The sequence below is a fragment of the Xenopus laevis genome, chromosome 2L (genome assembly GCF_017654675.1).
Source record: "Xenopus laevis strain J_2021 chromosome 2L, Xenopus_laevis_v10.1, whole genome shotgun sequence".
NCBI classification, from domain to species: domain Eukaryota; kingdom Metazoa; phylum Chordata; class Amphibia; order Anura; family Pipidae; genus Xenopus; species Xenopus laevis.
Genome location: NC_054373.1, coordinates 78361924 through 78506102, shown reverse-complemented (window position 1 = coordinate 78506102; position 144179 = coordinate 78361924). Strand labels below are relative to the sequence as shown.

Here is a 144179-nt window from a genome sequence, read left to right as displayed (position 1 = left end):
GCTTTCCTACTATAGGGGAATTTGTGGTGTTTATTCAAATGGCCTGTAGATGTCACTGTGCTCAAAACTTATACTGTCTATACAGCTTGTGGAATCATAGTTGCTTACTTTTGTGTAATGGCTGCATGAACCTGCTAATAAAGCACTGTTATACTCTATCATATACTCATCATTGGCTACCAAAACATAACAGTACTTTTTTCTTACATGCTGTTCATGCATTACTAAACACTTATTTCAGTTTTATTTCAGTGCTATGACACATGTTTCATGTTATGGCAGTCACAGTGCTAAAGCCAAAGATCAAGTATAAAATAAACAGGGATGTTAATTGGGTCTTGATAAAGTTAATCATAGCATGTGTGTGATTGTTAGCTCTAATGGTGCAGAAACTGAATGGTGTATAAGTGAACAAAATGGAAAGTTATGCTTACTACTAAAGATTGTAAAATTATTAAGTGAAGGTGCAAAAAGGGTTTATCCACTACATTTTTACAGACGGACAAATTCCCTGCACTGACCCATATCAATATTTTAAGGAAACAGAGATATTTATGCATACAACTGCTAAAAAATGTTTGTCCAATTTTTTCAATATATTTAAGCTGGCCATGTATATTAGTCATCTATGGTCTTGATAGCTCTATACTCTCTTTCATCTAATGTATTAAGAATTCTACTTCTTGATCTTACATTTCTCACATGGGATAAGGTATCAGCAGCTGACTTTCAAAGTTAAAATTCCCAAATGGTTGCCCATTTTATCAGACACCACAGAGATTATGTGACTGTAGTTGGGGTGATGAGAGCTACAAAATGGAGATGTTGAGTTACAGTATGATCTATAGCAAAAGAGAAATTAATGCTCACTTCCAGGGCCAGAACTAAGGGTAGACAGAAGAGGCATTTGCTTAGGGCACAAAGGTGGAGGGGCGCCAGGCACATACCTCTTCTTCCGCCTTCCCCTAGCTCAGACCCTTGCATTCACCACAACTGACATTTTCTCCTCTTCAGCGCCTACCTGCGTTCTTCTGCTCACGCACGCTTGTGCTCAGGCGCTTGAGTCTCCACAGCCGGCAGCAACCCTAGCATCCTCGATATGCAGTTGCATGCTTCTGCGCATGTGAACGTATGTGCTTCTGTGCATACACACAAACGTTTGAGGAGGGGGCGACACTGCTCACTTCTATTCTAAATTATTAGTTGGGTTTTCATGAGGGTGTGACCATAAAATTCATACAATGACAAGGAATCATCTGAAGACAATTTCTTATATTTTTCTGATATATAAGTGAGAACATAGAACATCACAAATGTGTGGCTCTGGCTAGACAATATGGATACCCCAATAAGCACTGATGTTCACTGGCAAGAGTGTCTGATGCCAAGTGGGTGTGCCCATGACCATCACATCACCTCCATCACCAGACCTATGATGCCTCTTTGGTTATGCAGCATTTGTGATATACATCATGCCACATCTGTTCAAAATAAAAGCGTGCCAGGGACCCAGGTTTGATGCCATATATAGGTCTCTCTTTAAAAGTTCCTGGTTGCTCTGTAATTGTGAATTATTACCGATTCCTGACTCTTCCGTCTGTTGCTGATGATACATTGCTTAAATAGTTTAAATGTTCAGATTCTTGTTGGACTGGGGCCTGTTTGACTTCTGTTCAACAGGATCTGAGGCCCTGATACTTAAGCTTTCTTTGGAGACATCTACAGAGATGTATGCATGTATGGAAAGCTCATTCTCTTTAGTTAACCAGAAAGATGAGTCACTGGGGATGCATGGAACTAGTAATGCCAAAGGCTGGGGAAGGCAACAGGCTTTAGGATCTGTAACCAGGCAAAAGGATCTAGGCAGGTGGTATATACAGTAGCAGGAGTTCAAACCAGGAAGGCAAGAATTATAGCCAATCATATTCACAAAGGGCTTCAGCAAAGGTAAATTGAAATTAAAGATTTGTGTGCATGAAAATGCAGAATATGTGGTGCCTCTGGGTCCATCTGCACACCGCCATCTGCACAGGTCAGTGTGTCTGATACCATATTTGATATATTGTTTTAAAGCAGGAATGAATGATTAAATAAATTATATTACCTGTCCTTGCTTTCCCTCAAATTTTACACAGGTCTACAACTAGTGAATATGTTTCACAATTTCCCAGACAATTATAAATTAGGATAGTGTATGTAAGTGTATGTAAAACAGTATGTAAAACATGGATAACAGATGCCAATCAAAGATAAAGAAAACAAATTACATCCTGTGTAATTATAATGTCACATGGATTTGTAGGATTATATATAATCCTATTTCATATTAAAGTGCAGGTGTAATATCCTTGTTCTGAAAAAAAACCATACAACATCAAAAGCAGGCAATGATGTTTTAATACATTAGCAAAATGAAATTGTTTATCCATCTAAACAATCAAATAAATTGTGTTTGAATGTATTATTAACAAGCTTTCCCAGTAACAGTAGTTATGTTAAAATTTTATTCATTTGCTAATGAAATGGAGTATTTGTTCTGAATATAGTGAGCATTACATGAAATCTTGTAACAGTTTAGGTGCCAGATAAAATTGCCTCTACATTTATGGTTCAAATTTCTTAAAATTTGTCACTTATGTTAAATTATCACGTCTCACCTGAATCCTTTCTAAATAGTCCATGTATTGCCACTTATTCCCATGGGTTTGCCATAGTTCAGAATACCATACTTTGGGGGAAATATAATAACAATTTGCACAAATAATAAAAAAATTGAATTTTGCAATGTAATATTCTTCCTTAAACTGTTATTGCTTTGCAAATTCTTTTTAGAAGTGCTTGAAGGTGTCGTAATCTTTTGGAGCAAACTTTTTCAGTAAGAAGTTTTATTAGATACACTGTGCACTGTCGCAAACTATAAAAGTCGCAAACTTTCTTCCACTGTCAGAAGTGGTCGCTAAACTGTTTCTGGGTTCGCAAAAGTTATATTAAATTCATGTGAAGGCATACATTTTTGCATGCTTTTTGCTTTACTGACTTTTATTTACATTCCCCTATTTAGCTTTAATCTTTGCCAGACATTTAGATCCTAAGGTTGGAGGAACTGTAAATGGTGCTCTTTTCTATGCAATATGGATAACATATTGCAAATCAAATCCAAAGCAAACAAATAACTTCATTTGATATTATAATGTCACATGGATTTGTAGGATTATTTATAATTATATTTCATATTAAAGTGCAGGTGTTATATCTGCTACCTGAAAAATAAAACAAAAACATCAAAGGCTAGAAATGCAAAATCTGGAAAATTAGCAATAAAACAGACAAAGCCTCTTTCCTTTGCTTTCTTTTATTTTACTCCCTTTTCTCCTTTACTATCCCCTAAACAGTATCCCCTATTCATCCTAGCTCTTTACTCTACTTTTTGTCACTCTCCATTTTATTTTCTTCTATTTTGTTCATTCCTCTTCTATTTCCCAATTACTCTACCTTATTTTTTATTCTGCTGCCTCATGCAAAGCTACTTCTTTTCTGCATTAAAGGGGACCAGACACCTTAAGAATTAATTTCAAATTCTATAATATGACGTTTGTCAAGGAAAATAAACTTCACTTACACATCAAGCAGGAAGGAGACATGTTGTGGAAACTTATTAAAGGAGAATTCAACCTGTAACTAAAAAAAACCCCTAGCCCCCTACCCTACGTAGACATCCCTCCCTCCTCCCCCCAGCCTAGCTGCCCCCCGGGGAAAAGCCCCTAACTTTTTACTTACCCCTCGGTGCAGATTCAGGGATCACAGTTCACCTCAGCCATCTTCCGGGTCTTTGTGTCTTCTTCCGGCGCTTTGGCAATTTCCATCCATTTCCGCAAACCAGTAAATTGCTCCAACTCCGCATGCGCCACTTCACCAGTCTCAGTCTCAGCTTACCAAAGACCTGGAAGATGGCTGCAGTGAACTGTGATCCCTGAATCTGCACCGAGGGGTGAGTAAAAGGTCAGGGTCAATGATGGAAGAGATTGAGAGACTGATCATTATATACACATTTCTTAATATCTCGCCCACTCCCCCAACAACTTCATATTCCTTCTACTCTTCTTATTGTATTAATAAAAATATATAATAACTTTAACTGTAAACCATGCATTGATTTGAATAAGAGACTGGAATATGAATAGGAGAGGCCCGGAATTGAAAGATGAGTTAGAACTAGCAATAACAATAAATGTGTAGCCTTAAAGAGAAATTGTTTTTAGATGGGGTCAATGACCCCTTTCCCTGCAGAGGAAGGAGGCAAATAATTCAAAAACTACACAAAATAAAAAATGAAAAGTTGCTTAGATTTGACTATACTATAACATACTAGAAGTTAACTTAAAGGTGAACCACCCCTTTAACATTGCATTAACATGGACCTGAATAACAGACTCCTACTAACTTTAGAAAGAAAAGGTTCCCTAACTTCATATATGTGACCCTGTTTTAAACCTATTCAGCTAAGAATATAGACCAGAAAAGCAGTCTCTGCTCTGTGAGGTTTCAGGCAGAATTGCTGAAAAAGAAGTGTAAACAAAAATGTATAGATTTCATCTTAAGACATCCTATGTGGAAATGGATCCTTGCTGTTTATTATATCACATATTTTGGGATGTGTGTCCTAAATCTACAGAGGTAGTTCTATGCATGAAAAAAAATTGTATCTTTTTTTTTGTTAACTCACATAATACATAATGTATTTATGAAACAATGCTTAAGGTGTATTAGGTCTGCTTTATATATATATATAATCCAGTAGTGATGGCACTCACAGGATTTACACTCCAAAGTCAATATGGTTAAAAAGCAAAAAAGGTTTATTAATACAATGTTTCGGTCCCACACAGGAAACACAGTGCAGTGAAAGAACTAGCAATAGATAGCCCAAAGAGAGGCTAAGGGGCATATTTTTCAAGGGTCGAATTTCGAATTAAAAAAACTTCGAAATTCAAACTCGAAAAGACCAACCCACTTAATCAATTAAGTCAATTGGAAGTTTTTTTGGGTCGAATAGGTCAGTTTTCGATCAAATAGGTCCGTATTCGGGCGATTTTGGATCGTTCAAATCAAATTAATAGCACAATTGATCAAATTCCCCCCATAGGCTAAAACAGCAATTCGGCAGGTTTTAGATGGCGAATGGTTGAAGTCGAATTTTTAAAGAGACAGTACATGATAAATTTCAATATAGGAATTTTCTAATTTTTTTCAAATTCAAATCAAATTTGGACTACTCCCTAGTCGAAGTACACAAAAAATAGCTCGAAATTCGAATATTTTTCATTCGAAAATTCACCTCGAACTTTGATAAATGTGCCCCTAAGTGTTCATAGAGCCCACTCACTTTAATAACATCATAGTTTAACAAGACATAGTGAAACAAAGTGAATCAAAAACACCCTCTGGTTATAACACTGGGTCCCTGGATGTTGTCACCCATGTAACTCAGGCGTCATGATACATAGACCAATGTTACAGTAGAGGTGGATGGGCTACCTATTAGGTAGACCCCTGACTAGGACAACACACACAATCTCTCCACTCATACCGAGAGTAGTAGTTGTGGACCAGATCCCCAGGGCACAAAACGTGATAATACCTCGACTTGTTTTGTTGGGTATTGTGACTGAACTTCCCAGTATAAACTTCAGTTATGGTTTACCATAAGATGGGAGTAATGACAAAATATGCATAGAGGACATGAGCAAGATGGAGACTGGGTTGCACGGTCAGAAAAACGAGTTATGTTTATCATTTGTCAATGCCCACATTTCTGTATCCCAGAACAATCAGCTGTGCCCCCAACAATATCAGATGCAGTGAGTGCCAACTATCAAAACAAATACTAAAAACATGCAAGCATTTCCTATGGACAGCAGAAGCAGGGGAAAAAAGCAGACAATAGACCTGAAACTGCTCCACGTGCTAATGTAATAAAACTGATTCTGTCTTAATATTGAGTTTCTGTCATCAAAAAATGTCAGAAACCTTTATGTGGTGATAAAGACGCATGACACTGAAGATTTATTTTTGAGAATGATGAAGCATGGTTTGGTGTAAAAAAAAAGGTCCCTGCACACTGCACAGTTTTATTATTATTTAATGTAACTGTGCCTTTATATTGAGAATGGTTATTTACTTTTTAAGTGACCAGAATGACAAAAATTCCCCTAGTGTAACTTTATTAAATAAAATATAATGATAGACTAAGAACTAGTATCTGTGTAGTATCCAAAAAGGGGTGGGGCTGAATTGATTTTCAATGTAATTGTTTAAATGAATAACTCAAAGGGGCACATTTACTAAGGGTCGAATATCGAGGGTTAATAAACCCTCAAATTCGACCTTCGAGGTAAAATCCATCTAAATTGAATATCGAGTTCGAAGGATTTTGCGCAAAGCCTACGATCGATCGAATTCAATCGAATGATAAAATCCTTCGAATCAAATGATTCGATGGATTTTAATCGATCGATCGAAGGATTTTTCTTGGATCAAAAACAGCTTAGAAAACTGATGGGGAAGGTCCCCATAGGCTAACATTGTACCTCAGAAGGTTTAAACTGCAGAAGTATGTAGTCAAAGTCTTTTTTTAAAGAGACAGTACTTCGACTATTGAATGATCGAATAGTCAAACGATTTTTACTTCGAATTGTTCGAATCGAAGTCGAAGGTTGTAGTAGCCTATTCGATGGTCGAAGTACCCAAAAAAATACTTCGAAATTCGAAGTTTTTTTTCATTCGAATGCTTCACTCTAGCTTATTAAATGTGCCCCAAAATGTTCAGTATGGGTATCTATCATTGCAGAGATGTATTAATTATCTGCAGTATTTGAAACCTTGGTTTTTCTAGACAAAGGTTATTTTTTGTATTTTGGAGCATTATGTCTTATGGCAACTTACTTTTAACGTTAAGGGGGTTAGTTACTAAAATCCGAATTTATCACATTTTTTTATTAAACAAGGCTCAACCAAAATCCCATCCACAATTTTGCCTTATTTATCATTAAAATAACTCAAATAAATCGCATTGGGGAAAAATTGATAAGATCTAGCAAAAAACCCGAATTGTATGATTTTTTTTGGGGTTATTGTCCGACAGCCCCAACATTTTTGGATTATCGGGCTAAACCCAGAGCAAACCACGATATCTTCAAATCGGAATAGGGACATCTGACATTGACTTTTACATGATCTCGACAGGTTTGAGATGGCAGATTTTCGGATAAAATAACTTTGACACCCATTGACTTCAATGTGCTTCACAAATTTTTCGCAGATTTCTTGGCGAAGCAAAATGAGACAGATTCGCCCATCACTATCCAGGTGGTCACATGGGTGATCAAATGACAGTGACATCACTGATCTTCCTTTCCCCATGATGTACTGGCATTCACCCTGGCACAATGGGGAACTTTTTTTTTCCAACGAGAATCAGTTTGGCATAGTAGAATAAGGAAGATTGTATGAGACTTACAGTGATCTTCCTTTCCTATACGAACTCTATGTCAGTACTTACTGGGTTAGCTCCTCCCCTGCTCCCACCAGAAGGGCCCTCCCCAAGTATTTAAAGACCAGCCACACCCACCTACCGGCGTCTTTGTAACAAGCTTCTAAAAATACTTAAAAAGGGTGGGTTGTACTGACATAGAGTTTGTATAGGAAAGGAAGATCACGGTATGATACAAGCCCCCACATGTAATAAAATGCACTAAGTTTGCCCAGGAGCAGTAACCAGTAGCAACCAATAAGATGTTTGCTTTTAAACATGTGACCAGGAAATTCTACCTGCTGATTGGTTGCTATAGGTTACTGCCCCATGGCAAACTTAGTGCCTTTAATTACATTGCCCCAATGGTATGATACAATCTTCCTTATTCCAGAACTCCATGTCAGTACTTACTGGGATGTAGCAAGCTACTATTTTCCTGATGGGAGGGTAATAGGATCTTAACAAAAATCTGTAGCCAGGAATGGCATGACAATGAAGCAAGAGCCTGAAATCCTCAAACTTCTGTGAACATAAGACTCCAGGTGAAAAAACTACAGAAATACATTTACAGGGTAAAATTAATACTATAGCATAGGCTCTAAACCACAGAGAGAGAAATGTTAGCCCAGTGTCAAAGTGAGGAAAGGTGAAACCAATAACAGCTTGACACTTCCAGAAGAGAGAGAAAGAGAGATGAAGATATCCCTGCATATGGCGAACTCAACAGTTTGAAATACTTACACTCCTACTCACCAGAAAGCATTCATCACATGTATGTCTAGCTTCAGTGCAGATTGCAAAGCACCTGTAAGAAACATTTGGTAGGAGTGAGAACCCCAAACAGACCCTTTGTATATGTGGCCTGTTTAGTATAAAGTGCAGGGCATAAAATGCACAATGAGGCGCACTTGAGGCATGTACTATAACACTTAAATATTTGATTGTCTAGCAGATCTGCTCTAACAGGAAACCAATCCCAGAGAACAGGGACCAGGGCACCTGAGACCTACCTAGGGTGAGAATTACTTACACCATGTACACAGGTACCAACCTCCTAATCCAAAAGAAAATGCCAGTGGAGACCGGGCAATTTATGTAAAGAATAAAACCCCTGTTGAATATCAGAACATAGCCTTGTGAGACAGATAGAACTGGTTACCCATAAGGTTTACAGATCTAAAAATAAAATAACCCAAGCGAACGATCGGATCTTTTCATCTATGTCCAGTTTAAGTAAATCACATCAACTGCCATCCCAGAATCGAGGTCCCTGCTTACTGTACCTTCTCATAAAAAGAAATTAAGTTAGTCTGGAGAGATCTATTACACATAAAACAATGCTGGAACAAACTCATAGTATTGTGATCTGCTATGAAGTCCAGTATCTTATCCTTTATTAACCATTCAAAAAGCTTTCCTACCACTGATGCAGACTAACTGGCCTATAGTTTTGAGGCTGAGAATGGGATCCCTTTTTGAATAGCGGCACCAGATTAGCAATTCCCCAGTCTTTCGGCACCATGCCAGACCTCAATGAATCCAGAAAAAATAAGTAAAGAGGTTTGGCAATCACAGAGCTAAGCTCGCTAAGTACCGTGGGATGAAACCATCTGGTCCTGGACCTTTGTTTATCTTAACATGTTCTAGTCTCTTTTCCTCATGTGTGAACCATGCATCATTAGTTTTATTACTAGAATTGGGACTATTAAAAAGGAAACCTTCATTAGTTGGTTCCTCATTTGTGTAGATGAAAAATAAGAGTTCAGAATCTAAGATTTTTTTTTTGTCCCACCCCTTCCTGCTTCATTTTTTTACTATTAACATATTTTAAAAAAAAAATTATTACATGCTTTTTTTTACTTGCTGCAATATCCTTTTCCATATCGAATTTAGCTTGCCTGCTTTTTTGCATGATTTTTTGGCCTCCTTGTACCTTATAAATGTTTCGGCTGTCCCAGCTAACTTGAAAGCCTTAAAAGCACGTCTTTTCTTACCCACCTCAACACCAACATTTCTATTAAACCAAAAAGGTTTTGTTTTGCAACAACGTTCCTTGCTAACAATGGGAATATACTGACATGTATATTTATTATAGCATTTTAAAAACTTCCCATTTTTGTTCTGTGTTTAACCCTGTGAAAAGCAGTTCCCACTTAATATGTTGCAGAGATGCCCTTATACTGTCAAAGTTTGAACGTCTGAAATTTAGTGTGTTAGTTCCTCCCTTATAGAATTGCCTCTGTAACAGAATCTCAAAGGAGACCATGTTATGATCACTATTCCCTAAATGATCACCCACACAAATGCTAGAGATGAGTTCATTATTATTGGTTACTACAAGATCCAAAAGAGAGTTATTCCTAGTAGGTTCTTGAATGAGCTGGAATAAAAAGAGGCAAAGTGTGTAATTAATGTTGGTGCCTCTTACAAGGGCTCAAATCTGCCACCATTTTTAACTAAGGCTATACACAGACCTCTACCTTAGGAAAGTCTGTTCACAGATACAATTGGATTTTGTTAGAAGACAAAGTGTAGGGCCCATCTCAAGAGATCTTACAATCATATAGCATTGTGTATTATTTAGCATTGTTTGTTGGCAGTCATTTTGTTTAGTACAGTAGTGTGCAATTACAGCAATTTACTGCAATTCCAAACCTATAAATGCCTTTAGAATTACAGTGCTCTTGTGATAGGTAGGCATTTAAGTGTCCACCTTTAACTTAACTTTCAGTGTGTTGTAGAATGGTAAATGCTAAGCAACTTTTAATTTGGTCTTCATTATTTACTTTGCATAGTTAATTATTTGCCTTTTTCTTCTGACTCTTTCCAGCTTTCAAATGGAGGTCACTAACCCGTCCCAAAAACAAATGCTCTGTAATGCTACACATTTATTGTTACTGCTACTTTTTATTGTTTATCGTTCTATTCAGGCCGTCTCCTATTCATATTCTAATCTCTTCTTCAAATCAATGCATGGTTGCTAGGGTTCAAATTACAAACTGGAGAGCTGGTGAATAAAAAGCTAAATAACTAAAAAAAAATCATATAAAAAATTAAAACCAATTGCAAATTTACTTAGAATATAACTCTCTACATCAAACTAAAAGTTAATCTAAAGCTCAAAGAAAGTCTGACAAAGATATTAAATCTGTGGACAGGCATACCTTTATTGTGCTTCGCAGAACTATACATTCTCTTCTATATGCAACCTTCAGGCTGTTTAAATTGCAGAGTACATTAAAAAAACACCCATAATGCACCTCTCCCGCACTAAGACCAAGACCGTGTACTCTGCGCACTAGCTATGATAAGAAAGTGGCACATCTGCACCACTCGGGAGCATTTTTTTTTACAGTGCACAAAAATATATCATGTGCTAGGTTCAGCTTGAAGGGGACTTTCAAGCATTCACATAAGAATCAGAGCGGCCATCTTTGTGGCGTTCGAAAATGGAAATCTTTCATGACAGAGTATTCCTGTATTTAGTTAGGAGTTGGTACTGCTGGAAAAGTAAGGGGGACTTTGAAAAAATAACTTGGCAATCAGGTACATTAGAGGACCAGGAGGGTCCGAAGCTCCTGATTCCCAAATTTGGACTCAGAATGCTCATGCTATAGACAGTGCTGGGAGCTAAAGTTCAGCTACGGATTTAGCAACAGTGTGCTAGTGCTATGGACAGTGCTGGGAGCTATCTCTGGAGGATAAAGCAAGCTGCATGGGCTTCATGGGATCGATTTCATCACTGTGGATGCCTGCTCCAGCCCTGGATGAATATAAAGTTGATATTGTTATAAAGCAAAGTGTTGAATGTTTTTCCTAATGGGGCCAACCGCAGGTGTATTCCCGGATCCCATTAGGTAGAGGCACTGCCAGAGAAGAATTTCCCAGTATCCTTTCACCTTGCAAAGGGGACTCAGGATCTGCACTGGTGTTTGGTAAGAATGTACAACCTTGGCACCAGGGGGGTCGCCAAGAGGGTGTTACAATGATGCAAGGCTTGCCTTAATAACAGTGTCTAAAATGGCTCCTGTCTACTTGCTATAATTAAGACATCCCAGACTGAAGGAAACAAAATTCAAATAATTTATACAATGTAATTAAAGTTAATTTTGCTTGACTAATGTAATAAAATAGGATTTGGAATATTTTTTTTGGGTGACGGGTCCCTTTAACATTTATTCGATTGTAAAAAAATGTTTCCGTTAGCAACCTATATTACATTCCCCTATTGGTGTCTATATTTTTCACTTTGCCTTTCACCATGGTATATGAGCTCTCATACCTGTAATAGTAAAACATATTTTTATTCAAAATAACAAATGTAATTTCAGGGTTTATTTCTGGATTAGGAAAGGCATAAAAACTATGTTGCTAGCCTCAGCAGGGACTGTGTACTGGATTGTAAGGCCCAGCCTGAAGGAAAAATTTGGTATCTTGAAATTATTTTTCTATATTATGAACAAAACAAACTTTGTTCATACTGACTAATATCAGCATTTAATCTCTACAGTTTTTTAGACGTGTAAAATAAATGTTAAGATAAACGATTATGAAATGCAATGCACCACATGCTGTAATTCCCACTAGTAGTAATGTCAGGGCTTTGCATTACAATCCACAGATTTATCCACAAAGCTTCATGCTGAGCAATTTTCTTGAGATGTGAAAAACATTCTTTTTATAAATAGGAATTTAGTGATGAATGAATCATGGAGATGATTTATCAGGCCCGCTGTGAAATTTTGCAATCTGACAATTTAGGTGGGCGAACTATTATGTACTAATGAAGCAACAGATTCAGGGGAGAAAAGAAAAAAAGGTTAAATAAATTGTGTAACATTTGCAATGATGGCCTCAATCAAATGAATTAATTGTGCTATATTGAGGAGTATCCTTTATACTTTGTGCACTCATATATAAATCAAGTTTTACAACTTTTTTAACATGTTAATCTCCAAAACTCACTATAAAGTTCACCACTTGGTCAAAGAACATTAAAGGTTTCCCACAAAATTAAAAAATGTCACAAATGGGACTAAATGATGTCTTCAGCAGCTAGTTACTATTTAAGTGATATCCCCCTGTTCTATGTTTGGTGACTAAAATACTATAGGATAACTATCTATTATCTATCTATCTATCTATCTATCTATCTATCTATCTATCCATCTATCTATCCATCTATCTATTATCTATCTATCATCTATCTATCTATCTATCTATCTATCTATCTATCTATCTATCTATCTATCTATCTGTCCATCTATCTTTCTTTGCTGACAAATATGCAGCTCATAAATAGGCAATTCTTTATTGCCATTTTATTTTATTAGTTGTAAAAGGATGTTTTTTTTGTAATATTGTCCTATCAGAGACAGGCTTCAACTTCTTATTCACTGCACGTTTCAATATGTTGTTCTGTGGCGCCTTTAATTTTTACATTGTAAATTTTACAATCCACAGTCTATTGCCTTTGTGAGATGGAAAGCACTGGTTTGCTGCCTGTAATGGGGAACTTGCTATTCTGTTTTTAACTGAAGATGAGGAAGATGAGCTCTGCTGCGCTACTCTGCAGGAAGAAGTGAGGTTGACATTTAGGGACATTTTTGGCACTAATGCACTATGCAGGGAGGAAGCAGGGAGGGGGGACTGTTGAGGCTAGTTGATGAGGCTTTTCTCATTGGGGGGTTTAGTTCTCCTTTCAAGAAAAACAAAGCTGTATTTTATATACTGGAATTACTGTGCAGCCCAAAGGTTCAGCATCTCTATAACAGTAATGCTTCAGGCATTCAGCATTATATAATGGGTGGGGGTGTAGCTGCCACTCCATGAGAAAGTTCAGAACTCAGAGTAGCTCTGCCAATCAGAACATTTTCCCTTGAGAGGGTGTAAAAACTCGCCTGCCCTGGATCCCAGTTGGTTCCACTGGACTCCTTTAGCCCAGTGTTCCAGAATGAGCCCATGCAAGTCTCATAAAAAATGCCCCTGTGAGGAGATGCCTACCAAAGATGCCAGCTCATCTCTTCTTCCTTGACCACACTCCTCACTCCCTCAGCACACCAACAGTTCCAAACCTATTAACTGAGATCAAGGCAACCAGAGATACTTGCACAACCCTGATAACATTGAAAACCAAAGAACTTAAAGTGGAATCATCCATTTTGAAACACAATATCCAGAGCTATGGGAACGAACAGAGGAGGTTGAGCAGCATATTAGCTGTCCAAGCTAACAATACCATAATAACCAAAGATTATTGAGGGCTGGCTCAGAGATACATTTGTCATTACCCTATTGTCCACAACTTTTACAACAGAATGAGCACTCATGTGCTGTCCATTTCCAGGAGCACAACTGAGAGCTCTGATAGCACAGATACACTCTACTGCAGATGAGAAGGAACAAGGCTCAGTTAACCTTTCATTAATTTTAAAATATTGTTATACCTGGATTTTTCCCTGATGACACAATGCTAAAGATCCCACTTTCAGGATGCCAAAAAACACTTAAGACACAAGAAATTTGATTTTGGTATGCTATACCTGGCCAAGCTACGAATCCAAGTGAACAGCAATAAACGTTTCTTCTCTGATGCAGGAAGATGCAGGAAGCATCTTCATGGCTGGATGAGTCATCAATTTAAATACTATGGGTTATAGGCTCTATCTGCTTACATAAATAGTCAAAAAGTTTTTGGTCGCTCCTTGTGGCCTATGTTGAAAATGGTATTGAAAAAAAAAAGTCTATAAGTGATACGTTCTACTTGGGCATTCCTATTGTTCTTTATAATGATAAAATTCAATTTTCAGAGGGAATAATAAACTTTTGATGTCACACACACATATATTGCCCTTATGAAGGGTTTGAAACCTGTAATATACCACTGTGCTCATCATTTTTATCAGTTTAAGATCAGCCACCAATATATCATCATTGGTCCCCCAATAAAATTATAGTAGAATGGTTGCTCTGTAGGATACTTTATAATAAGAAGCCTGTAATGTTTCACCTTACTGTCACATTACAATCACATTACAATAAATAGTAATAACTAGCTTTCAAGTACAGTAAGTCACAAAGCCAGACACTAAATGTGTTTTCAAACTTTAAAAAGCAAGAGAGTTCATCTGGAAAATATAGAGGACTATGCGCATCTAGGAGCTGCTTGAACTGCAAATCTGGGTGACATTTCAGAAAGGTTAAAATTGTAAATAGAAATTGTTGTTTTCAGAAAACTTGCAGTAACCCATTGTCTAGAGATGTCGAGATTACTGTATTTGCTCTGACCTACACTTGGCAAACATGTCCTTTATTTAGAAATGTTCAGTGATCTGAATTGTGTTTGGGTAAAGTAGGATGCTGACATTTTTAAATATAATTTTAATTTTCTCATGTGCAAGTAGTTGAGACCTTGTATTAATGGTGTTGGGGAAATCTATCAAGTACAAATAATTAAAAACATTTCTTTCTACAGGTTGGAAAGGAAGTGTGCAATCTGTGTGTGCCTTAAGATTCACACAGAAATGAGTGCCAGAAGTGACACAATTTCCCCTTTGACATTGTTCTTCACAATTCGTCTGATTTGCATTGAAGCACAAGTGCAACTGCAAGCATCGAAGGCAACTGTGTCAGACACATGTTCCCCCTAGGGGCCCCAATTGCAGTGGAATTATGTAAAAAAATACTGCCTTGTTGGTTAAAAAACATGACCACTTACATCCAAAATTGTTCTGTGCACACTGAACTTGTGGGCAAAAAAAATTCTATTAACCAAGCTGTACAGTTGTCATGCAATTTTTGGCCTTTGATCTCATATGATAGAACAATTCCAAAGAAAATCACTGGCAATCAAAGGCTGGTGCAAGCAGGGACTAACCCTTGCGCGTTTATTTGCAGAAACAGCAACATTTCGGGTATGAACCCATTTGTCAAACATACAGGATTATGAAAGAGAAGATGATTTATCACCCCCCATGCAGCATAATCAACGTGTCATCAAATTACATAATTAGGCACACTCTAACCTCAGTGATACAATCAGTAAAAAACTCAGAAAAAAGTCCATAGGTAAACACCTAAACTTAGTCCAGGCACCCAAAAGGGTTGAATGAGAATTTTAATATGTCATGTTTTTTGTAACTATGTGGAACTAACTTTTCAATTCATTGTTTCAGATAAACATGCAGCAGGAATTCTCAACAGGTTCTCAACGTGTAGGGTAAGATACAAATGTTATATTGTTACATTTTATGTTGCAGTTTTGCTGTCTCTTTATGTTGCAGTTTTGCTGTCTCTTTTGCTATAAGCAATTTGTCCACATACTATGCTTCGTAATTTATTGGTTACAAATCTAACTTCCTCTGCATTATGGTTACATTTGTGTTAAAAGTTTTCCCCAGCATTGCTAGAATATTGATTGGCTGGACTGTCTTGGACTTTTCTAATACGACAAAAGACTCCTGAACATTTTTTGATTTTTTTTTCAAATTTCAATATATGTAAGTTTTCTAACTAGGTGGACTTTTTCTGAGATTTTTTTTTAAGTTTATTACTGATTGTACCACTGAGGTTAGTGTGTGCCTAATTATGTAAATTTGATGACATGTTGATTACTCTGCATGGGGGGTGTTAAATTGTCTTCTCTTTCACAATCCTGTATGCTTGACAAAGGGGTTCATCCCTGCTTTCACCAGCCTTTGAGTGCCAGTAATTTTCTCTGGAATCATCCTTACTTGGAGGGTTCTGATCCCTCCTTAACAGTGCACCAGACGTCCATTATTGAAGGCCAGGGTGTGCGAGCGGTTCCTCTCATCTTGAACTCATATAATAGAATACATTTTCATAAAGAGATCATTTTAATTTGAGATTATCCTGATCTAAGATAGAAGACGTGATTTCTGCCATTAGCTCACTGCAACTTACTAAAACACCAGTGCCAGACAGCTTTTCTGCCATCTATTATAAAAAATTTGTTAATATTTTGGCCCCCCATCTTACTCATATGTTTAATGGACTTCTCCACAGTGCTCAGTTCAATGCAGAATCGCTTTTAGCCGATATATCACCCATCTCCAAATCCTCAATGGAACCAACAGATTGTAGCGATTTCAGGCCTATTTCAGTGTTAAATATTGACATCAAAATTTTATCGAAAATATTAGCAACAAGATTGAGCTCTTTTTTACCTCAACTGATCCACAATGATCAAGTGGTATTCGTGAGGGGTTGCCAAGCATCTGATGCTGTAAGACGTCTAGTATTATTAATTTCCCGAGCCAAATTCATATTGAGGCAAGCTATGGCTTTGAAATTGGACTCTAGGAAAGCCTTTGATTCTATTCTATGGTCATATTTGAGAACAGTATTGCTCCATTGGGGATTTGGGGTTAATTTTTTGAAATTACTGCTCTTTATACTAAACCGACGGCTAGAGTCCATATAAGCCCATATCTATCTGATGTCTTTCCCATATCCAGAGGAACTCATCAAGGATGCCCTTTGTTGCCCTTGCTTTTCAATTTAGCTATTGAACCTTTGGCAATAGCGATTAGAGCTAACACTTATATTAGGGGCTTGGATCTTAAAACTCATCATCACAAAGTCAGCTTATTTGCCGACGATGTGACATTGTTTTTAACGCAACCCATGACATCCTTACCGAATCTATATAGCTTATTGTCACTATTCGGGCGCATTTCAGGACTGGAAATAAATCCAGAAAAGACCCAGGCCCTTAATGTTGGTCTTCCCGAGGATGTAGTTAAACTTTTGGCCCTCAATTTTACATTTCAATGGCAGAAATCAGCAATCTCCTTTCTCCTCCTTTTTAGGAATTTCCCTAACTAATAGTTATGATTCGTTATATCAAGCTAATTACCCTAAACTTTATCTTAAACTTGGGAAGATGCTAGAGGATTGGAACAAATACCACATTTCGTGGATCGGTAGGGTTTGGGCAGTCAAAATGACATTATTCCCGAAACTTTTATATTTTTTTATAGTACTTCCCATCCCACTTAAGATAAGTGATTTGAATAAATGTATCTCTAAGATTTTTAGATTTATCTGGAATAATAAGACTCCTAGGGTTAGCCGAACAGTGTTGTATAGATCCACATCACAGGGAGGGTTGGGCTTACCTAATCTTAGGTGGTATTATTTCGCAGCTCAACTCTCCCAACTTCCATATTTGCATAATACTATTTCACCCCCCCCAATGGGTACATATATATCTATACATCCCCATACGATGCATCTGATTACTTATGGTTATCTAAAGCTCATAGGCCGAAAAAAATGAGCCCATGTCTTCACCATTCTCTGTCGCTGTGGGATAACTCCCTAGCTTAATATGCTCTATTGACATTATATACTCCAGCAGTTTCAATATTAGGAAACCCTTTATTTCCACTAGGGTCTTCTAAAAATCAGTTCTCATGGTGGACTCATAAAAATCTTATTACGGTGAAGTCCTTAACTACACCTAGAGGACCTTACACCTTGGAGGGTCTTAAAGATAATTTTAATCTGCCGGAATCCGAGAGTTTTCGTGCTCTTCAAATTCTCCATTTTATTAGCACATGTTGGAAAATAGGCCCACCCTATGAGAAGCTTTATTCCTTTTATGAAAAATGGTGTATAGGGGGAACTTCACCGAGAGGAGCTATTTCTCTCTTATATAAGCAATATATAATGCTTGACAAAGGGGCGTGACCCCGAAATGTTGCACTACTGCATAATAAAATTGCAAGGGCTTGCCCTGCTACTGCAACTCCTGTGTGCCGGTGAAATTCTTCTTACCCTTGTTGTGAGGCGGCCGATTCCTCTATCACTGGGCACCAGGATAAGAACCTTTGGGAGTGTGTGGTGTGCGGCTTCTCCAAAGTTTACCAGGAATGGTTGAAGACATGGGCTAATAATTGGAGAAGTTCCATCAATACAGTTATGTTGGAAGCAGGGTACAAAGTATTGTTTAGATGGTACATCACTCCTGAAGGGATATCTAAGTTCCAAAATCGCTTGTTAAATAACATCTTACTAGCATCCAAACAAGTCATTGCTAAATCATATTTAAAAGTGGAATGGGTTAAAGCTAAATTAGATTGGATTTTTACTAATGAGAAGTTGACTAGCATTCATTTAGATAATTATCATACCTTCTGCTTAACTTGGCAACCTTGGATAGATTATCGGTATAATGGGTCTTTACCCAATTACCTCCTGCCTTTATAATATCTCGTGGATGGCGTTCTGGGTGATCTGGGCTGTTGGACGATTAGTGTGGTCCAAGCTTTCTAAGCTCTTCTATTCCTTGAGAGTAGGCTTAACGGGTAAAACTTTAGGACTAGGTCAATTATGTCCATATAGCTGGCAATGTGACACCAGGAGTCTCAGGGTTTTTTTTTCTTTTTGTTTTTTGTTTGTGTTTTTTTTTTTTTAGATTTAGCTTCTGGTTATTGCTTTTTTTATCATTTTAACTTCTTGAAAAATTGTGTCACGAGATTGTTAACAAGTGATATTTGGTACGATATTACCTATGTCTTGTGAATTCTGTACTGTACTTTCTTGTTGACACATCAATACAAAATATTTAGAAAGAGATTATCCTGATCACATTCTGGAATTTAGGCACTATTTCCATGGTTCATTGTTGGACATTTAATAAAGGATTGACTGACCTTGTTATTACTCTCAGTGCTTTTTATCTTTTTGATAATTTCTGATGTTTTAAAACTGATTCAGGTAAATGTGATTTGTTTACTGATCCAGCAGTTTCTACCAAAAGAGCATGAAAACAGATACTAAGGGGCCAATTCATTAACTTCGAGTGAAGGATTCGAAGTAAAAAACTTTGAATTTCGAAGTGTTTTTTGGGCTACTTCGACCATCGAATGGGCTACTTCGACCTTCGACTACGACTTCAACTTCGAATCAAAGGATTCTAACTAAAAATCGTTCGACTATTCAACCATTCGATAGTCGAAGTACTGTCTCTTTAAGAAAAAACTTCGACCCCCTAGTTCGCCACCTAAAAGCTACCGAAGTCAATGTTAGCCTATGGGGAAGGTCCGCATAGGCTTGGCTATCTTTTTTTGGTTGAAGGATAATCCTTCAATCGTTGGATTAAAATCCTTCGAATCGTTTGATTATTCCTTCGATCCTTCGATCGAAGTTTTTGGGCAAAATCCTTCGACTTCGATATTCGAAGTCGAAGGATTTTCATTCCCAGTCGAATATCAAGGGTTAATTAACCCTCGATATTCGATCCTTGATGCATCTGCCCCTAAATTTTTGAATAAGTATGGTTTGTGAAACCATTTTTATTATGCCTAGCCTATAGTCCCAGACAGACTATAAATACTTTTAGGAGTAATTGCTGGCTCATAATTCCTAATAGGTATTCTAATCCCTGGCTAATTTAAAAAAAAATATTTTACATGATAGTTTTACGTAAAAGGACACATCAATATTAAGATATACTGAAGTAACAGTCTGTTTATGCGGGTCCTTGAGAATGTTAACAGTTAAAGTCCACAATTCTTTGCAGTAGGCAGGAACTAAGAAATGTTTAAATTAATGTGTATAGCTGTCATTGGTAAATACTAGAGTTATCTATGGTAGGCACCATATATTGGCAAAGATAGATTATATTCATATATACATAGGTTTTACACATATAACTAAAAAAGTGTAAAATTTTAACCTCCCCCCCCACACACACACAGAAGGATTTGGTTGTAGAATTTATTTAAAGGAACAGTAACACCAAAAAATTTAAGTGTTTTAAAGTAAGTAAAATGTACTGTTGTGTTGCACTGGTACAACTTGTGTGTTTGCTATTATAGTATATATATATATATAAACAAGCTGCTGTGTAGTCATGGGGGCAGCCATTCAAAACTGGAAAAGGAGAAAATGTACAGGATACACAGCAGATAACAGATAAGCTCTGTAGTATAAAAGGGGATTCTTCAGAACTTATCTGATATCTACCGTGTATCCTGCACTTTAATGGCTGCCCTCATTGCTACACAGCAGCTTGTTTATATAAAGTATAGTTGTGTTTCTGATACACACACATCAGTTTTATCAGTGCAGGGCTACAGTACATTGCATTGTCATTCCTTTAAACCACTATCATTTGTCAGTGTTACTGTTTCTTTAACCAGATGGTAAAGCCATCAGCTCTGCTACGTGGCTGTCTCAATCATAGTGTCTAGGATTCTATCTAGTCTGCTACAGAGGGGGCCCTCTAATGTCAGCAGTGCTGCATGGCGATAAACATAAAGAATAACAAACATTTCCTGAAAAACTAGTTAGAATATGAAAATAAAGATCTGATGTTGATAGGCAACTGCACTAGAGTCATTTGGAAAATCAGTTCCAAGTAATACATAATCACTTGCAAACTAAAAGTAATACATACTGTGCATGCAGATTCCCCTGGGAGCCCCCTGACTTGGATAAATTCTGTCCTCAAGCTAGCCTTGGTCACTAGTACCCTGGCCTTGAGGGCAGAGTCACCTTTTTGGCTGTAAGAACAGTTCTTTGTTTTTCTGTGCTTTCTATGCTCTCCCTTTTGACAAGTCTATACTCTAACTCTGTGATTCCTTTGTTGGGGGTTCTGACTCTTGGTGAGTTCAGATTTAGAATCAGCTTGCGTCAAATAAACTTTGTCTTTCATCTCAAGTTTTCTCCAGTAACTGAATTTCCCCAACATTACTATAGCTTCCAATCTGTGTGTCCATCTCCTCTTTTACAAATCAATGTGCTCTGGCCCCTCCAAAGGGTGAGCCCAGTATCCACCATTGTCCATTGCTGTTGATAATAGGCTGTTTTAACATGACCCATAAATAGCCATAAACATATCCTCACTACTATATAAGCTGTATAGGAATTAATGAGTGGTGATTGAATTCTCAGCTTCAGCTGCTAAAATTCTTGCATTCTATGTATCTATGTATAACAGCAGTTTTTTTAGAACTTTTTCCAGTTAATATAATGTCGAGGAATTGTCTGATTCCGACATTTTTCCTTCTGCTCTATTTTTATCAAAGAGCAATGGAGCCCCTAAAGAAGAATTTTCTTCAGTAAAACTGCAAAGTCATTTCAGCAGGTGTATTTGTTTATCAAGCAGCAAAATGTCCTTTTTCAATGACATTTCAGCTGACTTTTCATCAGAGATTGTACTAACTTAGACCAGGTGCAATCCATCAGCTTCCAGTGGACTTTGTACATATTCCCAGAAAAATGACTTCTCACCTGAACTAAATATCTAATATTGTTCTTTGTTTTAACCCTTTGAGATTTTACTTCAGTGCTGCCGGGATGTACCATGATTGTGTGTAAACAGCAGTTTACCAAAATAAAGTGCAGATAAGTGAAAGGTAAAAGCAGAAAAATTAGAACATATGTTACAAAGGAGTATCACCAATTATTTAACAACCGTAAAACAGGCAGTTTAAAAAGTTTAACTGGGAAATGGAAAGATATGGGTTATATTTATATATTAAAGTAACATCTTAACAAATAGTTAAAGAAGTGGGAAGAGTGTACTAAACACAGACTTAGCATTTTGGACGTGTCCTTCCTAACAATTAATATATTTTAAAGCATTTTAATGTTTGGGCACCTGTAGTGTAAAGTTTACGGCAGGGTTCAAAAACCATGGCAGTTTGCACTGGTTTTTGTGCTTTGCCTGCCTCTGCAAAGTGCAAAACACTGTGCAATTCTGCACAGTTTTAACCAAAATGCAACATTTTTTCCAAGAATTACAGCATAATTGCTCCAAGTGAAATTTGATGCAAAAAGCTTAGAACACCTAATTGCTAAAAAATTTACCTGAACAACTTGAACCTGCATTGGAAGGGACAGCAAACCTTTAAGTTGAACACAATTTAACTGCCTAATGGTAGAACTACACAGACGCAGGGCCGGAACTAGGGGTAGGCAGAGTAGGCACTTGCCTAGGGCGCAAAGGTGGAGGGGCGCCAGGCACGTACTTACTCTTACCCCTAGTCTGGTCCCTTTTCTGCCTACCGCCCACTCATTTTCATTTGAGTGTATTTGCGCATGCGCTGAAGCTTCTTTTCGCGCATGCGCACAATCGCCTATTCGCACACACACAAACATCTAGTTTGCGTGCAGCAGCTGGGCAGGCTGCCTAGGGCGCCTGCCTGACTTGGCCTGGCTCTGCACAGACGGCTTGCAAGTGATTTCGGTGGATCCGACACACTGCGCCAAAACGCAGGCGTCAAGTCGGATGCAACGCAATATAAGGTAAGCCATAGCAATGCCGCTTGTTGCCTCTACCCTAAGAGGCAATATGCAAATGAAGCCCAGCACTTACCACCTACAGTAGTTTAGGCAGGTAAGTACAGGTACAGGACTCCTCTCAAAGGTGGTGACAAATAAGCACACAACACAATGATAGATGAGGGCAATTAAGTGGAAGCACATATGTAGGTCATATTAAAGATTACAATTCTTTAACGATTGTTGTGCTTAGTACTTTGTAAATGGGCGCTTCTATTTTGTTTCACGTTTAATATTTTCTGATAGAATAGATCCTATACACAGCATGTTGGAACTAGGGTTGCTTTCCTCTTGGAACAAATTACCATCAAGGTGAAAGGGAAGGGAGCAGTACATTGAGGCCAGATGTAGGATGCAAAAGGAGCAGGGTAATGATGCAAAAGGGGGCAGGATAATGACATAGAATGGATGGCACAGCACTGATAGGACCTACAGTATGCAGCAGAAATTTGAAAAGCAGAAAATTGGGAGTTGGGCAGGGGCAGGAATGCACAGTAGAAGACTGGGCCAATCTGGGTACAGGGATGATTGGGGACAGGACAAGGTAGAACAACAGTGTTTACAAATGTATCTACAAATACAATGGGCCACAGTGGGCAAATAAAGTTACTTACTATGCCACTATCCTATTCTTACCTTTGCCAATAGTGGCCCCTACCTGGTTTATACAACAGTTTCATTGTGCGGAGTACAACCGCATCCCACCATACAACATGCAACCTATGCCATAGGCCAAATCATAAAAAGGAAGAAAAGGTTCCAGGATTCTTGTTTTGTTGGGTGAAGGTCTCCAATGTAATATTTATGTGGAACCTGGCTGATTAGAAGACCCTGGTCTTAATTGATAAACCTCAATAAGGATAAAACTGCTATTTAGGTGGCATTTACTTAGCACCCAAGCCATCTGTTTAATGTGAGATTTTTGTCTATCGGCTACTCCAAGAACAATTTTTTGTATAACCTGGTTTCCTACCCAGGATTCCCATAAAATATACAGTATTAAGTAATGTTTAACCATATCCCTACAGTTCTGTTGTACAGTAAAGAGGCCCAGTGTCTGCTGTAAAGCATAAGGATTCACATCCCTAAGGCCTGCAAAGCTTCCATCTTCATAGCTTACAGATGACTGAAACCAGACATTCATATTCCTCTGAGGCAGTTAATGGAAATAAGTCAGGCAGCAGGCTGGAAAGATCTAGCCAATCTTTCTAACCCTATGTTAGGGAAATGGAAAACACTGCAGCCTGGTGGATTTTAGATAATTATGACAGTATTTAAACTCTGCAGGATGTTCAGAGATTTGGAACGACTTTACAGAACAAATTATCTATATCCTCATTACATGATATATGAACGATACAGATCAAGGCTCAAAATACAAACTGTTTATCTTGAAGCGGTGTCCCCCAGCTAGTATATGAAAGCAGCATTTGATAATGTCTGCCAGCAGATGCAACGGAATCACAATAGAAGGCTTGTGTGGATCCAGTATTAAAAATAGCTGGTCATAACATCTGAAAAAATGTGTGCTCAAAATTTATTTTTACATAAATATTATCCTTAAATGTGTTTTATCTTTAATATGAATGTTCCTATTTCTAAAATGCTTATCTTAAATGTCTGATTAAAATGACAGGTCAGGATTGGAACACCCATTGTTTTAATTAGATTTACACAGCCTGTTTTTTCTTAATAAAGGGGTAGACTTCACATTTAATGATACAGAATCTAAATTTATATAACATGTGATCCCTAACACCACAAGGATGACATTTGAATAACTGTCCCCAAAGTAATTTTTAAAATTACTTCTTTTTTTTCCCCTTTAGAACTCTATTAAGAAGCTAAAGGAATGAACTCTTCCTTACTGGGGAGGGGTCCCCAAACCTTTTTACCACACAAGCAAGAAAAAAATCTTTGGGGATGCCAAATTAGGGCTATGATAACTCCATGTGGACTTTAGCCTACAGGAGGCTATGTATCAGTAAACGTGTCTTTATACCTCCAAATTTAAGTCAGGAATTTCAAAACGTACACTTACTATGAAGTCATTGGGAGCAACTTCAATGGGAGTAGAGAGCAACATGCTGCTCACAAGCCACTAGTTAGGAATCACTGCTCTAAAGGGACTCTTTTGTATATTTGTCCTTGGTATGTGATAGCTGGGAAGTTAGTAAGTTTTTCCTCTCAGAGATGAGAAGCAGCCAGGTTAGCAAGCAAGCGCAGTTTGTGGACCCCACAAGGCGTAAGTGTGTGCAGTAGGACACCAAAGGTGATTGTAGTTAGGAAAATAGTGTCCAGGTGTAAGAACATGTGTATACTGCAAGTGAGACAGTTGAAGGACTTTGTGCACTTTAGTGCTATGCACAACAGAGCAGCAGGGGAAACAGTAGCGGTAAGGTGGCCCCTCAATGGTTCACAACACTCCGCTGGTGTAAGTACAGAATGTAGCTGGCCCTAGAGACTTTGTGATAAAGGAGAGTATATGAATGTGCTAAGTGTGAGAAAAGAAGTTTTTATTGCTGTTTAAATTTACTAAAAAAAGGTACTAAAAGGCTGTAAAATTGTAAATTCTGTTAGAAGCCTGTCACACTAATAGTCCTGGGTTCGTTGCAACTGTAGGGGGCACATTTACTATGGGTCGAATATCAAGGGTTAGTTAACCCTCGATATTCGACCGTCGAAGTAAAATCCTTTCGACTTTGAATATCAAAGTCAAAGAATTCACCGCATTTCCTTCGTTCGTACAATCGAAGGAAAAATTGTTCAACGAAAGATTAAATCCTTCGAATCGAACGATTCGAACGATTTTAATCCATTGATCGAACGATTTTCTTTCAATCAAAAAAAGCTAGGAAAGCCTATGGGGACCTTCCACATAGGCTAACATTGATGCTCGGTAGGTTTTAGGTGGCGAAGTAGGTGGTCGAAGTTTTTTTTAAAGAGACAGTACTTCAACTATCGAATGGTCGAATAGTCGAACGATTCTTAGTTCAAATCGTTCGATTCGAAGTCGCAGTCGAAGGTCGAAGTAGCTAAAAAAATACTTTGAAATTTGAAGTATTTTGTATTCTATTCCTTCACTCGAGCTAAGTAAATGTGCCCCTATGTGTCATGCCTGTTTCACATAGTAAATACCTACCTACAGTAAATATCTATCTAGTGACGGTAGTCCACCTTCCACCATTGGCACTATTACACTAGGTTGTGCTGCATTTAGACCATCTTCCCAAGTGCACATTGGTGGTTTCTTGCTCATTCATAGTCAACCTCCACATATTCCTGCAACAACTCATTGGTTTCTATACACCATTGATTTCTCCCCACAATCTACAGAATTTTCATTTGCTGTTTGTTGGTTCTAAGCCAGGAAAAACATTTTGGCAGCAGGCAGGTACTCCAGGGGAGTCACTAATGTAGGGTGGTGAGTAGATGTGGCACAACCTTCTCCATTCTAGCAGGGAAGCTACTTTGCCACATTACTCTGATATCTTTGTGTTTGTTTAAATTATTTCAATTGATTTTCTTAAACGGATACTTTTATGATTTTAATGGGGCCTTTTATTTTTCGAAATTACACTTTTTACACTGCAAAAAAATTCACTCTACCATATAACATGTTTTTCCTGAACCAACAAATGTATTTCTTTAGTTGTAATATTGGTGTGTAGGCAGCCATCTAAGGTCATTTCCGTCTGTTGCTGTGCTTTCAGAAAGGGCCAACACTTCATGATGGAACTGCTTTCAGATAAGCTATTCTCCTACTCAATGTAACTGAAGGCGTCACAGTGGGACTTGGAATTTTACAATTGAGTGCTATTTTTATATGTACCAGGGAGCTGTTTGGTTACCCTCCCGTTGTTCTGGTGATGGGGGGAGGGATTAGCAGCAGTAGAGTGACCGAAGTTTATCAGAGTACTCATCACTTGACACCTAAAAAACTGACAACATATCTAGTCCAATGTTAGATTTCAAAATTAAGTATAAAAAAATCTGTTTGCTCTTTTGAAAAATGGGTTTCAATGCAGGATTATGGTGGAGCAGCACTATTAACTGATTTGTTTTGGGGAAAAAAAATCCCTTCATGATGATACCTTCAGATTGAATACTTAACCAAAGTTTAGGTTGAAAAAGGGTGGAAAAATACTTAACTGTAAGTTAGGTTGAAAAGACACACCAATTAAATTCAATCTTTTAGGTCTATATAAAACCTTCCTAACTCCCAGCTGATCCAAGCCCTCCTCCTTACACCAATCTCTCAACTGTGCATTAATCTCCCTAATCTCCTGCTGCCTTCATAATGTTGCTCATGATACAGGTAATATCTCTGAGATAATTACCTTGGAAGTCCTCTCCCTCAGCTTTTCAACTAGTTTTTTAAAATCATTCTTGAGGACTCCCCCCCTCTAACATTATCATTGGTACCCGAGTATTCCCCAGCATCTCCCAATAATCTGCCTACTCACTCCACCACATGCTGAACCCTAGCACCAGGCAACAGACATGTTCTTTGGCATGCAGGGTCTTTGGGACAGAGTACTCTATCAATCTTCCTAATAAATTAATCCCCTATAACTAAAACCTGCCTTTCCTTTCTAGCACTCTTCCTACTATTTGTATGGTAGACACTGCCCCTCAGGGAGCTCTGCTCCATAATGCTTGTTCAGAGCATTCCTCCCCAGTATTTTTAATTGCTAATCTGTTGCTTTGGACATGTTGTTGGTCAGTCCCCCTGCCATTTGGTCGCCTACTTCACTCTCTTTACTGTAACAAACGTGTCTCCCTCATTAGTCTCCCCTTCTCCCCACTTCACTTGCCCCAGCCAGTAGTTGTGCTGTGAGCCTCCTATCACCCCATGTTTGCAGCCCTCCACTGCAAGTTCCCCCTAAGATTCTACAATTCAGATTCCAAGAGGAAAACACACCTGCATCTCTCACATGCATGCAAAATTATACACACTGAGTGACAACAGCAAACTTGCTGAAACATATTTTTACTGGGTTTTCTTATATACCTGTGTACCTGCAGCAACATTTATCAAGGTGTGTGTTTTGTCTTATGCCAGATATGATGCCCTTATTTTACACAATTAGACCTTTCATAATCCATCAAGTCAATAGGAAAATGCAAAGGGCAAGTAAGATGGAAGTCACTCTGGAAATACTAATGGTAATATAAAATATATTGGTACCATCTATCAATTTAAGTCCCTATATTATTTAATTGAGAGTACCTTGTAACCAAACCCTATACAAGAGCCAAATTTATACAAAATAGCAATAGAAAGAGGCCTGCAAACTGTCACAGTAAAGAAACAAAGTCTGTTGTAAACACTATGTAATATTCAGTTAAATAAAGGATGTGTCCCTTTAATTTACAGTTCACTTTTCAGGTTTATTTAAAGTTACATTTTCAGGTTTTCACTTTCTGTTGAGTTCACACTCTGCCCATTTTTAATGATGACTACCAGGCCTGTGAACTGAATCATACATTGCATTCTTAAAGGAGCGCTTTGTTAGTAATTCATAGCAGTTATGGTACTCTGTAACTGTAATGTCATCCATTTCTAGTCAGCACAAAAACATGTTATTTATTAGTGAGAAGAAAGAAAAGAGCTGAAGCTGAAATATCACAAGCCAAGTCATTTGTGGTAAAGGAAGCTCTCTATACGTTTCACTGTTTGGTCATTTAACATTTACTTAGGGACTTTTAGTCCAATGCTGCATACAGTGATGGATACAGAATAAAATACACTGCCAATAACCTGTAAAATAAAGTACATCTTTACAATGGGGTCTTTGCAATTGTCAAAGATTGTAATTAGTGCTTACTATTGTCACTTCTACCAAATGACTTAGAGATTTTTGTACTATAAGAAAAAATATGCCCCTACTTCAAAATATAATATAAGAAGACACTTTAGTCTTCCCTAAGCTAAAGCAGCCTCCAGCACTTTGCTTTTTATGGTTATGAAATTCCTTGGTGAATTCTACTATCATTATGTTTTACAGGAAGGGGAGGATTATGTATACATTAGAGCAAACCCCTGTGCTATACAAATTATTTGATAATGCTGTTCATTCAGTTACAGAACATTAAAATGGTATTGGTTCTAATTTAAGGAGCTTATTGTCTCATTGCCTAGGCGCTCCTTCCACGGAAAAGAGTCTACAGGAACTGATAAGGACAATATCAGATACTTTCTACCCCCACAACTAAGTGCTGTTTAAAGGGTATATAAGAAAGCAATTCAAAGCCAATGCTGCTTTTGATATCCTGTTCAGTAGCAGTATTACTAGCTGTGTAACTGATGCACTTGTCTGGCCAGTTATGAATTGCACCTTTACAACTTTTAGGTTAGAGGCAACAAGGGTGAAAATAATAAAATCCTTGCAGAGCAAGCTTTACAAACACAGATGGATTTACCACTTTTGCTTGGTTTTGTCCTCTTTAGCTATTGCAGATAGTGGAGGTCTCCTGGGGATAGACTGTTGCACATACCCCAAACAGAGGCACAGACAATCCAATGCAATAAAGCTGGCCTATAGACAGCTATAACCAACAACAGAAAATTAAAACTGAACCCTGTTCAGCTTTACCAAACATGTGTACACACAGATGTATGTGTGTACAGGTATGGGATCTGTTATCCAGAAAACTTGGGGTTTTCCAGATAAGGAGTCTTTCTGTAATTTGGCTCTCTATGCATTGAGCCTTCTAAAAATCACTCCAGATAACAAATCCCATACCTGTATCAGCTCCCGCTTTCCCACATTTTCCTATCTCTCTTTAAATTGAAATCTCATCACCTTTACATGGTAAATAGTCAATAGGCCAAGGAACCCCCCTATCCCCCACGTTGTGCCTTCTTCATACATTAAAAAAAACTCAGAGACATATTGTGGCAAAATCTGTAGGTCACAGGCTTTATTTAACAGTTTAAAGAATCAAAGTCTTGGTACAGCCTGACCCCAGCTGCGGCTCTTATTCTCGATATGTGGGATCACTGACCCAAAAATTTGTAACACAAAAAACATGGGCTCAATGCCCAAAACATTTCCAAACATGAAGCAGGGATAATGGGGCTAGGTGCACCACCTTTTTGCCCATCCCCCTGCTCCCTTATTGTGCATAAATGGCACTAACCCAGTCTCTTGCATGCAACAGAGAAGACCGTGCAGTCCCAGTCTGATGCACATTCATGACTCACTCAAGGTAGGCCTGCACTTTAACCAATTCGTACTCCTAGAGCCGCACTGAAGCTGAGCTGCAGCTGACCCCTAGGGATGTCGCGGACTGTTCTGCGGCGAACTTGTTCGCGCGAACATCGGCTGTTCGCGTCCGCCACAAGTTCGCGAACGTCGCGCGACGTTCGCCAATAGGCGTTCGCGTCAAAATCGTTCGACCATTCGGTCGCTAAAATCGAACGATTTTCGTTCGATTCGAACGAAAATCGTTCGATCGAACGATTAAAATCCTTCGATCGTTCGAAACGAACGATTTTCGGATGTTCGAAGTTCGCGAACTGTTCGCGAACTGTTCGCATTTTTTGCCGGTGTTCGCGAACGGCGTTCGCGAACACATTATCGGCGGTTCGCTACATCCCTACTGACCCCCGCTAATCTGTTGACCACCACAGATAATGGTACACCAGAGGAAGGTGAAAACTAGCACTTTTTAGCCAATTACTGCTACGAGAAAAATTCTTCCTGACCCCATCCTGGCGATCAATCAGGAGCACCTTTTTATCGACTGGATCCATCTTACCTAGGGGGGGAGGCTGGAAAACAATAAACAGGTAAGTCTGAGCTCCTCCAGAATCACATCCCCCCCTTAAGAACCCTGTCTCCTCCCCCAGCCCGCCCTTCTTTTTCCCGCCGTTGCTAGCCCCCTTCCATTGTTCTCACCTGGGGGCTAGCTGGGAAGGGTTGAGGGAGGCAAAAAAGCTGCACCTTAGGGGGAAGGGGGGCCTCGCCTAACCCCATTTCGGCCCTAGGTGGGCTTCATTCCCCCTTAGTCACAGATGCAACCTAAAAATCAGGCAGCTGCCTGGATGGAAAAACATTAAACTTTGAGAGGCCTACTAAAATGCTTACCTAGCTTTAAAGAAACCACATAATATCTAATGCTAATATACCCCATTTATTGTGACTACTTTATATGACAATTTTATTCTAAAGTCAGTGGTATAAACATGAAGTTAAATTTACCTTAGCTGCTGTAACAGCCTGTACTCTTCTGAGAAGGCTTTCCACTAGATTTTGGAATATTGTAGGAATTTGCTTGGACAGACATGTCCACAAACGTTTATTGTGTGTATTTTTATTGCTTCCTCCTGACACAGAAATATTTACTTAGACCAGGGGCCCACCAAAAAACCTTAGACCAGGGGTCCACCAGGGGTCCACTCTCAGTACTATTATTCTTCCTCATTCACTCAACCTCTATTCTCCTAGTCTCTTTTCTGTACATACTATAATCCATTATTCCATCTATTTAGCCTCTTTTCTCATAGAAATAGGGAATGACCATGAAATAGGCCAAATGTTTAGCAGCATGAGGGCCCACTGACACCTGGGCCCACCGGGAGTTTTCCTGGAATCCTGGTGGGCCAGTCCGACACTGAATATTTAGTATTCTACATTAGTGATAGGTAGTGTCCAGTCTTTCTACCTCAATACCTCTCGGCGAGGGCATTAGGGCTTGTGAGTAGTGATGGGCGAATTTATTTGCCATGCATGGATTCACGGCGCATTGGCGAATTTCCGTATTTTGCTACCTGCTAATTTTTTCGCTAAAAAATCAGCTGAAAAAAATTTGCTGCGACAAAAAAGTTCCATGTGTAAAAATTGAGGATGAATTATTTTGTTTTTCAGTAGTGATGGGCGAATTTATTCGCCAGGCGCGAATTCGCGGCGAATTTGCGTGATTCGCGCCGAGCGAATAAATTCGCGAAACGCCCGCGAAAATTCGCGGTAAAAATTCGCCGGCGTCAAAAAAAAAAATTTCCGAAAAAAGTCGCCGGCGTCAAAAACAGGCGCCGGCGCCAAAAACGGGCGCCGGCGTCGGAAAAACGGGCGCCGGCGTCAAAAAACGGGCGCCGGCGTCAAAAACGAGACGCCGGCGCCGTTTCGCGAATTTTTCGCCGTTTCGCGAATTTCGCGCGAAATTCGCGAATTTTTCGGCGAAGCGAAACGGCGCAAATTCGCCCATCACTATTTTTCAGTTTTTTATTTGCAGTTAAGTGGAATTGTGATGGGATAGAACGTCGTCCTATACCAATACCTTTATGGCTTGGGTTAAAGAACTCTTTTATGAGGGGATATTATACTTGTCTCTCACAATATGCTGTGTATGCCATTATATGCCCCTGTGGAAAGATAAATGCTGGTAAGACGGTGCAAAAGGTGAAGTCACGCGTCTCCCAACATAGATCTACAATAAACATGGGGAATATGATACTACCACTTTCCAGACATTTTAAAGAGAGGAGGGGACAGTGAGTTGAAATTAAAATAAAGGGAAGTTTGGATCAATTAATTGAATTCACTCCATCCGCATGGTCTAAATAAAGGTTATAATCGATATCTGTTTTTTATAATATAACATAACATAATAATAATAATATATAAATCATAATTCATTTGGTTAAAATAAAACATTTTTATACTATTTATCTAATGTTATCTGCATTGTTTATTTTATACAGTGTGTACGGCAAGAAGCATGCATTTGGTATAAGATGGCTGCAATTCCTTAAAGGGATACTGTCATGGGATTTTTTTTTTTTTTTGTAAATGCGTCAATTAATATTGCTGCTCCAGCAGAATTTTACACTGAAATCCATTTCTCAAAAGAGCAAATGGATTTTTTTATATTTAATTTTGAAATCTGACATTTGGCTAGACATATTGTCAGTTTCCCAGCTGCCCCAAGTCATGTGACTTGTGCTCTCATAAACTTTAGTCACTGTTTACTGCTGTACTGCAAGTTGGAGTGACATTTTCCCCCTCTACAGAATACAACTTTGAGGCTGAAGCAACAGAAGGACAAAAAGGGATCATCTGAAGGAAGGGATCAACTCAGCAAAACAAGGGGCATCAGCATCTGATACAGCAAGAGATGGTGGTAGGCAAGTGCAGAAAGGGACATCAGAATTCACAATGGAGAAGGGTGAGTACTGTAAGATAAATGTTTTGTTACAGATTCTTCAGATTCAGACAGAGAGTAAGAGTGAAGTAGGGTTGCCACCTGTCCAGTTTTGACCTGGACAGCACTTTATTTTGAAGGACTGCCTGGGTCAAAACTTCCTGCCTGGTTTTCCAAATAAGGAAAACCGGGCAAGATTCCCTTGATTGACACAGAGATCAACCAATCACAGTGCCATCACCACCACTCCCATCATGGTCCTGCCCACTGATGTCACGGTCCCGCCACCTGCCCGGTCTCAGCCATACCGAAAGGTAGCAACCCTAAGAGTGAGTCTGCAGGGGATTTGATTTATAAGACACTTATGAAAATTTTAAAGGTGCTTAAAATAGAAGGAAGGTTAAAACTAATGAAGCTTTATTAGAAAAGTCTGTTTCAATACAGCCAGTTACACCTCCTGGCCCCAGGCAGCGTGCCTGCACAGCATCCTTTCTCCCTCTCCGCCTCCCTTCCCTTACTGTAATCTGAACCTAGAGGGGAGTCTGCCACATGGCAGGGAGGTTACGTCACACAGCCCTAAAATGGCAGCTGCTAGCATAAACAAACTTCTATGGCTGATCACTCAGGTATTGTAAAGCATTCTACAAGAACAAATACAGCCACAATAGTGCATGCTAGAAAGCCAATTTATTGGGAAGAAATTGTATCAGTAGATTTGTTTATCCTTTAAGAGCAAAGAGTGAGAACCAGACTGGCAGCAGGTCAATAAAAGGCAACATGTGGAACCATTTTGGCAGCAAAGACAAGAGCAGAGAAATTAAAAAGGGGAACATGGAAGTAGGGATGCCACCTGGCCGATATTTTACCGGCCTGGTCGATAAAAATGATGGTTGATCCCAATGTTATTAATAGGGAAAAAATATAAATATATAGGAAGGCCAGTATTTTTTTTCCAGAAAAGGTGGCAACCCTACATGGAAGTGAGACAAAAAAGCTATTACAGAAGAACGAAAAAATAAAGGTTGCATCAGCAGGGGATACATATGTTTGTTATGTTTCTGACGGACATAAGCATTGGTAGTGATTTGTATAAACACTTAGAATAATACCTTAATACGGCAAAGTATGTTTCTACTGTGTATGACACATTTACTAGGTATGGTTGTATTCTAAGCATGGTCCCAGTATGACAGGGAGATTTAGACATGGGTAAATTATTTTGAATTTAAAGTTACATAGTAACATAGTAAGTTAGGTTGAAAAAAGACAGACGTCCATCAAGTTCCACCTTTTAACTTTTTTTAACCTAGCTAACTGCTAGCTGATCCAAAGGAAGGCCATCTGAACCTCTCCAATTTGCCTCAGAGGGGGAAAAAAATCATTCCTAATTCTAAAATGGCAGTCAGACTATTCCCTGGATCAACTTGTTCTATGAGCTATCTTCCATAACCCTGTATTCCCTCACTTGTTAAAAAGCCATCCAACCCCTTTTTAAAGCTATCTAATTTATCAGCCTGTACGACTGATTCAGGGAGAGTATTCCACATCTTCACAGCTCTCACTGTAAAAAAAACCCATCCGAATATTTAGGCAGAACCTCTTTTCTTCTATTCGGAATGGGTGACCTTGTATCAGCTATTAAAGTCAGCTATACGAATCCCAAGGTAATCAAATGATGAATTTGGAAATTAAATTTCTCTGGGCATTCATAGATCCCACAATAGGAGGTTGGTGATATATTCATTTGGAATGATACCTAAAAAATTACTTTTGGGTAATACAGCATTTATCATATCCTAAGGTACAGTATATATTGTAGTATATATCATTCACTTGATTAAGTTTTTGTGTTAGTAAAGACAAACAGGGGTACAAAAAAAAAGTTTCAAATGGATTCTGCTTCACAATTGCTGCCTTTACACACATATAGCTTCAAATTCACAAGCTGTTTCTTTCATGATAGTTTGTGATCAGATATTTACCCAGGGGTTGTGCTATAACGTGTGCATTTTGTGAATGCTGTAGCACTTTTATTACCTGATATTTGGAAGTGAAATCAGGCTACAGTAGCATAGTCATCTACTTGACTGTAGTAGTGGGTCAAAAAGGGCCAATGGTTCATTACGAGCTACTGTATTTTGTCATCTGGAAGTTTTGTGAAGGCATTTTAGCATAATAGAAGGTGACCTGAATATGCAGGTTACCAATTTAAGAGTTTGGAAAGTTTTGGGCTCTAATTAGAGGCATCAGTAACCTCCCACCCTTTTTTTACTTGGCAGGGTTATACACATGAGGAGAATATGCCCCCCCCTGCAGAGGATAGAGTTAAAATGCCACATGTTAAAATCTTTAAAAAAAATCTTTTCAATTGATTAAGCGTACAGATAATCAATAAAAATGTTTTGAAAAACAAGATTGGCAAGTTGGTCGGCAAAACAGATAGACCTCACCAAAAATAATAGTGACAAATGCAGCTTGGTACATTTGGGTTAGGTTTCTAAAGGATTTCAATGGTAAGAAATTGATCTCAGGCATCACAATCCAAGCAATAGATGAAGCTATTTAAGACACTGCTTTTGTTTTGGGGTATATATAACTTGGATGGATCTGTTTTGAAAACGCAATCTTTGCAGCCAGCCACATACCAGGTGTTGAGAATATACTTGCAGATTCATGGTTTGATGTTACAATTTTTTTTTCTTACTGTGGTGCCATATCCACAGAAACAGTGGTGTCCATGTCCACTACAGTTGGGCAGTTGGGGACACAAGGGCCATGCAACTGATAACGAGCTCAGTTTCCAAGAAAATGTGGCAAGTATATCAGAGAGCTTGGAAGCAATGTTTGTTGCTGTTTAAAAAAAGGAGAAAATTAAAGGGGCACTGTCATGGGAAAAAACATTTTTTTCAAAATGAATCAGTTAATAGTGCTGCTCCAGCAGAATTCTGCACTGAAATCCATTTCTCAAAAGAGCAAAAAGATTTTTTTATATTAAATTTTGAAATCTGACATGGGGCTAGACATTTTGTCAATTTCCCAGCTGCCCCCAGTCATGTGACTCTTTCGCAAGGAGGGGTAAATGTGTTTGTTTAAGTATGTTTGGGTAGTAAAGGTGTAACTTCTAGTGTGAAATAGAATGTCCTATTTATATCAACATTGCAATTGATCTTTATTTTTTTAAGTGCTGTTTTTTTATATATTTGCTGCCTCTTTCTGTTTTCAAATGGATGGTCACTTACCCCAGCAGCCAAGATACTACTGATTGAGAGGCTACAATTTATTGTTCTTTTTTACAAATATTAAATTAAATTATATTCTTATAATGCAGGATTTGTCCTGTGTTTAAATTAAGTAGATATCAAGGGAGGTCTATACTAAAAGTGACTATTTAGGTGGACTTGGTATTCAAATCTTACATTTAAGGCATGTGTTACTTATTATTAATACAATAGAATCTGACTGATTCTTTCTGGAGACACTAAAACAAGCGGAACACCTGTAAGTGAACATAGGTGGGCTTTATTCAGTTTGTTTTTGTTTGTTTTGTGAGGTCGGGTCATGTAAATCTTTGCATATAATTGCATTAATTAAAAATTAAACTATAGTGTTAATGTACCATTACTATTTAATATACTTTATGGATAATAGAAGTCACTGAGGGGTTCTGTGACCATATAAATGCATAAGGCTGCAGGCTGAGTATCACTCATGTATTATAAGGAATAATGTACCCCTACTGTAAATGATAAGGATAATAGAAGTCACTGAGGGGTCGTTCTGTGACCATATACAGGCTAGGAATTGTGACACGGCCACAAAGGCCTGGGCCTAGGGTGCCAGAATAATAGGGGCGGCATGCCGCCCAGCCACTTACCGGGGAACACAGCTCCCCAGTGAACCGGTGCAGGCGCGCATGTGCACTCACACCAGAGGGGGGTATACGGGCGGGTGCTAGGACCGCGCGGCCTTGAGGCGCCCACCCACTTAATCCGGCCCTGACCATATAAAGGTACAAAGCTGCAGGCTGAGTTATACAGGGAACTCTTGAGTATCACCTGCATATTATAAGAAGTAATGTACCCCATACTGTAATGATAAACTGTTGAATCCTTGTCATTTTTAAAGAATATGTTCAGGGCTTATAATAAATGACAAATTAACAAAAAAGTTAATAAGGACACACTAGATTTGTGTGTATTTGTAAATATAAAAACAACTGGATTTGCTGAGTAATCAATGAAGACATTTCACTACTCATCCGAGCAGCTTCTTCAGTTCAACTGACTGGTGTGGGAAGTTCTCGGCATATAAACTCTTCCACTAATCCATACACAGTGGCACATTGTAACTCTTCAAAGAGGTGACATTTGAAGAAATTTACAGAGGTGTAGATTCTGTGTAGTTACTGTGATAGGATTATCCAATGTGTCATGCAACTCCTAGAAAGAGGTGTTACTTGTGAGAGTTGCATGAATGGACGTGTGAAGTGTTCTGAAACCGCCACCATGTCAAGGTGGAGAAACCATCCCTGAACAGAGGCAGGGGCCTTCGACACAACCTGTCTGCTACATACAATGCTGTTCTAACATCTGTACCCCGGCGGTTTCAGAACACTTCACACGTCCATTCATGCAACTCTCACAAGTAACACCTCTTTCTTGGAGTTGCATGACACATTGGATAATTCTATCACAGTAATATTACTGTCTTTTATTTTGTACTAAGGTTGTATTAACCGAGAATAAGTTAGTGTAGGGTGTAGTAACCTCTCTCAACCAATCACAGGATGGATTTTTTTCTTTTTTCGTATTTTATTTGTATTTTTCAGTAAATGAATCACAAATCTTTATAAACACCCGATGGTTAGAAGCATATGTTACATTTTGGTGCAGAGTAAAATAAAAAAAAAACAAAGGTTCAATTAAGAACATAGAGTGTTCTTACTTGACAGACAAATGCATCGGCAATGTAAACTTCCAGTAGCAGATACACACTTAAAATAGGACATATAAATAAAGAAAGCAAGAAGAGCAATATGAAACTAGGCATATGTGTGAAATTGAGACATAGGCTATGTCTAGAGGGTGGCAGGCTTGGGATGGGCAATTGGAAAAGCCTCTCGAGATGGCAGCTTATTGCGAAGAGACCAAGCCCCGCAGTTTCCACATCGCCCAAACCTTGAGGTAGTGGTCCATCCTGTTTTGCATGAAGGCAATGCCTGACTCAAATGTTCTATTGCTATTTACTCTTCTAATTATCTTGGCTTTCATGGGTGATGTAGGATCTTTCCATTTGGAGACGATTGTTAGGCGCATAGCCGTTAAGACTTGATTCACCAGGGCTTGATCACATTTGTGTAGTCTGGGTATAGGCTTACCAAGTAAGAGTGTGATAGGGTCCAAGGATACTGGGCGAGCTATTAATTGACTTATGAGAGCCGCCACCTCCTTCCAAAGTGGTTGTATTTGCGGACAGCCCCAAAAAACATGTGGAAGAGTACCTCAAGCACTGCAGTTTCTCCAGCAAGTGGGGGAATGGTTTTGAAATAATTTGTGTAGACATCTGGGGTGTTGTACCAGAAGGTTAAAGTCTTGTAGATGCTCTCCTTTTGCCATAGACATGAGACCATTCATTAAACATTATCCCAAATTTGGGGCCAGTCTGCAGCCGCTATTGGTTGTGGTAGAGCTTGATCCCATTTGTTACAGGATGGAACACCAGCCCATCAAATCTGTTGGCCTGTTGCTGTAGGATACTAGAATCTAGGAAGGCAAATGGTTATGGTTAAAAGGGTTATTTACTAAAACTCAAATTTATCTCGTATTTTTATCAAACCAAGATAGACCAAACTCCCATCCATGATTTTATCTTATTTATCAATAAAATAACATGAAAAATCATGAGAAAAAAACTTGATAAAATTATGCGAAAACCCAAATCATACAAATTTTTCAGATTTGACACCTGAATTTCTAAATTTTTCAGGTTAGCTTCCAAAAACCCAGAATTATTGGATGAAACCCCCGAGCAGATTACAATATCTTCAAATTGTAAAAGGGACATCCCCCATTGATTTATACATGACCTTTACAGGTTTGAGATGGGGGATTTTTGGATTCAGACTTTTTGCAACTTTCTGGGTATAATAAATCTCAAACATTCCAGATAAAATTGTGGTTTAGTGAATAACCCCCTTATTGTTCTCCTATACCACCACCTGCACAACTTTGTGAGGGATTTTTAAGGATGATGCAGATTAATTTACAGTAGAAGCTCCATTTTATGTTTTTCAGGGGGCCAGGAAAAATAGTGTAAAATCTGGCAAAATGTAAAATCAGGGAAATGTGTTAAAAAGTATTCTTTACTTTGAAATACAATATTTACTGTGCAAGGCCTCTCTGACAGTCACATGCACAACCTAAAGAAATAAGTTATTTGTACATGCCTATTTGAGGTGCATACTAATTGGACTTGACTATTTACAGATAGAAACATGGCAAAATATGCATCTAGTTAATATTAAAACTCTTAATTTCAGAAATAACATTCACTGAAGATAAAATGCCGTTTTTGGAATATCAGGCAAGATTTTGGTGTAGAATTCAAGAAAACAAGATATAAATCAGGACAAAGCACCCATTGCAATGCATTATAAATTTATGGGTAAAAAAATGTTCTGGTATAAAATGTTGGAAAACTTGAAATCATGCTATGTAAAATTAAGGTTTCACTGCATTTGGCAAAGTTTTAATTCATTTAGGCAATATTTGGTAAATAGTTTTACATCCCCTTTAGTGCCACCTCTGTTGGGTATAACCAGGAGTATAATTTTATTGCTAATATATAATAGATGTTTATAGGTGCTGCATATGGTGAGTCCAAATAGTGTGGGGAAGTTGTAAGGTGGAGTGTCAGAGCCTATGATTTACCATTCTACATAAAACATGGAAAACAGAAATAAAAAGCCACTGGTACCTCTAAAGTGTTTAGGGGTTATTTGCAAAGCTGAATGCAGGGTGCAAAGTACACTTGCAAAGCACCCTGCATTCGACTGTGTGCGGGTCTCTGCAATTTGTTTGGACCTTTGGCTTCCCCCACAACTAACGTGCTGGCTGCATTAGTCAGAGCTCTATTGGTGAGGGATGGGAAGTAGCATGTAGACACCCCCTTCTGCCCATTACCTTTCCACTAACTTCTGCATCATTCAAGATTTGCTGCATCTCCTGACGCCAAATTTTGGTTTCCAGAGTGCAAGTGCATTTTAAGTGAACACTTTTATGCCCCTTATCTCTCCCGAAAGCAATGTTTAAGGTGTTGCTTTAAACGCCCCTATCAATGCAATAATGTGGAAAATCAAAGCAGTTAACATTTCAAAAGGTACAAAGACATACCCTATCAGTGTTAGAATCAAGCAAAGCTATCTTTGACCTAGTTTGTAGGAGATATCGACCCTTTTTTATCTACCAACTGTTGTCACTCTATGCTTTTAATAAAGGTCTGTGCAATAGACCAACTCATCCATCATGTCCTGAAATGAAGTATACATGGGTTTTAAGGGTTTGCTCTCCTGAATGCATCTGCAATGTTTCCAGCACAGACAATAATGATATTATGGAGTGGTTATTCATCTCAGTTAGGAAAGAAATTTGTAGGAAACATTTATATCTGCTGCAGAGACATCAAAAATACATTTGCAGAGATACATTTCAGGACAGTAGTAGTTAAATTGTTTGAAGTTTTTTCTACAAGTGGTATATTTTGATTAATGACAGGTAAGTGTATTTTAAAATGTCTTCTAAACAATATTACATTACATTAAGCTTTAGAATTCTATTAAATTTATTTCTTTGTATTTGCTACAGAATTCTGTATTTTGTTGCCTGAAAAATTATGCCATCTTTCAATTGCACTTAAAATGTGCAATGCACAATTAAAGTTTGCTGCACAATTAACTGTCTAATGAACAGTACATTGTCAAATGTACATTTATCTATATAAAGATAGATAGATAGATAGATAGATAATGCCCTAGTACTCTAATTGCAATGCAGAATTTGGCTTTACATGTACAATTATGATCATACACATTACTGAAATGCCCTGTTTTTAGCAATAACATATAACATGCCTATTTTCTAATTTGCTCAATAAAACATGGATGGAAGTAGTGGCACATATTTACACTAACAATATTAACAATATTAGAAGAGAGTATCATCATATTCTAAAGTAATGTGGCATTAACCTATCTGTAATTTAATGAGCTCAATTATGAAAGTAATTTTTGCATATAATTACTTCACATAATATGTAATTATTGTAGCAAGTGCCTGCCACTACCTCTTAGCAGAAAACATTAGCTAGTAATGTAGTAAATGCTAGTAAATTAAAGAGGTTTGAGGCTGATCTAATCATGCACCTTAATGTGGACTTTAACCATGTGGACCACAAAAATACTAAATTATATAGTAAATAAAGTACCCCACTTGTAAAATACAAGGATATTATAAGTTACTGAGGAGTTCCATGACGGGAGGGTTGAAGGGCGGAAGGAAATTTGCAGGGAGAGAGCACCAGTGGCACGTGCTGCCTCTGGCTTATAAACGATGCATACTGACATAGGAACATGCCATTAATTTAGTAAACAAAATACCCCATATTGTAAATTTTACATATAAAAACACGAGGGCAAGGCCGAATGTTTTTTATACAGGCTATGGAACTCCGAGGTAGCTTCTATTATACTCGGTACTTTATTTATAATAATACACAAGTTTCAGTAAGTGATGCGACAGAAATGACATCATGGAACTCCTGTGTAACTGATAATATACTTTATTCACTATATAATCTACAGTATGATAATCTTCCTATGGCCCAAAATTGGGTTTGAGCCACATTTGCAGCTGCTGTGCTCACCTTGCTACTCCATCGCTCCCTTTGGCTCCCCCGTCAGATGATGCCTCTCTGGTCTGCCTCTCCCTTTGCACAGTGTCTTTCCAGTCTGGGATTCAAGATTTAATTTAAAGCCAGAGAAATTATTAATGAAAGGAATTAAATCATTTATGACAATTGTAGCTGATAGCAAGGTGGAAGAGTTTTCATTAAAAGGAAAGTATTCAATTGTTGTCATCTTTTTATGGATATCTTATCGATAGCTAGTCAGTAGATAGTGATGCTCCCTAATCTGCCCACTTCCAACATGGCCCAGCCTCTTCCAACCTGTTACCAGTAGGGGATAAATTTCAAGGACAAAAACTATGTAAATAGCATTTCACTGCTCCACAACTAACATTGTACTTTCACATGTTAGCAAATTAGTTCAGAAAAGCAGACCACATTTTCATGTGGTTTAATAAATCCCACATACAATGCTAGGAGAGGGACAGTATTAAAAAAATGCCTTGTTCTCAAGTGCCTCATGATGATACTATTCTTATATCTTTTCTAGTATGGTCCTGTATAATAAGTTGTGTGAGGAAAACAATTGGACAAGAGCACTACAAAATGTCAAGTATGAGGGGCGAGCTAACTTAATCCTTCTTGGAAGACAGATACAATGCCATAATATTAGCAGGTAACAGAATACTGTAATCCAAAAAAGTTTAGATACTAAATGACACAATGGGGCTGTTTATTAAACTTTAAGATTATGTTTTTTCCCCTTGATTCAGTAAAATCACAGTAAAAAATGCTCAAATTTTTCAATTCTAGTTTTCCAAATGCAGATTTTCAAAACTTATCAATCTAAAATCATTTTGAAAATTCTAATGAAAATTTAACCAGCTAAACATGATGGATTTCTATAAAAGTTAATGGGTATTGGATTTTCAAGCAATTTTATTATTTTGTTGAATTAAAAATGAATAGATAAATGCAAATTTAGTTGCAATGGGTTTTATTCTGTACAAGAAATACAATTTTCTGGTTTTTTTTAGTTTTTTTTTTTTATAAATTTGCTAGGGATTGAGAAAAAATAAATATGTGGAGAATACTTTTTTTGTAATAAACATGTGACATTGAAACCTGACCTATAGGTAAAAAAAAAAAAAGTTTAATGTGCAGTAATATATTGAAGAGTAGTTTTTTTGCGTCAATATCACTTTAAGGGACAAGAAAAATTCATTAAAATAAATAAGATTAACTATAAGTGATAGTATTTAGAGAGGATCCACATACAAAGGAAACTTAATATTTAAATGTGACAGGTGTGTAAAGTCTAGGATTGAATTAGCATAATGCATTTTTTTGAGTAGAGGGTCTTTAAGGACACACAGTTTGTTTGATAATATACTGTATGATGTTCGTCAATGAGGCCCACATAACTTAATACTTGTGGAAACGGCCATTGTCTATGTTAAAAAAAAATTCTATTTTACAGATTTTTTTCTCAGTTGGAATTACCTTTTGCTAAAACATGGACTGTTAACATTTTTTGAGGTAAAGGTATTGCATTTGCATATATACATTCTTGTAGCAGGGTGAATATATAATCACAAATAATGTTAGTTTAGAACATTTTCAGACACATGAGTATAAGGGGGTTATTTTCTAAACTCAGAATTTATCCTGACCAAACTCCCATCCCTGATTTTGCCTTATTTTTTAATAAAATAACTAGATTTAATCGGATCTGTAAAAACTTGATGAAATCGAGTGAAAACCCTAATCATTCAATTTTTTTGGGTTATTTATCAGATTATTGGGTTAAACCCAGCACAGATCATGATATCTTCCAATTGGTATTGGGACATCTCCTAATTACTTAACATGACCTCGACAGGTCTGAAATGATGGATTTTCAGATATGGGTTATTTGCAGCATCAGGGTATAATAAATCTTGAGAAATTCAAGTTTTTTTCTCACAAAAAATTTGAGATGTTTGCCCCAAAAAGCCAGACCAGATAAATTCGAGGTTTAGTAAAGAACCCCCTAAGTGACTATAAGATCCCAGTTTCTCAAACAAGTGTTGGTTATAGTATCTGATATATTTTTGCTAAGTTTCAGTACATTTAATACTGTATTTTAGGAGGAATAGCATCTTCTCCCCTACCTCTTTCTGTTGGGGTTCCTCAAGGCTCTGTCTTGGGACCATTACTATTCTCCCTCTATACTTCCTCCCTCGGCAAATTAATCAACTTGTACGGTTTCCACTACCACCGCTATGCTGACGATACTCAGATCTATCTCGCATCTCCTGATCTCAACCCAGAACTCCTAACTCGCGTCTCCTCCTGCCTGTCCGCTATCTCTACCTGGATGTCGCAACGCTACCTTAAATTAAAACTCTCTTAAACTGAAATGGTTCTCTTTCCTCCATCTCCAACACCAGTAACATCCCGGAAGTATCCATCATAGCTAACAATTCCACTATCACCACCTCTCCCCAGGCCCGGTGCCTTGGGGTTATCCTAGATTCTGCCCTGTCATTCACTCCTCATATCCAGTCACTTATTAAATCATGTGAATTCTACCTGAGGAACATATCCAAAATATGATAATTTATCACCCAAGATGCTGCCAAAATTCTTATTTGCTCTCTAGTCATATCACGTCTAGACTACTATAACTCTCTTTTATTTGGCCGTCCCCTCCAGAGACTGTCACCTCTCCAGTCCATAATGAACACTGCTGCGAGGCTCATACACCTCAGAAACCGCTCTTCCGCCACGCCATTCTGTTAATCCCTGCACTGGCTTCGGTTACCTTTCAGAATCAAATTCAAATTAATGACCCTGACATTCAAAGCACTTCATAACTCTGCCCCACCCTACATCTCTAAACTCATCTCTATATACTCACCCAACTCAACTCTTCTCTCATTACCTCCTCACATGCTCGCATTCAAGACTTTGCAAGGGCTGCACCCCTCCTCTGGAACTCTCTCCCACGGTCTATCCGACTTTCTCCCAACTTTTCTGCTTTCAAGAAATCTCTTAAAACGCACGTCTTTCGAGAAGCCTACCCTCACTCTGCTTAATGCAACACCACATACAGTACCACATTTCTCAGCCACTTAATTCAATCTTGCTCACTCCCACACCTTGTGTATTACTCCCTTCCCTTTAGAGTGTATGCACTTTTGCATAGGGCTTTCCTCACCTTTTGTACCAGTTTTGACTGTGATGTATGTAACTCCATATGTTCTATGTATAGAATTCATGTGATTTAGTTGTATAATCACATTTACTTTACAGTACTACGCAATATGTTGGTGCTATATAAATACATGTTAATAATAATAATAAAAAGTTATTTGATAGTATAGAGATGAATATAGATAAAAATGCCACTTTACCACTTTGTTTTGTGTTTATACCTTATTAGGCACTTCCTTCTGTTTTGGGATTGATGAATGTGTCTGATAGTGTCAAACTTACATAGCCCATGAAAATGCTAGTACCCTGGCCTTGAGTGTAGAGCCACCTGTTTGGCTGTAAGAGCAGGTTTTTTTTCTGTGCTGTGATTTCTCTATGCTCTCTCATCAGTAACTCCCTTTTTACAAGTCTATACTCTTAACTCTGTGATTTCTTTGTTTGGGTTCTGACTCGTTGTGATTCAGAATCCATGGACCTCATGTCAAATAAACTTTGTCTTTCACCTCAAGTGGTGTCTGGGAAATTAATTTCCACAATATTATTAATTACAAATATTTACCTTTCAGCTTGAAGGACTTTTAGAATGAGGGTAAATATTCCATTGATTTAGCGACATATTTATCAAGGGTCAAAACTGTCAAATTTGACTAGGGAGTTATTCCAATTTGATTTGAGATTTTTTTTTTTAATCCTTTATTAGATTTTCGAGATTTATCATACTCTGACCCTTTTAGAACTCAAATATGACTATTGACCACCCAAAACCTGTCTAATTGCTGTTTAAGTCAATGGGAGATGTCCAGGGATCAATTTTGAGTTGCTTGCAGCCTTCCTGAAATACAAGTTTTTTCAAAGAGAAAACAATCAATTTTTTAAAATTCAAATTGAATTTGATTAAATTTTTTGTGTCGATTACATTCATCTGACTTTAAAAAATGTAATTTTTTAAATACATTACGATTGGTCAAAGTTTGAATCTATGGGACTTTAGAGGAGTTTTTAAAAACTCACATGAATTCGAAATTTGACCTTTGATAAATGTGCCTCTTAAAGTTGCATCTAACATTATAGAACTGGGGACTTGGCCAGAGAAGCCAGAACTGATACATACAAATATTTGGCATGCAAATTAAAACATATTTATACGTTTTGTGTTACCAATACTTATTATCTGTGTATAATTCTAGAAGCTACTAAGCATCTTAGCTGTGTTTAACTAGTCAGAAAGTTCTAAAATTATTTTTTTATGTGTCTCAATCAATCTGTTCATTTATTTTACATCTAACCTAATTTGAGCATTCAACATTCATCTATCTTTATATCCAGCAGGCACTGTCAATTTCAAGGATTTTCATTTAAATGATCCAGAATCACTAAGAACAGATATAAAATCCATCACTTATTTTCCTTTTTAACTGTAACAATCCTGGCCAAGGCAATACAGCCCAGGGGGGCTAAGCCTACAGGAATAATGTCACAATTACTTGCTAATGCTAATTAGTCCACTGATTCAGTATGAAGTAGACTTGTGTTCTGATATTTTTGCATATGGAAGTTTTAAGAAAATTAATGAAGCTTTAGAAAGAGATATGCTAACAATCAAGATTTCCCTTGCTATTACCTCTTGTCTGCATCCCACTCTTTTAATTTAATGTTTTAACAGACATTAAATAAATATTATATGGATTAACAATATCCTTTGGGCAAAACAATAGTTAAGTCTCCATTTTCTGTAATCAGAAACATTATCAATATCTTAAGTAATTTTCTCAACTGGGAAAGCCCAATAACTACTTGTACATTCATAGACATATAGGTATGTTAATAGCTACTGATTAAAATGGCCCTGGTGCGTGTATGTTGTATAAATGTTACGGAAAACAAATGGCACATTCCTCTTGGACAGGTATTGATGTGAATGAACAATATTTGTAAAGCATAGCATACTCCAGTAGTGCTATGTAAATAAAGCGTAATACTATAATAAAACCTTCATTGCAGATTACAAATCTTATTGAAGGTCCACAACTCTCATTAAAATTAAAATGAAATTTAAATTCTTTTATTTGTAAATTTATTATTTCCAGCAAAGTGTGGTAGGAAAGATTAATTTAGAACAGTTCAACATATATTATATAGTAAAATAGAATAAATGAAATGAAATTAACCAGGACCTACCAGGACCAGAAATCAACCCAAGTCAAATATCAGCAAAGCAGTATATTCTCACCATTGCTGAAGGGTGGTTCCGGGTGCACAAAGTGTGGTAGGTACAGAAGAGAAAAGGGGCAATCGCAAAGGTGGATTAGTAACATCTTACAATATGGTATATGTCAAGCATATACTGTAACATGAATGGTATATAAGACAACTGAGGAAGGTCGGGTTGCATAGACAACAGTATTGTAACAAAATTAACCTAACGATAAGTGAAATTGCTCATTACATGACTATAACCTATGTAACCTCCACAAGTTCTATGACAGCATATTTTTTCAGTTTACAATAGTGAGCAATTAGCTGGCCTTTAAAACACATTCATGTAATATCAGGCAAGCTCTTCTTTAGAAAAAAATAAGCATGTGTTCATTCATTCTCCAAATAAATTCTGTTTTAAGTGTGCCTGGGGTATAATTGTTGTATTTGTGTATTGAGCCAGTGTTAAAATAAGGGAGGTGAGGTGTACCAGAAAACCCATGATAAGGGTTCATCTAAGGTCCCCCTCTGGCACATCATTGGACAACAACCACCTCCAGAACCATGATTTGCACTGCCACCAATCAATTACTGCATTCCGGACCCCCACGCTCCATCACAACACTTCATAGCCTTTCAATTTGAGTGGATGATGGGCCCCAACAGGACTCGGGCCATTGGGGTTTCTCCCGATGTCCCAGCTGGCCAGGTACAGAATTCTCAGACAATGTTGCTATCCATTTCGGCAGTCCATATCCCTCTGTCCATCAAAAGTCTTGAACCCATTTAACAAAAAACAAATAAATTACACAGTAATAACAATTGTAATATTAATTCAATCATATGAAATATTCCCTTGTACTGTGAGTTTTACAGATTATATTGGATTAAATTTAGTGGTATATACATAGTATACACATGTGCATCAAGTTCAACCGTAAGTCTGTATATAAACTTCCTAACTTCTAGTTGATCGAGAGGAAGGCAAAAACCCCATTATACATTAACATATTCACAAGTTAGTGAGGAATGTAGATGGTACTCTCTTCAAGATTGCAGTGGAACAAATCATGCCCCTTCTTTTTCAAAATATAGCTTGGTTTATAAACTCTAGTACGCTGCTCTTTAGTTGGTCCAATACAGTCTCATATGGGTTAGTCTATTGGCTATATAACCAGCTTGGGGGATAAGAATCCACACAATAACAATATTTTTAGAATTTACTCATACTACCATTTCAATGTGAATGGCTGCCCCATGGTCACAGAACAGCTTATTTATACACTATATTAATGTCTCTGAGCAAGCACCCAATTTGAAAGGTAATGGTAAAGTTTTTGTGTAAATTGTCCTTTAATGGTCCCTTTAGAGGCAACTAGTGCAGCAAGATATGCACTTATTCTCATTATAGCGAATGTTATCTCTCTACATCATGTTGCACCGTGTGATATATAATGTACATGAAAACCTTCCTCATCTATAAATGCTTGTCTGTAAATATGTTTCATCACCCACTAAGCAGACATATTGATTTCAATTAGAGTTTTGGCTGGTAGCAACCCAAATGACTTTGTGTATTATTTAATTACTCCTACTGCAATGGATTGTATTTTAGAGTAGCACACTGAAGGAACTGGGCAATAAATGTCCAGAACTCCCACTAAAAGCATTACTTACAATGAGTTAAAGAAATCCCCCATTCACTGAGTATGTCTAAATGACATTACAAAACAGCTGGTTCCTGGAAATGCCAGTTCAAATGAAAATATTGTACAACATTGCTGACAGTTGTGTTTGGTTAAAGACATTATTTCTACATTTAAAAAGGCAAACCTTACTGTTATTCTAGAAAAGCTCCCAGTCAAAATTAGAAAATGAATAGCTTTCAAATAAATTAATGAAAGCCTGTTCGCCTGTTAACAGCATCCAAAGGCAGTAAGTGATATCATGAAATTATACCAGATAGTAGAAGCTGATTTGTTAAAGAACAAGAATTGAACCTGAGTATTTAATGGTAAAGTCCATATTTGAAAGCATTCTGGGGCATGCAAAGCATGGCTGGTAACAAGACAAATTGTTACATAAAGGGGCTCCCTTTCAACACCAGTTTAATAAGTAGGGCTTATGCTGAACATATTTTTATTTTATTCTTATTTTTATTCTTTTAATTAAGAAATATCATCATCATTCACTTATATAGCACCAGCAAGTTTTTGCTAATTCTTGCAACTAAGAAGGGCAAAATCTGAAACTGAAAGTACAAGTCACATTCTAGTGTTTGGTTTGATTAAGCACATTTTAAACAAACTAGAAGCCCTCTGTGTAACCAAAACCCTCCCACCCCTAGCTGCAGCCCGTTAGGCTTTTCTAAAAAAGCTGTTCACTATACATTAAAAAATAAGCACAGACATGCAATAAGGAAACAGTGAGGCTAAATTATAAACAGCGGGCAAATTTGCACCTGGACAGTAACCTATGGCAACCATAGCTATGATTGCTATCAGTGCTCAACCTGCATCTGGCTGAAAAAAAGTAAAAGTTGTTATGAGTTACTGCCCAGGTGCAAATTTGCCTACTGTTTTTAAATGAGCCTTACTGTTTTTTTCCATAAGCATAAAAACATGTAGCTACAAACATGTTTTAACACTTTGATCTACTCGATAAATTAAAGGCTACTACATAAGCTATATAAAAAAAAACTGTATTTTGTATCCAATTATTTTATCATTTACTTGTAGCATGAAAATGGTCTATTGTTTCTCCATCAAATGTATAAAACCTGGTTATTATAAAAAAAATACCTAGGACTTTGCCTCTTATATGCCTGGTGTACTTTTGATTTGATTTAGTTTTGATTTACTGGTTTTAGTACTTAACAATAAGTCTTTTAAATATAATAAAAACTATTATTAATGCAAGAGGGGAGTATTATTATGGGGAGTAATCTGGACCCAAGCTATGCAAATACTTCCATGCACTTTCTAGAGTCAAATATGAAAAGGCTAACCTGTATTGTGTTTTACTACTGATTTGGAAAAGATTTGTAACAAAAATGTGTTTTATTAACCTGTGCAGAGACCCTGAGAATTAGCTGTATTTTTCCTTGTTTAATTTGGACACCCAATGTAGTCATTTAATTTACCCTATGCAGGTATTTTTTGATCTAGTTCAAGGAAAGCCAGCATGGGGCAGTGTTTAAAAGTATAAAAGAGAGAGCACACATGCTCAGGGCTCTTTGTCTGGATCCCCACCTTGCAGAGAGGTGGGTACAGGATTGGGTCTGAGCCAGTGTCAGGCAACAAGTTAGGTGCAATTTTAGTTACACATAGAAGTCTTTGTTATAGTCACTGTAGGAGTAAAAGTTAGCGGCAGATTATCAAGTGAGCAGCTATTTGGAAAATTAGATTAGTTGGGGTTAGCACTCTTTAGTGATAAACCCGCCAGACAGGGACACGAGTGGGTGAGCTCAGGAGCAGGGGAAGTGCTAAGGAGCAAGATACCCTGTGGGATTCCTAGTTCCGCGAAGAATAACCAAGATAAGCTGTGCTTTACCCTATAAGAGGGGTCTAGTTTAGTGATGGGTGAATTTGCGAATTTGTGCTGTTGTGCTGATGGGAAAAATTTGCGAATTTCCTGCGAAATTTGCAAAACGGTGAAATATTTGCAAAACTGTGAAAAATTCTTGTAATTTTCGTGGCCCATATACGGTGTGTAGGATAAACAGCACTTCCATAAAAGGAAACGGCAATTCCAATAATTCAATATTAGGCAAAAGAAAAGATTTTTAAAGTATTCCATGACAAATGTGTATTCTTATGCATGTTGTATGCTGTAATATTCAGTAGATTGATTGGTATCAGAGTAAAAATAGTATATTGTAAGAGGTATTTGAGCCTGTGCAGCCTTTAAAATTGATGTTGTAAAGTGTTTAATGAAGGAAAAGTGAGTATGATGTACAGTAGGAGGGGTTATTAGTTCACCTTACTACCAGTAGTGGTTATGGATTTCAGGTTTTTCCACACCACTGGCATCTTTTTTGTGCTTCCTGTTTCATGCAATACAGACAAAAGAAGTATTTAAATAGCAATAAAGATCAGCATCATTGAAACTATTTCACAACTATCTATAGCCTTCATAGGCCCTATCACTCTCACCAGACTTTAAATCTGATTTCAATGTCCCTACATAGTTTGACAGTTTGCTAATATAATAATTGCTTAACACAGTAAATGTTTCTGGATCCATCACACTTACAGAACAGTTCAGCTGCTAAAGGTTTACATGTGGGAGTTTGCAAAGAACTGGCATTCATCTAGAATAGCATTAGAAGAGCTTATATCAACCCAAAACACTGAAGCAGACAGAAGAAGCACTTAACAAGCCTGAAGAAAATGCGTAATGGCACAGGTGAAAATACCAAGGATCAGCCTGACATCCTTCTTCTTTATATATCCTTATCTCTTGTCAGCTCTGTCCCTGTCTAAAAATACAGCTATAAAATGAAAAACAAGGTATGAAGCATTATCAGAAATAGAAAAGGAACATGGGTAATAACCCAGCAGGACGTCTAATTTAATCAAAACAAGAGAGTTTTCAATCAGGAAGCAAATTATTTGAAGTGCTGTAGGGTGAAAGCTGAAAGATGACTAAATGCCAGAACCGAGAACCATGGCTGTCACTCTTCCGCTAAGACTGCTGCCCTACCATGACATATTTGCACAGCAAAGCAAGTGGTAACAAGTGAGCTGATCAAAGGTTGCTGCTTCTAGGATCCTTAGTCACAGTTACCTTGTTATTCACCTGAATGGTAAGGAGATGGGAGATAGGAATATGCCAGCTAAGCATCTGATTTATGTTTTGGGATTTTGTTCATGGAGACATCTAAAAATAAAATGACAAAACTGATTTAAAGACAGATCCTTTATATTTAGCTTACATTTTTTAAATAGAAGTGGAATTATCTTCAATGTTTTTCTACCATTTTAAAAATATATTCACATAAATACAGTATTTATCAATCTGACTATTAAAGGAGAACTAAAGCTTTACAAAGAAGTAGGCTACCACATTGTGGTTTGGGGTACTGTACCATCCAAAGGTAACCACAACTAACAGTGAATATCTCGGCCTTCAAAGATGCCTCTAGTAGCTCACCATCTTCTTTTCAATGCACATGCTCTGTGCTGCTGTCAGTTTCTTGAGCTTAGTGATCAACACACAATATACAGTACTACTGTATATGCACAATGTAAATGTCAAGATACAAGGCTGATTAGTAATTAATTCAGATTCAAAATACAGTAATGTTAGCATTAGAATTTAACGATCAGCCCTGTAGCATCAGTTTATGCTGATGCTACAAGCAAAGCTTGTTTTCGTGATGATTTGAGATCCCTAAGCTTAGCTTCTTGATAGCTGCCCAGAGCACACTGAGCATGTACAGATGAAGCCACTTTGATTTGTGAGTTAAATGCGTCATGACTCAGGGTTAATTGAATAAACTGTGCTATCTAAAGTCATCTTAACTCATTTAATGCATTTAACCTTTTCATTAGCATACCAAAGCACCATTGTTCACAATGGTGAATGCTTTAATTAGATGGGATGTTGTGATGCAGTTTTCTGTGTTAAATGAGATAAATGGGATATCTGTGTTTAGTTATTCTGTGTCAAACAGACAAACCAAAGTGGCTGCATCTGTATGTGTCACTGGCAACCCTAACAGAATTCAAGATTGGAGCTCGAACTTAATAAGAGGAAGGGCCCTGACTGGTTGAGGAAGAGGAGGTAGGAAAGAGAGAAAGTGTGGCAATGAGGAGTTAAGGAGAAGCTAGACAGGAGGAAGGATCAGGAGGAGGGGATAGGGGACAGAATGAGAGCAGGGAGGAAGTACCTGCCTTTGTCAGTTGTAGCACAAGGACGACCAACATCCCATCCACCTATACTGGGTTTTAGGGTGAAGTTCATTATATAAAATATATAATTTCTAGCCATATTTGGTTTTAGAGCTTAGTTCTACTTTAAAGGGATACTGTCATGGGAAAAAAAAACATTTTTTCAAAATGAATCCGTTAATAGTGCTGCTCCAGCAGAATTCTGCACTGAAATCCATTTCTCAAAAGAGCAAACAGATTTTTTTATATTCAATTTTGAAATCTGACATGGGGCTAGACATTTTGTCAATTTCCCAGCTGCCCCTGGTCATGTGACTTGTGCCTGCACTTTAGGAGAGAAATGCTTTCTGGCAGGCTGCTGTTTTTCCTTCTCAATGTAACTGAATGTGTCTCAGTGGGACATGGGTTTTTACTATTGAGTGCTGTTCTTAGATCTACCAGGCAGCTGTTATTTTGTGTTAGGGAGCTGTTATCTGGTTACCTTCCCATTGTTCTTTTGTTTGGCTGCTGGGGGGGAAAAGGGAGGGGGTGATATCACTCCAACTTGCAGTACAGCAGTAAAGAGTGATTGAAGTTTATCAGAGCACAAGTCACATGACCAGGGGCAGCTGGGAAATTGACAATATGTCTAGCCCCATGTCAGATTTCAAAATTGAATATAAGAAAATCTGTTTGCTCTTTTGAGAAATGGATTTCAGTGCAGAATTCTGCTGGTAGCACTATTAACTGATTCATTTTGAAAAAAAATTTTTTCCCCATGACAGTATCCCTTTAAGTATTATATAAGGGATTAAGTGGTGGAAAAACTGACACTTTTCACAAATGTAGTATGTAAATAAAAAAAAACTGAATACAACTTTCATTTCATAGGCTTTTTCCCTTAAACAAGTAATTGTAAAACACAAACAGGAGAGCAGTGTAATAAAAGTTGCAACATTTGCCCTGGTTTAATAACTCATAGAAACTACTCAGATACAAGTTTAGTCAGCTGATCAGTAAGTGCTACCTTGTAATAAGTAGCTATGCGTTACTAAATCACTAGCAAATGCTGCAACTGTTAACAAAGGGAATTCAATTAATCCTAGGGTGACTGACAGTTGAGCCAGGAGCGTAACTACAGAGGAAGCAGACAATGCGGCTGCAGGGTGGCCCAGAAGTTATAGGGGACCCCATGAGGACCAAATAAAGAGCAATTTCAACATAGTAAAACACGACAACCTCTCTTTATGTTGGGGGCCCTAAAACTAATTTGCTCTGGGGCCCAGAAACATCTTGTTATGCCACAGGCCAATAGCATAGTATTAGAAGTTTAAAAAAGCGAATATATAATAAACTATATCAATTAATTTTTTAGATCCCCTTTAAGAAGTTACAGCCAGCTGCATTTATGTCCGAGCTCTGTCAGACGCCGCCGATCCATTAAATTATTGTTTGTTTAACAGTCAGTAGTAACTAGTTCAGGGAGGACTGTTCATGTGCTCACTTACAAACACTGGGCACATGTGAATGTCTTTTTCAGGTAACTGTAGCTTGACCAATGAAAGCAACAATTTTATAAATGAGTCATAATTAATATGAGGGGCATTGCCTGGTGGGTCATTACCCATGGACAGAACAGCAGGTAACCAGTGATAGCAATTAGACCTGCACTAAAGTTAGAGTTCCCAACACTTATTAAAGGAACAGTAACGTCAAAAAATAAAAGTGTTTTAATGTAATGAAAATATAATGCAGTGTTGCCCTGCACTGGTAAAACTGCTGTGTTTGCTTAAGAAACACTACTATTGTTTATATAAATAAGCTGCTGTGTAACAATGGGGGCAGCCATTCAAAGGAGAAAAGGCTCAGGTTACACAGCAGATAGCAGATAAGCTCTGTCTGTCTAATGGTGTTATCTGTTATCAATTTTTTAACCTGTGCCATATAGCCGTTTTTCAATTTCCACCATTGCTCCACAGCAGCTTGTTTATATGAACTATAGTGGTTCTGAAGCAAACAGATCCGTTTTATCAGTGCAGGGCAACAGTACATGATATTTTCATTACTTTAAAACACTTACATTTTTTGGTGTTACTGTTCCTTTAAAGAGAGTATTTACAGTAATTGTCAAAAAAGTAATCAGTGTTTGCACTTATCCCCTTCTCTTGCATAAACCAATCCAAAAATCTTTTTACATGCTCTGGAAGACTGGCACATCCTCCTACCTCTTGGCACCCTGGTCCCTGACTCCATCAATCCATGATGTTATAACTGTATGCGTGCATTTGACATTGATAGTTTCTCTGCACCCAGCTCCTTTTTTCATTTACATTTCCACTATGACAGTCCACACTTTACCAAGCTGGCTCTGATTTGCTCACTTCCTTGCTCAAGCCTATGGGTGGGGATGCTGGAGGAGCCTTTTGGTGTTTTCTTGGCTTTGCCAGTCAGTCGCCATAGTGTTCAGGTTCTCTGTCAGTCCCACCACAAAAAAAGTTATGGGGCCCCAGAATGGCTATGGTGAAGAAAAGAAAAAGGGCAATGGCCTTCCCAGCTGTCACCCAGGTTTCCTAACTAACAGACTGTTACAAAGCTTTTTGGTTCTACAGTCCATAATGTCAGTTAACTTCTCAATAGTGCTAGTCCTGCTTATAGTGGCTCATCCTCACATTGATTCCATTTACGTAAGTAAAATCTACTGATTGCTAATGTAAATCTAATTCCAGTCAAGTAAACTGTTCAAAACATTCTACGTGTTGTGTTTATAGCGAAAGAAAGATCTTGCTTCTGATTAATAGGTTTACATTATTCCTTCCGTTAATGCTGCTTGCTGTTAATCAGACATACATAAATCACTGCCGGACATGTCACAGAACTGGATTTTAGTGTAACAAGAAGAAAATATCACATTTAAAGGGCAAGCTGCAGCAATAATTTATAAAACCTTTACAAGAATGTCAATGTACCACCCATAGAGGTTTACTGGGCTGCTGGACCACTGTGTAGTTTCTTCAGTATGGGCAGGTGGGACCTTTCTCACTGTATAAGAGTGAAAAAATATGTATATTTCCTTTTTCTCTGTAATAATAAAACAGTACCTTGTACTTGATCCTAACTAATCTATAATGAATCCTTTTTGGAGGCAAACGTTGTTTAAATGCTTTTTTAGTAGAAGCATGGAGATCCAAATTACAGAAAGGACCCTTATATGGAAAAGCCCAGTTCCCAAACATTCTGGTAAAAGGGTAGGGATGTAGCGAACCGCCGCCGATGTGTTCGCGAACGCCGTTCGCGAACACCGGCAAAATTTGCGAACTGTTCGCGAACTGTTCGCGAACTTCGATCATCCGAAAATCGTTCGATTCGAACGATCGAAGGATTTTAATCGTTCGATCGAACGATTTTCGTTCGAATCGAACGAAAATCGTTCGATTTTAGCGATCGAATGGTCGAATGGGCGACCGATTTTGACGCGAACGCCTATTGGCGAACGTCGCGCGACGTTCGCGAACTTGCGGCGGACGCGAACAGTCGAAGTTCGCGCGAACTAGTTCGCCGGCGAACAGTTCGCTACATCCCTATAAAAGGGCCATTCCACTGAATCATTCTGTAAAGAGTCTGGGGAAAACATATTTGAATTTCTGATTATGCTACAGCAAGTTTTACTGTATAATGTCATCTGTCATGTTATACGTTATCTGTCAATAATGTAAATTCCTCCATTTCTATTAATGTGCTGTGACCTTTAAGGCAATTGAAGTTGCATATTTTTAAATTCTCTGTTTTTACTCATTACACTAAAAGTACTTTGCCAATATAGTTAAATTAATTAAAATAGATAAATATATACATGAACAGACATACTTTGTCCATATATGTGTGTGTGTGTATATTTGTTGGCTTTGTGAGTTATTTAGTACAAATATATTTATATGGTATTACTCTTTCTGACTAAATAAATAGCAAAAATGTTATTCCGAACACTGCTAGCCAAAATGACCTTCAAACACTGCAATACTATAAGGATTATTGCTTTTCTATTCGGTTGAATACACTTTTGCCTCACAACATTACCCAGGGCAGACAAAGATGATGCATCGGTGTAAGGAACTGTCATTTCAGATTGCCTTATTAATGCTACTTTTGTTCAACCTATTTCCTTGACTGCATTTCATCATTGTACAAAGCACTCACATATGGGTGATCTCATCAAGGACATTATTTGTAAGACTAATGAAATGGACATGCTAATAGTGAAGAGGTTAAAACAAGAAAGACATGAACAAAAAAGGTCAACAAGGTAGAGAGAATTGAGAATTGCTACTTCCATGATATTTATTCTGTTGAAGTTAAAAAAGGGCGTTATAGTACAAATGACCACTTGAGATTTTTTTAGTAACTAATTGAAAAAAACACGACTTTTTAGTTTGCAACTATTTGTGTTAGCAACAGTACCCAAACACAAAAAACATGCAACACTCATTAATTAAACCCTGTGAAAATTGATTTTGCTTAAATATAAGTTGCACTTGATCTATATAGCACTTTAGTAAGTTTCTGGTGCATGGACAAGTGGTCTTTTTTTGTGAATAATCTTTTACTGCCCACAGTTTAAAGGGGTGGTTCACCTATAAGTCAAATTTTAGTATGTTACAGAATGGCTAATTCTAAACACCTTTTCAATTAAACATAATTTTTTCTTTTTTATAATTTTTGAATTATTTGCCTTTTTCTTCTGCCTCTTTTCAGCTTTCAAATGAAAAACAAACTCTCTGTAAGATTTTTAAAATTGTTTTATTTAGGGCCTCTCCTATTCACATTACAAGTGAAAATTCCTAAATGCAATATAAATGGTTTTGTACCCCCTATTGAAGCTGATTCTGTCAGGGCTTTGTGCTTTTATGAAGGTCCAGGAACAATATGGTGACTTGTAAAGTAGGGATATATTATTCTTTATAATCTTTATAATTCTTTATAATACTTTATGACAACATTTCCTGTAAGATTTATTATTAATTTGCACCCTTAACAGATCTGCAAACAGGTCCCTCACCAGCACCTGTATTGCTATTCATAACGCCCAGCATCTTCACTGTCATGCAGAAACCATAGTGCTAGTTGCTATTTTCACCTTCTTCACTTTAAGTTTCCTTTCCAATACTGCTCCAACAATTACACTTTTCTAACTTAACCATCTAGTTCCTTCTCTGTTATGCACAACTCCTGGCATCCTCACTCTAAGGGTATAACTACATGAGTGCTTTTACCTGTTATAGCATCCCTTTTGACTTGCTGAGATGAATCGCAGGTGTCAATGGCTCATGTCGGATGTGCCGAATCTAAGGTAAGCAATAGGAATGCCGGACGTTGCATCCGGTGCATCCGCCATGACATGATAGATGAAGACGCAACATGCAGCATTTGTATACAGTCTTGAGAGCCCCATAGCAGCGAATTCAGAGGAGGGGCGGCATGACCCAGTTCAGCATTGCTAGCGGGGGATAGGTCAGAGGTTGGAGAAGGGGGGGTAAGGGGTATAGCAACTGGACATTGAGCGGGGAATAAGGAGACAGGAGGAGGCCGGGCTAGCCACCATTTTAGGTGTACAGCACAGAAAAAGGTTCCCATCCACCCTTGCTTTGCTTCGAGGCGGTGACTACCTAAGTTGGCGTTGCTTGTTGTCATGCACATGGCCTTGGCGGGTTAAGGGGTTACAGTAAGTGGATTTAGTTAGCCATAAATTTAGGGAAAGACAGGAGAACCCGGGGAGCCAAGGAGGGCAGTATAGTTTTGTCACAGCACAGGCGGGTCCTTTGTCAGTCTGCCGGGGAAGTGATCTGTTATTGTATGCCAGATCAGGTCGAATGGATGGTTTAACCCCTAAGGTGGGTGACCATGGGGGTCAGATGGGAGTACTAAATGGGGCGCAATAGGAGGCCCCGGGATATGCGGTAGGGACAGCTTGGTACAGGTTTGGAAGGGGTAGACTGACAATGGGCTCAGGCAGACACGTTTGGGTTATTATTATTATTACTGGAATTGTTGTATTGTTCTCTAAATAGATGTTATAGATGAATTATTCACGTTACACTTGTATTGATGTTATGCACTGTTACAATGTTAATAAAAGCTGTGGCCATGATCATTCCAACATATTTTTGTCACTTGTAATTGATGAGTCAGGTGAGCGAGTGTAGGCAGATGCATGGGTCATGTCATGTCAGATGCATGCAGCGACAACGTCCAACATTCCTTACTTACCTTAGATTCGACACATCCGTCATGACCCCTGTGATTCATCTCAGCACGTCGAACAAATGCTATCGCAGGTAAAAGTGCTCATGTAGTTATACCCTTATACGTAGCTTCCATTACCAGGAATCATCTCTCCTGCTTACCCACAAGTTTCTTTGCCTATATTGGCCACCTGTTGACATTTCACAATTCTGCATAATGGGCACAACTCACAGCACCTTCACTATAACTCATATATGATATGGGATCCATTATCCAGAAACCCGATATTCAGAAAGCTCATCTCCCATAGACTCCATTTTATCCAAATAATCCAATTTTTTAAAAATGATTTTATTTTTTTCTGTAATAATAAAACAGTAACTTGTACTTGATCCAAACAAAGACATCATTAACAGAACCAGCCTATTGGGGTTATTTGCATAATTTTCTGGTAGACTTAAAGTGGACATGTCACCCAGACACAAAAAGCTGTATAATCACATCTAATTTCTATTTTTTATTAAAGCATTCATTGCCTTAGGCATAGAGGCGGGGCAGACAATTATTTTCCCTATCCATTCAGCACTTCCTAGATGTCACTGCTCTCCACACATTCCCCCGTTCTCTTCACCGTTTAAATGTATTGCCTGGGCATGGGGATGGGCATCAGGTCCCCATGCTGGTGCACAAACAAGATTTTGAGATGATGCAAGGCTTCCCTTAACAGTGTCCACAAAATGGCTCCTGCCTGCTTGCTATAATTATGAATTCCCAGATTAAAGGACACAAGATCCATATAATTTATATAGTATAATTAAAGTTAATTTTGCTTGACTTATGTGATAAAATAGGATTACGAATTTGGGTGATGGGTCCCCTTTAAGGTATGAGGATCCAAAACCCCAGGTCACAAGCATTCTGTATATCAGGTCCCTTACCTTTATACCACAAGATGGTGTAATGACTTTGCATGTTTTGATTTATGATCCCCATACCACCGGTGCAGAGGTTTGCTATCTGAACAGGTATTGCTGACACAGAATTAACAGCTATTATTCCAATGGGAAGGTTGTATAGCTGCTAGTGGGAAATGGGAATGTGCCAGGAGCTTCCTATTAGCCTGTATCTAGGGTTGCCACCTCAAGTAACTTTAAGCAGGTTTGTCCACAAGGCTATTTCCAATTCTATACAAGAAATGCAAATTAAAGGTAATTCTTCTGAATCAGAACAGGCTATTCTTTTAGCATTTTTCCTTTTCCCACCAAACCACACCACATTGCACACACACCAATAGAGATGTCGCGAACTGTTCGCCGGCGAACTTGTTCGCGCGAACATCGGGTGTTCGCGCTCGCCGGAAGTTCGCGAACGTCGCGCGACGTTCGCCATTTTGGGTTCGCCATTGTTGGCGCTTTTTTTTGCCCTCTCACCCCAGACCAGCAGGTACATGGCAGCCAATCAGGAAGCTCTCCCCTGGACCACTCCCCTTCCCTATAAAAACCGAAGCCCTGCAGCGTTTTTTCACTCTGCCTGTGTGTGCTGAAGAGATAGTGTAGGGAGAGAGCTGCTGCCTGTTAGTGATTTCAGGGACAGTTGAAAGTTTGCTGGCTAGTAATCGTTTTGATACTGCTCTGTTATTGGAGGGACAGAAGTCTGCAGGGGTTTGAGGGACATTTTAGCTTAGGTAGCTTTGCTGGCTAGTAATCTACCTTCTACTGCAGTGCTCTGTATGTAGCTGCAGTGGGCAGCTGTCCTGCTTCTGATCTCATCTGCTGACTGCTGCAATAACAGTAGTCCTTGTAAGGACTGCTTTTATTTATTTTTTTGTTGTTTTACTACTACTACTACTACTACTACTATAAGAGCCCAGTGCTATTAGTCTAGCAGTGTTGGGGAGTGGGACTGGTGTGCTAATCTGCTGCTCCTAGTAGTTCAGCAGCACCAACTTAAATTTTTTTTTTTTAATATTCATTTTTTTTTTATTTTACTTTTTTTTATTTTACTACCGCTGTAGTAGTGTATAAGTTGACCTTTTAGGCATTATTTGCCCTGTAGGCATTATTTGCACAGTGTTTTCTTCAACCCGCCATCTAGCTGTGTGACCTTGTTCACATTCTGTCTAAATATCCATAATATTACCGTCTCCAGAAAAAACACCGGAGTGACTTTTTTCAAGCAGCCATAATATATTTTACGTAATCCGTATCCACCGCTGTAGTAGTGTATACGTTGACCTTGTAGGCATTATTTGCACAGTGTTTTCTTCAACCCGCCATCTAGCTGTGTGACCTTGTTCACATTCTGTCTAAATATCCATAATATTACCGTCTCCAGAAAAAACACCGGAGTGACTTTTTTCAAGCAGCCATAATATATTTTACGTAATCCGTATCCACCGCTGTAGTAGTGTATACGTTGACCTTGTAGGCATTATTTGCACACTGTTTTCTTCAACCCGCCATCTAGCTGTGTGACCTTGTTCACATTCTGTCTAAATATCCATAATATTACCGTCTCCAGAAAAAACACCGGAGTGACTTTTTTCAAGCAGCCATAATATATTTTACGTAATCCGTATCCACCGCTGTAGTAGTGTATACGTTGACCTTGTAGGCATTATTTGCACACTGTTTTCTTCAACCCGCCATCTAGCTGTGTGACCTTGTTCACATTCTGTCTAAATATCCATAATATTACCGTCTCCAGAAAAAACACCGGAGTGACTTTTTTCAAGCAGCCATAATATATTTTACGTAATCCGTATCCACCGCTGTAGTAGTGTATACGTTGACCTTGTAGGCATTATTTGCACAGTGTTTTCTTCAACCGCCATCTAGCTGTGTGACCTTGTTCACATTCTGTCTAAATATCCATAATATTACCGTCTCCAGAAAAAACACCGGAGTGACTTTTTTCAAGCAGCCATAATATATTTTACGTAATCCGTATCCACCGCTGTAGTAGTGTATACGTTGACCTTGTAGGCATTATTTGCACACTGTTTTCTTCAACCCGCCATCTAGCTGTGTAACCTTGTTCACATTCTGTCTAAATATCCATAATATTACCGTCTCCAGAAAAAACACCGGAGTGACTTTTTTCAAGCAGCCATAATATATTTTATGTAATCCGTATCCACCGCTGTAGTAGTGTATACGTTGACCTTGTAGGCATTATTTGCACACTGTTTTCTTCAACCCGCCATCTAGCTGTGTGACCTTGTTCACATTCTGTCTAAATATCCATAATATTACCGTCTCCAGAAAAAACACCGGAGTGACTTTTTTCAAGCAGCCATAATATATTTTACGTAATCCGTATCCACCGCTGTAGTAGTGTATACGTTGACCTTGTAGGCATTATTTGCACAGTGTTTTCTTCAACCCGCCATCTAGCTGTGTGACCTTGTTCACATTCTGTCTAAATATCCATAATATTACCGTCTCCAGAAAAAACACCGGAGTGACTTTTTTCAAGCAGCCATAATATATTTTACGTAATCCGTATCCACCGCTGTAGTAGTGTATACGTTGACCTTGTAGGCATTATTTGCACAGTGTTTTCTTCAACCCGCCATCTAGCTGTGTGACCTTGTTCACATTCTGTCTAAATATCCATAATATTACCGTCTCCAGAAAAAACACCGGAGTGACTTTTTTCAAGCAGCCATAATATATTTTACGTAATCCGTATCCACCGCTGTAGTAGTGTATACGTTGACCTTGTAGGCATTATTTGCACAGTGTTTTCTTCAACCCGCCATCTAGCTGTGTGACCTTGTTCACATTCTGTCTAAATATCCATAATATAACCGTCTCCAGAAAAAACACCGGAGTGACTTTTTTCAAGCAGCCATAATATATTTTACGTAATCCGTATCCACTGCTGTAGTAGTGTATACGTTGACCTTGTAGGCATTATTTGCACACTGTTTTCTTCAACCCGCCATCTAGCTGTGTGACCTTGTTCACATTCTGTCTAAATATCCATAATATTACCGTCTCCAGAAAAAACACCGGAGTGACTTTTTTCAAGCAGCCATAATATATTTTACGTAATCCGTATCCACCGCTGTAGTAGTGTATACGTTGACCTTGTAGGCATTATTTGCACACTGTTTTCTTCAACCGGCCATCTAGCTGTGTGACCTTGTTCACATTCTGTCTAAATATCCATAATATTACCGTCTCCAGAAAAAACACCGGAGTGACTTTTTTCAAGCAGCCATAATATATTTTACGTAATCCGTATCCACCGCTGTAGTAGTGTATACGTTGACCTTGTAGGCATTATTTGCACAGTGTTTTCTTCAACCCGCCATCTAGCTGTGTGACCTTGTTCACATTCTGTCTAAATATCCATAATATTACCGTCTCCAGAAAAAACACCGGAGTGACTTTTTTCAAGCAGCCATAATATATTTTACGTAATCCGTATCCACCGCTGTAGTAGTGTATACGTTGACCTTGTAGGCATTATTTGCACACTGTTTTCTTCAACCCGCCATCTAGCTGTGTGACCTTGTTCACATTCTGTCTAAATATCCATAATATTACCGTCTCCAGAAAAAACACCGGAGTGACTTTTTTCAAGCAGCCATAATATATTTTACGTAATCCGTATCCACCGCTGTAGTAGTGTATACGTTGACCTTGTAGGCATTATTTGCACACTGTTTTCTTCAACCCGCCATCTAGCTGTGTGACCTTGTTCACATTCTGTCTAAATATCCATAATATTACCGTCTCCAGAAAAAACACCGGAGTGACTTTTTTCAAGCAGCCATAATATATTTTACGTAATCCGTATCCACCGCTGTAGTAGTGTATACGTTGACCTTGTAGGCATTATTTGCACACTGTTTTCTTCAACCTGCCATCTAGCTGTGTGACCTTGTTCACATTCTGTCTAAATATCCATAATATTACCGTCTCCAGAAAAAACACCGGAGTGACTTTTTTCAAGCAGCCATAATATATTTTACGTAATCCGTATCCACCGCTGTAGTAGTGTATACGTTGACCTTGTAGGCATTATTTGCACACTGTTTTCTTCAACCCGCCATCTAGCTGTGTGACCTTGTTCACATTCTGTCTAAATATCCATAATATTACCGTCTCCAGAAAAAACACCGGAGTGACTTTTTTCAAGCAGCCATAATATATTTTACGTAATCCGTATCCACCGCTGTAGTAGTGTATACGTTGACCTTGTAGGCATTATTTGCACACTGTTTTCTTCAACCTGCCATCTAGCTGTGTGACCTTGTTCACATTCTGTCTAAATATCCATAATATTACCGTCTCCAGAAAAAACACCGGAGTGACTTTTTTCAAGCAGCCATAATATATTTTACGTAATCCGTATCCACCGCTGTAGTAGTGTATACGTTGACCTTGTAGGCATTATTTGCACACTGTTTTCTTCAACCCGCCATCTAGCTGTGTGTATTATCGTTTCCAGAAAAACCAACGGAGTTTTTGTTGTTGTTGTTGTTTTTTAAAAAATAATGCCAGGCAAAGGCAGGCCGCCACGCAGAGGCCGTGCTAGGGGCCGTGCTGCTATGCAATCCTGTGGCCCTAGCAAATTGCCCAGTTTTAAAAAGCCAATGACCCTGAACTCCCAAAATGCTGAAGAGGTAGTTGACTGGCTTACACAGCACACCCCATCCTCTACCGTTTCTAACTTTACCACAACATCCTCCTCATCCTCCACTGCTATGGCCACCCCACGTAACACTTCCTCCACCACCGGTGCCCCTTCTTCACTGGGGTCAGAGGAGTTATTTTCCCATGAGTTTCTTGAACTGAGTAATGCGCAACCATTATTGCCAGAAGAAGATGAAGGAGATGAGGACCTTACACCAGATTTAATTCTGGCAGAGAACACGACAGAGATGGACATAATGAGTGATGAGGAGGAGGTCCCCGCTGCTGCTTCCTTCTGTGATGTGTCAGAAGAAATTGATGCATCTGAGGAGAATGATGATGAGGAGATTGATGTTTTGTGGGTGCCTAGTAGAAGAGAGCAAGAGGAGGGTAGTTCAGATGGAGAGACGGAGAGTCAGAGAGGCAGTAGGAGAATAAGACTTAGAAGAAGCAGGGAGGACAGCCCGCAGGGATCAGTAGGGCAACAACATGTATCGGCACCTGTGTTCAGCCGGCCAACGCACCCGCCATTGCCGCCAATGCCGCCAACTTCTACTGTTACCGCCAGATCGCACACTTCCAAAAAGTCAGCAGTGTGGGATTTTTTTAATGTGTGTGCCTCTGACAAAAGCATTGTAATTTGCAATGAGTGCAGTCAGAAACTGAGCCTTGGTAAGCCCAACAGCCACATAGGTACAACTTCTATGCGAAGGCACAAGAGCGGCAAGCACAAAGCACTTTGGGAGCAACACCTCAAAGGCAACAGGCAAACTAAAAGCCACACTCCTTCTGGTCCAGCATCTTACTGCTCTACCTCTGCTCTCCTTGACCCGTCTGAACCACCCTCCACTCCGCCTTCCACCTTGACCACCTGTTCCCATTCCCAGTCATCTGCCACCAGCCAAGTTTCTGTGAAGGCCATGTTTGAGCGTAAGAAGCCAATGTCTGACTGTCACCCCCTTGCCCGGCGTCTGACAGCTGGCTTGTCTGCACTCTTAGCCCGCCAGCTTTTACCATACCAGCTGGTGGACTCTGAGGCCTTCCGCAAATTTGTAGCAATTGGGACACCGCAGTGGAAGGTACCCAGCCGCAATTTTTTTTCTAAAAAGGGAATACCACACCTGTACCAACATGTGCAGAGCCAAGTTACCGCATCTCTGTCACTTAGTGTTGGGCCAAAGGTCCATATGACTACTGACGCATGGTCCTCCAAGCATGGTCAGGGCAGGTATGTCACCTACACTGCCCACTGGGTGAACTTGGTAATGGCTGGGAAGCAGGGAATGGGTAGCTCAACAACAACAGTGGAGTTGGTGTCACCGCCACGGATTGCACGCGGTTCTGCCACCACCTCTACTCCTCCATCGCTCTCTACCTCGTCTTCTTCTTCTTCTTACTCTGCTGCTGGGTCCTCCTTCTCCTCCTCCACACCTGTGCACCCCCAGCTCCCCCTAGGCTATTCGACGTGCCAGGTACGCCGTTGTCACGCTGTCTTGGGGATGACGTGCCTGGAAAGCAAAAACCATACCGGATCTGTACTCCTGTCATCTCTGCAGTCACAGGCCGATCGGTGGCTGACCCCACACCAACTGCAGATCGGAAAAGTGGTGTGTGACAATGGAAGCAATCTGTTGGCAGCGTTGAGACTAGGCAATTTAACACATGTGCCCTGCATGGCACATGTGTTAAATTTAATAGTCCAACGTTTTGTCTCCAAGTACCAGGATTCCAGGACGTTCTCACCCAGAAAGGTGTCGGCCCATTTCAGACGTTCCTACACAGCCATGGCACGCCTTGCTGACATTCAGCAGCGCTACAACATGCCAGTCAGGCGTTTGATTTCTGACAGCCAGACTCGCTGGAATTCAACGCTCCTTATGTTGGAACGTCTGCTGCAACAACAAAGGGCCGTCAACGAGTACCTTTTTGAACTGGGTGGTAGGACTGGATCTGCACAGCTGGGGATTTTTTCCCCCCGTTACTGGGTGCTTATGCGCGATGCCTGCAGGCTCATGCGACCTTTTGAAGAGGTGACAAATATGGTCAGTCGCACCGAAGGCACCATCAGCGACCTAATACCCTTCGCTTTATTCCTGGAGCGTGCCGTGCGACGAGTGACAGATGAGGCTGTAGACCAGCGTGACGAGGAGCTGGAAGCGCACGATTTCTGGTCGGAATCACCAGAACGAACCCAGGCACCTGCTGCAACGCAGGGAGAGGTGCCAGAAGTGGAGTCAGAGGAGGAAGGTGGCTTTGTGGAGGAGGAGGAGGAGGACCAACAGGAGCAGGCTTCCCAGGGGGCTAGTGGTGACCTTTTGGGGACCCCTGGTCTTGTACGTGGCTGGGGGGAGGAGACCGTGGATGATGCAGTCCTTGATAATGAGGAAGCGGAGATGGATAGCTCTGCATCCAACCTTGTGAGAATGGGGTCTTTCATGCTGTCATGCCTGTTGAAGGACCCCCGTATCAAGAGGCTTAAGGAGAAGGACCTGTACTGGGTCGCAACGCTACTAGACCCTCGGTACAAGCATAAAGTGTCAGAAATGTTACCAACATACCACAAGTCCGAAAAGATGCGGCATTTACAAACCAGCCTGCAAAACATGTTGTACAATGCTTTTAAGGGTGATGTCACTTCAGGAACTCATCAACATTCCAGGGGCAGAGGTGCCAGTAATCCTGCCACGAGCACACCTGCAAGGACAAAGCCCTTTGGCCAGTCTGTAACGTCAGACATGCAAATGTTTTTCTGTCCAAGGCAGCGCCACAACCCTTCTGGATCCACCCTCAAAGAACGCCTCGACCGGCAGGTAGCGGACTACCTGGCATTAACTGCAGATATCGACACTCTGAGGAGCGATGAACCCCTGGACTACTGGGTGTGCAGGCTTGATCTGTGGCCAGAGCTGTCACAATTTGCCATGAACCTCTTGTCTTGCCCAGCCTCAAGTGTGCTCTCAGAAAGGACCTTCAGTGCAGCAGGAGGGATTGTAACTGAGAAGAGAACTCGCCTAGGTCACAAAAGTGTCGATTACCTGACCTTTATTAAAATGAATGAGGGGTGGATCTCGGAGGGTTACTGCACGCCGGAAGACTTGTTCTGACTTCTATGCAGCTGTCCTTCTCTTCAAGCCTCATGACTCCACACACAGCTGTCCTTTAGCGTCCTCCTCCTCCCTCCGCCACCGTTACAAACTAGGGTGCAAACCCTACTGGTTTAATTTTTTCTGGCCTCTGTGCTTCAGTGGCTGCAACCAAAAAAACTGGGCAAACAATGTCTACAAGGTCAACGTATGGCAAAAATGACTATTTTCGGCATTTATATGGCATATTTTTTCTGGCAACTGTGCTTCAGTGGCTGCGTCCAAAAAAATGCATATTTTCTGCATTTATATGGCATAATTTTTCTGGCCTCTGTGCTTCAGTGGCTGCAACCAAAAAAATGCATATTTTCAGCATTTATATGGCATAATTTTTCTGGCCTCTGTGCTTCAGTGGCTGCAACCAAAAAAATTTATATTTTCAGCATTTATATGGCATAATTTTTCTGGCCTCTGTGCTTCAGTGGCTGCAACCAAAAAAATGCATATTTTCAGCATTTATATGGCATAATTTTTCTGGCAACTGTGCTTCAGTGGCTGCGACCAAAAAAATGACTATTTTCAGCATTTATATGGCATATTTTTTCTGGCCTCTGTGCTTCAGTGGCTGCGGCCAAAAAAACTGGGCAAACAATGCCTACAAGGTCAACGACGTTGACCTTGTAGGCATTGTTTGCCCAGTTTTTTTGGCCGCAGCCACTGAAGCACAGAGGCCAGAAAAAATATGCCATATAAATGCTGAAAATAGTCATTTTTTGCCATATACGTTGAGTCAACGTATGGCAAAAAATGACTATTTTCAGCATTTATATGGCATATTTTTTCTGGCCTCTGTGCTTCAGTGGCTGCGGCCAAAAAAACTGGGCAAACAATGCCTACAAGGTCAACGACGTTGACCTTGTAGGCATTGTTTGCCCAGTTTTTTTGGCCGCAGCCACTGAAGCACAGAGGCCAGAAAAAATATGCCATATAAATGCTGAAAATAGTCATTTTTTGCCATACGTTGACTCAACGTATATGGCAAAAAATGACTATTTTCAGCATTTATATGGCATATTTTTTCTGGCAACTGTGCTTCAGTGGCTGCGACCAAAAAAACTGGGCAAACAATGCCTACAAGGTCAACGTATGGCAAAAAATGACTATTTTCAGCATTTATATGGCATATTTTTTCTGGCAACTGTGCTTCAGTGGCTGCAACCAAAAAAACTGGGCAAACAATGTCTACAAGGTCAACGTATGGCGAAAAATGACTATTTTCAGCATTTATATGGCATATTTTTTCTGGCAACTGTGCTTCAGTGGCTGCGTCCAAAAAAACTGGGCAAACAATGCCTACAAGGTCAACGTATGGCAGTTGTTTAAAGAGAACAGTAGATTACTAGCCAGCAAAGCTACCTAAGCTAAAATGTCCCTCAAATCCCTGCAGACTTCTGTCCCTCCAATACAGAGCAGTATCAAGCAGATTACTAGCCAGCAAACTTACTATCATCTGTCCCTGAAATCACTAACAGCTCTCCCCCTACACTATCTCTTCCAAGCACACACAGGCAGATTTTTCAGATACATTTTTGCCCTTGATCCCCCTCTGGCATGCCACTGTCCAGGTCGTTGCACCCTTTAAACAACTTTAAAATCATTTTTCTGGCCAGAAATTTTTTTTTTAGATGTTAAAGTTCGCCTTCCCATGAAGTCTATGGGGTTCGCGAACCGTTCGCGAACCGCTCGCGTTTTTGCGCAAGTTCGCGAATATGTTCGCGAACTTTTTTTCCGACGTTCGCTACATCCCTACACACCAGGACAGAGAGAGCTCACTCCAGGTGAGGACTAATCTGTCAAAACACCTGTACCAGCTTTTTAGCCTGAGTGAACAAAGCCCCTTTTCCCCCTTAACATTTGCTTGTGCCTTATATAGCATTCTGTGAGATATATTCCTTCCCTCCAAGGTTTTTCAGTTACTGTGCAAAAATGCTTTTTAATGAGAGGAAAAAAACGTTTCTAACCTAGATGTAATCACAAATAAAGATACAAATGGTTAAAGATACAAATGGTATATAAAACTCATGATTAGAGGGTGTATGACACTTTTTTTATCTACATTTCATTGCAATACAAAAATCATATTTTTCTTTCAATGATTAATATTTAAAAGAGATGACAGTTGATATAACATTTAGTGAATTAAATAGATCTTTTGTTCTCTGAGGAAGTAACTTAGTCTCAAACTATTGTAATATGTGCTCAGATCAGTCAGAAGGAAAATGAAATATTAGCACAAAGCTAAAACACTGGAGATTTTTTCTTTAAACTTTCAGGACTATGCACAAAGATATTGATTTCCATGGTCTGACCTATTTATTGCCTGTTTAAAATTCATTTGGCATTCGCACTAGCCTCTAGATGCCCAGCATCGTACATGAACTAAATACACCAATTACAGGTAACTGGCAAGGATCCTTCTAAAGTAACTAACATGTGCCAGGAAGAATTAAGAATTCTAATTTAGATTATGTACTTGGTTAGACTTTGTGATTCTTCAGGTCATTCCAGAGGAGGACTGCCCTAGTATGGTAAGAGTAACTGGCATGATAAGGTAACTGGCACAGTCAAGCTATTCAAAATATATTCTGCTGGTAAAAAAAAAACACAGAAACCTACATACCTAACAAAATGTTTGGAACAACCACATGTAAAGGGGTCACAACCTGGGATGCCTTGCTCTAAGCCATGGCTGATAGAAAGCCATGCCATGTGGGAGAGTGAAAACCCACAAAAATTGACATAGAGTTTATATTAAAACCTACAAGAGGTGACTTAGAAAAACCTACAAGAGGTGGCTAGGGGCAGAATAGATGATATCACCATCAGGGATGGAGCGGGCGACGATTCAGGGCAGGTTTATTGCATCAGGGGGTGGGGTTACAACATGGCGACCAGCGATATGATGCTATTAACTGCAATGTCCTGTCTGGAATTCCTTTCTGAAAACCAGGCTGTCTGTGTGAAAACCAGACAAACGGCAACCCTTCTTAGAGCTCAAACTAAAACATAAACGTACACCTGTTAATCGTGCCAGAATCTATACCTGTTATACGTACAGTGTTAAAAAATGGATTTAGGTTCAAGGCAGTATTAGCTGTCATACAAATCCAAGCATGACTACCTATGGTTTATTAGAAGGGAATTTCTGGGCAGGTGCCAGACGCACAGCAATGATATTTAATATACCGTATATGGAGCCAGGGGTTAGAGACTGCGCCAGGTTGGGTACCCGTGATATACCAGCAAATTGGTTGGGTCTCGTGCAGAAAGACCCCAAATCTCTGACCATGCAGACAGTTCTAGGGTAACCTTTAGAGCAGATAATGAACCCTAAGGTTTCCACAGAATCTTTCTCAAATTTACACTTGTCAAATTTTTGTTTTAGAAGACAAATGAGAAACTTAAGTTCAGGCTTTGAAAAAGGCCCTGGACAGGGCCGAAACGTTAGTCCTATGCTGTGTTATTTTCAATAAAACCTTTTTCATATTTTTAAGCCCTGAGAGTGCTGATCTTCTTTGGATATATATATATATATATATATATATATATATATATATATATATATATATATATATATATATATATATATACACACACCATTTGGTAATTTGATTTGATATAAAGTTTTAGTTTTAGTTGCTTACGTATTCATTTTGGGGTATATTTTTCCTTTAATGGCCAGAACATTGTCTTATTTGTTATTTTTACTATTTATTTAATCTGAATGGTTAATGGTAGGACAGGAGATTGCACCACATCGTTCGTCCAATATAAGGCTATTTCTGCATGTCTATGGCCATCTTAACTCCCGCTCTGCCTCTCTCTACACTCAGCCTGATTTAACATGAGCAGTTACAGAAGCTGCAGTTTTCCCCTGAAGTTAAAGTTTGATTATTTCTAATTATCATCCTCAGTACTTTTATTTGCGGCACATCTTCTCCTGTCCTGTGTATAAGTCTCTATTAAAAGGGACATATACCATAGATCTTTACAATCCACTAAACCATTTTACAAAATTTTTGGTAAAATTTCTTTTTTTTCTGTAACTCCTTGCATCATACTCCCTGCATCCTATGAAATGTTTCTGTACCTCAGTATCGAATTCTCTAATCCCAAAACCATAGCTGTGGTGCTGTTTCTTTGTGCAACTCCAACAATATTGGCTGTGTTGTATTCATTGGATGCAGAGAGTTAAAAAAAAAACATGACCCTGTTCTTTTGGAATTGGAGAACTCACTATAATGTGCAGAAACACTATATCATAGGGAGTAAGGAGTTACAGAAACAAAATGGCCACCACTGTTGTTGTGGGATTGGAGAATTCGATCAAAAACATTGTCATAAGATGCAGGGAGTTACAGAAAAATGGCACCACCACTGTTGTTTTAAAATTTGAAAATTTAATACTGATGTACTGAATCACTATATCATAGAATGCCGTGAGTTACAGAATAAACAACACTGCTACTGTTTTTGTGGGATTGGAGAACTTGACACTGGTGGTCAGAAACACTGTCATAAGATGTTCAAAAGCACTATATTATAGGATATAAAGTGAATAAAGTAACCCCTCTTGTAAAATATAAGGATATTATAAGTTACCGAGGAGTTTCATTACCATATAAATACACGAGGCCAAATGCCATATATTTTTATACAGGTCATGGAACTCTGAGGTAACTTCTAACATCCTTATATTTTGCAACTGGGGGTACTTTATTATAATACACAAGTTTCAGTGAGTCATGTGACAGACAGGACTCACCGTTTATAAGGATATAATTTACAGGATTTTCATGGCTTTTGTGTATTATAAAGAGTTACAAAAAACGACACTGTTATTGTGGAATTGTTCACTGTTTATATAGCTTCTCAAATTGATTAATAGATGCAGAAGATGATACATAGATGAAAAGTTGTTCCCTCTAAGCTGTGCATGCACACAAGCCCAGCACACACAACAAACTGCTGTACAAAAAATGTGCACACAAATATGTTGTATTCACTCTGGCCTGAGCACATCACTTTTAAAAATGTGTACACACATTAAAAATAGAGTTGCCACCTGTCCGGTTTTTACTCAGACAGGTTTTGAAGGGCTGTCCAGGTAAACTGCCTGGCCGGTTTTCCAAATTAGGAAAACCAGCAGGATTCCCTGAGTTTGACACAACATTGCCCGTCCCTACATCACTTCTTGCCTCTGCTACATCACTCCCCGTCCCCAATACATAACAGCCACACCTCCCTGTCCAGAGTTAGTCGGGAGGAAAAGTGTCAACACTAGTGGGCATATTTATCAAGGGTCGAATTTCGAATTGAAAAAACGTTGAAATTCCAATCCAAAAAGACCAACCAAAATTGGTCTAATAGGTCAGTTTTCGATCGAATAGGTCTGTATTCTCCCGAATTTGAATCGCATGAATCGAAGGAATAGCGCATTCGATCAAATTCGATTCAAAGTTTTTCCCAAAAAAACCTTTGGTTTTTCAAAGTCCACCAATTGACTCCAAATAGGTTCTAGGAGGTCCCCATAGGCTGAAACAGCAATTTGGCAGATTTTAGATGGCGAATGGTCAAAGTCAAATTTTTAAAGAGACAGTACATGATAAATTTTGATATTCAAATTTTCTATTTTTTTCAAATTCAAATCGAAATTTATCATGTATCAGGGAAAGGTTCTGTCTGTATCTCTGATATAATGCCATCTTTAGGAGGTAAAATACATTCAAATTTTACATATTTAATATGTAATAAATCATTACATATTTTAAAGAAGGATATAACTGAATATGATTGATATGTAAATTGTCTCATTCTAAGGTATCCTTAATACCCTGATTATTAAGCCAAGTTATAGGATAGGAGAAGCAAAATTAGTAATTTTTTATCAATGTACATACAGTGAAACCTCAATTTTACAGCCCCTGATTTGAAGTTTTTCCTAATTTTTCACCTTTTTTGTCGTCCTACCAATATATATTGCATAATGTATTTCTCTGATTTTACATTTTCCAGATCTTACACCGTTGTTATCTGGTCAATTTAAAAACATAAAATGGATGTCCTTCTGTTTACTACATTGTGTTTAATTGCATCATGAATATTCCAGACCAATATTCCAAGGTTCCTGACAGGTATACAGAAATCCTGAATGAAGAAATAGGAAAAGGTTTCACAGCCAAGTAACATTTTGATAAAAGGTTCAAAGCATGATGCACATATGAAATGAAAAATAAATAAAAAAAAGTTCAACAACAACTACTGCGCTGGTGCTGTTTTATAAGAATTTGCTCATTGGGATGGTATTTTTTTAATCTATAAACTTTTTGTTTAGTTTTATAGATTACAAAAAAGTCAAGTAAAGCCAAAAGTACAAAACAAACTCATTATATGTATGTTGATTTCAATTTATTTTTATATTTAAATAAGAAAACTGAGCAAATACAAATACCAAAAAGGAGGTAAATTTAGTTCAGTTCCATTCCTATATATTCAGTATCACTGCCCGTCTTTTATCAACACAATTTATAGGAGGAAAAATACTCTCTGGCCCCAGTATTTCAAATGAGTATCTGTGTCACAACTCATAATTTCTGCATAGAAAAACAAACATTTCTGGAAAGTGACCCATAAGCATAATATTTCTGTTTCTTGGATTCTTTCTAGAAGTTATTCACAATATCTGACTCATCGTTACTCTAACTAGTGATGCACAACTAAGATGAAGCAGGTATGAATAAACTCTATATTCCTGTGCAATATATCTTTTATAATTGAGTTTATTCCATTTTGTTACAGATGTAATAATATAAACTCAGTTGGCAAAAGAGACTATGAAAAAGAGAAAAAAAGGGGACTAAGCAGAAAATAAAAAAAAAGACAATATGGATTGTTTCCAACATAGGTCAGAAACAAACGACATTGACATTTCAGTTTTCATTTTATATGGGCACTGAAAATGTCCAGATAGGTTACTTATTGAATTAATAAATGTAATAATTCATTAGTCGTTAAGGTGGATTAATATCTCAAGGCTTCCATGTGAAGGTCAGTTTATATCTTCATTTTTAGCTAGATAAACAGAAGAGCTGATCTAATTCGATAGTAAGATGACGTGTCATAAGGTTATTCAGGGTGACATATTATGAGAATATAAAGTGCTAGGTACATTTTTTATTTATTTTTCTTGCTAATCATGTTTATCTATTTTAATCAGCGATGGGCAAATAAATTCAGCAGGCACGAATTTGTGGCATAATTCCGTGTTTAGCTGCCAGCGGATAAATTTGCGAAACTCACGTGAAAATTTACTAGCGTCAAAAGATTTTGCATGCGTGCCGGAAAAGTCGCTTGCGGTTAAACACTATTTGGATGCCCATTGACTTTGAGGTTCGCAAATTTTTTCGCCGTTTTGTGAAATTGGTGTGAAATTGCAAATTTTTGGGTGAATTGAAATGGTACAAATTCGCCAATCACTAATTTTAATGCATAGATGTAAACTATGATACATGTTGCTAGATGAAAAACACATTTCACAAAGCATATTGGATATAATACCCATCGCCTAGATTTTTAGCTAGAGCAGCTCTCACCTGCTGTGACTGTCACAGAATATATTAATTCCACATTCCTATACTATTGTAACTTCCCCCCACGTACTATAGTGATATCTCTAAACTCATGTGCCATCACCCTAAGACATCACTGTTCCATAGGATAACATTGAGATTGCCTCAAGTAAAACCTATTGCTTGATGCTATCTGGCTTGACTGTGGGAAAATGAAAAGGGAACAGTAGTGAAGATTTAAGCATGGGCAACAATCTTGTGTCCAATCACTTAGGGGCAGATTTTTCAAAGTTTGAGGTAAATTAGAATTTCGAGTTATTTTTGTGTACCTCGACTAGGTAATAGTCCAAATTCGATTTGAATTTGCAAAAAATTAAAAAATTCGAATTTTGAAATTTATCATGTACTGTCTCTTTCAATTCGACCATTCTTCATCTAAAACCTGCCGAAATGCTGTTTTAGCCTATGGGAGACCTCCTAGAAACTATTTGGAGTCAATTGGTGGACTTTGAATCTAATTTGATCAAATGCACTATTAATTCGACTTGTACGATTCAAATTTGGCGGAATATGGACCTATTTGATCAAAAACTGACCTATTCGACCAAAAAATACTTCAGCTTCATTTCTGTTGGTCTTTTTGAATTCGAATGTTTTTGAATTCGAAATTCTACCCTTGATAAATATGCCCCTTAAAGTCCTTTCTTTTTGCTGTTCAGATTAACACTGCTCTTAACTTTTAGTATGTTAAATGAACAGTAACACCAAAAAATTAAAGTCATGTACTGATGTCCTGCACTGGTAAAACTGACACTATTATAGTTCATATAAAAAGCTGTTTGTGTAGCAATAGCTGAAATTGAAAAAAGGCTTTATGGCACAGGTTAAATAGTGCTATAATAGTGCTGTGTAATGTGAGCCTTTTCTCCTTTGAATACTGCCCCCATTGCAACAGGGGTAAACTGGAATCAAGCAAGCAGATGCAATTCCAAACTTTAAAAATGATGAACAAAAAGCTTGAAAAAAAGCAAAACCAGTCGAAAAGAGGTTAAGAAAAAAACACTATTATACTGAAAGTTAATTTAAAGTGAATTACCCCTTCAGCAAACCTTTAACATAATAATATCCGTGACCTATTATACACAGGGCCAGATTTACATAGCGGCACCCCTAGGCCCACTGCCATTCATCTCCCCTGTCCCCTACCCTTCATCAGTGCACATGCACAAATTTTCATCAGGTTTGAGCCAGTGTCAGACTAGCACATTTGGGGCCCACCCAAATGCCTTAGATTAGGGGCCCACTCTCAGTACTATTATTCTTCCGCTCCTCACTCTACCTTTATTCTCCCACACCATTTTTTTCTGGTCCGCTGAAAATTGTAAAATGGGGGGTCTACTGTAGTTAGACAATTGAAAATGGTATTTGATAATGGTATTAGACAAAAATTCAGCCACTGCTTAGGCTATCCCGAAAAAAAATAATAAACATAATAGTGTGCCTAGGTTAACTTAAATTCCTATCAGTATATGCCCCTAAAAGTGGAAGAGCATAAAATGTGAAAATATGGGATTGACTATTAATTTTTTTATGATTTACACAATTTTATAGAGTTTACGCTAATATGTTCCATAATAGGTGGTTGTGTTACGACTGTGGAGAAGTCAGAATTTTAACTAACAGGCAGCAAACCTTTTTAAAGAAATGTACTTGGGAGATTTATATTTATCATAATAACATAGTTGCATTTATTCAAGGATCCTTGATAAATGCTCCAATGCGGGCCGAAACGTTGGAGGCACAGTGATGTTATAATAAATATTCTTTGATAGTTCATTTAGCACCCGGGTATGAATGCAGATTGTCTCAGTATAGCACTCTCTACATCATACTAAAAGTTATTTCAAAGGTGAACAAACCTTTAATCAACAAGACATTACATTTTTATTCCGTGTTTAACACCTAAGAAAAAACCTTTCTCAGTTGATATACTGTATAGCAGAGATGCACCAACACTGGCAAACATTGCACTGTCTAAAATGTTGTTGTTTTATGTGATTTTTATGTCGTGTTCACTGAGCGCAATGATGGTACTCCACTATTGCTCTTTAAAATGTCTTACTTTTTATGGTGTTCTTAAATCTTGGCATTAACTTTGCTATATTAAAGGTGATTATTTGTATGGCATTTTCACCCACAGATTTTGAACCCCAGCTATTACAGCACACTATGTATGCTAGGACAGCATGGTATTATATAACCTGTCCATGGTATCCTGAGATACAATCTCGTAACTTCCGGGTCTTTTAATCCCCAGGCATATTTGAATTAATTTCAGTTGGATGTAGGAGTAGGTTGTAAGCTTAACACCAATAACGTTGGGTTTGGGTGCACATGCCCCAGACGTTCAGCAAAGGGGAGAAAACAATCACAGCTGAGATGTGATTGTTACATATGATTGACATTTGAAACAATAAACTAGATTTATTTTATACTATAAGAACTCTTCTTGTAATCTCCAGGTTTACTCCTCCTCCCTTCTCTTTTTAATTCTGCTAGGCACAAGTAAATTCACAAGAGTTGACAGTCAAATGGCAATATATTTTAAACATAAATGGAATAACAATTTGCAATATTACAAATGAAGATTTACATTTCAAAATGTATTGATGCTCTTTACAGATTGGGTACTCCCTACGCATTTCTTTGCACTGCAAATTTTTAATACCTGCTTGCAAATGCAGTGGTTTTTATGGTGCAAATCACTACTTTTTTAATAAGACATTTTATTACATTTAGTACACACCAACGTAAACGACTATGTGATCACAAGGCATATCTTAACTGTGCCCAAAGAAACATTATTTAGACAAAGGAAAAATTGGTCTTATTGCACATTTATTATAGTCCACTGCACTAACTGGAACAGGGGTGGCACCCTCCAGTGATTTCTCCTTTCCCTCTCCTGTAAGGACAATTTGGCATTTACATAAGACATAGCAGAAGGTGCATCTGAAGGGTCTGGATTTGTTCATAACTGACATTTCACTATATATTTTTGGGATAATTCCTACAGAGGCTAGCCCAAATATGTTATTTTCTGTGGGGTTCAAAAAACAATCATTTATGACAATGTTAAAGCTAAATATTACCTTATATTTAACAAAATATGCTAGAACACAAGTACAGTTACACTCTCCAGTGATTTCACCTTTCCCTCTCCTATAAGGACAATTTGGCATTTACATAAGACATAGCAGAAGGTGCATCTGAAGGGTCTGGATTTGTTCATAACTGACATTTCACTATATATTTTTGGGATAATTCCTACAGAGGCTAGCCCAAATATGTTATTTTCTGTGGGGTTCAAAAAACAATCATTTATGACAATGTTAAAGCTAAATATTACCTTATATTTAACAAAATATGCTAGAACACAAGTACAGTTACACTCTCCAGTGATTTCACCTTTCCCTCTCCTATAAGGACAATTTGGCATTTACATAAGACATAGCAGAAGGTGCATCTGAAGGGTCTGGATTTGTTCATAACTGACATTTCACTATATATTTTTGGGATAATTCCTACAGAGGCTAGCCCAAATATGTTATTTTCTGTGGGGTTCAAAAAACAATCATTTATGACAATATTAAAGCTAAATATTACCTTATATTTAACAAAATATGCTAGAACACAAGTACAGTTACAACTATAATAAGTACTGCATACTTAATTTCCATCTGTTTTGTGAAAAAAGGAAAATCCACATATCAATCTATCTGCTGTATTTATGCCCATAAAAAGGAACTGCCTCTGGCTTTTGTAAAACTTTTACAGATGAGCAAGAAACAATGGAAGAAATGTCCCCATAAAACAAAGAGATGAATGGCTATATAGAGTTAGACACCTCTACTAAAAACTTGTCACAGTACTTGACAAATTAATGGCTTCATTTTCCTCAGAATTTCAGGATTCCCCAGTCTGCTTATAGAAGCACTACTTCAGCTTAAAACTCAGCTTTTTGTATCATTGTTACATTGCACAATTCATGCAATGTACTCATTGAACAGTAATAAACCATCTTTCGTGGCAAGAACTGTGACAAGGACAACAAAGTTCTAAGACCAAATTCAACATGTCAGATTGTGACCACCACACTTTTGCTGCCTGGATCACACTGATATTTGATTTATGTGATATCTGCTTTTGAGAGGGGCATTTACAATCTTGGATCTGAGCTCCATCTTTGGTATATAGAGATATTAAAATGTAGCCTTGCCAAACAGCATTTCCAGCTCTATATATTGCACTACACTGATTGCCAAAATCATTGCTGCAAGTGTGGGGAGTGTATTAGGTGTGCCATCAATGTATTTAGGAGTTAGTGTCCAGCTAGGTAGTACAGGTACGGGACCAGTTTTCCAGAATGCTCGGGACCTGGAGTTTTCTAGAAAATTAATCTTTCCATAATTTGTTTTCTCTTTGTGCACGACTTTTTTTGCATACAAATCTTACCCGATGGCGCACCCATCTCTGGCGGTATCATGTCCAAGATGTCGGCACCCATGACCCATGTGGGCCGACGCCTGCACTATGACATCACGCGCCCGGTGCGAAAATTGAAAATAAAAGGACTTCCAGGTCATGGCTTCAATGGCCGATTTTAGGAATTGCTGACTTGTGTTCCTGGGTTTCCTAATTTCCTAAATTCTTGTTTCCAGGATTCCTGACCCTCTGCTAGACCCTGATTGAAATCTCCTCTTCACTGCTCCCATCACCCTCTCTCAATCTAAGCACACTATCTTGTATTGTTAAATCTATTATCCCCTCTCATCCCATCAAACAATACACTGCTCGCACTGTCAAATCTAGGTCACACCTTGTCTCACTCTCATTATTACTGTTACTTGCAGCTGGGGATATCTCCCCAAACCCTGGTCCAAATCACTCATTTGTACCCTCACTTATTCCTACTCTCAGGCATTCAACAAGGTCTTTTCCAGTCTCTCAGACTTTACGCACTTCTAATATTGCAAACCTAATTCACATTAAACCAGCACCCTCCCTGCCTTTCTCATGTGCCCTCTGGAATGCACGGTCAATCTGCAATAAACTAACAGCAGTCCATGACCTCTTTATAGCTAAATCCCTTCACCTTCTTGCAATCACTGAATCATGGCTCTCCCCCTCAGACACTGCTTCACCTGCTGCCCTCTGCTATGGAGGCTTCTCACTTACTCACACTCCTAGACCGGATGGCCGTCATGGTGGTGGGGTGGGATTTCTTCTCTCCCCCAAATCTAGGTTTCAAAATCTAACTACACGGACTTCTCTCTCCTTCACTTCTTTTGAAGTCCACAGCATACGTTTGTTTTCTCCAATCTCTCTGCGTGTTGCTGTCATATATCGCCCCCCAGGTCCCTACTCCACCTTCTTGGATCACTTTGCTGCCTGGCTTCCATACTTTCTCTCCAGTGAGACACCTGCTCTCATTTTAGGGGACTTCAACATCCCCATTGACAACTCTGCTTCTGCTGCCACCTCTAAACTTCTCTCTCTAACAGCTTCTTTTGGTCTCTCTCAGTGGACCGACTCACCTACCCACATCGAGGGTCATGCTCTTGACCTTATATTCTGCCACTCATGCTGCCCATCCAACTTAATTAACTCTCCCTACCCTCTGTCTGACCATCATCTACTCTCCTTTCAGATACTGCTTTCACCTGCACCTTCACAACCATCTCTCTCTACCCACACATACAGAAACCTTAATGCCTTTGAACCACAACAATTATCAACAGTATCAGCACAATCCATATCTCATATTAATACTCTCTCCTGTCCCAATATGGCAGCTTCTCTCTACAACGATGCCCTTTCAACAGCACTTGACTCCCTTGCACCTTCTACTACCCGTCACAGCCGGCCAGCTAAACCCCAACCCTGGCACACTAGTGTAACACGGTACCTCAGAAGATGTAGTAGATCAGCTGAGCGACGGTGGAGAAAGTCACGAACTGATCCTGACTTCATCCACTTCAAATTCATGCTCTCCTGCTATAACCGAGCTCTATCATTAGCCAAAGAACAATACTTCTCTTATCTAATATCTACTATGTCCTCCAAACCACAGCAGCTGTTTGCCACATTTAACTCACTCCTATGCCCCCCTCCACCTCCTCCACCTATTAATGTTACCGCCCAAGATCTTGCTCATTTCTTTAATGAAAAAATCGATCTCATTAGGCTGACCATACCGTCCGACAACAATCTCAGACCAACGTGCAGTCCACTCACATCTTCTTTGCACTCCTTCACCCCTGCAACTCTAGATGAAGTTAGCAAACTTCTAGCCAGCTCAAAACCCACCACCTGCTCACTTGACCCCATACCCTCTCGCCTTCTCCACCCAATCTCGGATACACACTCTCCTGCACTTACCCACCTATTCAATCTTTCACTCTCTACTGGTACCTTTCCATCATTATACAAACAAGCACTAATCACTCCTATCCTCAAAAAACCTTCCCTTGATCCCAGCTCTCCCACTAACTATCGACCGGTCTCCCTTCTTCCATTCGCATCCAAATTACTAGAAAAGCTTGTTTACAATCGCCTGATCCAGCATCTCACTCACAACTCCCTTCTCGACCCATTGCAATCTGGCTTCCGCCCATCACACTCGACTGAAACTGCACTCACCAAAGTAACCAATGATCTTCTATTGGCAAAGTCTAAAGGTCATTATTCCATTCTAATCCTTCTAGATCTCTCTGCAGCCTTTGACACAGTTGACCACACACTCCTCCTTGACATTCTACACTCATCTGGCATTCGGGACACTGCTCTTTCATGGTTTACATCTTATCTTCCTGACCGTTCCTTTAAAGTTTCCTTCTCTAACTCTACTTCTACTACTTTCCCACTCTCTGTTGGAGTTCCTCAAGGCTCTGTTCTTGGCCCCCTGCTGTTCTCGCTCTATACAACTTCACTAGGAAAACTCATTCAGTCATTTGGACTTCAGTATCACCTTTATGCTGATGACACCCAACTCTACTTGTCTACTACTGATCTTTCTAATTCTGTCCTTTCCCAAGTCACAGACTGTCTCTCTGCTGTCTCCTCCTGGATGTCACAGCGCCACCTGAAACTGAACCTTTCTAAAACAGAACTCATCATATTTCCTCCAAGATCTTCCCCTGTCCCTCAGATATCACTCACCCTAAACAACACCACCTTTCATTCTACCACACAGGCACGCTGCCTAGGAGTCATCTTAGACTCTCATCTGTCTTTTTCACCACACATTCAAACACTTGCAAAATCTTGCCGTATTCAACTGCGCAACATTGCTCGAATACGACCCTATCTCAGTTCAGAATCAACTAAAACACTGATTCAGTCTCTCATCATCTCCCGCCTTGATTACTGCAACTTACTCCTCACAGGTATTCCAACAAGTCACCTTTCACAACTCCAATCTATTCTAAACGCGGCCGCTAGACTCATTCATCTAGCTCGCCGCTCAACATCAGCTGCTCCCATATGTATGTCCCTTCACTGGCTCCCAATCTCTTCTAGAATCAAATTCAAATTACTTACACTTACATTCAAGGCCCTTTATAATGAAACCCCTCCCTTTATTTCATCTCTAATCTCCAAATACACTCCTTCACGACACCTACGCTCTGCTTCTGATCTTCGCCTTACTTCTCCTCTGGTCACTTCTGCCCATTCTCGTCTACAAGACTTCTCTCGGGCTTCTGCTTTTCTCTGGAACTCTCTGCCACAAGCTGTCAGACTTTCTCCTTCCTTCCAAACTTTCAAGCGCTCCTTAAAGACCCATCTGTTTAAAGAGGCCTATTCGATGTACCTTAATTAATCATTGCTGTATCAAAAATGGCAAAGTGTTTATATAATCCTAATGTCTCGATTGTACCCTAACCTTTTAGTTTGTAAACCCTATTGTACTCTGTAATCCTTGTCTGTTATCCACCATTTATTCCCTGTTTTGCTATAACTGCAGTAAAGCACTGCGTATCTTGACAGCGCTATATAAATAAATGATGATGATGATGATGATGATTCTGATCCTTGCTGTCTGCCTTATTGAACTCTTGCCTGAACATCACTACACTTACGCCTGACCTCTTTGGATACTGCGAACTTGGTCTTAACCCCTAAGATTCCTCCTTGGTCTGGACTTCCCCGCAAGGAGCCGATAGGCCCCTGACAAATTTCCCCTACTGGTACTATTTTGCATAATCCTTGATATAAAAATGGAGAGACAGCCCTGATCTTGTTCTTTGAACGTTTCTCTATCGAGGGGGGGTGGATGCTGTGGGAGTGCCTGGAAGTGATGAGCGAATCTGTCCCGTTTCTCCAAACAATTTCCAAAATTGGTGACCGAGTGACAATTTGCAAAACACATTAAAAACAATTTGCCTTTATTCGTGACATTACTTTTTAACTGAAAATACATTGAAGTCAATGGCCTTTTTTATTTTTTTTAATACAAAATGCATTGATCAATGAACATTTTTTTCAGGTAATCTTTTCACACAAAATGCATTTAAGTCAATAGGATTTTTGTGTTTTTTCTAAGGCTTCTGGTTTTTTTTTTGCACCAATATTGACTCATGCTGAAGTCAGTGTTAGCCTGCGGCAGAGAAGCCAGAATCACAAGGTACATTTTTTGCTGGTTGGCAAATGTGTTATCCTGTTTGTCCTAAAAATGCATACAAGATATGCAATATAAAGGGGCACTGTTTAAATAAAACTAATGCTTTAAAAAAAAGTATACATTGCATTGTACAAATTAATCCAGAGTAGTTTGGTTTTAAATTTTGTTATTATGTTTTGCAAATAACACAATGAAATATACTTTATTATGACAGGAATGCCTAGAGCCCTATTGAAGATGTTATTTGCATACCTTCATATTATTTAATTCAATGATTTTACATACTATACATGATTATTTTAAAATGCTGCCATTCTGTAGAACTTAGTTTGAGATTTCAAATATTTAAAAGTCGCATCTAGCAAATAATTGAGTTCTGAGCGCTGATCCCTGATTTATAGGTGCTTCCTGCCTCCCAACTAGTCTGCCTCTAGACACCTGTGTTTATTTCCAACACAGTTTTAAGCACAGGGAACATGTAATTATTCTGTATTAGGGGATGGGCAAACTAATTAACATTTAAAGTTTTCCAAAATGCACTGCTGAGTATTTCTCCAATACTACGGAATGCCACACTGTTATTGGTCACATTGCTAGGTAGGCCCTATAAAAAGCATTGGCAGAATAGTGGACCACATAACCAGGCTTCCTTGAATTTTCCTAGGAATATATTTTCACCTTTGCTACTATGTGCTGCTGAACAGTTCTAAAATACTATTGAATGGCACATCTCATTGGTCAGATGGTCAGGCCTGTAAAGACCTGAAAGATAGTACATTGAAGCTCAGCACCTTTAATAAACCAAAGGTACATGTTTGGTCCTTATGTCACAATATACTATAACCCCAATTCCACACAATGCTGTTTCTCTGTTTGCTTATAAATGCAGGCAGAGAAAAAGCCAATTCAATCCCATCTAGTGATGGGCGAATTTGTCCCATTTCGCTTCGCCGAAAAATTTGCGAATTTCCCACAAAATTCGCAAAACGGCAAAAAATTTTTTTTGACGCTGGCGTCTGTTTTTGGGCATGGTGTTGGCCTATCTGCAGACACATACAAATAGATATTGGCACAAAAATGTGTTCTTTTACATTTCTGCATTGAACCCACTTAATGTGTCTGCACACAGACTTACTCTGTACAGTTGCGGTATTGAGTAGATGGGAGCACAAAGGCTGTTTCTCATCCTGCATATAAATGAGGCATTAGCCTTCGCAACAGGGTCTTATAAGGATAGCAGGGAAATGCCTCTTGCTGTAGCACAGAGCATGAACTCTTTACTAGTGATGGGAGAATCTGTCCCATTTAGTTTCGCCGAAAAAAAATTCACAAAACTCACGGTGAGAAAATTAGCAAAACAGTGAAAACACGGAAATTCACAGCAAATCTATGCCTAGTGAATAAATTCCCCATCACTACTCTTTATTGCCACTTCCAACATCTACCTGTGTTTTCATTTATTCCCAGCAGTTTCCCTATTTTTTCCAAAAAAATGTATGGAATTCTCAGAGAATGCTATAACTTTTGTGGATTTCATATTATTTGTCTTATTAAAATAATGGTGTACAATACAAGGATAAATCATGAAAGAAAACCATGGCTGAAAGGTAGTAAAGAGATTGTTTTAAACTCAGTGATAGGTTCAATAAAAAGACAGATGCCAAATTTATTGCCACAAATAGAAAGGAGAATCCATGGAGGCTGTAAATTATAAATGACAGAGTGAGTTTCTCGGGAAGAATTTACACAGTGTAAAAGGGAGAGCAAGAGTGAATAGATTAGGTAGAGATACATCATGCCAAAACAACCATAAAATCTGGGCTGTAAATAGCACAAGGATAAAGAGGTTTGACCTGTTTGGTGCCCCAGTCTGAAACAAGCAGTGTAGTTCTCACATTTTAATAAACAGCACAATCTTATTGGTTAGATGGACAGGCCTATAGATTTGGGACAAACTGATCACAGATTGAACCTCAGTCTTTGAAAATCTGTAGGTATATCTTTTGTCCTTTCCCACAATATACAGCTGAGTAGTCCTCTGGAACGGCTCAGTCGCATTGGTGAGATTGGTGAGGCTTTTTTAGGGAGAACAGAAAACGAAATTATAGAAAACAAAAACACCTAAGCCTGTAGGGCTCTTATACTAATACAAAGAGGCTTTAACCCAGGACAAGGGCCTTGAACCCCAATCCTGCTTTCCCCAAAGTTCTTTCTCTCTCTCTTGGAAAAACCCAGCTCCTTTCTTAGGGAGCCAACCCCTCTGTCACTGTCTAGATTTGACTCTGGAGAACCAATTGCTTGTTCAGTGATTCATTTATTCAAAGCTGCACGACATGTTTCGGGCCTAGTGGCCCTTCCTCAGGTGCTTGTGAGGAAGGGCCACTAGGCCTGAAACATGTCGTACAGCTTTGAATAAATGAATCACTGAACAAGCAATTGGTTCTCCAGAGTCATATATAGGATTTGTGAAAGTATGAAGGTCTGGCGGTGCCTACTCATGTTTGTCCATTGACTCCAGGAATTTCGTAAGACAGCTTTTACTTAAGCTGAACAATAGGAAAACAAATCATTTTATTTTTCCTATTGCAAAACTGACATTTGCTGAGGTCACCATACATATGACGAAATCTAGGGGAAACATACACTGCATCAATCTGTTTCCCAGTGCTTCTCTTACATATATATATATATATATATAAATTCTGCAATGTAGCATGAATTGGGTATATTTAGTGGGGAAAAAGCTTTCAGAACAGTTCATTTCAGAACAGAGCGCAAAGTGATGATATTAGCAAAGGAGTTTGAAGAAAAGGCATTATCAACTAGGGAAAACTATAGATGAGATAACACTTTTTAGCTAACTGTAAATTATCTAGGATGTGAGAAAACTGTTGCAATAAGTAAAGTTTTCTTTTTTTTCTGTCTTTCATTGTGACGAATCCTATGGCTCAGCTGTGGTGGATAACTCCTTTATTATACTATTAATCAAGGATATATTTATACTAATAATATATTATTATACTAATAATATTGGTAGCAGCTAAATACATGGGTGGCATATGATAAAAAAGATTGTAAACTTCAGTGCCTTCATTTGTGTTCTGGTACAGGTATCTATTATCTGGAAACCCATTATCCAGATAGCTCTGAATTACAGGAAGGTTATCACCCATAGACTCAATTTTAATAAAGTTCCTAAGCATTCTGGCTAACAGGTCCCATACCTGCACCTTTATTATGTTCTAGAGTGCATTACTGGGTCCTATCATCAAAAGTTGTCAGCAAAGAAGTATTAAACCTATATAATTCCTATGATTCCAGGCTTAAGAGCTCAACCCAGTTCAGTACACAAAAACACATGCAGTGAAAGTGAACAACTATTAGTAAAACCGGGAGGAATAATTAATACTAGGTTATTTTAAGGTTAATATGCTGTTTGGAGAATCTTTTATTCTTTAAATACGATAGATCAATCATTCAAGGAGAAATAGCCTTTAAATTGTGTACCATAAGCTTTTATTTTTTCTGTTGAAATCTGCCGAAATTTTCTCTGCTGAAACAGGTTAATATATATTCTACAGTACTGCCTCAGATTTTATAGCTAAGCCTTGGGGTGAGTTGCTTCTCAGAAAAGAAAGCCCTTAACACAGACATGTTAGTATAAGGGTATTATTCAATTAGAGGTTGAGTTATTGTGTATGTCTTTTTGCTTTTCTGGTTGTTCTGAAACCAAATAAGTATGGATATATTGCTGTTCAATGAAAAAAAAAAAACATATTCATGAGATACATGCATTTAGTAGCTTGTAAAAAGCATTTTAGAAACAAAATTCGTTTAACAATGTATTGTAAATTCCATACAACTAGAATGCAAATGCTGTAACACTTGGTTCTATAGCTTTTAAAGGTTTAGAACCGACTTTTGTACCTCCACAATAGAGGTGAAGACTGGCTATATAGAATTTAGACTACTATACTAAACAGAGTTAACGGCAGAGTTATTATAATTTTGGGCTGTATATGTTTACATGGTATGATCCTACTATATGTGTTTAAAGATGGTGGTGGGATCAACTTGCCTAGATTTCCTGTTAAGTGTTGGCATCTTGTTATAGGACAGCAAGAGCCTTTGGTAGAGTATTGCAGGTCCCATTGTACTGTGTTAGATTTAAATTTCATTTAGATAAAAGGTTATTTGTTGACTCTTTCTTTATTTTCTAGTTGGTATGACCTGTTGGTGAAGGGACCTCTGTAAATAATACTAGGATCTTAGTTGAGATCAAGTACATGTAATCTTTTATTATAACAGAGAAAAAGAGAATATTTTTTAAAATTTGGAATTATTTCATTCAAATATAGTGCATGGGAGATAACCTTACCGAGATTTCTGGATAATGTGTTTACAAATAATGGATCCTATACCTGTAGCCAGAAGCCAGTTACTAGAATATCAAACCAAGTCCTCTCAGGAACTTAGCAGAGAAAGACTGGGTTTGTACTTTGGGGTTTTGAAAGTTCAAATGTGCCATTGAAAATACCTCATTGGGTGAAGTGATGTACATTAAAGGGCATTATAGACATTTTTTTACCATAATATGGATCATCGCACCAGAGGTCACCTATTCAGATTCAAGGAAAATAACTTTGAAGCAGCGTAGGTGGTTCTTCACAGTGAGGTTGTGGAATGTGCTGCTGGATGATGTTGTGATGGCTGATTCTTTTCAATCCTTTAAAAGGGGCATGGATGATTTATTGGACAAACATGCCATCCAAGCCTATAGTGATACTCAAATATACAATTAATTAAAATATACAATTAATATAAATATTGGTATATATAATTTATGTGAGTGTATGGAGGGGTTGTGTGAGTATGTGTATGTATGTGCACTGGGTTTCAGTCAGAGGGTTTGAACTTTATGGACTTTGGTCTTTTTTCAGCACAACTTAACTATGTAACTATACAGTTAATGACACTAATGGGAGGATGCATAAATATTCTAGCAGCTACACAGTAGCAAAAGAAGGAAACGTGCCTCTAACCCAGTACAACAATGCTTTACGCTGCTGTGTCTCCATTATTAAAACATATAAGTGAGCATTTTGTGCATCTTTTCACCTGTGCTGATACTATTTCTTCTTACTGCTTCTGCATGTAGATCATCTTTGTTGACATCAGCCCTGCTGTTAGATTACATTTTAACCATCATTTAAAAGCAGTGAAGTATGAGCAGAAAAGAGCAGGGAAATGTATTAGGGTTCTTGTTGAGAGGCACATGAAGAGGTCAGATGAATGATGGAGTTAAAGTTGAGTGGATTGAGGTTTGTAATATACAGACTACCCATAGTATCTATGTTTTCATTAAACATATCTATTACATTTCTCCATTATCACACAATCACTCTCACGCCATTGAACACATCTGTTAAATTGCACTAAATGAAAATGGATTTTGTCAGGAGAAGGGCTTGATAGGTAGGCATTTCCTGCAATATCTCCTGTCAAAATAGAATACATGGTAAACCTTTGTGGCCTGTGTTGAATATTACAGATTCAGAGACTCTATATTCCGTTTTACTTTCATACTGGTTCACTAACATTTAACTCTAACCTTGCTATGACATTTTATAAGCATGACTACCTACAGGTAAGTAAACATGTAAGAGTGGTATTATGGTATATATACTGTACATACTGTATTTATATATATATATATATATATATACATATATATATATATATATATATATATATATATATATATATATATATATATATATATATATATATATATTATACACAAATAAGCAGCTCAGTCATGAGCAGTGTCCTTAATTTTAGGCCCAGGAGTGTAGGGGGCTCAGTAAGGCCCAAACTAAAAAGCAATTTCAATATATCTGTGTAGAATAGGTCAACTTACCAATGTTGGGGCTCTAAATTGAATTTGCTATGGGGCCTGGTAACATCTGGTTACAATAGTGTGCAAGAGTGATATTTCTTATGGTATAGTCATATTTGACTTTTGCCTTATGTTATTTCTTTGCAAGGAAGTTCACATACTATAAAATACTATAATAATGCTAACACAATGGGCCAATAGTATTTTTTTCGTAAGTTCTTCAGGCAATTGGAATGATGAAAGAGTGACTGGGATTCAGACCTTAAGAAACGTGGAAGAGAGAATGAACAACACTCTATATTTGGAAAACTATTACAAAGACAATATGGTGCCAATAGACCATTTGGATAAATTTGGGACCCAGAAACAGCAGTATTTATTTATTTGAAGTCTCTTTGAAATGTATGTCTTTGATTAAAAAAGGAGGTCAAGCAAAAATGAGAAGCATTATGATTGTGGGAGAGAATAGATATTACGTTGTAAAATAGGCACAAAGTTTAAGGTCCTGCTTGATAAAAAGTATAAAAAAAAACAAACCCAAAAAGTAAACTCATGGCTGGAGAGAAATGTGGGTCGGCAGAAGTGTGGTGAATACGCCAATGGCCTACAAAGAAAGAGTTAATCCATCATTGTTACCATCAATGGCAACCTAATGGTCTACACCGAGAGAAGTAAAATATTGTGTATGCAAGAGTCCATGGTTCATAAGCAACAATTGGGAGAATAATTAATATGGAAGGTGAAAATCTGTACCCAAACTGGTAACAGTTTCAAAATCATCATTAGTGGATGGGATGTCACCTAGGAGTAGAGGCTTGGTTTTGGTTATGCAGTAGATTTTAATCCATAAAATGCACTAGGCTCTAAGACCATAAAGTCTTGCTTGAGTCAACCTCAACCAAGTGATGACATACTGAAGAGAAATGGTTTTTAGTGTACACTAAGCAAACTGCAATAGTTATTTTTTATCAGCCCCAGGAAATGACTGGTTCCTAAATTGACATAAGCTTTATTGTAAAAATAAAAAATAAAAAAAGAGCCAGCGACACAGGCACAGGACCAACAAACAAAATATAGGTTAATATTGTTTTAAACAGCACCGCTTTTGTGCTTGAAATAGGATTGTATTCCACCACTGTGTATTAGAGAAAACGGCTTTTTAACTTTCCTTGGATACATTTTTAGGTGGGTAGTCACAAACACAGCTTTTCAACTTGCATGTAAAAATGTCATCACTTATTGCAACCCTCCTTCTTGTATAACTGTTGAGTGATATGTAGCAGCAATAGTATAAAACCTTTTTTATTATAAAAACAAGTGTTAAAATGCACTCACATGGCATCTCATGTTAAAAAGCATATCTATGCTCTTTTTTGTCCGGAACACGCAGTTAGGATGTATAAACCAGCCTGCAGCGTTTCTTCCTCATGCTCACCGATTGGGATGCCCTCCAGTGACGTCACCAGCCTTACGCATTTAGTCTGCGACTTCTTCAGAGGCTTAGATGTGCTGCACATATCATCCCACTTTATACCACTCTGTCAAATCTCTCGTTACTCGCATTACCATGGCAACCCATCCGCCGAGATCTCTCCTGCTTGTCTGTCACTCGTTGCCATGGGGACTCGTGCATATACTATGCTCAATCATTTCAGTGTGAATGGAAATCTGAAACCAGTCCTTTTGCAAAGTGGATGCAGGACAACATAACATTCCATATCTCACACCATATGATCCTATCCTCTATGTCATATTTTATAAATGAATAGTATAATAGAAGTTCTATTATTAGATGTTGATATAAACTTTGTCTTTCAACAAGAAGAACAGTTTTGATTATGACAAGAGTCAAAAAGAAGGCTAAATAATTTGATAAAAATGCACAGAAAAAGGAAGAAAGAAAAAAAGCATACACTTAATAAAAGGATTGTGTGGAAGGATTGTGGCTCTCACACCATTTTCTTGCATTATTTATCACATATTCCTGAAAATAGAACAGAGTTGAATATGTAGGGCATCCTACATTAGCAAACAAATGATTTCTTTTTGTATGTTTAATCCAGCAATGTCAAGATGAAATGAAGAACAAAAGGTTAACTCATTTTACATTTGACCTCTTTTTAACCCTCCATCAGTTAAATTTAAATGTTGACGTTTCTTTAATCTATGTAGGATTTCATGCCAACAAGAGAAGAGGGGGCTAGTATGACAATGCATAAATCATATGTGTCATCTCTTCTGATTCTGTTGGGTCCTTTAATGTCATGGAGATTTTTAAATTAGTTGTTGCACCTGTGATGATTGGCATATGTGGCTTAGTGGGGTGAAAATACATCACTTCATCCATTCCAAGTCTAAAAAAAATGTTCCTATTTATGATTTTTTTTAAGAGGAGCAGTAAATCTAGTTGATAAATAAAAAAACTGGTTAATGAACGTAGGATGATGCAGTCACAATGAGTGGGCAACCTGACCTGGGCAGGTTCAAGTTGCAAAATAATTTTACTTACTGGATGTAATTTGGTAGGTAGGTTCAGAGTGTATGCCCCTTAGAAGAACTGTAAAAGTTGCCACTTATCCTTATAATCATTTTTCATCTGATTGCACTGTGGCATCACCTGAGTTATGGTTGCATGTTCATTGTGTGGGTTCGAAGTAGTAGGCTACTTTTGCATAGCTACTTTTTAGGTGTGAGATTGTGTAAAATAATATAATTATTTATAAATTATAAATGTTGGTGTTCAACTGATATAAAATAAAGCACAAATGTTGATAAATACACTGTTTTAATCTTTATAATGAATTGTGGTGACAAATTTCAGCCATAGTGATGTAAAATCATAAGTAAGCATTAAGGCACGGCTTGATAAATGTGCCTTTTATTTAATGTTTGCTTTTTTTCAGTGTAATAGCTTGTATGCAGTTACACTGATAAATATACCCTCTAGATATACATACAGATAGGTTCCACTGCTTCACGCAATTTATGATATAGGACAAAATATTTTTCAGTTGGGAAACAAAACTTTTTTTTTCTAAAGAGACAGTGATAAAGTTCCAGATTCTATCTACTAATGTTACAAGCATTCTTTTGAGGTAGTAACTTTTTTTTCTTGAAAATTTATTTTTAACAAGAAGCAGCAACGATTTTTGTTATAGTTTAAAAAAGATAAAGCAAATTATTTCCTCCAACAGCCTAAAAAAAGGAAAGTTTGTTTAATTATAAATAGTAATATGAAGTTTTACTTATATAGGAGAAAATATTGTCATTTTCTAGAAGACTGCAGTAGCTTGATGTAGCACTGTGCAATCGCATTGTAGTTCCATAGTTATGTGACTCCAAAATTACAATTGAACAAATACAACATCTTAAAATTAAGGGTAGTGCAGGAGGCAAACAGCAGATAAAAGATACAAAGCAGTTTGTAATGCAACCAGGTTTACATTTTTGTTTGTGGGATTCATGCAACCCATAAGGTTTATGTCCAGACAAAATGTTCTTCATTATTTTAGACCATCCAAAATTAGAGGAAGTGATAAAACTGTATTAATAATAACAACTGAAAATCCATAACCCAAATGAGTAGTGTAAGATGAAGTGAAAGAGAGAGAGAGAGAGGGGGGGAGGACAAAAGAAAAAGAAAAATGAGAGGTTAGACAAGGAGATGAGGGGGCAATAAGAATAAGAATAAGCCAATGCTTCGTTTGAGGATCTTTAAACAAGTCAGGGAGGACCAAAGCCTAATGACCACAGTGTTTCCCCCGGCCTTCAGGTCAGAGCCCCAATGGGTCTTCTGTACCCTTAATTCCCAGTGAAAGAGACATATAAAAAGTGCAAAAAGTAATATACAGGAGGGAAATTCATAAAAATGTCTGAATAAATATAAGTGCTATACAAGCTCTAGCCTTCAACATGCATAAAAACATGTTCTCATCTAGCCAGAAGGCCAAAGCAAAGAAATAAAAGCGGTTTAAAGATAAAGTGCATGTACAATGTACCCCCACAGGCTTTACACTGTGAGTTAAGTAATCTCTTGTGATCCACCTTGGATGCACAAACCAATTAGTAAAAAATTCTAAAAGGAGAATCAACCTCAAGGGTGGTGAGCACACAGGTACAATTTTGGAGAGAAAATCTACTTTAAAATTACATTCTCTTGGTTTGTCAGCAGAGGAACACAGCAATTAGTTGTGGTTACTGGGTGTATTTTGACAATTGTTGAAGGCGAATTAAGGGGTAGAGGGGTAACTCAGTTACCTTAAAAATTGTTAATGTAACTCAGCAGGGTACGGTTTTAGGTGTTTTGGTACATTTAGTTTTTTTAATTGTTTACAAACGTAAGGAACTGAAGACATTATTCAGTTTGATTGTATTCTGCATTGATACAGTATACAGTACATATCTTGAACTTAGCTCTTTTTCATGTGTGATATAAACAAACTACCTTAAAAGTCCATACATCAGTCCTTAATTAATCTGTTTAGTGGGAACTGCCTTTATTGACTATCATTAATACATAGTTACAAAATAAGGGGCAACATCTACATTTTTTCACTGCAACTGTTTTCCATTTTTTTGAATACTTTGAAAGCTGGTGCGATAAGCAATAGGGATAGCAGATATTTGCTTGATTCAGCTTGATTTAACTATCAATAACTTTTATTTGCTTCCAGGGTAGTATAATCTATTATGATTTACCCCAGGGATAGGTTAATAAGGGCAGAGGAGTTAAGCCACATGAAGAGAAGAAAATATGGTAAAGGAGAAAACAAATATCTTTACACCTTGCTTGCAGGTTCGATTACCAGTAATTAGGATAACCCAATTACCTGCAGTCAGTCCAGCATGTAGGAGTTGGAGTGAATCTTTATGTTCAATCGGTTGTCATGGTTACGGAACCTATTTTGAAAAACGAGTTTACAAACCTTGGAATTCAGATAAATGTGTGTGCTATGTCTCAATCAGGAGTTAATGTGTTGCGGTCTAGATGCTAGACCACAATGCTTTAAATAACCCATGTCTGCATGCTTGGCCAAGAGACTTAAGCAGTTGTTTTGATCCAGCCTGCACTCAATCTAAAGCTGATAAATTCTTTCAAACAAAATATTTTCAGTACCTTCCATACCAATGGCAAAACAAACTTAATTTAGACTTTTCTTTTGTTCCTTCTGCTTTTCTATAAATCAATTTTTCCTGTTGACATAGAAGCAAGTAAAACTTGGCAGTTTAATGAAGAGCTTTCACACTATAGGGATTCACTTAATGTTTTGAACAGTAAGAAGATGTTGGGGTATTTTAAATATCATTTATATATGCCTTAGGCACATTGAAGTGATATTTATGAACAAACAGGTTGGAGACAATTAATCATTTACTGTTTTCCACTTTTACAAGCTATGTTGCCTTCTATTGTTTCTCATAAGTTTTTGTAGCTGAGTACAAAAAATTTTTTTTTTTTCTGTAAATTTAAAAACGTTGTGTGTGGCTATGACTGGAATATTCCTAAATTGTGTGGATTAAACATTTATCTTTTTAACATGTGCTGTGCAGTCTAAATTTTTTTTATGTGGGCTTCTGTAATATTTTTGTGTTTGTGCATGAGCAAGGTTTCAGTTTACAGTATATCAAACTATAAAGCATACCCTTCTGTAATGCATGGGAGCCAAATGGGGATGGGCAACCATTTATTACCCAGTGTTCATTGTGCCTCTAACTGCGTATATACTGTATTGGTAATATAAGTGCTTACACGTTAATTGAACCTCTCTCTCTATCACTGTATACAGGTACGGGACCTGTTATACAGAATGCTTGGGACCTGGATAAGGGATCTTTACATAATTTGGATCTTCATACCTTGTCTACTAGAAAGTCCTTGAAACATTAAATAAACCAATAGGCTAGTTTTGCCTCCAATCAGGATTAATGATATCTTAGTTTGGATCAAGTACAAGGTACTGTTTTATTATTACAGAGAAAAGGGACATTTTTTTTTTATCTTAATAATTTTGAAAAGATGGAGTCTATGGGAGATGGCTTCCTGTCAATTGGATCTTTCTGGATAATGGGTTTCTGGATTATGGATCCCATACCTGTACAATTCTCTTGTGGTTCACTTGTGCATGTAGAAATGATTTTTTGTTATGGCTGAGCAGAAGGGAACTGAAGAACAGTAGTAAAAGCAGAACAAAAATATGGGGATAAAAGGAGGATAATGTGGAGATAAAGTAAGTGGAAACAGGGCAAGAGAACATAATGGAAGATTGGGGCAGAAAACTCAACAGTTGAATGGAAGTGGAAGAAAGGGCGAGAGTATGAATTAAGTGAAAAATCGTAATCGGAATTTGGGAGAGAAAGAGTAACCACAAACGAGGTGAATGACTAGGAAATTAGCAAATAAAGGCAACACAGTAGAATAAATAAAAAAGTGAAAAAGAGGCTCAATAGAAATGGTCTTATTGCATTGGAAATTACTTATGATTAAGAAGAATACATGTCCAATCTTACTACATATATGTACTGTACCTCTGTGTTGTGGGCAATGGAGGGACTTGACTAAATGTTGAACATTAAAAGGGGCGATGAGCAGAAAGTTTTATAAACCGTCATACCTAAAGGGGACAATGACATTTTCAGAATTATCTGCCCGTTTTCCCACTAGTCTACAATATGTAATCATTCTGTGTAGCTATAGTTATTAACAATATATAATATAACAACTAAAAGAATATGCAAATGATAGCAGAATAACATCTAAATAAAATATGGTAACATTGTCTGTAACAGTGAATAGCAGTATGAATAATGTCTTCAGCAGTATCATCTCCAGTTCTCTAGACATTCACAGCATAATGTTGATGTAAAGCTAATGCTGTCATTTTACACAACGCTCAATTATGTTCTTTTTTTAAAAGCAGACATTTACTCAGCAGTTGTGTTTTTGTTTGTTTAAATCCCTTCTTGCTCTTTTCCTTAAGCCTCTTATTGAATTCATACTCAATTTTGATAGCGAGAGACAAGGTAAAGAAGCAATTACTAAGCTTCGGCATTGTCTCTATTTGTTAGGACTGTGACTAAGGGAGCCTGGGGAGGAATTAAATTGGAATTAAAAGAAAGTTGAGCTGCAGTGATTACTGAGCTTGTTTTGTCATACCTGAGAACTAACTCCAGGTCAGGACCCTGATAATGCTAGAGAACTGAATTTCTTCTCATCTTTACAATATTATATCATAGAAAACACTCCTGCGAAGTTCACAGAGTTTAGTGGATTTTAGTGCTATCAGGACTGCTGTTCTATTAAAGCCATTTACTAAATGAAACTACTCTTTAGCAAGCAAAAAAAAAAAAAACATTTAAAGGCAAAGAATAATTAATTTGGTTCTCTGCTATTATTCTTAGAGAAAAGTTTCCATAATAAATGCACTTCATTAAGGCTAAGCATACACGACTGCATAACATTGTATAAGTGCTTAATTCTGAGTGGTTATGCTACAGTAAAATTTGTTATGGGATCAGAACCAAGTGGCAATGCATGGGGCTGTTTCTTTTTCAATGTATGTATTTTATGACTTCAAGAGCAAAATGGGACAAATCATCTGGTTGAAAGCAGACATCTGATTTGTTGCCATTGGTTACTAGATCTCAAACAAAGTTTGTAGCTTATTTCACAGGGTCCCTTGAGAGTCTTCAGTGGAGCCATGACTACTGTTGCTAGTGATTGGCTACACCCACCCTCCCCCAGGGAAGACACACCTGCAATGGCTCCCAGGGCACTGTTAAAATCTGCACCCATCCGTGCTTTACAAGTCCCCTTCTGCCAACATCTCCCACACCAGCAGCCTAAAAGGGACATCCACTGCCTAAAGGAGGAAAAACTGTCTCTCTAGCACACACAGAGCCGGAGAACAATACGGGGCCTACCTCCTCAACAGAAGCCAGGGACTCGAGTAGTAGAGGTACCCGGAACCGAGCTGGGGCCTGAACTGCAGGGCAGTCTGCTGAGCTGCAGGCAGACGTGGGACACCTCAGAAGAAACTGTGGGCCTAGTGGCGAACAAGATGGCGGCGCAACAGTAGATTGCATCGGCCGATCACAAGGTGCTTTCTTTCTTTGTGGTTTTTGTGCTTTTGTACTTTGTTTTTTGTGAAGCTATGGACGTCGGAACAACTATGGTCCAGGTCTATAATCTCCAGACACTCCTTCAGTACAGCAATCATGCATATCTTACAATAAAGGATGGCATATTGCACACACTACGGGATCTCGGCCTACTTCGGGAGCCGGATCTTATGACTGCGGTCTCGCCTGCGGCCAATGGCGGGTGGAGAAGAACACGGAAACGGTGTACGAGGACGCGGAAGTCCTATGCTAGGCTAAGAACTTACCCCAACGCCTGCTCTATAGAAAATAAAATGGACTACATTCGACTCCAGTGAACTACCCAGCGTGAATTCAGAGACTGCTGCATATTTGTATTCACGGAGACGTGACGCAGCGAAAGAGTCCCAGATGCCGCCATTCAGCTGGATGGGCTAGTTGCGGTTCGAGCTGACAGAGTCGCTGCTCTGAGTGGTAAGAAGTGCGGTGGTGGTCTGTGTATTTACATCAACACAAAATGGTGCAGGAACTCTGTGCTTGTGTCCAGCCACTGCTCACCGCTGGTGTAGTTTGTTGTTGTGAAGTGCAGACCCTTTTATTTACCCCATGAGATTGCCTCCATTCATATTATTGGATTTTACATTCCTCCTAGCGCAAACACCAAAGATGCGCTCTGGGAGCTGTACAGTGCTATCACAGACATACATCTCACCAAGATGGACTGATCATAGCTGGAGATTTTAACCATGCAAATCTCCGGTCAGTGCTCCCTAAATTCCATCAGCATGTGGAATTTCCTACGAGAGGGCCAAACACACTGGATCAGGTTTACACAAACATTTCATGTCCATATTGAGCAGTGCCCCGCCCACACTTTGGATACTCAGACCACATCTCTGTTATGTTAATTCCAGCATACAGACCACTCGTCAGGCACTCTAAACCGTTTCTGAAGCAGGTGAAAACATGGCCAGCAGGAGCCATGACTGCTCTTCAGGACTGTTTTGAGTACACTGGCTGCAACCTACAGCGACTACATCATCTTGGATTAGTATACGTCATCTGTAATCAGCTACATCACAAAGTGCATTGATGATGTCACTGTCTCCAAGCGCATCACTACATGCCTCAACCAGAAGCCGTGGTTCACTGGAGAGGTACGTGTGTTACTGTGGGCCGGAGACTCTGCTTTCAGGGAAGGTGACAAACTCACCCTGAGAACAGCGAGAGCCAAACTTTCCCGTGCCATCAGAGTAGCTAAGCACGCATACACTCGAGAATACACAGCTTCTTCCAGGAGAATGGCGACACACGGCCCATGTGGCAGGGCATCCAGGTTATCACAAACTACAGGTCAACACCATCTGCCTGTGACAGTGACGCCTCCATTGCAGATGCACTGAACGACTTCTATGCACGGTTTGAAGCACAGAACAACACAGGAATGAGGAAGACCATCACTCTGCCTAGTGACCAGGCACTGCGTCTGACGGTGGCTGACGCGAGGATGACTCTGGAAAGAGTAAACCCATGGAAGGCTGCAGGACCAAACAATATCCCTTTCAACACTATCATTCCTCAGCATCTGATAGAAAAGCTGAGCCTGCTTGGACTGAACACCTCTCTCTGCAGTTGGGTTCTGGACTTCCTGACAGAAAGACCTCAGTCAGTCAGGATTGGAAACATCATCTCCAGAAACACCACACCGAGCACCGGAGCCCCTCAAGGCTGTGTGCTTAGTCCTCTACTGTTTACTCTGCTGACGCATGACTGTGCAGCCACGCACCACACAAATCACATCATAAAGTTCGCTGATGACACAACCGTGTTTGGTCTCATCAGCAATAATGACGAGTCAGGTGCAGCGGTTAACAGACTGGTGCAAAGCCAACAACCTCTCTCTCTCAATGTAGACAAAAAAAAGGAGATGGTTGTTGACTTTAGGAAGACTATGAGTGACCACCTGCCACTGATCGACGGCTGTAATGTGGAGATCGTCAAACGCACCAAATTCCTTGGTGTCCACCTGACGGAGAACCTCACCTGGTCGCACAACACCAGCTACTTAGCCAAGAAAGCCCAACTGCGCCTCTTCTTCCTGCGCAAGCTGAGGAAATCTGATTTCCCACCATCCATACTCAAAACCTTCTACAGAGGGACTATCGAGAGCATCCTGAGCAGCTGTATCACTGTCTGGGCTGGGAACTACACTGTCATGGAGCGTAAGACCCTACAGAGGATAGTGAAGACAGCAGAGAAGATCATAGGTGTCTCTCTTCCTTCCATCATGGATATTTACACCACTCGCTGCATCCATAAAGCCACCAGCATTGTGGCTGATCCAACACACCCCTCACACTCACTGTTCACACTCCTGCCATCTGGAAAAAGGTACCGAAGCATTAGGGCCCTCACAACCAGACTGTGTAACAGTTTCTTCCCCCAAGCCTTAAGGCTCCTGAATACTCAGGGACCGGACAGATCCCTCTCACACACACACTCCATCTGACCTTACTATATACCACAACGTTACACAGCCACTGTACGCCATTGTATGGATGAATAGCCATTGGATACAGTTATTCCCTATGAGCACATCTGCACTTTGTCATGTTCTTTATCATGTTCTTGCATATATGACATATCACAATGATACACCCATCATGTCTGACGTTTAGCAGTATTTACTTAACATATTACATCTGCTGAGTGTGCACTGTCTTGTCCTGTCCCTGCACTGTGCTGATCTGTCTTGTAGGAGTTGCATATTTTTGCACTTTTACTTTTTGTCTGTTGTCCGGTACGTGTATGTTGTGTTGTGTAGCACCATGGTCCTAGAGGAAGGTTGTTTCGTTTCACTGTGTACTGTATAAACGTATATGGATGAAATGACAATAAACTCACTCTTGACACTTGACTTGACTTGGTTATATATTATAAAAGTAGGGATTTGTTTATGTGATGTGTATGTGGTGTGGGCAGCGTCTCTTCTATTGCATGTCCTGTATGTCATCTTTATATACATTTATGTATTATGCTTGAAATCTGTTACAGAATACAAAGTAGTTGTAGAAGCAAATCCAGACTAATTTAAGTATTGTAGATCTGATCTTGCCAGACAGTGTGCATTGGCTGCTATACCTTCTCAACAGCATATTTCAACCTTAGGTTTCAGGTAACCTCCTACTTCTTGGACTCTGTAAGTCCTGTTTATTGTTTTAACTCTAGAGACCATGTATGGCTTTGTGATTTGGCATCCACGTAATATAAAAGTTGCTGCATTTTAGCCTATGGTTCTTTTTCACATATGTCTATCATCTCTGAAGATTTTCCCAGATATTGTCATGGCTATTCCTTTTGATTTTGGCACTACATACCGTAAAAACACATGAACCTTAAATGGGTACATGACCCAGGTACAACCCACTGTGATCTCACTCTGCCTTGATTGTCCAATTAAAATTGCCTGACAATATAGAAAAATTACAAACAGTACAAAGCCATCAATTAATAATGTATCAAGAGGCAATACACTTTAAATATATATATATATATATATATATATATATATATATATATATATATATATATATATATATATATATATATATATATATATATATATATATATATATATGTGCACGGTTAAAATATATATAACCATTTATTCAAGGAACCAGCACTCCCATATAAAAATTCAATTGTTTATTGTGTTGTGTTGTGTTGTCCAACATATCGATCCCTGTTAGGACCTTTCTCAAGGATGATACAAAACCGTTTTGACCAATCTTAAATTAAATTAAAAATGTTGGACATTGGCACAACACAATAAACAATTGAAGTTTTATATGGGGGTGTTGGTTCCTTGAATAAATGGTTTTATATATATATATATATGAGTATCGGCACTCCAAGGCACACTATTGTAGCTTATCCAGCTGGGCTGCACGGTTAAAATATGTATTGAAATTTTCAGAAGAACCAGCACTCCCATATATAAAAAATATTTGTTTTTGGAATGCAACAGAAATAAAAACAAATATTGTTTATATATGGGAGTGCTGGTTCTTATGAAAATTTCAGTGTATATATATATATATATATATATATATATATATATATATATATATATATATATATATATATATATATATATACATATATATATACAGATGAAGCCACTTGGATTTGTGTGTTAAATGCGTCATGACTCGGGATTAATTGAAGAAAGTCTGTTATCTAAAGTCATCTTAACTCATTTAATGCATTTAACCTTTTCATTAGCATACCAAAGCACCATTGTTCACAATGGGGAATGCTTTAATTAGTTGGGATGCTGTGATGCAATTTTCTGTGTTAAATGGGATAAGTGGGATAAATGTGTTTAGTTATTCTGTGTCAAACACACAAACCAAAGTGGCTGCATCTGTATGTAGGGACCTATAGGATATCCTATCCCTATAGAGTTAATCCCCTACCTTTCCTTGTAGTTTATCTTATCCTTTGTTATTGGGCACAAGCCCGTGCAACAGTTTAAATGTAACCCCCTCACCTATTGGACAAAGAGTGTATGACACTCCCCTGCCACACTGCTATATAGTGTTGTGCAGGGAGTGGCCTCTTCCTCTTTGGCTCCTGGTGCTGCTGCTAGGTGATCTCCATTGAGCCTGGGATCACCATAGGCCCCAGTAAATCATTTACCCCAAAGGGACCTGACACTTTTGGTGCTTAAGTCGGGGACCAGTTAACCCCGTGAACGAGGAACAGCTAGCATAGTAAGCTCCTGTAATAGACTCTCTAGGAGAGTAAGACAGAGAGGTTTTTAGAAAGAAGTAGCTTTCCCACAAGACCTGTTTGCCTTTAGAGCAGGGAACTCAGTTGATAGGCATCTAGGTTAGCAAAGGACTACCTGTACCCTACCTGATCGATCCCGATCCCCTCACTGGCAACGTCGGTTAACTAGGAATTGATGTACACCTATCTGCAAATACATAAAAGAGTCGCTTCTGTCTGACTGTGATCCTTACTATGTCCACTGTGATTTCTATCTGCTGTATCCAACAACTCCTGCGTGAGTAAACCTGATGTCATTTGCCTCTGGCATAATAAACCATCTCTCTTATTTGGATAAAGAACCTCCTTGTGTCCAATTCATCTATTTTACACTAATATGCCTGTGGGTTGTAGTTTTACAACATCTTAAAGGGGACGCTTCCATTTAGCGAAGGCTCTGCCCTGAGTGTAGTTTTGCAGTGTAACCCATGCTCATACACTAGCTGGACATCTTTAACTATCTATGTGCTGATTAGCCCAAGAAAGCGTTACATATATATATATATATATATATTTCTGAGGATACTCCCACAAATCAGGCTCAGCAAGCCTTTTACAAGACCCTGTTCACACACTACTTCTTTGCCCTGCATAATAGCAGTTTTAAGTCCGTCCTACAATTGTGTGGGTTTGGTTCTTGACCAACTGCTTTGCCTTATCTGCCATGCAAAGGTAATCCATCTTTAACTGCTAAGAGTTAAGAGAGTAAGACAGAGAGGTTTAGAAGAAAGAGCAGTTGTTGCTCCAACAAGGATTTTAGAAAGAAGTAGCTTTCCCACAAGACCTGTTTGCCTTTAGAGCAGGGAACTCAGTTGATAGGCATCTAGGTTAGCAAAGGACTACCTGTACCCTACCTGATCGATCCCGATCCCCTCACTTGCAACGTCGGTTAAGTGGGAATTGATGTACACCTATATATTTCTGAGGATACTCCCACAAATCAGGCTCAGCAAGCCTATTACAAGACCCTGTTCACACACTACTTCTTGGCCCTGCATAATAGCAGTTTGAAGTCCGTCCTACAATTGTGGGGGTTTGGTTCTTGACCAACTGCTTTGCCTTATCTGCCATGCAAAGGTAATCCATCTTTAACTGCTAACAGTTATGACATGTTTTACACACATTGACTTGATTTATTTACTTTTTAATACAAGGTGAAAAAGCCATTAACCTTAAAACACTTGTAATAGGCAGTTTTATTCAAAATGTTGGCCAGGAAATTAATGAGAGCTGCAAGCGTGTCAATGGACCTTAAGCACCACCATAAATTTGTTTACCGTATATACCCGAGTATAAGCCGAGTTTTTCAGCATCCAAAACGTGCTGAAAAAGTCTACCTCGGCTTATACTCGAGTCAGCGGTACCCGACCCGAGTAGCTGAGATTGCAGTCACTTTTAATCATTCTTATACCAACAGTTCACTTGGGGAGAGACTGCAATATCCCACAATGCCCTGTTGGTTATATGAAAGAATAACAGTGACTGCAATATCACACAGCACCCTCTGTTGGTTATATGAAAGAATAACAGTGCGCCCTCTGTTGGTTATATGAAAGAATAACAGTGACTGCAAAATCACACAGCGCCATCTGTTGGTTGTATAAAAAAATAACAGTGCGCCCTCTGTTGGTTATATGAAAGATTAACAGTGACTGCAATATCACACAGCACCCTCTGTTGGTTATATGAAAGAATAACAGTGCGCCCTCTATTGGTTATATGAAAGAATAACAGTGACTGCAATATCACACAGCACCCTCTGTTGGTTATATGAAAGAATAACAGTGACTGCAATATCACACAGTGCCCTCTGTTGGTTATATGAAAGAATAACAGTGACTGCAATATCACACAGCGCCATTTGTTGGTTATATGGAAGAATAACAGTGACTGCAATATCACACAGTGCCCTCTGTTGGTTATATGAAAGATTAACAGTGACTGCAATATCACACAGCGCCCTCTGTTGGTTATATGAAAGAATAACAGTGACTGCAATATCACACAGCGCCCTCTGTTGGTTATACGAAAGATTAACAGTGATGGCAATATCAAACAGCACCCTCTGCACATGGTAGTGGGACAGTCATTATTCATTATCTAATGCAATAGAAGTAAAAAAAATAAAAAATTCTGAATGTAGTACAGGTATGGGATCGGTTATTCGGAAACCCATTATCCAGAAAGTTCTGAATTATGGGAAGGCCATCTTCCATAGAATTTTAACCAAACAATTCACATTTTTAAAAATTATTTCCTTTTTCTCAATAATAATAAATCAGTACTTTGTACTTGAACCAAGCCAAGATAATTAATCCTTATTGGAGGCAAAAATCCAACTGTTGGGTTTATTTCATGTTTAAATCATTTTTTAGTAGATCTTCTAAGGTATGGATTCCAAATTACGGAAAGACTCCTTTATCCGGCAAACCACAGTTGCCAAGCATTATGAATAACAGATTTTATACCTGTATGCAAAAGCTGCAAATCAGGTACTCTTGCCCTTTGCACACTGTATTCTACACTTTGTAAATGACCACAGGCCTGGCGCTCTGTCTCAGAGCACATGGACCTGCTACTCACTCCTAGAAAAAGCTTTGATTGCTTTAGTCAGCAGTGTATTGCAGTGTATTGGTGATTACTAACATTGTAGTGTTAGGGAACCTTGAAATGTAATAATAATCTTTAATTGTCAGAGTTAGCCTGCTGTTTATAATACATATAAACACATTGTATTGTAATCTACTCCAAACATGGGCACAGCTAATGGATGATAATGACCTGTATCATTCTGGAACATGCTATCCATCAGAAAACATCGCCTCCATCAATCATAGCTCCTTTATTTATTCAAAAGCTTTTCAACTCAAATTACCTTTAATAGAAGCTGTCAGAAAAATACTATAGGGCTCCATGCACCACTATGTGGAACGAGAGGCTTCAGATAAAAGTACTTTTAAAGAATGTCATTTTTTCACGACTGTGCATAAAATCTCTTGTCTGCAACTGTGCTGTACTGTCATAATTGACCCCTTATAAGACATGGGTTTATATTCTATAAGCCAAGTCTGATATCTGTCTGAATATTATACACTTCTTATACTTAAGAAGCAAAGTAAGATAAAGCTATTCCTGTTGCATCCACTTTCACTACGTATAACGTATTTTTCAGAAAGGGACATTTTTTTCCTTCTGTTTCATATACACACCATCCACCGTGTATTAGCATTCACTAACATAGAAAGTTGAAACAGACTGGAACATAGGCAGTAATTTTGTCTGCAATCACCCTTTATTGGTGCTAAATCACAACATGTTTCGGGAATATATCCCTTTTTCAAGTGATACGGTATCACTCGAAAAAGGGATATATTCCTGAAACATGACGTGCTTTAGCACCAATAAAGGGTGATTGCAGACAAAAGTACTGCCTATGTTCCAGTCTGTTTCAACCTTCTATGTTTGTGGTTTTTTTTTTTGCTCAGCTACTGTTTGTCGCAGACCTGCCGAGGTTGTATATGAGTCAATTGGAGCAGTCCTTATCCTATTTGGAAGTTTCTGTGGTCTGTGCTGGAATTAGCCCGAAAATCCAACTATTTTGGGTTTTTGGGCAAAAATAAAAAAAAATTGGGCTTTTCGGGAAAAAGCAAGAAAAAAACCGATTCCAGATCCAATTAAATCAAGCTTTTTTTTTAATAATAAATAAGGTCAAATTGTGGATTCTAGTTTGGCCGGACTTTTTTTTAAATAAAATAATCAGAAAAAATCGGATTTTGATAAATAACTCCTTTAGTGTATAACTTGCATTTATATTATTTCTACGAAAGTGCATGTGTACCCCCATTAGTAAATCCTTTACAAGTTGTAGAGCATTTTATTACCCTAAGACATCTGGGGAAAACACTGCATAATTGGTACAAAACTTGGCTAATTGTGCCAATATCTAGTGTTTTGAAGATACCACTTATTTGATACATGAGCTAATACAGGTACAAAAACTTCTTGTCCCAAAGTTTTAGCATCTGTTGTCATGGTTTTGTGTGCAGATGGGTGTTATTATCAATTGTGCAGTACAGGTCATGTTATCTTGTGGCTTAGGAAATGAGACTAAAAATAATACATCTCTTTGGCAACTTCTTCATACATTTAAGTGATACTGAATCACATTTTAATGTTACTCAATAATAGCATCAAATTTACACTCAAGGGATATTTCCCTTTACATCATTCAATCACTTGTAATGTATGTCAATACTTTACACTACCTGAGACCTAGTAAAACCTATTCAAGATAATGGGAAAAACTAGGTGGGAAGAAAATTCCAACATAAACTGTAAAAATAGAGTATAAAATAGAGTAGAACGTGGTAGAGTAGAAAGTTAAACGCTATAATTTACACAGCTTTTTCAAGCGACTTATTTTTTACATAGCTTTTGAAATACACTGGGAAATAATATGGGCCTGCTTGTTTTTCAGACTGTGAATTGTGTATTTATACAGCAATTATTTTCACCGCTTTATTAATGGACCCACTTAGACTTAGATTCCACACAATATTCCTGTTATACTGGATATGTAACACTACTCCATAATATGGAAGGATCTAAAAAACAAAATATGGAGTTATATGAATAAGGTCATTGATTCTCAAGAATGTGGTACGGGTATTGGACCTGTTATCCAGAATGCGCGGGACCTGGGATTTTCTGGATAATGGATCTTTCCATAATTTGGATCGTCATATGTTAAGTCTACTAGAAAATCATGAAAACATTAAATAAACCCAATACGCTGCTTCTGCTTACAATAACTAATAATTAAATCTTAGTTTGGATCAAGTACAATATACTGTTTTATTACAGAGAAAAAGGAAATCAATTTTAAAAATCTGGATTATTTGATTATAATGGAGTCTACAGTATGGGAGCTAGCCTTTCTGTAATTCAGAGCTTTCTGGATAATGGGTTTCTGGATAATGGATCCCATACCTGTACTTCACACAGGTATGGGACCTGTTATTCAGAATGCTCATGACCTGAGGCTTTCCAGATAAGAGATTTGTAGCTCTCTCGATAATGGGTTTCAGGATAATAAATACCTTATCTGTATTGTAAATAGCTAATACCATACTTTAGTAAACTGCAGATGGAAAGTGGCCCCCTAAAGTCCAGCAGGGGAATCCTGTACCTCAGCAGTTCAGGTCAAACACCCTAAACAGAAAACAGTAACACAGTCAAGAGTACAAACAGAGGGAAGACTTAATAATGCAATTGATATCATTAAGCTGAATTTGCTCCTATGTGTACAGAAAGCAGATCCCATTTGAGCATCACACTTATGTTGTCAAATTGTAGCAAAGAACTTCAGGACTCGAAACTATTTTCCATGCCACCACTGATGTAGTTCTGAAGTGGTATGATCTATTTGACTTCTCTGTAAACTGCAGCTATTGCAGACAGCTATCAAAGGGATCGAATAAATAAGTGCTATTGTTTCTAAATTGAGTGTGACCCTCTGCAAGAAAAGATGCAAACTATATAAATAGAACATGATGCTCTTAAATTAAGGGGTAGATTTATCAAGGGTCGAATTGTTCTGTAATCCAAAAGCATTTGGCTGGATAGCAATGGAGTTCTGGGTCTGGCAAAGGCACTTGGAGGCTTGCTACTACAGGCTAGGTCTTGGCTGTTTTACACAAGGATACAAGACTGACTGTTAGAAAGGTAGATGCACTGGTCTGTTTAAATTAAACCAAATCCATCAATGCCAAAATAAAGCTGTGTATTATTGTATTAAGTTCTGCCATCTGTAAAGTTACAGTTTGTGAGATGATACTCTAAATCCATGCAACTACATCCATATCCTGTGGCACAACACTGACCTGGATTCTCATATATATATATACGTATATTGCACCTAAAAAATTAAATTATTGTATAAAGCACCTAAACAAAATCTAAAAATAAGGTTTATGTACTTAAAGGTGCAAATTTTGCTGTCAAATTCTATATATAAGGAAGTGGCAATCCCTGCCAAAATTAAAGCCTAACTATGCCATGCTTAGTTGTATTTGTGAACCAAGTCTGATTGATTCCATCTTACTTCTTCTTTGTGTTTATTGATGTGCCCTTTGAAGCAGGCCTGAGCAGGATTCATGCTGATATCCTGACACTTGTTCAAACACTTAGTAGTTTAGAATGGTAAAGCTTCTGTTTCCCAGAAAGAAAAATGATTGCCTAATTTTATAAATAAAGTTTAAATAGCTACTCTCTTTTTGAGGCTCTTCTGACCCACTCTGTCACATTATATCTTACACTCCATACCCCTTACATTGAGGGATGAGCCATAAAATAAAGGGGAAGCAAATCTTCTGCGTAGCAAGAACGCAAATTTCCAAAAATTCTGAAAAATGCATATACTGATTAAGTACTGTTTATACATTGGGCTTTGGGTATATCCAACTCCCAGCATAATACATCAATGTGATACTTAGCATAACAAAATCATGGGACCATGACCCTCAGTATAAGGTACAACAGTAATTCCTAGCACACTCAAGAAATTAATGACACGGTGACCCCCGGCAAACCTAGCATAAAGCAATGGTCCTATCATACTGTGATCCCCAGCAGAGAATAGCACTGTGATTCCTAGCATACTATAGCATAAAATGAAACTGTGACCAAAAACAAATCACAGTACTGGGACTTCCAGCATATAAAGGGATGTTTCTGCCATAGGGTAAGGCAGGAATCCTATGTTGCACTTTAACATGGGCAGCAAAAATCTATTCCATGTAGGATTTTGGGCTGTTTTAGGATTTCTTTTCACTTACAAAATTAACTAAATATGTCATTTGGCAAGGAGTACAAACAGATTTGATGCTTTGGAATAGGCTAAAGAGACATTTTGGTCACACAGGTGAAAAATTCATCATCAACTATTAACAATATAAACAGTTTTGCACCAAAATCATCTAACCCACCTCAAATGGAATAGGAAAACATAATGCTCAGTCATTGTCATATGCGACACTATGCAAACAAATCCAAATTGATCCCAGAATGTCCTCCATAAGTTAAAACAGCAATTCAGCATGTTTAACTCGGTGAATAGTCGAATTCAAATTCTTAAAGGGCCAGTGTATGATAAATTTTGAAAATCAAATTCGAATTTCAAAAAAACTTGAATCGAATCTTAACAATTCAATAATCAAATTTGACAGTTTTGGCCATAAAAAAAATTTAATTGAAAATTAGACCCTTGCTAAATCTGCCCCTATATGGTGGTGGTCAGAGTTATTATTAGTTGTGCCTGTGTTTGTAAGCTAGTAGTATGATATAAACTATAGATGATAATTTTTGCTTAAACAGCAACATAGTATGCTACAAAAATGAAACACAACAAAAATATTTGTCGAGCAGAAAAAAAGTTTTGCAAATTTTTTTGGCGAAGAGAAAAGGAACAGATTCACTCATCCCTAGCTGAAGTATTTAGTTTTGAAAATATACTTAAAAACCCTGCAGAAGATTAGATTGGGTTAATTTTCAACCACTGATTGTTAGTTTGCTTCTTCAGTAATTGTTCAAGTTAAGAAACATTGGTTGATGTTCCTACTGTTAACAATGCAGCAATGGAAAACTCTCAAAAAGTGGACCCTGGATGCTGTTACATTTTACCTGGGGATATTCATAGCTCATATACAAGAAATCCCCAGCAGGAAGTAAGTCACAGCAGAAATAAATAACTTGATTTGTGTGATCAACAAAGAATCATACTGTGCCAACTTGTTTCTGAGAGCTGCACATCTGGGCACCATTAATAACAATGAACAGATGCATATTTCAACTCTGATAAAAGCAAATGCTGGATATATAAAGAGACCTATTACTCTAGTCAATGGTGTGTTCCATCCTGACTGTCCATTTCAAGGCTTGCTTTGTAATTGATAAATTTAACAGGTTTGAATTATTTACCTTGTCAAAAATACTTTAGTTTAATTTCTTATTGTAACTAGATGAATACAAATATAGTCTATGCAAATATGCATGTGTTCAGTTTTGAGTTATTACACCTTTATATAGTCACACAAATTACTCTATATTAATGTCTCTATAATTATGCAAGTTATAGGTTATTACCAAGATGTTTGTGTCCATCATAAATTATGAATTCAGCGGACAGTTACAATAGAACACCATCTCAATCTTTATTCAATCTTTATGCTGTAATTTCAGCAGCTTCATGCAAGGTCCTTGGCAAACAGAGCAGAAAGAAATTAGTGGTCACCTTATTACTGATCTTTATCTGTCAAATCAAAAAGGACAGAAACTCCCCTTAAATGAAAGCTTTGTAGATTGCTCAATACTTTTATTTATACAGCTAACTCTGCTTGATGCACCATGTAGATACACAAAACAAAATCAATACAAGGGGTTTTCAGACCGGTGTCACATTGTCATCATTACAACCATTTATGTGTCATGTGAGACATGATGGGGATTTTGTGAATAATATAGAAAATTGATCTACATTATTTAGAAGCATCTAAGACTGTGAAATACTGAACAAAAATGAGCTAATAGATTTGCAATAATGGCCCACATAATGGGCCTGTTATGCTGAGATCTATGGGCTTATAATATGCTGCTGGTTATTTTGCTCTGGGAAAATGAAAGGCAACTCTGCTTATATTTGTATGCTTACATATTATTAACCATCTCTAAACTGAGTCTTAAGGACAGTAAATCCCTCACTTTAACAATGGCATTCCGGCACATTTATATCAGCCTGCATTTTATACTCTAAATTAAATTTTAACGTTTAATTAGAGCTGCAGTGAATAAACACTATTATTAATGCAGAAAGTGGAGAGGAGATTGTATCTGGGTGACCTAGCCAGCCAAGAAAGCAATGAATTCAAACTCCATTAGTGCAGCGTAAAGAATATATCATTGTATCTATTGCCGTGTTTGTGACTTTACTGATATAATAGATGAGCCATATTACAGGGGTCACTGCACTCCTTGCATATTTACACCCAAATGAGCAGTTTTTAAAACAGAAAAGCTGCTCTGTGCTAAGATAGTTATTAAAAATTTTGAATTGGGTGATATTAATTAAACATATGCATGGGGGGGGGGTTGGTCTGGAAAGTCAGCTTTGCCAGGATAAAAGCATGAAATATTAGTTAAAAAAAATAACTCACAATGTAATGCTGAGTAATATGAGGTCAATGACTATAACTGATTAACTCTGATAGAATTACAGACCACATAGCATAAACAGCCCAGTTTATGTCATTCAGTTCTTTTATTGGTGTGTTTGCAAGCTCTCATTCTCAAAGTAGAAACTCATACAGCTAATACCTACCAAACTGGACTCTAGCAATGCCTTTTCCATACTACTGGATAGTCAATAATACAGGTGCAACCTATACAAGTTTTATCATATTTCCCTATATAAGTGATAGCCCACACAGGGATACATCTAAAAAAATCTACTGTTTCTAGAAGGGCGGCACTGACTGCTATTTAATTTAAATAAGTAAATAAGTGCAGCTCTACAACACACATTTATTAGATGTACTGTATCTGTGAACATTCAAATGATCTGGTAACCTTATCAGGATACAGGCAGTTCTACTGTATTTGAGGACCAGTTAGAGAACTAGACACCCCATATCTTGACAAAGGGATAAAGTACCCATACTGGACAACAACAATTCAAGGGTAGCAAATCTAACCTTGAAATCCTATGATAAAATGTTATTGTATTTCTGTGATGTCCCATCTGCAGTATCAACTGTCAAAGAATGCTGGCACTGTATAGCAGCAACACCTACAGGACTAGCACTGTTTTTCATTCTTAGAAATCCATCATTCCCTCATCAAGCTCATCTGATGTAGACAGGTATGAGATTTTTTTGTCATTTATCCTCCAGTGAAGCAGGATGTTGCCCCAATAAGGGCAAAGTGGTGTGTTTAATAGTATCGTCTAGACTGCAGTTCAGCAGTTCATTTGACTCATCAGAGCTGGTCACTCCATGGGCAAGATCATTGCAGAAGTTTACACACAGTGGGTTGTATATATTTTTGGTTGTGGTTTGTATGTGGTTACACATTTAATATATTTGATAACTTTGTAGCTATAACATTGGGTGCACTGATCTATCATAAATGGCTTTAACACTGAGAATATATCCTGTTCCTGCTACCTGACATTGATTTTATAGTCAAGCTGGAGATTCCAAAGGGGGTTGTTCACACCTATATTGGGACCGAGATACATATGAAAGTATTTAGTGATTATTGAAAAGGCTTTTGAACATTCTGTGATTTCCCATTAAATTTGTTTATTTCAGTAAAGTGGGAGTGTCTAAAAATCCTTGCCCAAATGTATTAAAAGGCCCAACCTCCCATAGATGGGTGGAAATTGAAAACTCCCTCACACACCCTATTGGGGTACAGGGTTTGCCATAGATTGCCAAAAAAACATACACCTTTCCAATCAGAGTGTGCATCTCCATATATATCACACGTTACAAATTTGGGATTCCTGTCAATTAAAATACAAGCTCAGAGGTTCACCTGGTGCGGTCGTTCCAATCCACAACAATCCAGATTTTGCTCCAGGTTTGGTGACCCTTGGCTACAAATGGTGGGCAACTAAAGGGCTATGGTCTTTACACCAATTCCTCCAATGGGATAAATTGATCCCTTGGGAAATTTTTAAGGATAAATACAAAATGACCGACCAGGATAAATTTCAATACATGCAAGTGTCCCACTACATTAAAACTCTGTTCCCTATAATACCTGTAGCTAAACGAACAAGGTTTGAATGGATATACAATAATTTGTCTTTTCGGAATTGGCACGATAGATCTCCAGAAAAAACAAAGCACCAGCAAAGATGAGAGACAGGTGAGAGAACCTATCAGAAGAACAATGGACAGAAATATTTATGGATATGGTGAAGATCTTATTGAATTCTATAATTAAGGAAAAACTCTACAAAATTCTATATGATTGGTATGTATTGCCAGCCTTACTCCACAAATGGGACTCAAAAAACTCTAAAAAATGTTTTAGGGGATGCGGTCAGGATGAAGACAACTGGCATAACTGGTGGTCATGTCCAATAGTGCAACAAATATGGACTGACACGTTTAAAATTATTTTGGCAATCTTCCAAACAAATATTACTCCAGATCCATGGGTGGCATTGTTTGGAAGACGTTTACAAATATCCAGGAACCACAATAAACTGGCAACCCAAATCTGTTCAAATACAAGATGTGTCTTAGCTTCAATGTGGAAAGGTCCTGGGCCATACCAGTCAGCACTGGAGAGAAAAATATGGTTGATTGCGGCCAATGAAATAATCAACTACCTACTGAAAGAGAGGTTTGATAAATATGAGTTAATATGAAATCCCTGGATTAATAAAGATAACCCCACACAGGATGCTAGTATCTCACCAACTATGCTAAAGATACAATTTTAGCCCTTGTAAAGTAATCAGTAAGAATGACACAATGACAACAGAAACTTTATGCAAAAATGTTAATATTTTATTTCATATTATTTTATTGTATGTTATGACATATTATTTCACTTTATTTCTATTTCTTATTTTTCATTTTGTGCGAAATATTAAACTTGAATAAACAGTAAGTTTAAAAAAAAAGGCACAACCTGCCCAGGTGCAGTAACCCTCAGCATGCAATGTCATGTTTTCTAATAAAAAGAGAAATGCTACATTCTGATTGGTTGCTGTAGGTGTTTCAGGTTCTACATATTTCAGCAAGATTCTAAAATGGGTGAGACGTATCCAAATGCAATAGGGGTGATTCATGTGGAACTGGGGGCATATCTGCACATGAATCTAACTGGGAATGTATAGTACCAACATTGACAATTGCTCGCTGGAATTTTTGGGAGGTATGGAAGTTTACACTAGTGGGATACATTATGACATTTAATAATAAAACAGTACTTTCAAGGTCTGAACTCAGTTTTGTCTTAGTGAACCAATACAACATATGTTTACGGTAACTTTTGTAATTAAGGGTTATGTTACACAGGGCATTTTTGACCATTGCTGTGCTCGAGCAAAGATCAGTTGCAATGAAAAAATATCTATGGGCAATTCCCAACAAGATGCAATATTACTTAAAGTACCTTTTGATCCCTGGGTGATTTCTAGGCTCAGATCAGCCAGGCTGGAAAAAAACTGCAATCCAGGTGCTTCTCCAAACAATTAATTCTTTATTAAAACATGGATAGCCAATTAGTGTCACAGTATTCAAACAATGGGGTCTTTATACACCTTTGTTTCAATCAGTTAAAAATCTTCACACTTATATAATTCAGATAGTTTCCTCTTGGGGGAAGAGGGTAGTACAACTTGTCTTGATGGTACTTGGTGATACTTTCCCCAGCACAGAGATCCCACTGGATATTTTGCTCTTTGGCACTTTCCCTGCTCCTAAGCTCACCCACTCATGTCCCTGTCTTTATCACCACAAGAGTGCTAACCCCATCATGTCTCCTTGTTGGAGTGTATAGCTGCTCACTAAATAAACTGACTTTTGCTCTATACTACTATTTCCCTAACTGGGCCTTACACCTGATTAGACCCAGTCCTGTACCTAACACCTGGCTAGGTGGGATCCAGGAAAAGAGCCCTGAGAATGTGTCCTCTCCCTCTTATACTTTTAAACACTGCTACCTACTGGGTAAACACTGAACTGGTGTGACATCAAACTTTACCCTGGAAAGGGAAATAATCACCAGGGTTCACTGAGGACCACCTTTTCTGTCCAAAATAAAGGGGAAACCTGCCAGAGAAAATATATACTATATTTACATAGCAAATATAGTAACTATATAGCAAACCAGGGCACAAAACCACACAAATTTGTTAATCTGGGCCATGCATTAGGGGACTATTAGGAGCACATTTATTATGTGGTTTAAAAAAGGAGGAATGATTCACCATAAATTACCGTTTTAAAATGTATATTTGCCAGCATAAAAATGGCGTCATTTTCTTAAGTGCTTTGTCTTTGAGCAACTTCCGCCACAATTTACAAAGGTCTGAAGAAGTGTAAAATAATAGCAGAAAAGCTGGCATTTGCATTGTGGAATGGGGTTTCACCAGTAATCAAGGGTAACACTGAAACACAACCAGCATTTGTCACCTCTAGTGAGAGACAATTGGGACATTTTGAATGCAGTTTTTCTCCACTGTGATAATCATAAAAACCCATTTACCATAGCTCTAGAGATACAAAAGAGATTTTATTACAGCATAACTGTTACTGCTTTTTTTGATGAATTTGTTCTTGTAGCTTATGAAAACAATATGAATTACTATTTTCCTGAACAAAAAGACAGAGGGATATCTTTTTTCTTTATCTTCCTAAATTATAATTGCATCTTAATTGCAAACAAAACATTGACCAAAAATTAATTGATTTTCCTTTCTGTGATAATGGTAATTGCTCCCATGAGTCTTGGCAGTAGAAAATATTATGTAAGCATTGTCAAAGGCTGTCAGATCCTACAAAGCTTTTGTCCACTAAGCATTTAATTGGTTGCCCTGGCAGTTCTTCTGTTTCGTTCTGTCTGCATTAGTCAGTAAAGCAGGGATTATCAGGTCATTCTGCATATGATGTAAGGTTTCTATTGTTAAGCACAATAGGTCAAAAGCCACACTGGCAAGTGTGAATTATTATAATGTGCAAAAGTGACAGTTGCAAGAATTCTACAGAAACATATTTCTAAATGCACTAATGCCCTTAAAGCAATCTTTCCTTGATTTTTTAAATAGTATTTTTTGTGTGTGTATGTGTGTGTGTGTGTTTGGGGGGGGGTTGTATATAACATTATGGCCTTTCTTTCACCTTCTGCACTATGCAAGATCTATAAGATTGCCCTTGAAAAAGCCTGGCAAGACCTTAAATGCTGGAGCAGAGAAGATCAGAGGTAAAATTTGACTCTCTTCCAGAGGCAAGATTCAGCTATTAGATAATGCAGTCTGTAGCAAAACATTACCTTTCCTTTTTATCTGAGGAATCATCAGATTGAGGAATCAATACAATACCTTCATAGACTAGATGTAAGCACAATCTGACAGGAGTGTGTGCATCCACTCAAAGCTCATGCATGCATCTGAACCACAAGGAAGTCCAAATATAAAATTGAGTCCCAGGATTGAAGTCTCCCCAAAGTCCAGCAATGTTTAAGGCTCTCCTCTGAATTTACACCTTCAGTGCTTATTAAACCTTAAAAATATTGATAACTTACACCTATTTGTGTGAAAACCTTTAAACATCCAATTTACAATCCCGTGTTGGAGTGATTGAACACCATAAATATACACTTGTGATATATTAACCCTTAATCAGCCTGTTCACCATTCACTTCAACCCGTGCAATATCAAACACTCCCCAAGGGTAAGTGGGTGGGCACATAACTTTTTTAACGCTTTTTTAAAATGTAAAAAAGTACTTCTGCACAAGCTGTCTTTTATCCCCCCATCCAAACGAATAGGAAGAAGGAGTCTGGACAAGAGATTGATTACTCTAACCCATACGTGTTTCAACTCACTTCTTGTGAGAATATTATACCACCGGAAACACTAGGATTCCGGAGGCTAGTTGCTACCTTTTCTCAACCCTAAGTTATGTGCCCACCCACTTACCCTTGGGGAGTGTTTGATATTGCACGGATTGAAGTGAATGGTGAACAGGCTGATTAAGGGTTAATATATCACAAGTGTATATTTATGGTGTTACCCCATTAAACCCCATTGTTATATACCATAAAGGAACACTAGGAGCCAGAAATTGTGAAAATGGCCACAGCATTTATTAACATTTTATCAAATAAATATGACCTTGCCAGCCTCACCCCAAGGCAATATTCAAAGCCAGAATTCCATAATGGATCGCTACTATGCTCTGCCTCTCCTCACTTGAGATCAGCACTGTTATTATATCCACCACTGATCATTAAGCTGCCTCTACCTACAGAGAGGATGGCCCCAAACTCTTCTACAAGAAGGAGCTGCATCTCCCACCATGAGAGAAGTTCAGCAGCCCTGCCGTCAGTCCAGAATATGCAGTGTGTCGATGATAGGAAATCCAAGTAGGCTGTCACCTAGCACAAGCAGTAGTAGCGTCTGTATCAATCAACCCACTGAGCAGTCACAGGAGAGAACCTCCTTTCTTCCTCTTCTAAATTTTCCTGTGCAGTACTCTGGCAAGGTCCTACCGCCACAACGAGCCCAACTGAAAACCTTCAGTTGGGTACTGTCAGGGAGCCGGGAGCTCCCTCCAGGGAGGTAGTCGGGATCAAGGAGGAAGCCTTCTTGAGGGTGCAAGGTCGCGGTGTCCAAGGGGTTAATCCAGAGAGTAGTCAGAATCCAGGCAAGAGTTCAGGGGCAGGCAGATAACAGCAAAGTCCAAAGGCCAGGCAGGGGTCAAGGATAATAATCAGGATCAGGATAAGGAATATTAGCACACAGGGAACCCAGGAAATACTTAGGGCAAGGTTTCCTATACTTGGGCGCCATCCTGGCGTCTAAACAGGCTTTTTATTTGAATTTGGCGCCTTAATGACGTCATTGACGTCCTTGCGCCGACGTCGGCGCACTGACGTCATCGCGCCGGCGCCGCTTACCCACGTGGCGGCCATGGGCGCCGCCATCTTGGGAGCGACGCCGGCAGGAGAGGACGCGCCGCCCGGAGCTCCTGGGCCTGCTCCGGGCGGCGATCGTTACAGGTACGTCCCCACCATAACTTTATAATAATTTATTAGTTAATAAAATACAGAAAAAGAATGAGAATTAAATATTCACAAAATATCCAAGCATTTCCTTTGTTTCACACATTCTGTACCACGGGATGGAATAAAATTAGCCATTAACCTTATGGAATATATATATATATATATATATATAAAGGCAGAAAAACCTGAAGCACACCAGGATTTTCTTCAAAAAGATAAAGCTTTTATTACATCAACGTTTCGGCCCTTGCATGGAGCCTTTATCAAGATCTTGATAAAGGCTCCATGCGAGGGCCGAAACGTTGATGTAATAAAAGCTTTATCTTTTTGAAGAAAATCCTGGTGTGCTTCAGCTTTTTCTGCCTTTGGATATTTGATTTCTGAACTGCACCCAGGTATGTAACTTTTGAAGTGTGTGCTAAAGCCTTTCACATCATATATATATATATATATATTTATTTATTTTAAGTATCGTAGGTGTGCAAAACATGTGCAATTGCCAGCAAAGCAAGCTACCCCCTGTGGAAGTATAATTGTTGGACAGGTTATAGCAAGGTGAACTTCCTACTAGGTTGCCTGACATATCAACCCAAATAGTTCACTGCTAAAGAACTGGATAAGCACAAAAAACAAAACCACTAAAACATTCCCTTGGCCAGGGGACCTGACCTACAAAATCATGGCATTATTTTTCTACAAATTACCATTTACTCTGCCCATGTGGTGGACTATAATGCTAACATGGTAGACAAATTTGATTCCATCCCAGATACCAAACAAACCCTTATTTTAATAACAATGGAGTGCAGGTCAGTCTGCCCATTTGCTCTGCGGCCCCTCAACTGCCCTTGCTCATCTCCGAGGGTAAGGTCAACAACCACTTACAATGCTTCTTCATTAGCAGGGCATCTGCTCGGTAAAGACTTTCCTCCAGCTGTTATTGCCTGGCTCAGAGGGTAAGGTCAACTCACCACTTACCATGCTGGTCCTGTAGCTGCCCATCCACGATGTGAAGACCCGCTTCAACAGCCCATCCACAATATGGAGACTCGCTCCTACAGCCCAACCTCAATGTGGAGACGCACTCTGACAGCCCAACCATGCTGTAGAGACCCCATGCTTCGACAGCCCAAACACCCTGTGGAGACCCCATGCTCCGACAGCCCAAAAAACACTGTGGAGACCCCATGCTCCAACAGCCTTTCCACTTTGTGGAGCCCTGTGCTCTGACAGCCCTTTCACGCTGTGGAGCCCTGTGCTCCAGCAGCCCTTCCACTCTGTGGAGCTCCGCACTCTGACAGACCTTCTACTCTGTGGAGACCCGTGCTCAAATTACTTCCTGCCCAGACAATCAAAACTATGCTCTATGAAATTGTGCCTGGAGTTAAGTGACCAGCTTAAGTATAGTAAACCTACCTCTCTCCCCGGCTCACAAAGGGAAACTGCAATAGCAGGCATGTATGATATAATATTGGGGGCTGTTAATGATATATACTTGCCCAGATACTGTAAAATTGCCTCTAACCCCAATTGTTGTGCTAGCTAAGTGGCATGAAACTGCAACTTTGTGAAAAGTGTACGGTAGTATTATTATTCTTTTTGTTTTTTGGAGGCATTATGGATTTTATTCAAACTTAAAGCATAAAGTGAAATTATCCCTTTTCCCAGAGAGAATGCTTGCCAATAATCAAACACCATAACACCATCCACCTTCCTGGACTACCTGACATGCCGGCCACCCAATAGGGGTCAGGTGGCAAGTGTAACCAGGCAGCCATTTGTCACTACTCGTGCAGGACCCCTGTCCATCAAGAGCCTGTCTCTCTACCGGTTGGCTACTCAGCCCAATCAACTCTAGCCATTGCCCCCCAAGGCAAGCATCCCGACATTGTTCTAGTTGCAAGCCACAGGCACTGTAAGACTAACTGTATGTTGGCGTTGTCTGTTATAACTATATATATATATATATATATATATATATATATATATATATATATATATATAGTCTAACACCCCCAAAGTTTTCAGTATAGTGAGGAGTGAATGTGTATACAATGCAGCTAATAACTTTATGTAAAAGAGAGAGCTCTGCCACATGTTCCATGATAAACTCACAGGGGGAACTGCCTTAACACATTAGAACTACTTTGCCCTATGCACACAGCCTGAACGACAGTGTGCAACCTCTATAGGGTATGATGACAGGTCAGCTGGAATGTTGTCCAAATAAATATATGGCTAGCCTACAGGCTCAATCATGTATATATAGTGAATAAAGTACCCCCTCTTGTAAAATATAAGGATATTATAAGTTACCGAGGAGTTTCATGACCATATAAAAACACGAGGCCGAAGGCAATTGGGGGTACTTTATTTATTATAAGACACAAATTTCAATGAGTCATGTGACAGAAATGACATCAGAACTCACCGTTTATAACTGATGACATCAGAATATATATATATATATATATTCAATATATATATATATATATATATATATATATATATATATATATATATATATATATATTGAATAAAGTACCCCTTATTGTAAAATATAAGTATATTAAGGATACTATGAATGCTATTATATTATTAAGTCACCGAGGAGTTCAATGACCATATAAAAGCAGGAGGCCGAAGGCCAAGTGCTATTATACAGGTCCTGGAACTCTGAGGTTACTTCTAATATCCTCATATTTTTCAACAAGGGGTACTTTTTTTTATTATAATACACAAGTTTTAGTGAGTCATGTGACAAAAATGACATCACTACTCACCGTTTATAACTGATAGCATCACTAGTCACCGTTTATAAGGATATCATTTACAAGATATTCAAGGCTTTTGTGTATTATAAAACAGATATTTTTATTCTGCAATCTGTTGATGAATTATTAGGACTATAAATAATGGCAAACAATCCTTTTTTTTGTTGTTCCTTATTGCATGACAGCATTTACACAATATTTCTGCCTCCTTGCTGCTTAATGATATGCAACTCCTTTGGTTACCCATAATTTTAAATAAATTGCCAGAATCGAAGACTTTAGATAAACATTTTACTTTGTCTCTACACTGCTATAGCAACAGGGTCACGTTACATGCTATTAGAATATCGTTATGGAAACAGAGTCTGGTCCAACTAGTAACACAGAGATAATAGCCACTTTGCAAAAGGAGGAAAACGAAAGTATTATGGATTTCAAACCTATTAGTCCAAACTAGAATGAAAAGTATTTTATTTCTAATTCAATGTGAAATGCTTTAAATATTGTTTAATAAAACAAAAGTTGTTTATTTTCGCTGACTGCTCCCATAGCTCTATCTAGAGAAGATGCATCAATTTGCACAATTTATTTTTATGCTTGAAGTTCCAGCACAACGCTTCCAAAGACAAAAGGGATTGTATATAAATTATTTAAAATCACATTTAAATCCAGGTTCCCCTTTAGACAAAAGTGTACATTAAATGATCAGTAACATGACAAAGTGAAAAATTATATTTTTTTATATCTGTTCATTCAGCATCTACAAATATTTTTTTGTCAGCAAGTCTTGTTTATGTGCAAAAGCTTTTTAGACTACAGCCCTATAGAGCATCATGAATATCATTTGACTTTCTTCCTGTGTAAGAATAAGATCTACTGTATTCTTATATATTATCTAAACATGTGCCTTTTTGCCCAATTCAGCTTCAATGGCTGTCCCAATGGCTATACAAGTAGCTTATTTATATGATCAGGGGATTTATGGTCTCCCTCCTGGATTGCGCTCCTGTCAGAACTAACATTTACAACATAGCATGCTTTGGGGTCTTCTCCACGATGAGCTGGCTTGCACATGCACAAAACCTTGCACACCTTGCACTGCAGATTGACACTGATGCTCTGGCTAGTACCTTATTGCTATAAATCTTTGCTAAGTAACGTTCAGCCTTCTGGAATATTAAAGGAGAACTAACCCCCCCATAAAGAGAAAGCCCCCATCCACTACTCTTCACTGCCCCCCCCCCCCCCCGCATAGTCAATTACTTTAAAAAACTACTTGTCCCTGGATGTGGCTTTCATGTCTTCAGAATTATTTGCTAAGGGACCACCGACACTGAACTTTTTGGCGCATGTGCAGTAGGAGCCAGTCTGGTATTCACACCAACTGTGCATCGCTGAATAGCTCCGTAAATTGGCAAAGGGAAAGAAGAGGATGCAAAGATACAGAAGATGATGCCCAGGAGGTTTGTTGTGTTACTCTGCATGGATAGGTTGGTGTGACATTGAGGGACACTTTTAAATAATGTACTATGTGGGGAGGAAGCAGGAATGGGCCAATGGAAGTGGATGAGGGTTTTCTCTCATTTAAGCTTGCCGTACTTATGAATCTCTCCTTTGGCTGACCTTAAGGTCTTACCTTGAGTGTTCTGATCAGTGGTGGAAGCAGACCCGGCAGTTGCAGGGGGGCCCGGGGAACAGGGGGCCCAGACTGCGGGATCTGCTTCATCTATAGCTAATAAGAAAAGCCCCTACTCCCCAGCCACTCTCTTATCTGTGGCAAGGAAGGGGGACACAAGTCGACACTGGGTGGGCGGAGGTGGGACAGGAAGTTGGCGGGAGGATGGGGATCTGCCAGGGCATATGAAGATTTATTTGCAGGGAGGCCTGGCAATCCCTACTTATGCCTCTGGTTCTGATCTACCTGTTACCAACCTTCTACCTGATTTTGACCAACATCGTTGCTGCCTGCCATGACCTCTATCTGTATGACCTTGAGCCTGCCTGATGACTTGACCCTCTTGCCTTTTTGTCTGCTCAGTTCCTGTCTTCATTCCCCAGTGCCCAAAATAGTGGAAGCTGTAGGGTCCTTCACTTCATCTGATCTCTGCTCACCTTCACATTTGTGATACTATAGTACTGATTATGAAACAAACAATTTTCTTTTGCCAGTGCACGATACCAGTCCATTATATTTAACTGCATTTCAAGCACTTTCATTTTTGGTTTTTCTGTTCCTTTGTGGGTTCTTTATTTTCATTCTCATGAGCAAAAGTAAAAGTATAACTGGCATTGATACAGAAATTGATTTTAATTCACCAGTAACTTGGGTATGTTTTCGCTGTTTTGTTTTTGTGACAATAAGCAGCTCAGTAGTGTTTAACAACCTTTGGTAAAAGAAGAATTATATATAATACAGTCTATTAGATGTTAGCTAGGGAAATGTAACAACAGAAATTTGCTCCAGGTCTAGTACCACTTAAGGCTCCTTGTCAGGTATCCATAAACCCAAGGCACATAATACTACAGCTCTAGCTACTCCATAGGGCCTACTACACCAGGAGAAGACTACAACAACCTTTCACCAATGTGTCTTAGGTATAACCAAGAGGAGGGCACACTACTGCATACCCTCTGGAGCTGTCCCATGATTCAGACTTATTTGAACAATGCATTGGTAATCCTTTCAGTGTTAACGAGGGTTATCCTAACTTGTGACTCCAAACTGTGACTTGTTTTTTGGTAAACTTCATTCACTTTTTACTGCTTGCACTGAAAGATGGAATAAAAACAGCCAAGTCCCAATAATACCTGTGAAGTGCTGGCTGTTTCTAAAAGCACAGGATCAGATACAATGGCCTAAGACCACCAATATTATATTACAGGTAAAAAAATGTGTTGGTTGAAGAATAAAATCTAAAATGGTAGATTGAATTATTTGTAATGTAAACAGTATAATTTCAAAATAAAAAAGACACCATAAAAATCATGACAAAATGCCTTTAAAGGGATACTGTCATGGGAAAAAATATTTTTTTCAAAACACATCCTCCAGCAGAATTCTGCACTGAGATCCATTTCTCAAAAGAGCAAACAGAATTTTTACATTTAATTTTGAAATCTGACATGGGGCTAGACATATCGTCAGTTTCACAGCTGCCCACAGTCATGTGACTTGTGCTCTGCTGTACTGCAAGTTGGAGTGATATCACCCCCTCTCTTTCCCCCCAGCAGCTTCACAACAAAACAATGGGAAAGTAACCAGATAGCAGCTCCCTAACACATGATAACAGCTGCCTGGTAGATCTAAGCGCTCACACAGCGCTCAATAGTAAAATCAGGTCCCACTGCAAAACATTTAGTTACATTGAGGAATAGAAACAATAGCCTGCCAGATAGCAGTTCCATCCTTGAGTGCTGGCTCTTTCTGAAAGCACATGACCAGGCAAAATGACCTGAGATGGCTGCCTACACACTAATATCACAACTAAAAAATACACTTGCTGGTTCAGGAATTAACTTTTATATTGTAGAGTGAATGATTTGCAGCGTAAACAGTGTAATTTAAAAATAAAAACGACATTTGAAAAATCATAACAGAATCCCTTTAAGTTTCTAATATATTAAATGGATTGATTGGCTAGAGGTGTCAAGGTTCAGGATAGGTGTCACACAACATAGTGCTTCTCAGTACCTGCAATAGTTAATAATGTTAACATGTAAAACAAATAAAATATTAATCAGCCCCTTGTTATAAAGCATTGCTTCAATAAACTTGGACTGATGGTTTTCCTAAATCAGTAGCACAAAGAGGAGTTCGTTTTTAATTGAACGATTAGGCTGTAAGGAATTAATTGTCAGATTTGAAAGCATCAGCAAATCCTAATTTCCCTACACTCTAATCATTTAATTTTTTTTTCGTAAATCACATTGACATACTGCTTTGCTAAATTAAAATGCAGCCTATATTTAGGGAAACTATTAAATAAGAGCAAGGTTAGGTTTAATGGTTATATTATATTATATCCAGCAGTGATGTATCATGTACTATTTAATGTAGGTCGCATACAGCAGAATGTTGTGAAAAACTATACATGCAAATAGAACAAATGCTGGACAGCAATTAGCGATGTCTGGTCCACTTCTGTACTATATTTGCCTCATTTTATTCTCAGGAGAAGCAATTAAATAAAAAAGAACAAAAAAAATATGTAAATAAACATTTGTTAAAACAGTATTCACCACAGCGCAACATTAAATAAAAGTAAATTTAAAAAGTAAAACAAGAACAGTACATTAATGGCTAGCTAATAGCAGAACTACAGGTTACATAAAGCATTTAACATGGCATACAGGGCCACTCCTGCCATGAGGCAAGGTGAGAACCTTGCCTCAGGCGGCAGCAAGCGGCCAGTTACAAGGGCCGCCTCTTGTAACTTTAACAGCCGAATTTCCAGGTTTTAACTCGGAACAGGGCCGGAACTAGGGGTAGGCAGAAGAGGCACGTGCCTAGGGCACAACGAAGTGGGGACGCCAAGCACGTACCTCTTCATTCGCCTACCCCTGGTCCGGACCCTTTTTCTCCCACCGACACTCTCCAGCGCGCTTTTGTGCTGCCTCCTCTTCTCTTCTTCTGTCACTGACCCCATCTAAAAACAAATACTCTGCAAGGCTACAAATTTAATGTAATTTATACTTTTTATTACTCATCTTTCTATTCAGGCTGTCTCCTATTTATATCCCAGTGTCTTATTTAAATAAGTGCATGGTTGCTCGCGTAATTTGGACTCTAGCAACCAGATTGCAGAAATTCCAAAATGGAGAGCTGCTGAATAAAAAGCTACATCACTCTAAAACAACAAATAAAATAACTGAAAACCATACTATCACCCCCTTTTAATATCTGTAATATTCTGCTATGTGCAGTACATGTTGACAAATTTGAGTCTTGCTATCATTGAAGTTTTGGCCACAAATTTGAAGTTGATTGAAGCTATACAAAACACCTTTAACAACTGTCTTTTTTGTTACTGAGGCTGTAGACCCAAAGCCTCCCCTTCGCCACAGTTTACCCCTCCTGCATATCAAAATGGGGGGAGGGGGGTTTGCATTTTTACTGTAGTCAGGGCTCTTTTACACTTAATGATTAAAATACAGCAAAAATAAAACAAGGTGTCTCAATAGAATCTATAATCAGTTTACACCCACAAGTGACTGTAGTGGCAGTACACACTTGAACTAAGGTTATCAGTAAATCATATGCTTTTATTCAACAGTAATAATAAGTAGTGGTTAGCCAGCCTACTCAATTAAAAATCCATTATAAAAACAAATAAATATATGTATTGCTAAAATCCTGAAATTTACCAGATTTAAAATATATATAACACAACAAAACAAGCAAATAGAGCACACAACCATAAGAGGAGTTATGAAACCTGAGTGCCAGTTCGTGTATCAAATATTTCTTGCCAAAATCATATATATTTATTTATTTATTTATTAAAGGAAAACTATACCCCCAAAATGAACACTTAAGCAACAGATAGTTTATTTCAAATTGAATGACATATTAAAGAATCTTACCAAACTGGAATATATATTTACATAAATATTGCCCTTTTACATCTCTTGCCTTGAACCACCATTTCGTGACTCTATCTGTGCTGCCTCAGAGATCACCTGACCAGAAATACTACAACACTAACTGTAACAGGAAGAAGTGAGGAAGCAAAAGGCAGAACTCTGTCTGTTAATTGGCTCATGTGACCTTACATGTGGTCTGTATGTGTGCACAGTGAATCTTACGATCTCAGGGGGCGGCCCTTATTTTTTAAAATGGCAATTTTCTATTTATGATTACCCAATGGCACATACTACTAAAAAAGTATATTATTATGATAATGGTTCATTTACATGAAGCAGGGTTTTACACATGAGCTGTTTTACTCAGTATCTTTTAATAGAGACCTACATTGTTTGGGGGGTATAGTTTTCCTTTAAGGATTTAACTTCAACTTTTTAGAAACTGCCAAATTTGAGGATTTTAGCAATACATATATTTTTATTTGTTTTTATAATGGAATCTTTTGGGTAGGCTGGCCAGCCACTACTTGTTGTTACTGTTGAAAAAAAATGATTTACTGATAACCTCATTTGAAGTGTGCACTGTCACTACAATCACTTGTGGGTGTAAACTGATTATAGATTCTATTGTCTCTTGAAGGAATCCTTAGTATTCTACGGCTCCCTCATTTTTTAAGTGTGAGAAAAAAAGATCCACTGTGTCTTAGAAATTTATATAAAATTTCAATTGGTCTTATTAGTAATCTTTCAAATAAATTTACCTATTTTAATTCACTAATTAAAATATAGCAATTTTATTTCTAATGCTCTGTTTCACTCCTGATCTGTTCTGTGAAAGCGTGCACACAAGTACTTTCTACTGCGCATGCACTATGTTTTGGTAGCCGCGGATGAGTAGAGTATAACAGTGCTTTATTAGCAGGTTCATGCAGCCATTACACAACAGTAAGCAATTCTAACACCACAAGTTGTATAGAAAGTATGCACAGTATAAAGCTGGCCATAGACGCAAAGATTCGATCATACGAATCGAGGATTCATATGATTTTCGGACCTTGTGTGGAGAGTTCCAACATTTTTCGTCCGACGGGGACCGGTCGTTTGGTCGATCGGACAGGCTAGAAATTTTCTGTTGGCTGCCGATAATATCTCTGCATGTATTGCCGATCGTACGATTTTCAGTGGGAGACTGTCACTAGACTTTGTCGGATATAACTTTCATGCGATTGCTGTCAGGGGCAGAACATCAGATGATCTGTTCTTTTCTACTTTATTTGATCTAAATGGTTAGTGGCAGGTCTGGAGATGGGGAAGTCCGATCGTTCGAGGATTCGAGTGATCGGATCTTGGCATCTATGGCCAGCTTAAGTCTTTATAGTAGAAAAGGAACCAATAGCACACAGGACTGGTGAAATCTTCCAATTATTTTATTGTGCAAGCGGAGTGCAATGCAACGTTTCGGGGAACAATACCCCTTTGTCAAGCATACGAAAGTGTGCAAAAAATGCATTTAAATACACAGGTGAGTGTGTTCGATTAACATATCGAATTGTGATTGGTGTGCATCATAAGTGTCAAATAGCAACAGTTACCTCCTTCATTTAAAGGGTAAATGAACCATATATCTCATAAAAATTCAATGTGTTTAAAACATGGGAAGTTAAATATTTTACACAAACATTAAAATACAATGTGTATAAAACGTAAGAATTAAGCAATGATTAATGCAAGTGTATTAGTGTAAAATAAAAATGCACATACAGAAATATCAACAGAGGATAAATCGATGGGGACAACAATCAAACAGCTGTAACTTAATTACTAGCTTACCCTACCACATGTGTGCAGGGCAGGACACTGAGTGGTCCTATAAGGTAAGTTCATTCCCACCCAAGTAATCATCTGTGAAAAAAACATTAAAAGAAAATCTTTATTAAAAAGTATCACAAATCAGGTGTTAATCTCTATAAAAAACAAGACATGTTAAAATCCTCATTCAAACCCTTTGGGAAAACGCGTTTGCAAGAGCCAAATCCAATAAGCTTCACGTTGGAGCAAAGTCCTTTTTATATCCTGTCCCTGTCTCCTATTCACCTTCTCAATAATCTGCCATCTCACCTGTGACACCTGGTGACCCTGTGTAAAGAAATGTTTGGCTAGGAGTGTTTCCTTCCGTATTGACCCTTTATCTTTTTCTTTTCCTTCTTTGCTCAACTCGCCTTTGTAATTGCGTATCACTGATTTGTGCTCATTTAGTCGTATTTTAAGTGGTCTCGAAGTCTGTCCTACATAGGCTTTGCCACATGGACATTTGATACAGTATATCACATTGTGGCTGTCACACGTTGAGAAGCTGTTAAGCTGATGTCTAGTGCCTAAAAGAGGATGCATTATTACTTCGCCTGCAATGATCCCATTGCAGTGGCCACACTGTCTACAAGGAAAAGTACCCTTAACCTGGGTGGTTAAATGCAAATCCATGTTACGATTAGGTTGTGACTTAATCAGATCCCCAATGTTTCTACCTCTACGATACGAAAACACAGGCGGAAGAGAAAAAAGATGCCCATATTTATGATCTGCTTGTAATATACTCCAGTATTTTAAAATGATTTTCTTACAAACTGCTGAATTAGCATCAAAGGTAGAAACAAAAGGGATCCGTGTGTTATTAGCATTAGCTTTTTGCTTTTTCTTTAGGGTTTCTATCCGAGGAATTTCTGCCACTTCATCTTTAATTCTGAGGAGGTCCCTTTCCTTATAGCCTTTCTCTGCAAATTTCTTAACCACCTTCCCAGCTTCTCTGTCATATAACTCATCTGCCGAGGTGATACGTCTAACCCTCAAGAACTGGCTTTTAGGAAGACCCTTAAACACCCCCGGAGGGTGGTGGCTGGTGGGGCGTACCAGGTTGTTCCTGTCAGTGGGTTTGGTGAAAAGAGATGTCACGAACCTACCTCCTTGTAATTGGATATTCACATCCAAAAAATGAAGTTCACTGGCATGTGCTTCAAAGGTAAATTTAATGGACCTATGTGTACCGTTCAGATAGTCCACAAATTTAGTTAAATTCTGGATGTCACTAGTCCACAAAAAAAACGTATCGTCCACATATCTCATGAAAGAGTATATGTGGGATGAAAACTCAGTATGGGAAAATATGTGTGTTTGTTCAAATTGGTCCATAAATATATTGGCGTACTAGCTGTAAAAAGCAGTTATACTCCGTCTGGTCCTTTTCCCTCAATAGATACTTTTGAAACTATTTTGTTACAGGAGTTCGGCAAATTACCACAAAGGGGAAATAACAGGATACCACAGAATCTAACGCTGGCAGAAAGAAATGCTTTAAAAAGTTTGCAGAATTCTAGCTCCATTACCATCACAAAAGCGGATAAGGGTGGCGGCACTGTAATATTAAATACGGTAGATTACTTGCAGGAAGCTTTCCGTCAATTAAACAATCTTGCGCATTATAAAAGATTGCCAGGTGACCCAACGATCCGTTTTAAGAATGCTCTTAACATACTTTTAAATGAGGCGAACCTTGAGGGAATAATCTCAGATGAGTTGGCCAAATTGCTGTTTACTCAGACCCCGAGAACACCGAACATTTATTTCTTACCCAAAATCCACAAGGATTTGGTTCATCCCCCAGGACGCCCCATTGTTTCTAACATAGGGTCCCTTTGGCAACCATTAGCGATTTTGGTGGATTCATATCTACAGGAGGTATTACCTAGGTTGAAGCCGTGTTTGTCTGACACCAGTGAATTTTTGAACAGGTTGGGCACCACACCAATACCTGTTGATCCGTTTCTTTTATGTTCACTTGACGTGAAGGACCTATACACCTCGATTCCCCATGAGGAGGGAATCGAGTGTGTACGGGAATATTTGTCTCAAGGATCATTACCCACTCACACAATTAATTTTGTATGTACACTGTTGGAAAATGTGCTAACCAATAATTATTTGAATTTAAAGGGGAATATTTTTTACAGACGCAAGGCTGTGCAATGGGGGCCAACATGGCTCCCGCGTACGCCAATATATTTATGGACCAATTTGAACAAACACACATATTTTCCCATACTGAGTTTTCATCCCACATATACTCTTTCATGAGATATGTGGACGATACGTTTTTTTTGTGGACTAGTGACATCCAGAATTTAACTAAATTTGTGGACTATCTGAACGGTACACATAGGTCCATTAAATTTACCTTTGAAGCACATGCCAGTGAACTTCATTTTTTGGATGTGAATATCCAATTACAAGGAGGTAGGTTCGTGACATCTCTTTTCACCAAACCCACTGACAGGAACAACCTGGTACGCCCCACCAGCCACCACCCTCCGGGGGTGTTTAAGGGTCTTCCTAAAAGCCAGTTCTTGAGGGTTAGACGTATCACCTCGGCAGATGAGTTATATGACAGAGAAGCTGGGAAGGTGGTTAAGAAATTTGCAGAGAAAGGCTATAAGGAAAGGGACCTCCTCAGAATTAAAGATGAAGTGGCAGAAATTCCTCGGATAGAAACCCTAAAGAAAAAGCAAAAAGCTAATGCTAATAACACACGGATCCCTTTTGTTTCTACCTTTGATGCTAATTCAGCAGTTTGTAAGAAAATCATTTTAAAATACTGGAGTATATTACAAGCAGATCATAAATATGGGCATCTTTTTTCTCTTCCGCCTGTGTTTTCGTATCGTAGAGGTAGAAACATTGGGGATCTGATTAAGTCACAACCTAATCGTAACATGGATTTGCATTTAACCACCCAGGTTAAGGGTACTTTTCCTTGTAGACAGTGTGGCCACTGCAATGGGATCATTGCAGGCGAAGTAATAATGCATCCTCTTTTAGGCACTAGACATCAGCTTAACAGCTTCTCAACGTGTGACAGCCACAATGTGATATACTGTATCAAATGTCCATGTGGCAAAGCCTATGTAGGACAGACTTCGAGACCACTTAAAATACGACTAAATGAGCACAAATCAGTGATACGCAATTACAAAGGCGAGTTGAGCAAAGAAGGAAAAGAAAAAGATAAAGGGTCAATACGGAAGGAAACACTCCTAGCCAAACATTTCTTTACACAGGGTCACCAGGTGTCACGGGTGAGATGGCAGATTATTGAGAAGGTGAATAGGAGACAGGGACAGGATATAAAAAGGACTTTGCTCCAACGTGAAGCTTATTGGATTTGGCTCTTGCAAACGCGTTTTCCCAAAGGGTTGAATGAGGATTTTAACATGTCTTGTTTTTTATAGAGATTAACACCTGATTTGTGATACTTTTTAATAAAGATTTTCTTTTAATGTTTTTTTCACAGATGATTACTTGGGTGGGAATGAACTTACCTTATAGGACCACTCAGTGTCCTGCCCTGCACACATGTGGTAGGGTAAGCTAGTAATTAAGTTACAGCTGTTTGATTGTTGTCCCCATCGATTTATCCTCTGTTGATATTTCTGTATGTGCATTTTTATTTTACACTAATACACTTGCATTAATCATTGCTTAATTCTTACGTTTTATACACATTGTATTTTAATGTTTGTGTAAAATATTTAACTTCCCATGTTTTAAACACATTGAATTTTTATGAGATATATGGTTCATTTACCCTTTAAATGAAGGAGGTAACTGTTGCTATTTGACACTTATGATGCACACCAATCACAATTCGATATGTTAATCGAACACACTCACCTGTGTATTTAAATGCATTTTTTGCACACTTTCGTATGCTTGACAAAGGGGTATTGTTCCCCGAAACGTTGCATTGCACTCCGCTTGCACAATAAAATAATTGGAAGATTTCACCAGTCCTGTGTGCTATTGGTTCCTTTTCTACTAAGAAGTCTGTGAGGTTGCCGAGCCTCTACCTTTGTGCACCAGGCATCTCTGTTTGAATTGAAGGGTGTGCGTAGTCCTACATTGTTGTTTCCAGCTTAAGTCTTTAGCAATGTGACATCTACATGTCATTTGTATAAACACCACACTCTGGACTTCTCAACTGCACATTTACAGTGGTCTCGGTGCAGGAGGATAGAAATACAGTATGGGTAGTTCCATTAAAGAGCTAAGCGTTTTTTTTCTATGAGGTTTCAGATCAGGAAAACAGGTTGGATAGGTGAATATGGACGAAGACTTCAGGGCACAGATGAGGCATGTCTCTAGATAGGGATTAACTCTTTAGTACCCTTTCTTGTCCTTTAAAAGGAAAGCATTATAATGAGTAAAAACTTATGGTGCTCTGCATTGTACTACATATTCATATTAAAATCAGTAACAGTTGCTGTAACACTGTGTACAGTGGCATTATATTGCTGACATTTAGAGGCATATTTATAAAGGGTTGAATTTCAAATTCACATGAGTTTTTTAAAACTCCCATGAACTCCCATGAACTCGAAATTCAAACAATCGAAATTTATTTCAAAGATTTAATTTTTAAAACTCGGGTGAATGGGATCGACCTGAAAATTCGAATAAAATTTGAAAAACTCAATTCAAGTTTTTCTCCGAAAAAAACTTGAATGTCTGGAATGCTGCAAACAACTTCAAATTGATCCCTTAATGACTCCCATTGATTTAAACAGCAATTTGGTAGGTTTTAGGTGGCAGACTAATTCGACTAAAGGGCCAGTGTATGATAACTCAAATTTCAATTCTTTGAAAAATTCTAATCGAATTTGAATAACTCCCTAGTCGAATTTGACAGTTGTAACCATAAAAAAAACTTGAAAATTGGAATTTTGAATTGGAATTTTCAATTCAACCCTTGATAAATCTGCCCCTTATTGTATTTCGACGTTGGTTTTTTTTTAGCATCTTTAATAATAGATGCCTACATGCTTTGTAATATTTGTGCAGAACTGCTCCTATTAAAACTCTACAGGTTGTAACTGATTGATATTAGTGCAGATGCACAAAGAAACTCAGAATGAAGATGTCGCTTTTATGTACCATATTATATAGAGCATTGTATCCAAGCACAGAAAATAGCTGTACAATGACCACTTTAAATATCCAGCTTTTCCATACAATTTCACAGTTTCAACATAACACTTATTTTCCAACTCAGTGCACAAGAATACATCCAGCTTCCAATAGGTTTGCTCTTTTCTACAGCCACAAAGAGAAAGCCACACAGGTTTAGGCCAGTTGCCAATACATTATTAAGCTGAAATCTTATTACATGGTTCACGTAGAGTCCCCCCTTTTTCACACTGAAGATGGAATCAGCGCAGAAGCTCTCTGCACATCTAGAATGTTCAAATGACAATAATTTCCCATATGTATGCAAACGCTATTTCTTGGATTCCACAGAGTTCCTAATCACACTCAATTTTATGTTCCCCATGCAGCATTTCATCCACATAATATTTTGGCTATTGAACTGTGGTATAAAGTTTGATTTCACTTTAATCAGGTCAACTTTCATCAACCCCATTTCAGCTGTTTCTGATTATTTTGGCCTTAACTGGCCTTTTGTTCTTGTCCAAAGATAAATGTTTGAAAGACTGAAATAAAAAATGATTGGAAGTTCTACATCGATCAAACGTTGTTTCGGTTGATTCTTTCCTCCAATTTAAAAATTAATTTATGGTTCAATACAGAGGGAAGGCAAACTGAAGGCTATGTTTATATGATTTGGCTCTCTGAGAATTTGCGGGTTTTTTTCTGGAATATTGCTTGTGGGATTAAACAATTGAACAGCATAAAAAACACATTAGTAGCCATTAATTGAGATAAGTAATAAATATTACTCTGACCCCACCTGTTCACACATAAGCATAGCTTCACTATCAGTGCTAAAATATTCATTGTTCCACCCTACCACACATGTTTTGTATAAAAACTCTCAATACCATTCCCTGAGTGCTGTCCACCATGCAAAGAATATATGTATGGGACCTGTTATCCAGAATGCTCGGGACTTTTCTGGAATGCTCGGGGTTTTCTGGATAAGGGATATTTCCATAATTTGGATCCCTATATATTATGTTTACTAAAAAAATCATTTAAACATTTAATTAGCAACATGAATTACTTTGCCCTCAGTACTGTTTTATTATTACAGAGAAAAAGGAAATCCATTTAAAAAAATGTTAGTTATTTGATTAAAATATGTCCATGACAGACTGACTTCCCATAATTTGGCACTTTCTGGATAATGGGTTTCCAGATAACAGATCTCATACATGTACTCATAAATGTGTCAGTTATCGCACTACACACTAAGAGAAAAAAAAATATCATTGGCAGTGCTGAACTTCACCCTGTGAACAAACAAAACATTTTACAAAAAAAATGGTACCACGCTTTGGCCAGAATATGTAATATGCATTTGTTTTGTATGCATATTGTAAGTGTATACTGCTTCTAAGTGTCATTCAGCCTATAGGAAATGCATTCTTGCACAGGCTTATCTTAAAGGAGAACTAAACCATAGAAATTAATAGAAATGCCATATTTTATATACTGAAACAGCTTAAAGGTTCAGCATATATATAGTAGTAATGATCCATGCCTTCAAAGTTGTCAAATGAGTCTCTTATCTTGGATTTTGTTGGCGTATCTGTGACTGATTATTCAATTCGGATGCTAATTGTGCTGGTGATTCACTAGTCAGCCTTATATTGTGATGTACTATATATATCTACAGATGAGCAAATTCTCTATGGGCCAGACGGTGATCTATATCCTGCAGCTTCTCCTCCAGCCTGTCCACCTCACGTTAGTCTTCCCCACTTTACTTCAAACAGTGCACTCATTCGCTCCTCCTTCTTCACTCTTGCTATCTTTCTTTCCCTCTCAGTTCTTGTTCTTTCTCCCACCCTCTTTCCCTCTCAGGTTTTGCGCCATCTGCCGATTGCTCCCTCAGAGTCTCTCTTTCCCTCTTCAGCTCCCCCCTCCATCTCCAGTCACATTCCCTCTGCTTCTCTTTCCCTCTTTCACTCCCCCCTTCATCTCTGTTCTCACTCCTTCTCTGTCTTTCTCCCTCTTCCAGTCCCCCCTTAAAGGAAAACTATACCCCCCAAACAATTTAGGTCTCTATAAAAAGATATTGCATAAAACAGTTCATATGTAAAACCCTGCTTCATGTAAATAAACAATTTTCATAATAATATAATTTTATAGTAGTATGTGCCATTGGGTAATCATAAATAGAAAATTTCCATTTTAAAAAATAAGGACCGTCCCCTGGGATCATACGATTCACTGTGCACACAAACATACCAACAAACCATACTTGTTAGGTCACATAAGCCAATTAACAGACAGAGTTCTGTCTTTTGCTTCAACACTTCTTCCTGTTACAGTTAGAGTTGTAGTATTTCTGGTCAGGTGATCTCTGAGGCAGCACACAGACCATGACAAAATGGTGGCTCAAGGCAAGAGATGTAAAAGGGCAATATTTACTTAAATCTATAGTCCAGTTTGGTAAGATTCTTTAATATGCCAGTTAATATGATTTAAACTATCTGTTGATTAAGTGTTCATTTTGGGGGTATAGTTTTCCTTTAATTGCCGGTCTCACTCCTTCTCCTTCTCTGTCTTTCCCTCTTCCGGTCCCCCTCCATTTTCAGTCCTGCTCCCTCTGTCACTCTCCCATGCTCCCTCTGCTGCTCCCAACCTCAATCTATCAATCTCACAATGTGTCCTGCTCACTCTGTGACAGCATAGCAGAGCATGTAGTGAATCAGTAGAAAATAGATAGGGAGCCACAGGGACATCTTTGTACAGATCTTTAGTGCTACAGGGCTGGTGATGCCATGGGCTGGTGTAAAAGGCCAAAACATGGTGCACAGCATTTATGCCCTACTTCTTTACCTAAGATTTAGTTCTCCTTTAATTAGTTGGGACTTTCTTGCTTGTCTCAGTAGAGTTTCTGAGAAAAGGGTAATGATTAAAAATGCTCCTATAGCTCTGGAGTAAAAAGGGGAAATTAGCACGGTAATATCACTCATACACGCATATGCACTTTGTTGCTAGGGTTTTAATTTTTTTAAATGTACTTCAATATTTAGTACACAGTAGGCAGTGTAGGACTCAGCTCAAAGATTCTGTAGTCCGGATTGGCTAATCCACACAATTGGTCATTATTTTGGCAACCTTGTAAGGCTAACTTTATTGTCCTGTTTATGGATTGCTTCTTCTGTTACTTAGAGGATGATTTATCAATACTCAAATCAAAATTTTTGCCGCAAGTTGAAATGTTTTGCACTGAAACTCATTTATTCAAATTATGGTTTCAAAAACAAAAAATGTTTGATATTTATTAAGGGGCCGATTCACTAACTTCGAGTGAAGGATTCGAAGTAAAATCGAAGGATTTTATCGTTCGATCGAAGGAATAATCCTTTGATCGTTCAATCGCACTATTTGTGCTAAAATCCTTCGACTTCGATATTCGAAGTCGAAGGATTTTAATTCCCAGTCGAATATCGAAGGTTAATTAACCCTCGATATTCGACCCTTTGTGAATCGGCCCCTGCGTGAACAGAATTTGAAAAACCTTGGCATCTAAAAGCTTGTGAGTTCATGTGAAAGTCAATGGGAGCTGTCCTAAGAAAAATTTTGAATTTTTTTTATTATTTATTAAGTTTTTTGAATTTTTTAGAGAGCATGTAGACTTCAAAGATGTTTTTATAAAAACAAGCAAACATTTGAGTCTGGTAACTATTCAAGCTGATTTAAATTGGAAAAATCTTTAAATTATATGTGTTGGTACAGATCAGATCTCATGCTATGGAGATTATATTATTAATCGGAAGATAAATCATATATTAGCCTCCCCCAGCTTTAAAGGCTTCTTTATCAATATCACAGTTTTGCACTTAGGAAAAATACTGGCACAGAGAGAATTGAGGGCCAATAACAAAAGGTATACTGTAACAGAAGATATGGGTACATTTTTTGACATTGTGGTCACAGGGGGGATTTTGGGGCTGCTGCTGCAACAGCCCAGATGCCACCCCCTCCCGCTCTGTGCTTAAAAAGCAGCTTTAAAAATACTGCCTGGAGCTGCTTGATTCAATTTGTTTTCCTGATATTGTATCCTAAGGTGTGACACAGACACCTGAACCTGCAGCCTTAAGGAATTGAACACTGGGGTCTGATTCAGAAAAACGTCTTTATTATTAAACATCTAGGGATCAGGTTAGCAGTAAAACCAAATAAGAGATTGTTTTTGTTACCAGGTTTATTAGGGTATTGAATCAAATATGCAGGATCACTTTCCATAATTACTGCCGATAAAATAGCCCCTGATCCCCCAAAATGATGCCATTTACCCAAGACCAGTATTTACAGGAAAGGGATGACCTGTTGCATGCTACCTAAGAAAAACTATAATCAGCGTGCCCTGATAGTATATACTTTAGGTACATATTTTACCATTTCTGACACCCACACACATCAGAAAATAAGTATTCAACATTATGTTGTGTGTACTACTTCTTTTGTTATGTATATGATAATTTGCTTTTGTGGGCTGTCATAGAAAGGCAAAATGTTTGAATGGTTTGTCACCAATCTGCGATTAGAATAGTGTACAGTGACTAATAAAGTAAAACAATAATGGATGGGCACTGATCTGTGATTAGTATAGCATTCATTACAGTGTAAAATAATTCCTCAAGAATTATGTAGTTTCAAAAAAATACTACATCAAGATTTGATGATTTGCACCAGATGAACCAAAAGAATAAAATTAATAACTACCTGTTACATTAGAAAGTGGCAATTTCAGCTAAAATCTAGACACAGTGGGGATTATAAAGATTTTATAAGTATTTTAAACAGTGACGTAACTAGAGGGGGGCAGGCCCTGGCGCGGGACGCGCAGCCGGGCCCCCCGCCCCCCTCCGTACACCCGGAAACGGCAGGGAATCGTGGCGCATGAGCTGCCGGGGGGGCCCTGAGGGGGGTGCGGGCCCTGGCCCAATCGCACCCCCTGCTCCCCCGGTAGTTACGCCACTGATTTTAAAACACATTAAACTCATTTAATTTCTTCTTTTAGCAGAAGAGAACAAACCTTGAGTGGAAAAAAAAAATTTTTTTGCAGGGTTAAGAACATCTGAAAAAGAAGAAAAATGCCTAAGCAATTGTTTATAGAAGAATCTATAACAATAAGAAAGAAAAAATAAGAGATAAAAGAAGTTAAAGACACCTACAAATATGACATATTTAAACCCTCATGCTCAGAAAATCAACAATGAGTATTAAAGGATTATCAATTTTAATCTAGCCATGGCATTAACCACTGGCTGCTGTGCTTGTTAAGAATTCAGAAGACACTGAGTAAACTTGGTGAAGGATTAAATTCAAAGATTGAGAGCCAGCAATTTAAAGGTATTGTGTCATGGAAAATATGTTTTTATACAGAATACATCAGTTAATAACACTCCTCCAGCAGAATCCTGCATTGAAATAATTTTTTTTGCAAACAGATTTTTTAATATTTCAATGTGAAATCTGATATGGGGCTACACATGTTGTCAGTTTCCTAGGAGCCCCAGTAATGTGACTTGTGTTCTGATAAACTTCAGTCACTCTTTACTGCTTCACGGCAAATTGGAGTGATATTATTCCCTCTCTCCCCCCCCCCTTCCCACAGCCTATCAGTAGAACAATTGGAAGGTAACCAGATAACAACTCCCTGACACCTGAATTGCTAAAAATGTTCCATGCTCTGCCTAATGGTCAATATGAGAACAACATATTCTAAATGGTAGAATGAATTACTTGCAATGTACACAGTGTAATTTAGTAATAAAAACTATACTATAAAAATTATGACAGAGCCCCTTTAAGTTTGTGATTAAAGTGTTGTTAATACATTAAGGGTTATATTTATCAAGGGTCAAATTTCGAATTGAAAGAACTTCGGAATTCGAATTCCAAAAGACCAACCGAAATTAAGTCGTATTCGGTCGAATTCGAATCGTATGAATCAAATTCTATTCAAAGTTTTTCCTCCCCAAAAAACTAGAAAGTCCAGCAATCGACTCCAACTCCAAACAACAATCTAGGAGGTCCTCCATAGGCTAAAACAGAAATTCGGCAGGTTTTAGATGGCGAATGGTTGAAGTCAAAGTCGAATTTTTAAAGAGACAGTACATGATAAATTTTGATATGTCGAATTTTCGATTTTTTTTTTCAAATTTGGACTATTCACTAGTCGAAGTACACAAAAAATAACTCAAAATTCAAATTTTTTTCATTCGAAAATTCACCTCGACCATTGATAAATCTGCACCTAAGAGTGAATTTACCATTTTTATTATGTTTTTTTTCTGCACATTACATGTTTACTCCAAGAAAGTCAGTACTTTGGATTTATCCAAGGCCTACATTTTATGTATTTTTATAACTGGTATTAATATTTGAGTACATGTAGGTGGAGAAGTCATGTGTTGCATAGATTCAAATATGCTAGTGGAAAGAGGAGAAGGAACACAGTTACTTGGGATGGTATATTGTTTTAAAATAAAAGATTTGGAGTGACAAAAAGGTTAAAAGCAAAATCACAGACAAAGAGTTAGTGATTGAAGCTATCTTGAAAGCACCCAAATGTAATTTTGCTGTTATTGTATGTTTAATTTTTGCTGTCTTGATTGCACTTTCAAAAAGCAGTTTCCTGTAATTAAGCACAGACAATATTCCTGCATTTGAGTGTAAATGAGGCTTAATCGCTGCATTATAGAGCCTGTTTTATTTAAGATCCCCAACCAGAGTTTACTGTAATAATTGTGTAATAATTCTACCTCTACCCAGTACAGAAAACCATAATGGCACATCCTCAGCATGTACATGCCTACTTGCATGAAAGATTAATTATTTCTTCACGGCAGTCTATATTTCTTCATTATATGTGTTTTAGCATTAGCCATCCCTTCCGTAATGCTTATTTCTTTTGTTAAATTTGCTCAACATGCTGATGTTTTGATCCATTGAACACATCATAATGATTCCAAAAAACACCTTTAAAAAGTATTACATATCTGATATAACTATAACATTACTGGTTGTAATTTAGAAGGTATCTTCTTCTTGGTTACAAGAATATTGTTATTTCCAGTTATTCCCATTTATGACAGCAGTTGAAACATTCCCTGTCCGCCCCTGCTCCCTACAACCATCAGTTGTTTATTGGGCCACCATTCTATCACACCATGTTTATCTAATGTATAATATAAAATATCTGCTATGAACACATTTGTATTGTTTGCTATCCTGGTAAGCATTGTATCTAGTGACCTTAGAAAGCCATGGCTTTGCTTTGGCAGATGTGCAGTGTTTGGATCATATTCATCCCTAATAGAACTGCACCATGAGAAGAAACACAATAAACAGATCTCCAGATCTTGCTCTTTTATCAACACTGCTTTTGATTTGTGCTTGCTGTGCTAGTATATAAAGCAGCCTGGAAATACAAAATGTGTGGAGTATAATGTAAGCTTAAAATGATCAAATGCACATTCTTTATATTGATGTAATCATTTCAGAGGAATGGAATTTATCCCATAATCTGCTTTTCTAAATCACTAATACTACAGTATATACGTTATATGAACAAAGTTATTAGTTTGAAAATGTCTAAGACTCAGTAGTGTGACAATTCACAGCAATGTCTGCAGCAAAGGAGTTAGTACGTAATGCAGTTCCATCCAAGTCATCTCAACTTATTGCAGAGTAAAATGTTCTCAAAATATAACACATTATGGTTATAAATTTAACCAATGTCAAACACACACTCCTTTATGAGCAACACGTGGCCCATTGCTTATCAAACATCCAAACAATCCCAGAACAGATAGTTTCTATTATTGCCCAAGATGGAACTTCTGAGCTCAGGCTGGCTTGTGTCTAGACACTGCATGTGACTTGCGGCTCTGTAAGGTAATAAATGCAGACTTAGGCTTTACACAGTTGCACCCATAACTTGTTTATGGTCTTGAATATACTGAATTGACACAGTTTTTGTTCAAACTGCAATCTTCTTAGCTTTTAATCAAGTCTAATTCTTTTTATAATGTACCCATTTTTGAATATTAGATAGGAGAAAATGTGGTAAATGATGTTACTGTAAATAAATACAGCAGCGTTCCTAGAGGGGGGCGGGCCCTGGTGCATGACGCGCAGCCGGCCCCCGCCCCCCTCCGTACGGCGCGCTGCAGGGGTGATTTCAGTGGCGTGCGGCGCTGCCGGGGGGCCCTGAGGGGGTGCGGGCCCTGGCCCGCTTGCACGCCCTGCTCCTACGGTAGTTCCGCCACTAAATAAATAATAACAAATAGATAATGCAGGAAGGGCAAATGCAAATACTGCTTTTGACAGTTAGAAAAGTTTTCTCAAATTAACACATTTATCAGTTACGTTACCTGTGTCAGAATTCATTTCAAAATGTATTCAGCAGTTTTGAGCACTCATGTCATGCTGCAGTGTTCAGTAATGCTCAGCAGCAGCGCTGTGTCCTATCATCTGTCCAAATCCATATGGCATGAGGAAAGAAAGGATTCTGATCTGGAGCCAATGGTTCCAGCATGGAAAACTATATTTATAAATGTTATACTGTGGTGGTGGCGGAATAAAATCGACAGGCGCGAATCCACTGCAAATTTCACTGCCGGTGAATAAATTTGCAAAACTGTTGAGAAAATATGCCCATTGACTTTAATGTATTTGGACAAAATATAAAAATTGTTGCGGGCATCGAAATTGACGTGTGTCAAAATAATTTTGACGCCAATTTACTTCAATACGTTTCGCAAATTTTTTGCGTTTCGCAAATTTTACAGGAAATTTACAAATTTTTTGGTGAAACAAAACGTGACAAATTCGCCCATCACTATTATACATTAACTCTTTACAAGCAGTAAATAATCACTGCCTGTCAAAGAATACTGCATTGCATGAATCTCCAGAACTGTGTTTCCATCCTGCCTAGTCTGGGGTATACCACTAATATTCTGTCTGTCTCATCTCTCCAGCCCTTCTATTCAGCAATAAACTGACAGTTTCATGCTATTTTGTCTATCATGTCTGTGTGTCAAGTGCCCACCCTAAATAGCCAGAGCTCAATCTAACCTATGCTGTGGCACTGACCAGCTAGAAGCACCCTTGTGCCAGTGCTCGGCCTAACCCACATTCTAACGTGAACTTAAGTGCCTTGGCCAAAGTGTGGTACTAACACATTGTTTTTTGTTATTATATGTAAAGGAAAAATGTGCGCTGGCAATCTTTCTCAGTTTTGTGTACAAATAATGTGCTGGCACAAGGGTGCTTCTAGCAGCTGCTCAATGCCACATAGTGGGTTAGACAGAGTGCTGGTGATTTCTGTATTTCACGTACAAATTGTAGCCAAATATTGCTTCTTGCTGGCATTTAGCTTTAGAACAAGAAACTATTCACAGGTGTATGTTAATTGGCTGGGGCTTAAAAGCTCCCTACTTGCTTTCCCTGAGTTAAAGAAACAGTTCAGTGTAAAAATAAAAACTGTGTAAATATATAAGCTGTGCAAAATATAACAACCCAACTTTGCTTTGCAGATCTCTAACTCTGAGTTAGTCAACGACTTTAAGGGGGGCCAACATGGGACATAACCGTTCAGTGAGTTTGCAATTGATCCCCAGCATTCAGCTCAGATTCAAAAGCAACAGTTATGACCTGTATGACCCCCCCCCCCTCAAGTCTCTGATTGGTGACTGCCTGGTAACCAGGGTAACC

At 38.3% G+C, this 144179-nt stretch overlaps 1 long non-coding RNA gene across 1 annotated transcript; it reads right to left on the bottom strand.

Moving 5' to 3' along the window:
* Positions 1-38614: 38614 nt before the first annotated feature.
* Positions 38615-91852, bottom strand: LOC121399986. Its single transcript, XR_005965403.1, has 3 exons — positions 91677-91852; positions 41915-41999; positions 38615-38757 (listed from the first exon to the last, which is right to left on the bottom strand). It is a non-coding gene; the product is annotated as an uncharacterized LOC121399986 (long non-coding RNA).
* Between the last annotated feature and the right edge of the window lie 52327 nt (positions 91853-144179).